Source organism: Tasmannia lanceolata, unplaced genomic scaffold (genome assembly GCF_043159265.1).
Source record: "Tasmannia lanceolata isolate RefF3 unplaced genomic scaffold, GAP_Taslan_0.1 ptg000013l, whole genome shotgun sequence".
Taxonomy (NCBI): domain Eukaryota; kingdom Viridiplantae; phylum Streptophyta; class Magnoliopsida; order Canellales; family Winteraceae; genus Tasmannia; species Tasmannia lanceolata.
In genome coordinates this window covers 5,572,007-5,716,185 of record NW_027518690.1, presented here as the reverse complement: position 1 = coordinate 5,716,185, position 144,179 = coordinate 5,572,007, and the positions used below count along the sequence as shown (strand labels likewise).

General features: G+C 38.1%; 7 protein-coding genes and 1 long non-coding RNA gene across 9 annotated transcripts; 6 read left to right on the top strand and 2 right to left on the bottom strand.

Moving 5' to 3' along the window:
- Window positions 1–4,964: 4,964 nt before the first annotated feature.
- On the top strand, window positions 4,965–5,782 carry LOC143890719 (uncharacterized). Its single transcript, XM_077395399.1, has one exon. The coding sequence runs from the start codon at window positions 5,094–5,096 to the stop codon at window positions 5,637–5,639; it is 546 nt and encodes a 181-aa protein (XP_077251514.1). The 5' UTR covers window positions 4,965–5,093; the 3' UTR covers window positions 5,640–5,782.
- A 5,276-nt stretch (window positions 5,783–11,058) lies between these two features.
- On the top strand, window positions 11,059–11,828 carry LOC143890718 (uncharacterized). The gene has a single exon (XM_077395398.1). The coding sequence runs from the start codon at window positions 11,155–11,157 to the stop codon at window positions 11,698–11,700; it is 546 nt and encodes a 181-aa protein (XP_077251513.1). The 5' UTR covers window positions 11,059–11,154; the 3' UTR covers window positions 11,701–11,828.
- A 41,912-nt stretch (window positions 11,829–53,740) lies between these two features.
- Window positions 53,741–67,557, bottom strand: LOC143890717 (very-long-chain aldehyde decarbonylase GL1-9-like). The gene is made up of 2 exons (XM_077395397.1): window positions 67,155–67,557; window positions 53,741–54,833 (listed from the first exon to the last, which is right to left on the bottom strand). The coding sequence occupies exons 1-2, from the start codon at window positions 67,383–67,385 to the stop codon at window positions 54,291–54,293; spliced, it is 774 nt and encodes a 257-aa protein (XP_077251512.1). The 5' UTR covers window positions 67,386–67,557; the 3' UTR covers window positions 53,741–54,290.
- Window positions 67,558–73,856: 6,299 nt separating this feature from the next.
- Window positions 73,857–83,019, top strand: LOC143889609 (ABC transporter F family member 5-like). Its single transcript, XM_077393878.1, has 9 exons — window positions 73,857–75,011; window positions 76,593–76,934; window positions 78,347–78,487; window positions 78,580–78,759; window positions 79,652–79,807; window positions 80,950–81,051; window positions 81,201–81,329; window positions 82,336–82,440; window positions 82,662–83,019. The coding sequence occupies exons 1-9, from the start codon at window positions 74,133–74,135 to the stop codon at window positions 82,755–82,757; spliced, it is 2,130 nt and encodes a 709-aa protein (XP_077249993.1). The 5' UTR covers window positions 73,857–74,132; the 3' UTR covers window positions 82,758–83,019.
- A 5,545-nt stretch (window positions 83,020–88,564) lies between these two features.
- On the top strand, window positions 88,565–91,249 carry LOC143890716 (uncharacterized). Its single transcript, XR_013255230.1, has 3 exons — window positions 88,565–88,723; window positions 89,847–90,065; window positions 91,094–91,249. It is a non-coding gene; the product is annotated as an uncharacterized LOC143890716 (long non-coding RNA).
- A 1,762-nt stretch (window positions 91,250–93,011) lies between these two features.
- Window positions 93,012–111,428, bottom strand: LOC143889608 (GTP-binding protein-like protein). Of its 2 annotated transcripts, XM_077393876.1 has the most exons (10): window positions 111,295–111,428; window positions 109,975–110,028; window positions 106,047–106,223; window positions 97,907–97,978; window positions 96,798–96,857; window positions 96,012–96,121; window positions 95,100–95,399; window positions 94,388–94,579; window positions 94,172–94,223; window positions 93,012–93,527 (listed from the first exon to the last, which is right to left on the bottom strand). In XM_077393876.1, the coding sequence occupies exons 1-10, from the start codon at window positions 111,334–111,336 to the stop codon at window positions 93,477–93,479; spliced, it is 1,110 nt and encodes a 369-aa protein (XP_077249991.1). In that variant the 5' UTR covers window positions 111,337–111,428; the 3' UTR covers window positions 93,012–93,476. The 2 variants fall into 2 exon arrangements, with proteins under 2 accessions (XP_077249991.1, XP_077249992.1); XM_077393877.1 differs by lacking the exon at window positions 97,907–97,978 and having other exon boundaries at window positions 111,295–111,424.
- A 12,245-nt stretch (window positions 111,429–123,673) lies between these two features.
- LOC143889607 (putative oxidoreductase At4g09670) lies at window positions 123,674–128,032 on the top strand. The gene is made up of 2 exons (XM_077393875.1): window positions 123,674–124,205; window positions 127,280–128,032. The coding sequence occupies exons 1-2, from the start codon at window positions 123,741–123,743 to the stop codon at window positions 127,886–127,888; spliced, it is 1,074 nt and encodes a 357-aa protein (XP_077249990.1). The 5' UTR covers window positions 123,674–123,740; the 3' UTR covers window positions 127,889–128,032.
- Window positions 128,033–131,086: 3,054 nt separating this feature from the next.
- Window positions 131,087–137,493, top strand: LOC143889605 (putative oxidoreductase At4g09670). The gene is made up of 2 exons (XM_077393874.1): window positions 131,087–131,619; window positions 136,706–137,493. Exons 1-2 carry the CDS (start codon window positions 131,155–131,157, stop codon window positions 137,324–137,326), a joined length of 1,086 nt encoding a protein of 361 aa, XP_077249989.1. The 5' UTR covers window positions 131,087–131,154; the 3' UTR covers window positions 137,327–137,493.
- Window positions 137,494–144,179: the final 6,686 nt, after the last annotated feature.

Below are 144,179 nucleotides of genomic sequence, written 5' to 3'. Positions count from 1 at the left end.
GCGGTGCGGGGGTGGAATATCAGCGCCCTCTTTTTTTGTTCTTATTTTTTTTCTCAAGTCAGAGTGTTGAAAGAGGAGCGATGGACTTCATGGCTAAAATAAGAACAAATAACTTTTCAGATACAGCACATGATTGTTACTGACTTATCTGTAGTTTAAAAGGCAACCCTTCTTTTTCCTTTATTTTTAATTTTTATGGCCTCTGATTGAGGGACCCACTGATAAGCATTTTTCAAAGGTTGTCATGTAATGAACATGTCAAATATTTTTGAAGACTTTTTCTGATTTCCTTTCTCTCAGTTATGCTCTTTCTCAGCCTTACAGCTAATTCAACAATAAGACAAAATGGGATAATTTTTCTAGGGAGATGGTATCAGCACAACCATGTTTTGATAATTGCACTAACCCTTCTTGTCTTTTAGCTTTTAAAGACCAAAAAAGAAAAGACAAACTGAGTTTTGGCATATATTAAAGCATGGTAGTACCAATATCAGGAGCCTTTTTCTATCATTCCATTAATCTTTTATAGACAAACTGAGTTTGTGCAAATATGAAAACATGGTAGTGCCAATATCAGTAGCCTTTTTTCCTTCATCTCATTAGGCCTTTTTCTAACGAATTTACCAGTACCCATACTTAAATATCTCTTCTTCTTTTTTTGTTCTTGTTGTTTATAAGAACCATTAGATTGCCGTTTCAATAGCAAATACCCAAACAAGAAATCCAAGCTCAAAAACCAAAACCAGAACAAATCAAACAAACACTATACAAATATCAATTTTCCTCTCAAAACCCAAATTCTCATTCTCTTCAATTCACAGTCTTTCTTCAAAATTCAATCTCAAAATACCAGATGGATTGTTGTGTCTTCATGGAGCCAAAATGGCTCAAACGCTCTTCCCTATCTCGAATTCGTTACCATTCTCTTTCTGATTATGCTGACGATTTTGATAATTCAGTGACTGTTATTGTTGGGAAAGAGAGCAGGGTCTTTATTGTAGAGCCTTTTGTTCTTGAGAAGGACCCTTTTTCGAATTTTGCTAGAGATGATGAGACAAAAGAAGAAGAAGGATGTTTGGGAAAAAGAAAATGTTTTCTTGAAAAGATTTGCTTTTTAAAAAAAGGATGTAGAAGTGTAGTTGAAAAGATAATCCCATACCGAATGAGAGAAAGGAAAGAGAAGGGCTTATAAAGCACAACACTTCTCTATTGATATGCATTTCTCAAGCGTTCGTTTTAGATTTTGAGTCAAAAAGCTAATTATATAGTGGATTCAAAATTTAACAGAATTTTGGGCCCATTAATCAATTTTGGAGTCAAAATCGATTCTCAAAATAAAAACGGAACGGGGCCTAAGTAGTTCATGTCATAGTGGTTCTTTCTGCATAGGCTCTTGTGAACGGTGTCTTGCAGGGATTTTGGGCCTCACGATAACCAATATGTTTACCATGTGTATAGCCTTAATTATTATGCCGGTAAAGATCCTATGATCCCAACTCATATTAGCCCTTACCCACGACAACAGGTGGCATATGTTCTGGGGATAAGGCTTTTGAATTGCCTAAATGAGCCCATTACACACACTTGAGTGCGGTAGGCAATGAGCACCACCCACCACAAGCATATCATATTCACTTTGATGAAGTAAGTTGGGGAAATCATCTCCACAGATTTTGACAGAACTAAACAAGCAAATCAATAAGATTGGAATCGTCGAATGATTACAAAAGAGTCGTAGAATATTAAAATTATACTAGAAAATGGATATTCACACTCCTATTTCTTGATATTAACAGCCATCTTTTTCTTTTACATTGGTAAGACTGTCACAGTTCCTAATCTCTTATCAAAGAGAGATTTATATGATGAGTGGGCGGACACGCTAGTATTGGTGGTACGATGGAAGTACCGCCCTTGATAATTGATCCAACTGCAGCATCTTAAAAATTGAACTGCTGTTGGATGAATTATCAAGGGTCGTACCTCCAAAACGAGTGTGTCCCCCCACTCAGCATATAAAATCTCCTTATCAACGACCTTCTCTTTGTTTAAGATTTGTCACAAGGAGATGGCCAGTGAAGCACAATCCAGCCAATCAACCAGTGGACCCACATGTGCAAATCAGAGAAATCAACAGTGCAATTTGCATAAATTACTAAATATAAGTCTATTCATATCTTATCAGATCTGCAATCTCTCTAATATGATCGAACATATAGATTCATCTCAACCTTCACTTCTCCAAAATGATCATAATCAGTTGATGAACAGATCTTACAGAACATGCCGAACACTATCAGATCAGCCATAAATTTTAACCAGAGTGCAAATTCTTGATCATTATCATGAAGAACCAATAATCCAAATGTATGGGTGGTCTTAATATGAGCAACTTACCATAGGGGAAGTCCTGATCCATCAATCATTGACACAGACTTTGATAAACCAAGAATGAACCAGATCCACCGAAAAGTAAATTTTTGAGATCAATGAAGAGATTTCTTGTCATTTGGTAGGTATTTTTACAATCTGACAGCTCACATAGACTTTGATCGAAGAATATGATAAAGTAATTGAATCAACATATGGGCTTGCTCTTCGGATCAGTCGATCATTGGGGACCAAAGACTGAATACACGAGATTAAGCCCATGTCAATCAAAATTTCCTCGATACCGGCATTCCCATAGACAAAATGCCCTACCAGCCCCTTTTACTGCTTTGAATTTTACCAAAATTCCCTCTTAAATCCTATTTTTTCAAACTGTCCACAACAAATTGAGCATCCCACTTGTACATTCATATCATGAAATCGGCCCAAGCATTAGATCATCACTTTTAAACATTGATCAAGGTCTAATCAACGGCTAACATCCTGGCATTTCTAAAGCTACCCTTTATTTTGCAAGAATATAAAGTTGAAATTTCTTTTAAAAAAAAAAAAAACTACTTGATTTCTTGCATCATAGGGGAGCGAACTGCCTTGATTGATATGATTAGTGATGGCGTCGGAATCCAGGTCTGCGATCGCGCGGTGGATAGAGAGCCTCCGCGGGGTCTGCAACCACAAACAAAGGGGTCAGGAGTGGGTTCCGGACGACCACTTCGACACCCAAGTCAGATTCTTGACCAATCAATATAAAGAACAGCGAGAAGAGGCGAGGGTTTGGTCAGGTTTACCAAGGCCAAGGCACGGGTTTTTTTCTTGGGGTATGGGTGGATGGGTCGGAGGGGATTAACAGGGAGAGTGGGATTAAGCTCCCAACCTCCTCTGTTGTTGCCTTGCCTCTTTCTTTCTTTTCCGGTTGTCTTGAGGGGGATTCCAAAATCTGTCTTCTTCTTCTCTTCTCACCCTTTTAAGGGGTGGCGTGCGGACCTTTTCATCATTATGGAGAGAAAACCTTCCTTTGCAGGATTGGGCAGGTCTCCTGTTTTGACGGGGCACGTGGTTTCGCTGGATAATCCCTTCCATAATTTGTGATGATGAGGCTTGGACAGCGAGAATGTGATACGTGTCGTAATCGTATGGTCTTGCCATTTATCAGCACCTTTCTTCATGATAGTTAGGCTCCATTGGTGCATGGACAACACGTGGCGAGATTTGAGAGTAGCGCCGTATTTATGTCCCCTCAATTAGCAACAACCGTTGATCAAATTTTGACCAATGGCCATGGTTTTTTCATGGAAAATGACCTATATTTGATCCCTGATATTACTCAATCAGAGATTGGCACTTATTTTTTCCAAACTTAACCCCCAAAATTACATTGTTTGTTCTATAAAGATACCACCACCCCTATGATTTGAACACCTTTGAGAGGGTTGCACCAAAACTCTATCATATTTTCAGTTGAAATTCATCAAAAATACCTTGTAAATATAACATATGCACCTGAAGATGTGCAACAAACAGATTTAACTACGAAAGGGCATATAAATTATACCTGTTACTTAATTTGGTTATGATCATAATGTCGAGATAACAAGCCAAAGCCTTCACCTAGGTTTTGTTTAAGAGAGAATGCCTTGTTTATGATTTGGTTGAGTAGATTTTCCAGTACATGATATTTAAGGAATTATACAACCCTAGCAAGTCTCCAACTATGTGATAACCATGCATAAAGACTCTTTATGCATTCCCCTTGAAATAGACAAATAGGGATGGATGTTACTTTGACTATTGAGTCATCGTTTGAGGATGAATTTAAAAATCAATTTCAATGAGTCATTTATCAGTCTCGATTCTTAATAAAAAAGGCGCAGAGTAAAACTAAATATATTCATCAAAATTCATGGTAACACTAAAATGTTGAAAACTCGGACTAGTATATGCACTCGGCCAAGGTAAAACAGAGTCGACTCGGATGAGTCGCTGATTGATGCAGTTAATTTTTCCTTATCACGAGTGAGTCAAAAGAGTTTTTTACTAAATTGATAACTTCAAATTCGGATTCCGGGTTGAACTCGACTAAAGTAAAACCAAGTCGATTGTATTGATTATCTTCCAAAGTTTTTAAACAAAATAATGCTGGTTAGGGAATAGAGCACCATAGGCATTGCACAGGTGTAGAGTAATCATAAGCTGGGGGACCTCATGTGGATGAGTCATATATATGACATAAATTGCATCATTGGGACGACAGTAACCACCCCATGAGCGCATAGTGCGCGACTTTTGCACGCAGAGTATAGGGACCAACTAAATCAACATTCACCAAAATAATTAAATCATTCTCCTATTAGTGGGTTGGAGGGTGGGACGCACCAACAAAGAACGTGTCCAAAGACTACGAATTGGAGAGAAAAAAAAAGCTCCACTCAGACACATGCTCTCATCTCGTCCAGAAACTTCGGTCCAAACCCATATGCCCACATGAAAAAAGTGTCACTGTAGTTCACACTGCCCACACATCTTAACTTCGAACTCACCACCAAAACACAAATATAAATAGGAGACCCTATTCTCTATTCGTGACACGAGCTACAAGTATTAGAAAGCTAAGCATTCTCTCTTAATTTCCTTGTTCGAAACCATCTCTTGATAGAATCTTTAGAACTAGCTCAAACGTGTATAAAGGAGTCCACAGAGAAAAAATGGCGTCATTGAAATATGTAGCTCTTGCATTGCTTGTTTCTTCCTTTGTTTTGATGGTAGAGAGCCGAGCTGCGAGGAAGGACTTGGGCTTGGACTTGGGTGGGGGTCTGGGAATTGGATTGGGTGCAGGAGTAAGCGTTGGCTTGGGAGGTGGCAGTGGCTCTGGTTCTGGCTCCGGATCCGGGTCTGGGTCGGGTTCTGGTTCCGGCTCTGGATCAGGTTCTGGTGCGGGTTCATATGCTGGGTCTGGTGCTGGTTCAGGCTCTGGAGCAGGTTCTGGTGCGGGTTCATATGCCGGGTCTGGTGCTGGTTCAGGCTCAGGCTCAGGCCGTGGCCAAGGGTCTGGTGCAGGGTCCGGGTCTGGCAATGGCCAAGGCTCTGGATCAGGACATGGTCAGGGATATGGTTCTGGATCCGGCTCTGGCAGAGGGTCGGGGTCTGGTTCTGGATATGGTGAAGGATCTGGCTCTGGCAATGGCTCCGGTTCTGGGTCCGGTTCGGGTTATGGCGAAGGGTCCGGTTACGGGAGGGGCAGCGGCAACTGAACAATGCAACGTCATGAGAAAACGTTAGGAAGCACCATTTTGTATATAAATAAGAAAATGGCAAAATATTGTAATCAATATATAATATGATGATAATTGAATAATTTACTTTGAATTTATATAGAAAGTGAGGTCTTGGTTTCTTCCCATGTTTTCTGTTTTTAATTTTTATTTAATATATTAAATTGGAGTTCGCCAACTTTCTTTATCGGACAAGGGAGTTATTATGGGGAGACTAACTTGGTCGCAAGGGATGTTAGATCACTTTAAGGATCACAAATCAACCTTGGGACCCACATGATGCTTGTGTGATCAGGACCATTAATCAGGTGGATCATTATGAAGGGCCAAGTTGCTCCCCGGGCTCCATGCGGATCAAACACATCATTAGTTACTTGGGCTAACAAATGGCTGCGCGAATGATATTACAATCAGCATACAAAATACTAAACCTATCACAAGAATAGGGATACCGACCATGAGAACAAAGATAAGACCTATTCTTAGAAGCAATATCTAAGAAAAAGTGGAAGCACAAAATATCACGTGAATCACTAATAATTAAGAGCGTCTATCATTTTTTGACTCAACTTTCTAGCTTTCTGGCTTATCCGCAAATTCTGGTGGCTCTTTCTACTTACTTCTTCCCACACTTCGATTTCGTTAATTTCAGTGGTAGATTTAGTCTTTTGGGAGACTGGATCTACCATGCCTAGCTTGGGACAACATTGCTATGGCCCGGCCCAAGCTGTGCTTGGTTGGGTCTGTTTGCAGTCCCGAACCATGCCTATTTCCAAGCTTACAAAAGGAAGTGTTTGGCGTGACACATACATAAATATTCCGTATTTCATGTAACAATTATTGGTCGGCTCTACCTTAGATAGGTCCAGGCCAATGTTGACGTGTGGGCTAGACTAGCAGGCCTTTCCTTACATTTCAAGCCCGGCCCATTGAGATCCTTATCATTCAGCTGCTACGGAACAGGCAAGCGTAATCGAGAGCAGAACCACGCAAAATCCCTACATGCCACATTGCCACGATGGCATAGGGAGGGACAGTTTTGTCATTTTAAGAAAATACCAAAAAAAAAAAAAAAAAAAAAAAAAAAAAAAAAAAAAAAACTAAAATAAAGTCTGAGTTGTTGTCAACGTGTTAAGAGGCCTTTGGTGATTCCATACTAAGGTTCCCAAATCAGTCTCCATATCTTTCATGTTTTTTTTTTTTTTTTTGAAATGATGGATTTTTGTTAAAGAAACTAACAACCGAAGAGGTTGTGAGAACAAGAGTGCACAAAGACAACGGAAAAGATAAAAGAACAATCACAATCAATATATGGGGTAAGGCCCTGTTCGTTTCAGATTATGACAACCGATTGACAACCTATTGTTGGACTCAAATTTGAATGTTATTTTGAGTCCAATGATCAAGACTGAAGACAGTTGCCCTCTATATGAGTTCTCACATGACCCCTCTTCTCTCCTTTTCATGTGACTGGAAAATATTCTTCAAAGCTAGTGTTTCGATTTCAGTGGACCTCTCTATTTTTTCCTCTTCTCCCAAAATTTGGTGAAACACAAGCTTTCCATTTCAGCAGGCCACTCTAATTTTAGGAAGCGAAAAGAACATAGCTTCCAAAGTGAGCTCGGGGAAGCGAGCTTCCCATCCAACTATGAAGTTTCCAGCAACTATGATTTATATATACTAGTCATTTGACTAGTTGTATAGAAATTAAAAGTTTTGGAAACCAATTACTTGTTCCCTTTTAAAGAACTGAGGATGGCTTTTGATTGCAAGAACTAGGCACTTGAGTCAACTTTCTATTCTCGGCGTTTCGTTAAAAAAAAGAACGGAATAAAGGGTGCATAATTGAAACCGGGCCGAAATAAATGGAGAGAAATGCCCAAGATTTGGTATTCTGATTTCCTCCCAATTAGAATTAAATTTTTATTCTATTGTTATTAGAAATTTTATTGGAATTTTTCATTCCATTTACAGAGGAATCAGAATAGGATGCTAATTCCGACACCAAATTTTAAGAATCTAAACTCATCCTAGAAGTTAAGATTACTTGAATAGTGGCTTTTGAATGGTGGCCAGCCATAAAAAGGACCAAAGGAAAACAGTCAAACTATCCGGATTGGTAAAATCGACCATCTACCTGTCAAATACAGAGAAATGTCAGAGAGTTGCAATTGAGCATTCCATTTACACATACTTTTGAACTAAATAGACAAAATAACATCATGCTCTACTTAAATAAGATCATCATATAATATCAGTGAGAAATTATATGATGTCCGACAGTGAGAATGTAAAGGGTGGTAAGAGACAAAACCTGTTATTGATTTGACAACTTAGCATTATAGAGCAGGTATTATTTAAGTTTAAAATGGGCGAAAAAAATGGGCGAAAAAAATTTTTACTCCCACTTTTCAATTTAAAAATGGGTATTGTGAAACAACCAATTACTCCAAAAGCTTAAGCTGATAGAGCTGGTATTATTTAATCATTTATACTCCAACACTCCCCTTCACGTGCAGCCCCTCTATTTTTTTTGGGTTGGCCTTACACGTGTGTTTTTAATATGAAGGAGTTGTTGGGTTTTGAACTCAAGACCTGCCGTGAGGCAATAGCTCTGATACTAAGTGAAACAATCAATACTCCATGAGCTTAAGCTGATAGAGTTGGTGTTATTTAATCATTTATGCTTAAAATTTCTCCATTTTACTTAATTTTTTTGGGGCACTTTTCTTCATTTCAATGGATTCTCTTTTGTGTTGGTTGTTACAGGACATGGACAAGAACGGGATTCTAGCAGTACAAACTCTGAGAAACAACATAATGGCATCAACCCTGTTGGCATCAACGGCTATAATGCTAAGTTCATTGATCGCGGTTCTGATGACGAACGGCGGTCATGATATCAAAACAAGGGAGAGCAAATATCCCCACCCAAGTTAAATACATCTTTCCCTCTTCTCTTTTACTGGCAAATAGTTCATAATATTCTTTTATCTTAGGATCCACTAAAGAGGCTGACCCACTAATTCTTTTACCTTAGGATCAGCCTTATTCTTTTATTGACAACTTACTCATCCATACATTTTTACTACCTGGGCGAAACCACCCAATAGACGTAAGTTATTTGTTTTTTTTCAACATTTTTTCCTCCAGTGTATGTGTTTCTTTCATAAAAAATTCTGTAACCTATAATTTAAATTTGTATTGTCATTTCTTACTTTAAGGCTGTATGCACCATACCAGCCCGTATATATAAGGAATTTTGGATATTGATTAATTCCTTGCGTATTGTCTGTGAATTTTAATAAGGTTGGATGAACTTATGGCCTCAACAGTCCAACTCTTGACGACGAACAAGCAGAGTCACATGGAGAGTAATTGTCCCCACAATATCATTGGTGGAATGATAAATGATGCTAAATGGATCAAGAGCCTAGGATTATCCTATCAAGGTGTTGTTGACAATATTTGGAAGGATTTATGGATGTCATTCAGACCAATGGATCTGCTCTGAAGTGGGATCCAATGAGTATCTTTTAGGAAGGAGCATAAAAGTGACTTTCTTTTCTGCAGTATTCTAATGTTTCTCGTAGTATTGGAAATGATATAGTTAATGGCTTCCAAAATGACTTTAATGTGCCATTTGTTGAAGTATAAATGATTAAATAACACAAGGGTTTTGGTAATGAGTTCCCCCGGGGCACTCGTTAAGGTGCATTGGAAATGTAAATCTACACATTATTTGAGAAAAAAAGACTCAAAAGCTATGTAAAACTCATAATCCCTATGTAAATTTATTGTAGATTTACATTTTTCAATGCACCTTAATGAGTGGCACTCGTTAACAAAACCCATAACACAACTCTAACAACTCAAGCTTTTGGAGCAATTGGTTATTTCACATGGTATCATAGCCATTGACTAATAGCAAGTCTTGGGTTCTAAACCCAACAACTCATTGATAATAAAAATCCACGTGTAAACTTGTTCCATGTGTACGGCCAACCCAAAGGAAAAGGGGCCACATGTGAGGGGGAATGCTAAAGTATAAACGATTAAATAACACCAACTCTAACAGGTTAAGCTTTTCTAGTAATTGGTTGTTTCACACCATTTGCAAATTGTAAATAATATTAACTTAAAATTATGTTATTGTAAATAAGACCGATTTTGGTGGAATCCATAAAAATCGGTTTAAGTGATTATACTGGATCATTTTTTATTAATATTATAAAGGGAAAAAAAACAAATCTCTCTCTCTCTCTCTCTCTCTCTCTCTCTCTCTCTCTCTCTCTCTCTCTCTCTCTCCTCTGTAAAATAGCAGAAACAAGCACATGCCATGTATATGCTTACAGAACTGCACATAACCTGTTTTTGCTTATTGAAATCCTTCAACTCATTTATTGAAATCCTTTAACTGATTTGTTGCATCTTGATTGTAAGGGGCATGTCTACTTAGATTGTGATTACTGTTTGTGCTTGCTGTTCTTTTATTTGGCTGGATGCAGCCGTGTTGTTGGGGCTTGTCCCGTTGTTGTTGGCTTACGAACCCCCTTTCTGTAATTTTCTATCTTCTTTTATGATATCTGGTCGGGGTCTTGCCTAACCCCAGCTTACACACCAAAGAAAAAAAAAGAAAAAAGAACTGGTACACAATAAAACTGAGTCGATTCGGGTGAGTCAATGATTGATGCAGTCAATTTTTCATTAACTTGAGGGAGTCAAAAGAGTCTTTTACTAAATCGATGACTTCAAATTCAGATTCCGGGTAGAACTCGGCTAATGTAAGACCAAGTGGACTGTATTGATAATCTTCCAAAGGTTTTAAACAAAATAATGCTCCTTAGGGAATTGCACAGATGTAAGAGTAATCATAAGCTTGTGGATGAGTCATATGACATAAATTGCATCAGTGGGACGATAGTAACCGCCCCAAGAGCGCATGGTGCGCCACTTTTGCACGTAAAGTATCACATTTTTGCGTACGTATTTTCTCACTCAACCGTTTTCAACCATTCATTTACAGGCCATTTGTCACTTGATAACGAAGATCATCCGGTTCCCATGATTGTAGAGTATGATTCATCCACATAGGGACCACATTCACCAAAATAATTCAATCGTTCTCCTAGTAGTGGGTTGGATCGTGGGACGCACCATGCAAGAACGTGTCGAAAGAATACTAATTGGGGGGGGGGGGGGGGGGGGGGGGAAGGCTCCACTCAAACACATGCTCTCATCTCGTCTAGAAACTTCCGTCCAAACACATATGCCCACATGAAAAAAGTGTTACTGTAATTCACACTGCCCACATAGCTTAACTTCGAACTCTACTACCAAGACACCAGTATAAATAGGAGACCCTCTTCTCTATTCGTGACATGAGCTACAAGTATTAGAAAGCAAAGCATTCTCTCTTAATTTCCTTCTCCGAAACCATCTCTTGATAGAATCTTTAGAACTCAGACGTGTATAAACTACTCCACAAGGAAAAATGGCGTCACTGAAATATGTAGTTCTTGCATTGCTTGTTTCTTCCTTTGTTTTGATGGTGGAGAGCCGAGCTGCGAGGAAGGACTTGGGCTTGGACTTGGGTGGGGATCTGGGAATTGGATTGGGTGCAGGAGGAAGCGTTGGCTTGGGAGGGGGCAGTGGCTCTGGCTCTGGATCCGGATCCGGGTCGGGTTCGGGCTCTGGAGCAGGTTCTGGTGCGGGTTCATATGCCGGGTCTGGTGCTGGTTCAGGCTCTGGAACAGGTTCTGGTGCAGGTTCATATGCCGGGTCTGGTGCTGGTTCGGGCTCGGACCGTGGCCAAGGGTCCGGTGCAGGGTCCGGGTCTGGCAATAGCCAAGGCTCTGAGTCCGGGTCTGGTTCAGGACATGGCCAGGGATATGGTTCTGGCAAAGGGTCAGGGTCTGGTTCAGGATACGGTGAGGGCTTTGGTTCGGGATCCGGCTCTGGCAATGGCAATGGCTCTGGTTCTGGGTCCGGTTCAGGTTATGGTGAAGGGTCCGGTTACGGGCGTGGCGACGGCAACTGAACAATGTAACGTCATGAGAATATGTTTAGCAAGCACCATTTTGTATATAAATAAGAAAATGGAGAATTATTGTAATCAATATATAATATGATGATAATTAAATAATTTACTTTGAACTTATGTAGAAACTGAGGTCTTGGTTTCTTCCCCTGTTTTCTCTTTTTAATTATTTTCATTTTACTTAATATATTAAATTGGAGTTCGCCAACTTTCTTTATGGGACTTGGGATTTATTATGGGGCAGTGATAAATCGACCCCCTTATAGGGCAGCCTAGAGAGAGAGAGAGAGAGACGAAGGTCGATTTAAAATATTAGAGGGTCAATTTATCACTGCCCTTATAAACCTATTATAGTGTCAAAGCAGTTCAAACATGATGAGACTAACTTGGTCGTAAGTAGGGGTGTAAATGGATATTCGAAAATTCGATTACCGTCCGCATCCGAATCCGTTTAAAGCGAATATTATCCGGGTCCGTTTCAAGCGGATATTATCCGAATCCGTTTATAAGATATCCGGCTCTTGGCGGATGCGAATTTGGTAAATGGTATATCCGATCCGTTTAACATCCGAATCCGAGAAGTAAATCTTTTTTATTTATTATTAATAATATCATTAATATTTATTTTTACCTTTAAAAAAATCATTAATATTTATTTTTAGTAACGACACACCATCTTTTGTTTCTAAAAGAAAAGTGACTTTTCTTTTCAGAAAAAAACAAAAACAAAAAGTGTTTTGGGTAGGAAATGAAGTAATCTCTCATTTTAAGGGCATTCTTGGAGTTTGACATAGCTTCTTTATGAAGCAACAAATGTGGGCTGTAGAATGAAAGAGACAAATGGATGATGGTGATTGAAAGAAGATGTCATAGTTTTTAGAGAATTCTAGAGCAAAAAGGCCATAGTCATTGATGGTAAATGGACGGCTTAGATCAATTTTTCAACTTAGGGTTATATAAAAATTCAAAATGCAATTAAAAGAGGGGACTTCTAAGCTTTGCAAGGAGAAGCAAGAGAGAGGAGAAAGGAGGATGAGGCACCATCTTCGACATTCCTTGGTACCTCCAATCCCACCAAAATCTGCCGCCGCCCCTCTCCACCTTCTCACAGCCACCTCCATCACCACCAGTCACCTCCATCTCTAACCCAATCCTCTCCATCCCCATTTCTCTTCATCTTCCACAATCAGCACTCTCACTTCCCCTGTTCAAATTAGCCCAAACCCATTCCATCATATACATTAAAAAAAAAAAAACACAAAGACCACACTACCAACACCACCATCCATCCCCACCGCCTCTCTCTGCCTTTGTTTTAAAAAGGAATAAGAGGATCTCATATATTTTAGGGTTTGAGAGTTAATTTTGTGAAGAGAGGGTAGATGTCTGGTTTTAGGGTTTGAAAAATTTATTCGAGGAATAAGAAGGAGAAGAAAGATAAAGTGTTGCAATAAACTATTCGAATTTACCGGATAAACAGATACGGATAATATCCGAATTCGAAAAACATCTGACGGATACGAATTCGGTAATAGATATTAAATATCCGTCAAATTCGAATCCGAATCCGAACTCGGATAGTGTATACTGTAATCGAATTCGGATATAGCCATATCCGATTCGAATTCGATCCGTTTACACCCCTAGTCGTAAGGGATGTTAGATCCATTAGAGGGGGGAAAATATCACTGACCAAAAAAAAACCTAAAATAAAGTCAAGTAGTTGTCAACGTGTTAGGAGGCCATTGGTGGCTCCATACTCTGGTTCCCATATCAGTCTCCATATCATTTTTATTTTTATTTTTTTGAAATGATGGACTTTTATTAAAGAAACTAACAACCCAAGAGGTTGTGAGAACAAGAGTGCACAAAGATGACAATATATTGGGTAAATAGTCGACAATCAGGCTGACCTCCTGATATTCTGGATACGTGCTGTCACTCCACAATATCCAATATCTACTCTAACATCTGAGAGCTTCCATCTAACCTAACCAAATTAATTGAGAGAGAGAGAGATCTTGGCTATGATCCACTGTTCCGGTTTATGGATGGGAAGTGATATATTTGGCACGTTTTCTTCCTCGGGCCACCCATGTTTAGTGTATTTATGATTGGGATGCAACTTGGGTTGGGTTTTACTCGTCCTACATCGACTCAACCTGAAAATAACATGGGTCGGGTTTAGAAATCATGGGTCTTGGATAAGGCCGGGTTTAAAATCGAAAAACCAGACTCAATCCTGAGTAGGGGCGGGTTTAAATAAAAAAAGAAAACCATAACCCTATACCCGACTCATATGGGTGTACTGTGACTTTCGTAAATAGCTCTTGAATAACATAGCAAATTATTTTCCAATTTATTGATACAATTGTTTTCATTGAGGTGATCATGTATGTTATGTGAAAATATAGTGTCATTAAATTTATACACTTGATGACATAAATTTAGAGAGTTCGGTGTGAAGATTTGTTTTTTTCTTTTCTTTTCCTACAATCTTTAAAATTAGTCACTGTCCTACGATAAGAAATGAAAACCTAACCCGACCAGATCCAACCCAAGAAACTATCTTGGGTAGGGACGGGTTTACAAATCTCGGGTTTTCCTGTAAAAAATTAAACCCGACCCAAACCCTAGATAATTCTCAGTTCGGGTAGGGTTTTGGAAAACCTGACCCGCCAGACCCGATTTGAACCCCTAATTTATGACTACACTTTTTACACTACAGGGGGCCGGAGTAGCCTAGGGAAGAAAAGGAGGCAAATATAGCAACTCCATTCTAGATTTTTAATTTTCATCCCTAGTATGACATGGCCACACAAGATTGGTGTCTTATTGCCCTTTCTTCGAATGCTAGATAAGATAGCCAATCTCTTTTAAAAATCCTATTAGGGGGTGTTAGGATTTAGGAAAAAAATTTATGGAAAATACTATTCCATGGAAAAAATTCTAGGGTCTAGTAGGATAGCAATTTTCCTTGACAATAGGAGAAATATCAATTTGGAAAAAAAAATCTATGGAAAATTCAATTTGATTCCTTTCTATGATGTATGGATACATTTTTCATTATATATATATATATGAAATAGGGGTATTTTACCATTTTCCATGTGATATGGGTAATTTGGTTCTTTCTACGATGCATGGATAGTTTTTTTCATTTTTCAAGAGGAAGAATTATTTTGGTTATTTTCTATAGGATTTGGATTTTTTCTTTCATTTTCCATGTGGTGTGATTTATTTAGAATAATGATATGGTAACTGAGAGTGGAACTGGCAGTGGAACCGAACAAATAGCCTTGCAATCTTCTCCTCATTTTTGGCCTTTTGTTTGCTTAAAATTCGCAAAACTGCTCCTACACCACGGGCATGGAGGGATTTGTTCGGTTCCACTCTCAGTTTCCCTGGCAGCATTCTTTTTCTTTCCATGGTATATGACTATTTTGATCATTTTCCATAAGAAATGAGCATTTTATCATTTTTAGTCAACTTCCCCTTTTTTCTTTCCCCAACATATGAAGAGGGAACTCTCTTCCTTTGTTGCTTTGAGGTCAATCAATTAATGAAAATAGAATTCAAATTTCCATTCCCCCAAGTTTCAATAGTTACATCAAACGGATGAAGTCTCCTTCCAACTTCATTCAAGTTTCACCCAATTGCCCATTCCAATCAAACACAGCCTTAATGGCTCACAAATGAATGCTTAGCCAAAAAACAATGAAAAGCGCCATAGTCAGCAGTCAACAGGCGACAGGCGACAGGCTTCAACAGTGTTAGGATTATTATGGGCAACTTTATGGCCTAATGCCATTTTACAATTAGGCCTATCATATTAATTTTTGAAATCTCGTACACATGTCATGTTATTAGAGCTGCAACTTGGGTCAGGTTTTATCCGACCCGCATCGACCCGACCTGAAAATAGCTTGGGTTGGGTTCATGTTTCTCAGGTTTCTAGTAGAGCCGGGTCTACGATCCAAAAGCCCTCATGAATCTCGGGTCGAGCCGGATTTGAAGGAGCCCAACCCGACCCTACCCGAGTTACTTAAGTTATAGTATGTTTTTTTTTTTTCTAAAACTTTGTTACTTTAAAAGTGAAAACTTAATAGTAAAACTCACGCACGCATGCACTCACGCAATCATAGGGACTCTTTCCTTCTTCTGTTTGTTCCCCCTTTAGCTCTAAGGTTTCAAGTTTCAACTAAATAGTTAATGCACTAAATAGTTTGTTGTTTATCTCATATGAGTATAATCATTTTCATTTGGTAATGCATCAATTTATTCTCTTTGGACTAGTTATTTATTAATGCACTAAAGAGTTTGCCATGCTTGAGTTTCTCTACTTCTCTATGAGTTGAGTTGCCTTGCCAAACAAGAGTTTTCCTTAAAAAATTGTGTCAACGTAAAAAAACCCGACCCAATCCGACCCGGCCTGAGATATTTCTCGCGTAGGGTTGGGTTCTTCAAACCCGACCGAGTTGCAGCCCTAATGTTTATAGTGTTAGATTGATGAACGCATGTTTTCTCATCCAAGTAATTATCAAAGGCTTGTCTTTTTGTTAATCCTTTCACAATTTTTGCCTACGTAAGTAATAATTTAAGTGAATTTATATGGCTATTTTCTGTTCTCACCAACCCAATTCTTCAAGGCATATGTTTTAATATATAGAAAAGCCATGGACCATAAATCAACGCAAAAGCTACTCAAGTAGCATATGTTATTGCTACTATGGAGTCAATCCTAAAATGTAACAAGTGATGAGATAAACTAGGTATGAATGCAAAAGGAAGAATGAGAACGTGTCTAATCTCATGGCTGATATGGGAGATCCACTAACTAGTGTTTCATGCTTCTCGCCCACGAAAGCAATATATACTTCACACGGCCATTTCTAGGGATCGTCCATAAGGCCCCACGTATACACACGGTCCTTTGAATCTCTGGCGGTAGTTGAGTATGAGTAACACTTCTTTTTTATGCTTGAAGCTCGTGTGGCATTTCAGTTGGAATTGTCTCTAAATCAGCTTATTTACGTTGTTTCCCTTTAGTTTTTTAGGTGCACAAATTTGAGAAGGTTGAGTTTCAATGGGCAGCTTGGTTTTCTTTGTTATAGTTATTAGAGAGTTTGAGAAAAAAAGTTGTTCAGTGATGTTGTTGAGGAAGACTCTCGTGTTGGTGGTGTTTCTTGCTTGTTTGTGTCGGGGGTTCCACGTGAAAACAAAATAGTCCCACATAGGAAAAGTGTAAAGATGTGGATGGGCTTTTAAAGGAATGGGTTCCCTCCCCTTAACAGCTAGCTTTTGAGGGCGAGTTCTACCCAGGTCCCAACAACTGGTATCAGTCAGGCACAGGTTGGACTGAAAAATCCCTCGGCGAAGATCTCGTAGTTCCCAGGTCTCAACAGTTTGTTGAGATTGTTGGGCGGTTCACATGAAAGCAATTCTTTTGTTTTTATTCAATATGGATTTAAATTAGATTATCAAAGCAAGTGTTTGAAAACATGGTCTTTTTAAAAACTGATATTTTCTGGGTTTTATGTAAAATACAAAACTACTGGAAACTTAATTTCCAACTGCGGTTCGGCTGTTTTATTTTTCATTCTATTTTTCAAAGAATAACCCTGAAAAGGGTTATTTCTTGATGAATGGAGCCAAAAGTATATCAAATCATGTCCCAATTTAGTGAAAGTTTGTTTCCAGTAATTTTACAAGGTTTTTAGATCGCCCAAAAATTTTCATATTTTTTGGAGTTTGTTTAATAGGATTATTAATTATTTTAAATTTCGGCTATTTTTAATAAATACCAAATTGTTTTAACAATTGATGAAACTTTTCATAATTAAATATTAATAATAAATGAAGGTTTCTATTGAAAAATATTTTAAAACAAATATGGTTTTTACTGTTTTCTAATCGCTTCCCCGTTTTACGTGCCATAATTCTTTTTCTTATTAAATTAATATATTTTCAAAAAAAATTCTTACAAACCAGTAACTTTGGTTACTAGAATGTTAGAGAAATATTTTCAATTAATTTTGCAAAGATTTGATAAGGTTTTATAATTTATTTTAATAAACGGGTTTTAATGCCTATGAAACAAATTGATATCTTATATTAAAAACCAATTTTATGGAGGAGATTTAATTTTTAAGTTTTGAAATTTTGATAGAAAATTTATAATCTATTATATATCTACTAGAAGTTTTTATTTGATTTTAGGATACCATTAGGTTTGCTTTTTAAGTAATTCTTTGGTTTCATCTTATTTTTGTGTGAATTTAAATGGGCATCAAATCGTAATAAAAATCCATGAAAGTCATACAGTAGTCTAATCTCATGATTATATTTAGACTATAAGAGTTTAAGTTGATTTGAAAATGATATGCTATAGGTTGCTGTGTTAATCTATAATCTGATTTGAATTTTGAAAAATCAGAAATTAATATCTAATCTTAATGCTAATTCATGCAAATTTTTCAGTAAGATTTAATCATCTATATATTTATTTTGTAAAATTTTGGAGTAATTTAAAATTGATATGATATAGGTTACTGTGTTAATCTATAATCTGATTTGAATTTTAAAAAATCAGAAATTGATATCAAATCTTAATGATAATTCATGAAATTTTTTTCGTAAGCCACAATCATCCATATCTTGTTACTGGAAAATTTTTAACTGAGTTGGAGTTTAATTGCTTAGGGTTACTGTCTAATCCTAGCAATCTGGTCATATGATATTAAATCACAATTTAATAGCAAATGAATACAAAAGTGAGTAAAAATCTCCAAAAAACCTTAACTTTTCATCATAAATGCAATCCCTAACTTTTTAAAACAGAAACCTTAGGGTTCATAGATTGCCTTTGTAAATTGGCTATTCTGTGACAATTTGACTGCCGAGATCGCAACCGTAATCGTATACTAATTGTGATTAATCCTGCATAATTGGAGTGCGTAAATTATAGTATGATATTGGCTCCGAGGTCCACTGTCCACGAAAATTCTGAGAAATATGCCAGGCAATAAGATACTATAATTTACGTGCTAAATTATACAAGTGTTGAGAGCACGATTCTCTTTCATGGTTGCGATTCGAGGCCGAAACTTGCGAACCATAGAGCCTTTGGTATTCCTTAGATGTTTAGGAATCAAAAATCCTCAAAAATTGAAAATCATTAAGTTCAACAAATCGAATTAACTCGATCCGTGTCTTAGGAGCCGTTGGATTACGGTCTCTTATCGTAGGAACCTTTAGGGCCCCTTAGGAACACTTACGTCACGTTGTGTCCTAAGTTTTAGGGAGTCCTAGAGTTAGGAGTCCAGCCTCATCACGGGCGTTTGCTATGGATAGCAACCGTGCCATAGATCTAGTTACACTAGTCACCTCACTTTTTCCCTAGGACAAACCTAGTTACCTAGGATGTAGGTTAACCTGCATTAGTCTAAGGGACGTCTTGCTCTTAGATGAAGTCCTAGGATAATAAAATATTCAACTTGAATTAAATAATTTCTCTTAAAACTGTTGAAACAGTCAATCCAGTCCAGATCGGTGTCCTAGATGAGTTAGGCATAAGTAGCTTAGTTCAGGTGCACCGAACTACGTTGACTCTGATTCCAGTGAGGCTGGGATACGTAGGCAACTTGGATACTTGAGTGGCATACCAAGCCCGAGTCGGCTCCACACATAAGTGGTGGGGTTTTGTACATTAATCCTTAAATTAAAAGTAATTAAATCACTTAGGACTTCCCATGAAATTAGAATTTTAGGAGAACTTTCACTTAGATTGAATTCAAACAAATTAAGAAAATCAAGACACACATTAGGGAATACATTGAAATTAGATCTTAGGATGCATGTCACGTAGTTCGCACATTAAGATAGAGTTAAATGAGCCATTTAAAAGAAATTCAAAAGAGTTAACTTTTGGAATTGAAGACCGATTATCGGGCAGGAATGGTGCATGTGGTGGTAACTCCACATACCTTCCATTCTCGTAACCAGGTAATGAGTCTAGATTTCTGGTCAATTATGGGGCCTAGATCCCTTATATAGGTGGCGACTCTGTCACTCTCTTTTGCGTGGAATTCGAATTACCTTAATGATCCCAAGTTCACGGAAAAGATGAATTAAATCATACATTGCTAGGCTCGGCGGCTTACCCCTGCCCTTATGGGTACTGGGTTGCACGTTTGTTTGCACCCTATGGCTTGGTTGCTGCCTGCTTGGTTGGGTAATTAAAATCAATAATAAAAAGCACACGCCATTCGCGTGGGTACGAGAGACCAAGAGAGAGAGTGGCGGCTCACGCCCCACCCCTCTCGCTGGATTGGGTCCCACAAGTCCCACATCGAAAAATTCTACCCATGTCCCAACAGTTTGTTGCTTGCAGCAGAAAGCCTCATCTCAAGAAAAGACATTGGTGATGATGGTGGAGCTGGGGCAGGGGGCGGACGAGGCTCCGGTTCTGGGTATGGTTCAGGCTCGGGCTCTGCTATGGTTAATTCAGGCTCAGGGTCGGGCTCTGGCTCTAGTTCTGGTTCGGGCTATGGTTCAGGGTCTGGTTCTAGCTCGAGATCTAGTTATGGTGCAGGTTCCGGCTCGGGATATGGATCAGGCCGGTTCAGGGTCTGGTCATGGTGAAGGCTATGGTTATGGGAGCAGGTCAGGCCATGGGCGTGATTCCGGTGCCAGCCATGGGCAAGGGTATGGGCTTGGAAGTGGCTCTGGCTCTAGCTCTAAAATTGGGTCCGGGTCGGGATATGGGGATGGTGAAGGCAAGTGATGAGTTACTATAAATGTTAGAAATAATGGATTGAGAGTTGGGTTGTTGTATAAAAGAGGTACATCGTGTGATTCGACCTTTCTTTAATGTAGATCAAACCATACGACTCTAAATAATAATAACAATAATAATGAATAAAAAATAGGGAAAATTACATTTACACCCCCTCTAGTTTATGACACATCCACTTCCACCCCTATAGTTTAAAACGTGACAAATACACCCCTGTAGTTTCAATTTGTTTAAGGTAGGCCCCCTCAGCTGAAGGTTCGTCCATAGATTGAAGGGTTAGGATGATCCGATGGAGCTGATTTTTTGGGCACACCCTATCTATGTCAAGAGCCATCAAATGAACGCACACCCTATCTATGTACGAGGAGAGTTGAACTATTTAGAACTAATCAAGTTATGTTTTTTGGTTGGTAAGCTGGAACCGAACCTGCAACCTCAAGGTTGACAAACAAAGCCTCAATCAAGTTGCTCAGTCATGTTACGAAGCTATGTGTGGTAGTTCTAAATTTTACTGATTCAAAGCATGCCCCTTACCGTTAAAAAACATTCTGTATTTTTATAAGCGAGTGGATCATAAGGGACTCTTATTGAACCAGACTGATAGTAGTTGGAGTAAATTAAAATTCGGCTCAAAATGATCCTTGTATGGCACGAACTTACCACCATGTGTTTGGGGTGAATCTTGCTAGTCATCACATGTCCATCCTATTTGCCTTTTGCCCCCACTCCTTTTGGGTGATCATACTCCCTTGATAGATGAGTGCATGAAAAAATCTGTTAAGATGTATAGCGTAATGGTAACTATACGAGTTTTTACACAAGCGAAAAAGACAAGGAAGTGGGTTTGTATTTATACCCATCCTTTTCACCTCAAATGTCTCTTCCATAGACCTGTTCTACATCATTCCCCTTTATAGAAATCTAGGAATCTGGTGTTGTCATTCATCAAATATGTCACTTTTAATGAGCTTTCTAGCACCAGATTAGAAAGCACCTGAGGAGAGACTTGGGTCCACCTGATGTAGTGTAATAAGGTTAGAGACTCGGGTCCACCAAATGAGGAGAGACTGAGGAGAGACTTTTAATGAGCTTTTGAGTGAATTGTATGGAATTGTATGTTACGATTCTCATAGTCTGTTGGAGAAAGGCATTATTTATCTTTTATACTTTAACACTCCCCTCATGTGTGGCCCACTTGGCAAACACGTGGCACATGTGGTCCCACTTTGGGCCGACCATCGCATGTGGATTTTCGCTTTTTTTTGCTATCCAGGAGGTTTGAACTCAAGACCTTTGGCTCTGATACCATGTTAACTAACCAACTTCTCCAAAAGCTTAAGCTGTTGGAGAAAGGCGTTATTTATCTTTTATACTTTAACACTCTCCCGCACGTGTGGCCCACTTGGCAAACACGTGGCACATGTGGTCCCACTTTGGGCCGACCATCACATGTGGATTTTTGTTTTTTTTTTTTGCTATCCGGGAGGTTTGAACTCGAGACCTTTGGCTTTGATACCACTCTGTAGAATATGATTAATAAGAAATAAAAAACAAAAGAAGAATAGTAGAGGATTTGCCACTGGAAAAAAGAAGAACGTCACTTTTTATTCCATGTATTTAATAAAAGACCCAAACCATTACTTATAGTTGTTGTCCATACAATTCACCAACCAAAAAAAACCTCACACGATTCTCACTTTCCTAATTAACAAGGTCTTTCTAAAAACTTTGACTCTCAAATATAGAAAGATAAGAACTAACAAAAAGAAAGACTCGTGTACATCCTATTCATAGCCATCTTAAATATTATAGAAAAGTACTAAAAATAAGACCCCATCACCGACTCTACTTTAATGTGAAAACTTTCTTAATTCACACTTGGGTGGCCTTGGGTGGGACTCACAAGGTAATTCCACCGTTTGAATTACTTTCCAACACGCCCCCTTAATTCAAACTATGTGAATGATTGTACTCCCATCATCTGATGAAATTTCTTGAACTTTTCTTCCAACAATGCTTTGGTGAAAATATCCGCCACTTGATCTTCAGTGTTGCAATGCTTCAAATCAACTTCTCCTTTGGCCGTAACTTCTCGAATGAAATGATGACAAATCTCAATGTGCTTCGTCCTCCCTTGATGAACTGGATTCTTTGTTAACGCAATTGTGGATTTGTTATCACAAAACATCCACGTAGGCCCACTTTGTTTCTCCTTCAAATCACGCAAAATCCTTCGTAGCCAAATAGCTTGACAAGCTATAGTTGTAGCAGCAATATACTCGGCTTCCGTGCTTGAGAGAGCCGTAGTAAGTTGCTTCTTAGATGCCCAAGCTATGACACCTGATCCGAGGCTAAAACAATAGCCCGTTGTGCTTTTACGATCATCAATGAAACCTGCCCAATCACTATCAGAAAAATAAATCAATTTAGTGTTAGCGACTTTTGAGTACACAATACCAAAATTGATTGTGCCTTGGATGTATCTCATAATTCTCTTTGCTGCCCCAAAATGATACTTGCTTGGACTGTGCATAAACCTGGAAATAATGCTAACTGCAAACGTAATATCCGGCCTTGTATAAGTTAGATAAATCAAACCACCAACAATGCTTCTAAAATTCTTCTCATCTGTCTTTTCAACTCCATCATACAAAGTAAGTTTCTCATAAGTATTCATGGGTGTTTTAGTAGGTGCACAATTTGCCATTCCAAATTTTTTCAATAAATCCAAAGCATACTTTTTCTGACATATGAAAATTCCATTAGATTCTTGAATTACTTCAATTTCAAGGAAATAATGCAATAAACCCAAATCTGACATTTCAAATTTTTTCAACATGCTTTCTTTAAATTCCTTAACCATATCAAGAGAACTCTCAGTGTATATCATATCATCCACATATAAACAAACAACTAAGATATCATCCCCATGAATTTTAACATAAAGGGTTTGTTCACTAGCACTCTTTTGAAATGAGCTTTCAAGAAAATACCTGTCAATTTTACTATACTATGCTCTAGGCGCTTGTTTAAGCCCATAGAGTGCCTTCTTCAATTTGTACACTTTATGCTCCATGCCTTTGATTTCAAAACCTTGAGGTTGATCCACATACACTTCTTCCTCAAGTTCTCCGTTAAGAAAAGCTGATTTCACATCAAGCTGAAAAACTTGCCAATTCTTTTGAGCTGCTAAAGCCAAAACAGTTCTAATAGTATCCATTCTAGCAACATGTGCAAATGTTTCAAAGTAATCAATACCTGGCTTTTGGGCATAACCCTTTGCAACTAACTGAGCTTTATGCCTTTGGAGAGAACCATCGGCATTGAATTTGGATTTGTAGATCCACTTAAGTCCAATTGCTTCTTTATTTGGAGGCAAATCCACCAATGTCCACGTGTTGTTCTTTGTAATTGCATCAATCTCTTCCTTCATTGCATCACACCATTCTTTCTTTTTCACTGCACCAACAAAACTAGAAGGCTCCATTGCAAAACAAACAAATTCATATGAGTCATATATCAGCAAGACGTCTCATTCTTATGGGAGTGGAATCACCAGATGAACTTGGTGACTCATCAGGATTTGGTAAACAAATATCAAGAGAAGGTGTCTCATATGATGTGTTTTCATTTAAAACACATAAGGGGGCTTCCACATCATTTTTCCAATTCCAAGCTTCTTTTTCATTAAAAATAACATCACGACTAATGATTAATTTTTTGGAAATAGGATCATAAAGTCGATATCCTTTTGTCTCCACACCTATAGCCAACAAAAATACACTTTCTACTTTTATCATCTAACTTTTATCTTTTTCAGATGGAACAAAAGCATAGGCTATAGAACCAAATTTTTTAAAATGACTCACATTGAGTTTTCTTCCACTCCAAGCCTCATGTGGAGTTTTTTCTTGAACTGCTTTTGTAGGAGCGCGATTGCATAGGTATACCGCTGTAGCTATCGCTTCAGCCCAATAATCATTAGGCAACCTTTTGTCTTTTAGCATGCTCCTTACCGCCTCAACAAAGGTTCTATTTTTCCACCCTGCGACTCCATTCTACTGTGGAGTATAGCTTGCTGTCAACTGTCTTTTGATTCCATATTCTTTGCAAAAATTCTGAAATTCTTTGGAAATAAATTCACCGCCACGGTCAGTACGAAGAGTAATAATAGAATGATTACTTTGTTTTTCAACAAGAGCCCTGAACTGTTTAAAGATCGAGAAAGCCTCATCTTTTTGTTTCAGAAAATAAACTCATGTCATTCTTGTGTAATCATCAACAAATAAGATAAAACATTTATTCCCACTCAAGGATAAAGTTTGCATAGGGCCACAAATATCGGCAGTATAAGCATCAACGGCTTATATACTCGCCATGACTTACCACTTGGAAATTCTCACGGTGGTGTTTTTCCAAAACACAAGCTTCACAGACTTTTCCATCATATTTCAAAGAAGGAATACCAACAGTCATATTCAATTTTTGCAATAAAGATAATCCACCAAAATTCAAATGTCCATATCTTCTATGCCATACTATAAAGTCATCATTAGATGCAGTAAAAGCATTGAATACTAGTTTTGAAAACACTAGTGGAAACATCTTGTTTTCTGTCATCTTAATAGAAAAAACTAGTTTCATACTTTTCTTATCATAAAGTTTACATTCTCCTTCATTAAAGATAGCACGGTAACCATTTTTAATTAATTGACCCAAACTTAGCAAGTATTGAGCCAACCCAGGAATATACATAACATCTTGAATTTATTTCTTGCCAACCATTGTAGAAACTACGATGTGACCAATTACATGGGCATTAACATGATTGTTATTACCCATCCTTACTCATGGTTTAACAGATTCATCTATTTCTAGAAAATAACCCTTGTTCCCTGTCATGTGGTTACTACAACCTCTATCTAAATACCATATTTCATCATTCAAATCAACATTATCAGTAAGACATAATACAAACATATTATCTTCTTTTTCATCACTTTTCTCTTCATGATAGTTTGCATGTTCCCTAACCTTTTGATGACAATTTTTTTCAATATGACCATATTTTTTGCAGTAAAAATATTGTGGTAAATTTCTATTTTGATTTCCACTATCCTTATACCAACAATCCTTATCAGTATGATTTGATTTTTTACAAATTGAACAAAATAAAGAAGTAGATTCATGGTTCCCTACACTTTGATTTCTTTGATAACCACCGAATTGGCCTCTACCTCTTCCTCTGCCGCGGAATCCACCACGTCCACGACCTCTTCCTCCTCGGAAACCTTTATTTGTAATTTCTGATTTTTTCTTTAAATCCACTTTCGATTGAAACGCTTGTTCCAGTGGATTTTCTGCAGTCCTATTCAATCTCTGCTCATGTGCTTGCAAAGAACCCATTAATTCATTCATAGAATATTTAGATAAATCTTTAGACTCTTCTATGGTAGCATCTACATGATCAAATTTATTTGGAAAACTCCTTAACACTTTTTTGATCATCTAATTTTTCTCCATAAGTTCTTATTTGATTTACAGTAGAACTAACTCTTGAGAAAAAATCTTGAATAGATTTAGAATTTTTCATACTCAAATTCTCAAATCACGACGAAGGGTTTGTAACTTAACAGAGATTACCTTCGAAGTACCTTGATATTCCTCTTGAAGCAAATCCCATGCTTCTTTTGATGTAGTTGTAGCCATGATCCTTGAAAATATTGGTTTATCCATGGCTTGTTGGATGAGGAAAAGAGCAATTGCATCTTTCTTTTTGCTCTCCTTTAATTCGTTCTTCTGTGCTGCGGTCAATCTTTCCACTTCTGCAAAATTGTCATACCCGTTCTCTACCAATTCTCATAATTCATAAGACATAAATAACGTCTTCATCTTAATAGACCAAAATTGAAAATTTTCACCTTTAAATAAAGGGACACTTTGCTGAAAATTTGTAGAATTGGTATTACCTGCCATGTTGCGAACTTACCGAACTCTTGCCGGTGTTTTCTGAATTCGCCTAGGCTTTTCTGCTCTATGAAAATCCCAAGAACTTCTACTTTGATACCACTCTGTAGAATATGATTAATAAGAAATAAAAAACAAAAGAAGAATAGTAGAGGATTTACCACTGGAAAAAAGAAGAACGTCACTTTTTATTCCATGTATTTAATAAAAGACCCAAACCATTACTTATATAGTTGTGTAGACACCCCATTTTGACCGTGCCCTGCACCCCCTTGTTTTGTGCATAACCTTTTCAAATCAGTGTGTGTGGACCCCAAATCACGCCCTAGGCTAGCTCAGGGTCCCACCAGGGCCCCTGTAAAGTTTCGTCGAGATCTGTGCACGTTTACCTAGCAAACAAGCTAAGGCAGTGTCGTGGGACAAGTTTAGAAGGGTGGTGATTTAGCCAGAAAAGGGGTACGCAGAAGCCTAGAAAACCAGTTCAAATATTTCGTAATGGGCTGTCCGGGGAGATATAGGGGTATGCAGATTAGTGTACAACTTAATTGAGGGGTGCATTATCCAGAAGCTGGGCATTTCTGTAAATAAGAAAAAGATTCCTTTCTTCTCTTGCAAGTAATCATTAGACCCTAATCTAGCTTAAGGGAGGTTAATGGTTATGATTAGTTGGGAGAGCATCTTAGGAAGCTTCCTTGGAAGCTTCCTAGTTGGTTATGCCTCCTTTGATCCCAACCCTTGAACAAAAAAGGCAATTTGGAGGGTTGGGATCAAAAGAGAGAAGATATTTTGCAAAAATTCCCCTCCCCTGTTTCCTACCTGGACCACTAACCCTATATAGAAAAATACCAAAATATATGGATGGGGGCTGCCCATGGAACAGCAGGGCTTTGAAAAATATCATTTCTATTTTCTCACCCTGGCCACCCCCCTTGCTGTGTGAAAAAAAGGGTCATTGAATGCATTAGAGGGGTGTCCATGAAGGAGGGGGGGGTATAATTTTTGATGGTCTTATAAGAGACCATCGAATTAGGGCAAAAGGAGGATTTTCTTTTTCTGGTTTTTCTTTCTCTCGTTCAAAGCCGAGAAGAGAGAAAGAGAAAGTGAGAGAGGAAGAAGAAGGAGAGGAAGGAATCCGGCCACCCTTGCCGGAATCCCACCACCTCAATCCCCTTTTTCCCCTAATATCCAAACCCATTTCAACCCTCCCTATTCCAGCCATCTCCTCCGATCTCTCTGGCCGGAATCCGGCAAGACACCGACCCCATCACCTCCTCCACTAGCCACCGGTCAACTCCACCATCTCAGCCGCACCACCTCCACCTCTGTCCCACCACCGGCGAACCCCATCTCCCCCAGCCGAGCAGCACCACCCTTTTTGTTTCTTCTTCTTCTTCTTCTTCTTCTTCTTCTATTTTTACCACCAAACCCCTTTTAACCCAAAACCCAAATCCGATCTTCTTCCCCTAAACCCATCTCTATCTCAACCCACCTCTGCAAATCCGGCTATCACCCTCACCTCCACCTCCTACTCCATCTCTACCATATTCACTACCATTTCAGCCTAATCCCACCATTATTTGCAGCCACCTCCATTGATTCCGGCGAGAATCTCACCGGAATCCGACCGTGCTTACCCCATCAAAACCCATATCTGCAGACCCTCTTCTCCATCTCTTGGTTCAAGCCCATTTTCCTCATTCTCCATTGAAACCCTAACATAGAGAGCGAGAAACAGAGAGGGGATTTTCGTAGAAAATTACAGAGAAGCAGAGAGAGAAGAGAGGAGTTTCAACTTCCTTCTCCGCCATCACTACCGGAGCTCGGGTCTCGGATTTTCCTCTCCGGCCATTTTCTCCAGACCCTAAACCCATTTTCCTCCCTTGCAGCCGCCACCGTTCCACATCCATCCCCATTGATTCCGGCAAGATTGCCGGAATCCGACCAAACCCCGATTGCCAGAATCCGATCCATCCCAATCTCCCAAACCCATCTTCATTTTTTTTTTATTTTTTTTTTTTTTTTTACAACCCCACGTTTCTTCCCAAACCCACCATTTTCACCCCCTTTTCCATTTATTTCAGCCATTATTACCTCCAAAACCTCTTTTACCCCATCCCTGAAACCTTAATTTCCATTTCCACCTCCATCTTCTACACCCAAACTCCGGCAAGCTTGCCGCCGTTGCATGCGGTCATTTTTTTTTATTTATTCTATCAATAACTTTGCAAGGGGAAGAACATTGAATAATTTTGGCTATCAAAATCAGAAGTTAACCTTTCATTGGCAAGGTGATTCCCCTCCTTTTCTTTTCTTCTTTAATTATTCTTTGTTACAGTGTGGGATTTTATTTATTTGATGTTTTCCTTTAGCTTCATTTAATCTCCGCATTTAATATTTTTATCTTTAATTCGATTGATTTCAATTTTTTCTTGTACTGTTTCATTTTTTTTGTTTTGTTTCTGAAATACGATAGTGGGAAGAAGAAAATTTCAATTCCGCTGAGCTTTTTTAGTGCAACGGAGGTTTCTTGTGATTATATAGAAAATATAAACAGAGTCCTCTAACTGAAGGAGATTGGATATGACGATTTCATTACTTGTTGTCGATTTCAAAGTAGCTTGTCTGAATTGATGTTCTCAGTTGAGCGAATAGCTATAAGGTTTTAAGGCATTTGGAATATATCTTCTGTGTTCATAATCTGTCCACATTTGTATGCATATACCTTAGAATCTTGTTGAATGTGAGAAGTCCATCTCTGAATCTTTCTTTTATCACAGTCATGCATTCACATTTTTTTTACCTACACTCGCACTATGTTAGACTGTTCTTTCTTTCTTCACTTGGCTAATGAGCATTAGAGATAAGAAAATTCACCTCATGTGTGGGGGTAAGGTGATGATAATTTCGTTCTATTGAAGCAGTCATAGGCAACCTTTTTTCCCTTTTGTTTTGTTGATTGTACCAAGAAATGCATATGTCAGTTCCTTAAATATATGTATTTCATTATCATTTTGAGGGTCATTTGGGAAAAGGTGTAGATATTGCCGTTCTTGATGAGTGTTGTCATTAAAAGTGGAGCAATGCTCATATCAATCTGTTAGGATAATGATATCAACTTAACCTTTCCCATTGTAATCACTTTGGCCTACATCATCCTAGCTTGTTTCTGCTTTAAAGCTAGTTAGAAAATCATTCTTTTCATGTGACATCTGTTGGTAACTAACCGGATGTTTGATTGAGTTTTCTAAAGTGCTTAAGGGAATTCCATAGTTCATGAGTAATGAAGGGATGATTGAGTAATAGTTCGATAGAATATGCCTGAGAAGTGATTGGAAAAGCAACATTAGGAAAGTGACATGTTCATTCCCTGGTTTTGCTTGGGTCAATTCTTACATAACAAATGTATAGTCTTTTCCTTACATTACCAGTGGATGACCAAGTAACAAAAAAAAAAAAAAAAAGGGTTCGAGTGATTACATTGGGTTGGTTGTCCTTCTTTATTTTAAGTTAGTTTCCCTCTATAGTTGGAATTTGTAATGGCTTTTAATATTTCCCTTGTTCAGTTGAAATATTTGTGTTACCTGGTTGTGATTAAAATTTCAAATCAATTGGCTTACTTCGTTTTGTTACTCACAGCCCCCTCATCTCTTGTTCATGGCAACTACCACACATTTTACACTATTGGTTGCACAGTTCAGCCCCTGTTTTCAAGCACATTCCACCTCTTGTTTTTAAGCACAGTGCAGCCTTGTTTGTAAGCAGTATTTCACCCCTTGTTTTAAGCACAGTGCAGACCCTGTTTTTAGCACAGATTTCACCCATAAATCTGTCCCAGTTTTATCTTGAATCTGTCCCATAATCGGCCCCTGTTTTTAGCACAGATTTCACCCACAAGTCTGTCCCAGTTTTATCTTGAATCTGTCCCATAATTAGCCCCTGTTTTTAGCGCAGATTTAACCCATATTTCAGCCCAGTTATATTTTGTGTGTGTTTATGCGAAGATATTTATGTATATGTGTGATTAATTATTTGTGTGTGAATGGGTATCTATACGTGAATGCGTGAGTGGATTGGTATATTATGTATAGATATGTGTGCGAGAATGGGTGCGTTTCGAGTAAGCGAATGCGCTGCCCTGCAATGTGTAGCTGTTGTCCTTCATGTTGTATGCTTTGTAGTTTTGATCATTGGCTGAGTTAAAGCATATCTGACTGCTGTCCGGCAGTGTGTCTACTGTCCCAGTAGGTTATACGCTCCTTGATTTGTGATTTTGGGTTGGGATAAGAGCGTATAATTGTTGCCTTCCATTGCATAGCCGCCGCCCAACAGGGGAATACATCTAGCAGTTGAAACTTGATTTGTACATAGCTGCTGTCCAACAGATTTTGGTACTCTACAACTATGATTTTGGCAAGCTTAGGCACCCTGGAGTCATAAAATAAATTTGCTTAGAACTGTATAGCTGTTGCCCTGTAGTGTGAATCTAACATCTTGCAGGTTATGCCTTTCACATTTGTGATTTTGGTTGAGGTAAAAAGTTCAATATAGTGAATGAGGCCCTGATTAGCACAATGCAGTTCATGTTTATGCTTTTTATTTGGGTACAATATGGCTTATGTTTCACCTTTGTTTTGTTACAGCTTAGATTAATGATTCAACTCTGTCTCGCATAATTTAGTCTAATTGAACTTTTCATGTGAATCTGGATCAGAGTATTTGCTTTGGATTCTTTTCATGCTTGGCCAAATTGATTTTCTTATATAGATTCACATGATGATAGTTGATCTGATATTTCAATCCAATTAACCTTTAGATAAGGATACAGTTTATAATACTTGTTTTAAATTTTATTGCTTCGGCTCAATCAGCTCCCTGATATGGATCCGAACCATTATAAGGTTTCAAGTCAGGATGATTGACCGGACTTCTAGTTCAATTAGCAGGATTGATTTTAGATTCTTTTATTCTTAGTTTTTGTAAAGATTTGGATCAAAGTCAATGGTTAAAATTCTGTATCAACATGTTAAATTTTGATCATTATCTTTAGCATAGTTTATAATTTCAAGCTCCTTACATTGGTAATTTTATATATTTTGCCGAGTTTCCGTTGTTGGTCCTGTAAGGAAATGTCTCTCCCTCTCTCCCTGTTTTCCTCCGAAAGTAGTGTTAGCCCAAGCCCATCCTTAGGGGACTTGCTCAGTCCAAGTAGCATACCCCTCCTTTGTATATAGGAGACTTGCCCAGTCTCATTCTTTTGCTAAACCTCCTCTTTGTGCGTCGTTTGGTTTTGGGAGAACACCCTACTCGGCTTGGCAGCATACCCCTACCCTTATGGGTATTGGGTTGCACATTTGTTGCACCCTAGGGCTAGGTAGCTGTCCGGCCCGGCTGGGTGGTTTACCTTTGCCAAATATGCACATGGTCTCTTATTCCTTTTTTTACGTCATTTGTGTCTCGGAGACAAGCCTTGTCTCATGTAGAGAGTTTCCCCTTTAGGAGGCTTACCTAGCCTCATGTTAGAGTGGCCTCCTCTTTTAGAGTGAGTCTTTGACTCGGTAGTGTTATTAGAGAGTCTCTGACTCATTTGTTCTCCCGTCTTTAGTGTTTTTTTTTTAGTTAGGAGTTTCTCCTTTAGAGTTGTCGTTATTCCATTTTAATTAGAGACTAACTCAGTCTTATTGGAGCCTTCCCTGCTTGGGATCTTAGATTGTTTTCTCTGTTCTTGGGGCGCTATCTTTCTTGTTGTGGTTTGTCTCTTTGAGATGCCAGTTTCTTGTTGTGGATCGTCTCTTTGAGACCTTTGTTGCTTGTTTGGGGTTTCCCCTTTTTGCTTTAAGGCTTTGCCTTAGTTTATGGTATTACTTGCGTGTCCCCTTTAAGATTGAAAACATTTAAAGGCTTAGAGCATTGGAAAAGCTTTAAAATCCAAAAAACATTAGAAATTTAAAACTCAAAAACATTTGAAAACTTTAAAAATATCAAAAACATTTGAAAAACATAAAAAACCTTTAAAAATCTAAAGTGTTGAGTGTTTCTTTTAGAAGCGTATTAGGCGAGTTCGATTTTCGAACTACGTTGGCTTGATCCTCTTCCACGAGGTACGTAGTGCAGCTTGAGATTCTTATCTCAGGTCCAGCCAAACTTTGTAAATAAATGCTTTAACCCTTTTTTTCTTCAAAGCCTTGTTTTCAACAAGATCTTCCTCTAGAGTTAGGAGTTTGTCCTAGATAGAGAGTTTTATAGTTAGGGAGTTTGTCTTGGATTTGTTGTGTGCTTGTTTGTGTTTGTTTTAGAGTTAGGGGTTTGTCCTAGAGTTATAGGAGCGCCTCCGTCCGATCAGTTGGCGATTCACATCGCCGACTGATGACTAGGTCTAGGATGCGTTAGTTGATCCCATTGTTTTCCTTAGGACACACAGCCTAGTTACTCATAGGTTGTAGGAACTACCTGCATTAGCTTAGGGCTAACTTGCATTTAGTTAGGGCATATAGGGTGTCCTAAAATATACAATCCATTTGGAATTTAAATAATCGCGCAATAAACTTTAATAAATAGTCCGGTCTTTTAGATCGAGTCTAGGATAGAGGTCTAGGTGTCTTAGGCATCCTAGCTTAGAATAGGTGCGAAGAACTACGTTGCCTTGATTCTCGTGGAGGCGGGGATACGTAGGCTTCTTTGGATGAATACCAGACCATCCGAGGACTCGGGCTAATAATTTAGAGTCTTAGGATTTGTTGTGTAGTTATTGTATTTCTTTTGATGTGTTTTCTTACTTTCTTGTGCAGACCGATACCTTTAGCTGTAGCATGCATGTGTTTGTCCATCAGAACTTAGACACCTGTTAGGCATGTCACTCATAACCTAGTTGTCATTAGGTGACATTTATTTCGGTTCTTTTGTGTGTGCTTATTTTCATCTCCGAGACATGCATGATTAGATAGACGTTTTCTCGGAGATGTGTGTTCCCATTTCATATGATTTTCGCCCAAAACTCTTCGAGGTTAATAATAAATGGCATAAGAGACCAAGTGTTCGCACTCGGGTGAATTGGGGGCGCTCTTCGGACCTTCTCCATTCGTCATCAGGCACGGACCTTCTGTATCTCTGGTTATCCATTGCAAACAGAGCATTTGTTTTGGTTCCATGGCGTGTCCATGGATGGCGACTCTGAGTTATTTTTAGATATATCTTGGTTTCGAGCCCTGGCTCCGGATCAGGATGTATCTCTTTCCTTTTATATCGCCACTCATGCTATGCTGTGAGGGTGGCATCCGTTTCGAGAGTTCCCTGGTAGAGCTCTCTTCCATTGTGGAGATCTTAGAGGAGTGCAGGAGGGATCTCGCGTCCCTCGGCACTCGTCCTCAGGATCGGGGTCCACAAGTTGTTGGTCCATACAATTCACCAACCAAAAAAAACCTCACATGTATCTCACTTTCCTAATTAACAAGGTCTTTACAAAAACTTTGACTCTAAAAAATAAGACCCCATCACAGACTCTAGTTTAATGTGGAAACTTTCTTAATTCACTCTCAAATATAGAAAGATAAGAACTAACAAAAAGAAAGACTCGTGTGCATCCTATTCATAGCCATCTTAAATATTATAGGAAAGTACTAAAAAAAAGACCACATCACCGACTCTACTTTAATGTGGAAACTTTCTTAATTCACACTGGGTGGCCTTGGGTGGGACTCACAAGGTAATTCGACCGTTTGAATTACTTTCCAACATTTAGCATCATTAAAATCTTGTGTTGTCATTCATCAAATATAGCACTTTTAATGAGCTTTCTGGCATCAGATTAAAAAGCAACTGAGGAGAGACTTGGGTCCACCTGATGAAGACTTGGGTCGACCAGTGTAATAAGGTTAGAGACTTGGGTCCACCGAATGGGGGAAAAGCAGTGGAATTGACCAAATCGTCGGTCAATTCCGCTTTGGTCCCGTATTGGATTTTTCCCTTTATTTTATAAGAAGATTTAAGTTGAGGTATGCTAAACTGAAGGGCGCCCTTGCAAAAATAGGATGAAAGGGGTAGAAAGTCAGCAAAGTGCATTTATAACATTTAGAAGTCAAAGAACATTTGACTTTTTGCAAGGGCGCCCCTCTCGTCCTCTCGTCCTAATTTTGCAAGGGCACCCCGGAGTATAGCATTCCTCCTATAAGTTGTAATAAAAGAGCTTTGAGTAGGAGAGATTAGGCTTGCATTTGTAACCCTCATGTTCTAAAAGATCAACGATCATGATTTCACATAGGGGTGGACATGGTTCGGTTCGGTTCGGTTTTGGGCTAAACCCAGAACCGAACCATGTATAATCGGTTCCCTGGAATTGGAACCAGAACTGAACCATATATGTGTGGAACCGAACCGAACCAGAACCATATATAATCGGTTCGGTTCTGGGTTTACCCAACCAAACTACAAATAGCCAAACAGGTATATATCCCTATCAAACATGCCCTATCAAATTATATGTGAACAGTATATATGGACTACAAACAGGTATATACCATTCGTATCAAAGTTTTGGGCAATTCCTAATATACAATATCCAATGCATATCAAAGTTGGGATAACATTTATATATGTGGACTACAAATAGGCCCTATCAAATTATATATGAAGTTATGAACTACAAAACGGTAAAAGGGGGGTGAGTTAAAATTTTAAAGGCAAAGGAAAACGTTACAGAGGGGTGAATTAAATGGGGGAGGACTGATTTTATCAAATCCCTAAGTAAGTAGTGTCGGTTCTCGGTTCGGTTCTCGGTTCCGGGATCCCAAACCCAGAACCGAACCGAATATCCACCGGTTCCAAATTTTTAGAACCGGAACCGAACCATATATAGCTGGAACCGAACCGAACCGAACCATATGTGCCGGTTCGGTTCGGTTCCCCGGTTCGAACCGGAACCATGTCCACCCCTAATTTCACATACACGTCCTCCTTTGGAGCCCAAAAATTGCATTAAAGGTGAAAGTGACTTCGTTGTCCTTCTCTTCTTGTGTTTTTTCACTTTCACATAGAGCCTACATAAGAGGCGTGGCATATATTTGTACACCCAACGGTAAATGCTATTAATTATCATTGTTGGCATACTGCAACTTGCAGGAATAATTAAGCCTTGGTCATGGTTTTAAATTTCGTTCGGTGGGGACCGAAACCGAAATTTCCCGAAATTTCCGAAATGTCAGTAATTTCGGTCCGAAATTTAGAGAAAACATTGTTTGGTTGCCTGTAATTGTCTTGTAACTACTGAAGGAGTCAGCATCAATAACAGCAGCAAAGTAGTATCCGCATAGAATAGTTGTAACTAAGTAGTGATTGGTAGACAACTGAATCGATTTGTTGATGAAGAGTGTCATTACAAAATAAGGAGGCAGTAGCGATGTCATTACCGATATAGAGAGAAAAGAGACAGACAGAGAGGAGATTGCTAAATTCCAAGACTGAGTTAAAAACCTTCTTTCCCCATGTAGTTTAGTGAGGGACAAAAGTCATGCAACATGGACCGTAAGAAGAGACAAGGCAAGTAGTCCCCTAGTAGTTTGAGTTAAAACATGTAGATGACGTGGCACCCAAAACCAACCTAAAAAGCTTTTAAACCTCAGAATTGTGCAACTAATTTTAGCTGCACGTAGTTGCCTTGTAGAGTAGTGGTAAATTAGAATTGATGTAGTCATTAGGGGCAATAACAGTGAAGTAGTCTCCTTGTTGAGTAGTGGCGAGTAGTGTTTGGTTGTCAACTAAGTAGTTTCCTTGGGAAGTGTCATTATCAAAATAAGAGGCTAGAAGGGGTGTCATTAGACACCTTACCAATATAAAGACAGCTAGAAGAGAGAGAAAAGAAAAGAGTACTAAATCCGAAGACACCACTAGAAAAAACCTTCTATTTTTAAGTAGTTTGGAGGGGGACAAGAGTCATGCCACATTGGAAGACAAGGGTGTTAGGTAGAAAAAAATGAATAACGCCAACTCAAACGGCTTAAGCCTTTGGAGTAATTGGTTGTTTCAGTAATGGCCGCCAACCCAGAAGAGGGGTCATGCCAACTCCAACAGCATAAGCTTTTGGAGTAATTGATTGTTTCACAAAGGGAAAGATAAGTCAAGTAGTCTCCTAGCAATTTGACTCAAAACATGCAACCAAAACCACTAGCAGACTACGTGGCAGCCTTCAACCAACCAAAACACCTCGTAAACACAAGAAATTGTACAACCAACATGATTTTAATAGAAAGAATAGACCACATGGATTATCACCATTGAGATCAAATCCTGACGGTCAACAGTGGGTCCCCACATGGAGACGTGTGTAATCAGAACCATTTATCTGGTGAACCATCATGAGGCAATTGACTTGGTCAACTTCACTCGAATTGACTCATTCTCGAGCTTAGTCAGAATGTTGTTTCCTATTCGCATAGAGACGTATTTTGACATAATAATAACAATATTTTGCATGATACTAGAACACAAGTTAACTCACTCTCTCTCTCTCTCTCTCTCTCTCTCTCTCTCTCTCTCTCTCTCTCTCACAAACATTGTCGGTTGCTCAGAGATAGGAGTTAAACAAGTATTGCTAAGGGAAAACGAAAATAATATATACAAAGCAACAAGTTCATATATGTTGAACTGCTGTGAAATCCTACTCCTACAAGTGGTATTAGAACTCGGTAAAGGGACTCGATTCTTGTCAATCCATCCTCGATGTCTCCCTGCAAAGTTCAAGTATAGCTCTTTTAATGTAGAAGAATTTCAGTACAGAAAAGAGCTCATATTTATGCCCCTTTGGTTTGAATTTTGATAGCTTAGATACAACCCATCTCTTTGCTTTGAAACTTGTTTCAACTTGTTGCAGCAGCTAGTGAAGAAAGTTTGAAACAAAGAAAAGGCTGCATCTATCAAAATCAGTTTCATACAAAATTTCAACAAATGTGATATATTTTAAAGGGGTGGTGTAAGTACTTATGGAAATGAACTTTCAATTACAAAAGATGCGGACAAGAACAAGAACAAGCAGTTAATTATTACCTTAGAGCCCATATATTGGGAGCAAAGAGATATAAAATCGGGATGGACAGATCTAAATCAAACTCCATTTCTTCCTCCATAGACCCTTGTACTAGAGACTCTCGACAAAGGGGACAAGTGGATTTTTTATAATCTAGCCATCTATCCAAGCAGACCTTATGAAAGAGATGCTTACATTTAAGCTCTCTGATCTCTTCTCCTTCTTCAATACTTTCTAAGCAGACAGTACATTCTACTTTCTCGCTTGATTCTGACAGGCACTGGTAATGACAAACCCTAAGTTCACCATCAATTTGGAACACATGATCAAAGAATTCTGCATTCCTCCATATAAAGAGCCAATTTGATGCCCATATGAAATGGGTTCTCAAAGGGCAAAAACACGATCGAGAAACTAGTTTGTAGACAAGGATCAAACTGCAACAGGAAAGCAAGAAGAGGGCAAAGAAGGGTAGAGAAGTTACAAGTTGATGAACTTCCATTCTTTGGAACTTATTATGGAAAGGATCTTTGGTTGCTTGTAAAGGGGTGATGATTTTCAGATTAGGCAAGATTAGGCAATGTAAATGATATTTTTACATTTTACCAGTAATTATACCACCTTTTGTCTGTATTTTCTCAATAAATTTCCAACCTGTTTAGTTTGACTTTTTATGGTAATGCTGGATTTACCATGGCCCACACATCATGCTGATAGACAACCAAATTATCTGAGTTACAGGGAACTTAATACTACCTCAGAAGGGCATTTGAAAGTTGTTATCAGGGAAATATTGGCTGAAAATGGCATTCAGTAGTCGTAAATCCAGATACCAACGTCTGTATTATTGACAATAAAATTTCGTACATTTTTCACGATAGGGACCTCATGAGAATTAAATGAATAAGACAAAAACTCCTCCCAAGTATGGTATGTTATTTTCCGTGAAATTGCCTAGCAGATCCATTCACAGTATGGTATGTTATTTTATGATACAGAGATGAAGAACACTTCGGTGGTACAGTAAGGCACGCCCAGTACAGCATAATGGGAATTACCATTTAATGATCTTAGCCATCTATTCGAGAGGCTTTACTTTGGTTCTAAAAAAAGATCGCCTGGTTGATTATAATCAAGGCCTTGTAATTGTTTATATAGAACACTCAAATATAACATAGAATGATAAGGATTAATTGTGGAATGAGATAAAGATAGAAACATCCTAATCTAACCCAATTATCACATCTACATTAGTTTCCTAATCCAAATCCAACCAACTGCCTCAGCAAGCGACATCTAATCCAATGGTGAGATCTAAACGTAATCCAACCATGAGATCTGACATATATATTTTTTTTAAATTTAAACTTTGCATTACATGTTATTAATTACTGTTAAGAGGAAGGATTGATTGTGAATTTTGGGTCATAGGGGATCTAAAGCAAGACCCATCGGATGGATCCAGATAATTCAAATGTGATAGCCACTATGCCGTGATGGGTGCGCCTTATTGTGTTACAAATAAGGTTGCACCATACTGAACCATCAGCCATTCTTCAAGCAGACGATATTTGGGCTTCCTTGTTCTGAAATTGGTGATATCGCAACTAAGCATTTCTAAAAATGCCCTCTCCTAGAGAACGTACAAGGACATTTCACTTTTCCTAAGTTTTCACCGATGCTCTCGGAACTGTCGGCGAATATTAATATACACCATCGTTTAATTTAAACGTCGGTGAATATCTTTATTCCGGCATTTTAAAATTACTTTTTGGGATGTTTGAAAACGTCGCTATAAGTTATTTCACCACGGTTTCTAGTGAATGTCGATGTAACCCATTAGGGACGGGGGATTAACCGACGTTTCTCTAAAACGTCCGGTCCGGTGTCAAAAGTCAAAAACTCCGGCATTTTTCAATTATCCCCCGACGTTTCTCTAAAACGTCCGGTGTCAAAAGTCAAAAACTCCGGCATTTTTTGATGCAATAAGCGATGGTCACAAACTCCGGTGAAGGACAACTTTGTTGTAGTGTAATTTGGATACCTAAATGGCAGGGTATTGCTGTATAATTTCTATGTGTAATTGTAGCCTTCTTATCAGGATTCTTTCTAAATAGGTTGGAAGCTTGCTTATAGCAAGATTTAAACCGGAAGGGTGTGGTTCTTTGGCGTAAAGTCAAGAGTTTGCTCCCCAGTGACGAGCGTTCGAATCCCCCCTTGTTTACCTAATGCGCATGGTCTCCGGGTGCCTGCGCGCATCCCTAGGGAATAGTCCCGCCCTACAAATGTGGGTTGGGGATACCCCATGGCATAAAATAAAAAAAAAGATTGTAATCGTGTACGGTTAAAAGATGCTACAAGATTGTAATCTCAATATGTATAGCATCTCCCAAAGCACAACGGTTTTGTGGAGTTTTTTTTATTCAAGGAAATTTTACAGATCTATTATTGAAACATCCCAATTAACTCAATTTGTTGAGAAATACGATCATCAAATCATTTGAATCCCCTCAGTTTGTTAAGAAATGGTTAAAATTGATCTGTTATCAAAATATTTGGGTTTCGTCAATTTGTCAAGAAATATGATTAAACCAACTGTTAGAGAATCCGAGCCCTCAGTCTGATGAAAATGGTTAAATCAGCATCAGGGTTAGTGCATACTTGTTACTTTCCTATCAACATAGAGGTCCATTTATCAAATGAAGCGTTATAACAATTAATCATATTTTGGTGTTTAGACCTCCTTATTTCAATTACGATGACTGCTAATGATGAAATGGCCTGGGGACCTCTAATAAATATTCAAATCATCTAAAATACTCCATGGAAGCCAACTCTTCTCGAAATGAAAACTATCTTCCATATAGAATCACATAAATTACGACAATCAAAGCTTAATTTTTTTGTTGAGAAAATATAATTATCGACAATTAGTTAATTAGTTATAGAGAGAGAAAGAGAGAGAGACTTGAACACACATCACTTGATAAATATACCAAAATACAAAGGCCATCCGGGGAATTTTTTTAATTAGATTTTGCTATGTGGGCATTGTTACGTGCCTAATCGGCCGTAACACAAATAAACAACTGGAAAATAGAAAAAGACGGGGAGAGAGAGGTTGATTCGAGGCAACCGTCGATTCAAGAGGAACCATGACTCTCCAAAAACAAAGCTTCCTCTGTACCGTAAAATTTATCTTCTTCTCTCATTTCATTAAAATCAAGAACTTAAATATAAAGGCAAAGAGAAGCCACATCATCAACCCATTTACCCCACCAAGCACTAAAATGACACATGATTAAAACTAACACCCATAACCACCTAATAACTACTATGCAACTACAGTGCATACACCACAAGAGATACGTATCAGGCATCCATTTTTCTCTATGCCATGCGACGAGATTTGCTCTCACTCACATAAAATGAAGCCCATTTAATTCTAGGAAGCAATTCCATTAAAGTGTTTTGACATTTCACGGGGATTCGAGCTCTCTTCCATGTCCTCTTGTGCAGGTGTCACGATAGTGGACCCGTCTTTTATTACGAAACAGAGTTTCTAGTCGGGAAATGATAAATTCGCCTCTTTTTTCCTTTCTTTACATGGGACGTTGGATCCATGCAAAGTACATCAGTCTGCAGTCATAGATACTAGACCTGGCAAATGCAACCCGTGCCCGCGGGTCAACCCGACCCACCCGCAAATTTGCGGGCACGGGTTTGAGTTTTAGTGACCCGTCAAAACTAACACGCGGGTGACCCAACCAGCAAAAACAAGGGTCGGGTCGGGTCAAACTCCCGGGCACCCGCTTTTTTAAGGGTGGTGATTTTGTTATGCTAATCTAGTTAGATGGCTTTTTTTTCTAATGCCAATGATGGTGATTTTGTCATGCTAATCTATTTTTTAAGGGTTTGATGCCTGAATAGGTTATGGCTAGCACCATAGGTTGATCCCAACCCTCGGATTTGAATGTTAGAGGGTTGATCACTTGATCCTAACCCTCTATAGATCGGAGGGTTAGGATCAACCTATTGAAATGATTTTTGGGGCAACACCTATTTAGCCTGTGGGCCATCTAATTGACGGTTTGGATCATCCCACGGTGCCGGCCCTACCGCCCTCATCAAAATCCAGTGATAACATTTCCCAAAATATGCAACTGGTTGAATTTGCGGGTGACCCGCGGGTTGACCCGGCCCACCCGCAGGCCGCGCGGGTCACCTAAATTCTGATCTGCAAAAATGCGGGTCATTTCCTCACCCGACCCGTGTGACCCGCACCCGCATCACCCGCGGGTTGACCCGGCCCGACCCACCCGTTTGCCAGGTCTAATAGATAGACTAGAACGGGCTGTCCCAAGTAAAAGAAAGGAGCCGATATATCACTTCCCTCTCTAGTTCTCTTCAAATTTATAGTCCTCTAGACTTACCATTAGCCTATTTAAATTAAGGGAAGTGACATATTCGCTCCATTTTTTAACTGGGAAAGCCCCCTTTAGTGTACTTATGACTACTCTTTTACACTAGAGAGGGCTGTCCCAAGTAAGAATAAGGGCGAATAAATCATTTTTTCCATTTAATAGTTCTCTAGACTAACCATATCTATTTGACCTATTCACTAGCACCACTCAATGTTTGTCAAGGCTAACTTCTCCATCAAACAACTATTGAGGTTTAACTTGATCCTAAGAGGCATAGGTCCCACTTTGCACTGTTCTTCACTGAATGATGTTGAAATTGCATAGTTCACTAAATGATGTTGAACCAAGCCGCAAAAAGGAGTTGAGACCAGTTCAAACCCGGACCTCTTTTGACTCCTGTGTTCCCAATCCTCGCAGTATTAACTGCTTCAACAGAGAATCCTAGTTGAGCTCAACTAAGAGATTCCACAGATAAGCCGTCACGCATGAACATTTTCACTCATAATCCCTTTGAGGTCCTTGTCGAGGAAGAGGAAGAGGTTGAGAGTCCTAATGAGGTGCCTACAAAGGTAGGGGGGCTGACTTGATTGACGCTAGGTTGGTGGGCTTGCCAGATGATCATATAAGTGGGCATAGGTTGGTGGGCTTGCCAGATGATCAAATCAGTGGACATATTAGTGGGCTTAGAAGACATTTGAACCTGCTGGTGGAGAATATTATTGTGCTGGTGGAGAACAACTCAGGGAGAGGTTGTGGGCCTGTTACACCTTTAAGACAAATGCCTATTGCTAGGAAATTTTGCAACATTGCAGATGGCCCGCCCTTGATTGACATGTCACCAGATCAAGGGATCATAAACTTTGGAGCAGATTTGCATGGTGTTGCTGGCAATGAAATTAGCCTGGAAGAATGGAGGGCTGATTCAAGAGCAGTGGATAGTGTCTATTCAAGTGACGTTGAATTAAGGAGAACATCGGTGACTCGTAGGGAAGATTCTATCACTGATTTGAGGGGAGGGTGTGAGGAATACTCTCGGAGGATTATCCCTTCGGAATTGGTTTTCCGGAGAATTAATGATGGTTTGGGTAACTCAGAGCACTCTGTACAGTTCAGCCTGGACCGAGCGGGAGAGAAAAGCACCACAAGTGTCGTAGAAGATCCTATCTTACGAGGTATTGGTGGGTTAATGAAGATATTTCAAGTCAATCAATCACAACTGGAATGCGATGGTTGTAGTCTTGGCTTCAACTCCCCCAAAGGTATCAACTCTTCGTTTTCATTTCGTGGCAATGAGGTGTCTTTTCCTTATCCAAATATGCAGGGCACAGAAATGGGTTTCTATGTAGAGGACGAAATCAGTGAGTCTTTGGGTATGGATGTCCCAAACCATTGCTTGCTATCCTCTCCTATTCCTTCTTGTTATGGGCATCTTGATAAGAGGGCTTTGTTGGGCCGGGAAAATTCCAATAGTCCCGAGGAGATAGAGGGGTTTGAGGGGTCTAAGGGTAACATGGAGCTACTGGAGAGGGCAGTGGATAAGGTGATAGATGTTAGTGGGAAGGTGGGGTTAAGATACCTCGGACCATTACCGGAGTTTCGTGGTATGATTCGGTCGATTGAATTAAGGGATATGGTTGGGGGAGAGGTTAACGAGGCTCACAGGAGTGAATCTTCGAAGAAGTCACTCCGAGAGTTGGCTAGATTGAAATCGGATGTTAACTATGGGGATAAGAAGAGTGAGGGAGGTAAGAAGAGTTCTCCATTGAGTAGTGTCAAGTCAGGGAGAAAGGGGAGAAAGTACGTGAAAATTGTTTCCTTATGAAGACGTTATCATGGAATGTAAATGGATTGGGTTCTTTGGCGAAGAGAGCTCAAGTGAAGGAAATGGTTAAAAGATGTAAACCGAGTCTTGTATGTCTACAAGAAACCAAATTAGAGGTTATTGATAAGGTTACTGTTCAGAGTATTGGTCTCACAGGTCAGTGGAGCTTTTCTTTTGTGGGTTCAATTGGCCTTTCTGGGGAAATTTTGGTTGCTTGGGAGGAGTCTTATTGGAATGTGGTCGAGGAATGGAAGGGTAGGTTCTCCTTGTCTGTTGTTCTGGAAAGGGTGGAAGACTCGGTGAGGGTTGTTTTTTCTGGGGTCTATGGGCCTTCTCAAAGGGTGGAGAAAAGGTTGTTATGGGGGCAGTTAGATGGGATTAGGGCGCGATGGTCCCATCCTTGGTGTTTAGGTGGTGACTTTAATGAATTAGATTTGCGTGTGAAAGGGTGGCTTGCACGAGGTCTAATAGAAATATGGTCTTGTTCGCTGATTTCATTTCTAAGCATGAGTTAATCGATCTTCCGTTATCTGGGGCTCGGTTCACGTGGAATAGAGGGGAGAGTCATAGTAGGATTGACCGCTTCCTTGTATGTCCGCTGTGGATGTGCTTGACTCCTGAGGTGATACAAAAATCCCTGGTTCATTCGGTTTCAGATCACTGTCCTATTCTTCTGGATCCGAGGTTAGAATCTCGGGCCCCCCCACCTTTTCGATTTGAGATTGCATGGCTCCAGGATCCGAATATGGAAGAAAGGATGGGAAAATGGTGGGCCTCTGAAAATTTTGAGGGGCCTGCAGACGTTAGAATAGGGAGAAAATTGAGATTTGTTAAGAAGATGTTGAAGGAATGGATTAAGGAGAAAAGAGGGTCTGACTCTTGCAGAAAGAATTGGTTGGAAAGTAGGATTGTAGATCTAGGAGTTTTAGAGGAAGAGGGATTGGGGAGCATTGTTTCTAGGGAGGAATTGGGGCGTTTTCGAGAAGAACATAAAAGTATTCTTCTACATGAAGAGATATCCTGGAGGCAAAAGTCAAGGGTCAAGTGGCTGAAGGAAGGTGATAAAAATACAGCTTACTTTCATGCTATGGCTAGTGCTAGAAGAAGGGGTAATAGGATTGTCTCATTGATGGTGGACGGGGCGGTGGTTTCCGGAAAGGAAGATATTTCGAGTGCTATATTGAGCTTCTATAATGCCTTATATACATCAGATGGTATATTGAAGCCTATTCCGGAGGGGGTGGATTTTAATCATTTAGAATGTGATCAGGGTAGGAAATTGGAGGATCCGTTTGAGGTCGACGAGATTGAGAGGGCTGTTTTCTCTTTGGGTAGAGATAAGGCTCCCGGGCCGGATGGCTTTTGTTTGGCATTTTTCCAATCTTGTTGGGAATATGTCAAGGGTGACCTAGTGGTGTTTTTTCATGAGTTCCATCAAGGTATGGAGTTGGATAGAGGTTCGGGGGCTACTTTCATTACTCTAATTCCTAAGGTGGAAGGTGCTAGTAGGATATCGGAGTTTAGGCCTATCAGTCTTGTGGGATGCCTTTATAAGGTTTTGGCTAAAGTTTTAGCGGATCGCTTAAAAAGGGTACTTCCATCAATCATATCAGATTATCAATGTGCTTTCGTAGAAAAAAGACAAATTTTAGATTGCTCCTTGATTGCAAATGAGGCTATTGACTCATATCGCAACTTCGTAAGCAAGGCATCTTGTGTAAGTTGGACATGGAGAAAGCTTATGATAGAGTGGATTGGGGATGTCTGGATTACTCTCTTCAGCGTATGGGATTCGGATGTCTATGGCGTTTGTGGATGAAGAGTTGTGTGTCATCTGCTTGGTTTTCTATTCTCATTAATGGATCTCCAAAGGGTTTCTTCAAGTCGTCTAGAGGGCTTAGACAAGGGGATCCTTTATCCCCTTTCTTGTTTATCATTGTGGCGGAAATCCTTAGTAGGTTACTGGCGAAGGGAAGCGGCCTTGATCTTTTTAGAGGATTCAGGATCGGCTTGGAGGAGGTAGAGGTCTCCCACTTGAAATTTGCTGATGATACATTATTATTTTGTGAGCCGGAGATTGGGCAAGTGAGAAACTTAAAAGCCATTTTGAGATGCTATGAGTTCATTTCAGGCAAAAAATCTAATTTCCACAAGTCTAAAATTTTTGCTTTGAATATTCCTGAGGAGAGGGCTCTGGAAATTGCTGTGATTCTGGGATGTCAGCTGGACGCGTTGCCTTCCTCATATTTGGGCCTTCCGTTAGGGGTTGGTAGACCGAATAAAGATCTGTGGGTTCCTATAGTTGAGAAGATCGAGAGAAGATTAGGTTCATGGAAAAGGAATCTTGTTTCTCGTGGTGGTAGGCTTGTGCTGGTTAAGGCGGTATTGTCCAATATACCTATATACTTCATGTCTTTATTTAAATGCCCTGTTAGTGTCTCCCTTAGGATTGAACAGATCCAGAGGAGATTTTTGTGGGGTGGGAATGAGGATAAGAGAGGAATTGCTTTGGTCAAATGGGAGGAGGTTTGTGTCCCCATCAAGTTGGGTGGTTTGGGTATCAGGAGAATTAGAAATTTTAATCATGCGCTCTTGGGTAAATGGTTATGGAGATTTGGGGATGAGCATGATCGTTGGTGGGTCAAGGTCATTCGAAGTAAGTATGGATGTGATATGGGGAGGTGGGAATCCTTGGACTTGTTTGAAAAAAAAGGGTTGTCGGTTTGGAGAGACATTCTTAAAATCTCTTCTCTTTTCAAGTTAAATGTTAGATTTAGAGTCTATAGGGGTAATAGAATATCTTTCTGGCAGGATGTGTGGTGTGGGGATGTGTCCTTTAAGTGTCGATTTCCGAGATTATTCAATATGGCTTCAAATAGGGAGGCCTTTGTTAGCGATTGCTTTGAGTGGAATGAGGGTGTTCTTGTGTGGAACCCTGGGTTTAGAAGATCATTTTTTGAGTGGGAGGTGGAATTGGTCTCTAGCCTGCGGGCCCTTCTTGAGGGTTGTTACATTAAAAGGAATGGGGAGGATAAAAGGCTTTGGATTGAGGATCCTTCTGGGACTTTCTCGGTTAAATCTTTCTATAAAAGTATTATGCCTATTTCTAACCCTTCATGTTTGGCAAAGGTATGGAAATTTCATTGCCCACCTAGAGTTTGTATCTTTGGTTGGGCGGTTTGTCGTGATAGAATACAAACTATTAATTTTCTGAGAAACCGTGGTATGTGGCTTATTGATCATTGCTCACTATGTCTGCATGATGGGGAATATGTGGATCACTTGTTTATGCATTGTTCGTTCACTAGGCTCATATGGCAATTCATCTTCATGAGATTTGGGATTTGTTGGGTTTTTCCAAAATCTATTCCGTCGCTATTGCACCAATGGGGAGGGGTTCCTTGGAAGGAAAAAGGAAAAACCTTGTGGAATTTTTGTTTACTTGCTACGTGGTGGTCTATATGGAAGGAGAGGAACTCTAGAGTCTTTGAGGGGAAAGCCATGAATCCTCATTGAATTTACTTGAAGATCATCACCTTGGTTTTATCTTGGGTGAGATGCCTCCCATTCTTTCGGTTTGTATCGGCTTTTGATCTTTGGGAAGGTTGGCGGGAGGTGTGCTTTAGTGTTGAGCGCAGAGATCTTATTTTGCATAGGTGGAAGCCCCCTGCTCAAGACATGTATAAGGTTAATTTTGATGGTGCGAGTTCCGGCAATCCGGGTCCGGCAGGAGTGGGAGGGGTTTGTCACAATGATAAGGGGGATGTTATGTGGGCATACTACGGCTCTATTGGTGTGTCTGATTCCTCAGATGCGGAAGTGAGGGCGGCACATTTTGGCATTTTGAATATTGATAGAAGGTTGATGGATCAGAACATTGTTGAGGGAGATTCGTTAAATGTGATTCGTTGGCTGAAAGGTGGGGTGGCTCCTCCGTGGAGATTTCTTTCCATTTTTGATGAGATTGAGGACTTAACTGCGGGGTCCGCTATCGGCTTTCAACATGTTAGAAGATCGGCAAATGATAAGGCGGATGCGCTAGCTAAGCGTGGTGTCTCCGGTGGTTCTATTCTGTGGTTCGACCACCTTCCTCCCTGAAAAGGGGTTTTCTCTGTATTTTGTTTTTTCTTCGTTCCTGTTTCTTTCTTGCTTCCTATTGTAGATATGGGTGGTCCATCTCGGCCTCCTTAATTTGCTATATATTATTATTGCCATTTCAAAAAAAAAAATGAGGTGCCTACAAAAGACATAGTCCATACCAGATGAATCCACACCCATAAAAGAACAAACCCACTCTGAAACAAACATGAAGACGAGAAAGAGCTAGAAAAACAGGATGATGTCCTTTCTCGCATTGAGGATGACAAACCACTGAGGACAATCCACCAGAAGTTGAATAAAGATAAAATCTGCTGAAAAGTGAGCCTGTCTGCCTGTGTGGTTGCTTTCACATGCAACAGCCCATCCGCGAAATGCCTTTTGCCATGGACGGTTGCAAATCCGTATTAAAAAAAACCTATATATATCGCAAGAAAAACATGTTAGCATTAAGCAAAGCCCAATTAAAAAAACTATATATATATATATATCATGAAAAACATGTTAGCATTAAGCAAAGCCCAATTTCTAATATGCGCATTAGATGATAAATTCCAGTCTGGAAGAATCCTGTATAATTCACCCCCCGCTTTTTTTACACTAGAAAGTAGAAAGGGTGTGGCCCGAGGACAAAAAGGGGTGTGAAAATATCACTTCCCATAATAAAATCCAAATTAAACTCCGAATCCCTACCAAAACAGCCATTTTCACTTAGCTGTCTATCTGCGTTTAATAGTTGGGTCAAAAGGATGAAATCTCCATTGTAGCTTCATTCCAGTCTCACCCAATTGCTCATTCCAATCAAACACAGCCTTAATGACTCACAAATGAAGTGAGCCATAGTCAACAGTCAACGGGTGATAGGCTTCAACAGTGTTAGGATATGTATGGGAATAAACTTTGTGGCCATTTTACAATTAGGACTATCATATGAATATTTGAATTCTTGTACGCATGTCATGTTTATAGTGTTAGATTGATGAATACATGTTTTCTCATCCAAATAATTTTCAAAGCCTTGCCTTTTTTGTCAATTTTATGTTCTTACCAACCCATTTCCTAAAGGGTTGGTAAGAAGAAGAATGAGAACGTGTCCAATTTCGCGGCTGATATGGGAGCTCCACTAACTAGTCTTTCATGGTTGTCACCCACGAAAGAAAGTATACTTCTCACGGACATTGATAGGAATTATCTAGAAGTCCCCACGTATACACGCGCACTTTAGGTTTGCTGATTTGCGCACTAGCTCTTTCTGGGTTTTGAATCTCTGGCGGGAGAAGAGTATAAGAAATCTCCATTTTCCTACTTGAAGTTCGTGTGCCATTGCAGTTGGAAGGTCAGCTGATTGGTGTTGTTTTCCTTCAGTTGTTGAGGTCGGAAGCTTGGTTCTCTTTGTTATAGTCCTTAGATAGGTTGGGGAAAAAAAGGTTGTCCAGTGATGTCGTTGAGGAAGAGTCTTGTGTTGGTGTTGTTTCTTGCTTGCTTATTGCTAGCAGCAGAATGCCGCATATCAAGAAAAGACATTGGTGATGATGTTGGAGCTGGTTCAGGGGGTGGACGAGGCTCTGGCTCGATCCTAGTTTAACTTTTGTCTCTCAATTAAGTATTTTTAAACAAATATTTAACTTTTTTGAACTGAATACAGGTACATGGCATTGTTTGTTGTCTCACTTGCTTGTTATGTGTTGACATTTTCTTTTTCGGGGTTGCTCTTTCATTGGTTTATTGGAAATTCCGTTATGGCCTAAACCAGTGCCATCAATTTATGTCCACTGTGATAGTCAGGCCACACTATCAAGGGCATATAATCATGTTTATAATGGTAAGTCCAGACATATAAGACTTAGACATAGTACTATAAGAGAGTTACTTACTAATGGAGTAGTAACTATTGATTTTGAGAGATCGAGCCAAAATTTGGCCGATCCATTCACTAAAGCTCTTGCAAGAGATCTAGTGTGTAAAACATCATTAGGGATGGGGTTAAAGCCATTAACCAATAGTCACCAATGATGGAACCTCAACTCAACACTTGAATAAACATCAAGTCTTGAGTTCAATGAATCCAAGTACATCATATGAAGTGATTGCAAGCACTATAATCTGTATAATTTGTCATCCCAGGTAAAGTGCTTAGTACCTGTAATGTTTAAAAGGAGAATGCTGAGTATTTAAACTCTTAATAGGCTTATAACATAGTGTTAGAGTGTTTTAGTTACAAGGGCACTCTTGATAAGCCTACCTATGTGAGTGTGGGAGTCGTGCCGCTTTTTATGAGACATGGCTAGTCTCTAGAGCACTCATGAAACCAAAATATAGACACAAGGCCAATACATGTGTCAGTTTTTAGAAATTACCCAAAGAGGTGAAATCTTGTGTGTGAGACGTGTCCGATTAACCAAAATAAAATATCTAGTTTAAAGATACGTCTACTATGCAATTCTGGTTAACTTTGATGTGTCTTTACTAAGTGAAGGTTCAAATCGAGAGATACATTCATCTATGCATAAGATTTCCAAGCCTAATGAGAAAAAAAATTTCTTTGATTTTGAAAATTGTGGGGGATTGTTAGTGATTTTAGTTTTTCAAAATCATGTATTTTGCATGTTTTAGTATTTTGGAAAATGTTTTATCAAAAGGGGGAAAAAAATATTTTCTTGGAAAGATTTGCTTTTTACAAAAGGATGTAGAAGTGTAGTTGAAAAGATAGTCACATACCGAATGAGAGAAAGGAAAGAGAAGGGCTTATAAAGCACTACACTTCTCTATTACTTGTTTGATTGCACATTGGGTTGAACCCATGGATGGACTCGCGGGACGGTGCAACGCACCATTCGCACACGCCCACGCGCGCGCGGCGTGGGCAATGGGCTATAGGGCGCATAGTGGCGCTTTATTGGCGCTTTTTATGCGCACTTTGCACGTACACAACGTCGCGAGGAGCGATTAGAGCCTTTGATTTTTTTTCATATTTAATCTGGACCGTTGGATCAAGATGAAGGTGGACCGGTCGGATGGGTGAGCCGAATGGTTCATAGGCCCATCAAGCCCAGAGCCGAATGGTTCAGTTGGGTTGGGCTTCGACTCGGGCCTAATGGTCAGCCCAGCGGGCCCAGTACTCTAACGGTCAAAGAGTGTGATCAAATGGGTTGTGTCCCTTCCCACAACGGTCAAGAGCCAAGGGGGTTCGATCCGCACCATAGATAGTTGATCTAACAATAACGGGGTTGGAGAGAGGTTTTACTCAAACCAACAGTCACCTCTAAGATCGATCAGGACCGTTCAATATTAAATGGGTGCGATCTAACGGTCAGATTTCAAATATTCTGGAAAGGTACCCTTTAGAGGTGTTTTGCACACAGAAAAGACACCAGGTGGTCTATGAAATGTGTAGAATTCGGTCATTTCAAAGCAAAAAAACGAATTGGCAATTTTGTGTAATTTTGACAAACTTTAAACACTCTTCTACATTCTTTCAAAATCCCCAAGGATTTCTTCTTACTGTTTTTTCTTTTGTTTACTGTTCTAAATATTGTTCTTCTGCAGAAACAGTATCTGAAAATTTCTCTAAGGCTTAAAATTTCTGAAGGGCATTTCGGGTTTGATTCCGCTAGTGCGAGGCGTCATCCAACATTAGTAGGGCTTCCCTACTAGGCTTCATTGTATCTTGGAGGCAATTCGCGGATCCCCTTTGCACACTACTGGTGGGGGCGAATCTTGTCTTAAGGAAAGTGATATCACGCCTTGAAGCAACAAGTTTTTGTTTTCTATCACCAACAGTACCCTCAATTCTCCAACAAAGGATAGGGGATTGAATTTGAACGAGAATGATGAAGAGAGAGTGATTTTTGTTAATGTCGATGCGATTTTGTTTGAACATATGCTTTGGTTGATGTACAATGATTCTTCTTTTCTTCAGCCCAATCTTCAAGAGATTGTAGAGTTGTATGCTCAAGATTGTTGAAACATAGATATGATACTCTTCTTCTTTTTTTATGTCCTTTGATTAAGGACCCAATAAGTAATTTTAAAGGTTGTCATGAACATGTCAATATCTGAAAGATCTTTCTGAATTTTTGCTCAATTTTTTTCCTTTAGTCCCAATGTATGAAGAAGGGATGCTTTGTTTGTTGGAGAATCAGAAATGGGTAAATAGAGTGTATTTCTCTTTTTAAATAATTTTTCAGATCCATGGGTTTTGGTTGCTTGGAGCTTTGGAGGCAGCATTTCATGTTTTTTTATCTTGATTTGTAAGGAGAAAACAATTTTAAGCTTGTCATGAACATAAACACTTTCCAAAATTCATCAGAAATGGTTTGTTATGAACATGATACAAACATTTTTTTAAACGTTGTCATGAATTCCTTTTTATTTTTTGGTTCTTATTTCTTTTCTCAAGTCTAAGTGTGGAAAGAGGGGGATTTGCTGAGGTCCATCACAAAAGGTTTTTCGCGGCTGGTCTGTTGCATGTCAGACCAGCCACCTAGTGAATGGAGACAAAAGTTGTTGTCTTCATTAACGAGGTGGCTGGTCTGACGTGCGACGGACCAGCCGAGAAAACCCTTTTGCGTGGCAATTCCCGAGAAATGGCTAAAATGAGAATAAATAACTTTTCAGATACAGCACATGGTTGTTACTGATCATCTGTAGTTTAAAAGGCAACCCTTCTTTTTCCTTTATTTTTAATTTTTATGGCCTCTGATTGAGGGACCCACCGATAAGCATTTTTCAAAGGTTGTCGATGTCATGCAGTGAACATGTCAAATATCTGAAGACTTTTTCTGATTTCCTTTCTCCCAGCCAGCTAATTCAACAATGAAGACAAAATGGGATAATTTTCCTAGGGAAATGATATCAGCACAACTATATTTTGATAATTGCACTAATCCATCTTGTCTTTTAGCTTTTAAAGAGCTGCCAGAGTTTATTACAGCTCCCAAAAAGCTCTCACAAGCCGATTAAAAATGAAAAGACAAACTGAGTTTGTGCAAATATTAAAGCTTGGTAGTACCAATATCAGGAGCCTTTTTCTATCATTCCATTAATCTTTTATAGACAAACTGAGTTTGTGCAAATATGAAAACATGGTGGTGCCAATATCAGTAGCCTTTTTCTATCATTCCATTATTATTATTTTCCTTCATCTCATAAGGCCTTTTGCCAATTTCTGTTGCAGAAAAAAGAAGATTGTGAAAAAGAACTCACAAAGTGCCTGAAGAATTAGAAATAATAACTGCAGCTTTGTTTCCATATGAGGTTCCAGGCTCAATCCCTGCTTACCTACTAAAACATATATAGCTTTTGATTCCTTCCCTTGGAATAGAAGAAGCTTACAGTTCTATGAACTTACTTGGAAGACTCCTGACAGCTATATTTACTTCAGTAGAGAGCATATTAGTTATTATTGACCATTAAGTCCCATTCAGTTCCATCCTTTGTTTATTGGCTTCCAAGCTAAAAAAAACCCTCAATAAGCATTCTTTTTAAATGAGAGAGAGAGAGAGAGGGATGTAAACTACAAAAAAATCAAACTACAGGAATTGATCCCCTGTTAGACATATTAATCAAAGGTGGGACCTGCATCTGGTTAAACTAGATTGTTTAGGGAATTAATCAGGGGAAGGTGCTGATTTCACTGTTAGATAAGGACTAGCCCACAGTATTTTTCTTACTAATTTCGATTACCATGGCTAAATGTGGCAAATGAAGTGAACAGCTTAATTTGTGCAAAGTAATACATAAGCAGTAGAAATATCAATTTCACTGTTCTGTTCTAAATTACTAGTCACAGATTCTCAAGATTCCACTGTTCTGTCTAATACATAAGCAGTAGAAATAGAATTTTTCTTACTCAAGATTCCACTGTTCTGTTCTAAATTACTAGTCACAGATTCTCAAAAAGAGAACAGACAGTTGAGATAATATAAACTTAACAGCATCAGATACTCTTGATTTGTGCAAAGTAATACATAAGCAGTAGAAATATCAAATTTCAATGCATCAATCCTTACCTGAAAGAAATATGTAGATCACACATACTACACAACATACACTTGAAATAATAATAAAAAAAATTTCTTTTGGATGGCAGTGAGAAGTAACACAACCTACCACCAACAAACACTCTTCAAGTCTCAAGCAATTGCAATGGAAATAAGGAGCCTATTTATGACATATGCCAACTACATTCCTGGCAACAAAGAGATTGTACAAGAAATTTGAAGGTTTTTGCACAAGATATTGAAAAGAGGAGCTTTTTAATAAATGATAACAGAGAGAATTATTAACTAATACTCTCTAATAACTTGCAAAACATCTCTCCACGGCCGAATTGTTAGCTATTGGGGCCTATTGGATTTCAACCATTTCAATACAACTTTTCTGATCTGGGTCATAGAATGGTTGCTCAATCACTGTTGAAGAAAATAATCGATAATGAGAGCTACAGATCGCACAATGGCCGATGTGATTCTAGTCTTTCATTGGCCGCGCTTCATATCCCCCTTCCTTGCGCATCACTAGACTGTAAGGCATGTGGGTCCCGAGAATTTTGTCCCAAATAGGAAAAAATGGTTGTGAATAGTTATATTTCGTGCCTTGTAACTGATGGTGAATGTCGTGGTAAGCAGTGTTGTTCTGGAAAATGATATGGAAAATGTTGCCAGGTAGCCAAAGCCCACAATGATCATCAACGGTCTTGATCACCGCGAAACAGAAGAAGATCACAGCCGTCCGTGCAGTCATCCCAGAGATGAGGAATGAGATGGCCCCACCAAGGGTGTCGAGCAAAAGACCTTCTAGTGGATGGTTGTAAAGGGCCCCAATTGCATAAGGTACAACAAGTCTGTGATGTTGTGAGTGAACATGGCGATATAAGAACTTATTCTGGTGCATGTAGCGGTGCACAAAATATTGCCACGTGTCCATAACTAGCATCGCAATTATAATCTGAATGAATTGAACCATAATCGACGGTTGAACTGTGAATTCTGCTGAACTTGCCTTCGAGGTCAGCTGTAATAAAAGGCCATAAGTCAACAGCATGCAGAAATTGTCTACTTATGGAGCAATTCACTAAAAAGAACTTATCAGAGTTAAAAATCTTCTAGGACCCACTCTAAAATTAATCAACATGCTTGGGAACAACTTCAAGAGTTTATTTTTACCCTTTTTGTTATTTTTATTAATAAAATTTTGGACTCGCAAAGCAAGTAAGCAAAGAATGTTGTACAGGCACGATCAAATATAAATGCACGAAAGCAGGTGAAAAGGAGTCGTTCTGGTGAAACCCACTTAATGGGTTTTCTGTCCAAATTTTGTGACAGTGGAAGTTGAATTAGAATGTTGTTATCCCAGTTAAGACCATGAATGCTTACAGTTTAGCTTAGTCAGAAATCAAAACCCAACCTATCAGGATTTCAGGAATCCAAAACATCACACTACATAAAAGTATTTGTAGAAACTCATGCATATATTAAAACTTCATGGTTGATCACTTTCATCTAAATAAAGACTACAAGTTGGTATTTGTGTCACTTAGATATCTCTTCATTAAAGAATTCATAGAATTCTTTGTCAACATGTAATGTCAATCTCCCAATGAATGGAAGAAATCTATTGTATTTTCCACCGAACACTAAACCTGTGACTTTTTCTTTTTTTTTGGGTTCATGTGGATTTGTGGGAGCCATCCTTACCTTTTATACGGTCATGTTCAAGCATAACATTCCACATGATTCTGACAGAGAAATAAAATTTTAAGTAGATAATAATAGAAAATTCCATCTCTGAGTCTTAAATGTTTTTTGCTAAATCAAGAAATCATTCATCAGTTCAATTGCACACATTCACCAGGAACACACAGCTGCAATCAGTGTTTAAAAATACAAATGTGATGCGGAAGGCGGCCGAAAAAAATCCTAGTCAACTCGGCACGACGCAGTCGAGTAACTCAGTTGATGCGGCCGTGTACTCGGTTGGCGCGGTCATAGTTCGGGAGAGTCAAAGGGGTTTTTATTCACTCTGTAGGGTAAAACGCGGAACGCGGCCAACATAAAAGGGAGTCGACTTAGGGGAGTCCACGATGACACAGATGAGTTTTAAAACTTTGGCTGCAATACAACAAGATAAATTATTTAGAAGTAGTATAGCCGGTGTTTAAAAATGCGGATGCGGTGGGGAATGTGGCCAAAGAAAATCCTAGTCGACTCGGTACGATACGGTCTTGTACTCAGTTGATGCGGCTGAATATCGGTTGACACGGTCATAGTTTTTTATTGACTCTATAGCACAAAATGCAGAACACGGCAACAAAATGCGGAACATGACTAAGGTAAAAGGGAGTCGACTCAGGGGAGTCCACAATGACATGGAGGAGTTTTAAAACTATGGGTATAGCTAACATACTGACAAAAAGTTTGACCTAGCAGTTAGTAAGCAGTAGTCATGATGTAGCATGTGTCATCAACAAGGAAGTTTGGCCTATAGTGAACAACAAATATTCACTTTGATATTTTTTCTATAAAAAATAAAGAAATTAAATAGAAAAAGAAAGGGGATTATAAAGACAAGTAAAACAAAGCCAAACAGTTTTTGGCTAGAGCTGCTCCATAGTAGAGCATATGGAAATTGGAGCATTAGGGCATCCAGGCTCTTAAACTGCCTCATTATAGGGATATAAACTCAATTTGCTTCCCAACATTTTTCTGTCTTAGCTATGATATCCATATGAAAGGATACACTATTACAAATCCACACATAGTTCAAATATTCACTTTGATATTTTTTCTATAAAAAATAAAGAAATTAAATAGAAAAAGAAAGGGGATTATAAAGACAAGTAAAACAAAGCCAAACAGTTTTTGGCTAGAGCTGCTCCATAGTTAGAGCATATGGAAATTGGAGCATTAGGGCATCCAGGCTCTTAACCTGCCTCATTATAGGGATATAAACTCAATTTGCTTCCCAACATTTTTCTTTCTTAGCTATGATATCCATATGAAAGGATTCACTATTACGAATCCACGCATAATTATATTGACACGTCAAAATTTTTAACATTAACCTTTCTTCATTTCAAGGATGGCATTCCCTAACCGCCGTAACGTTTTTCCTTTATCATGATCTTTTGCTAGTCTCTCTTTCAGTTAGATGCTAAAAATGGATTTCTTCATGGAGATTTGCAAGTACTGATGGAGCAACTACGCGGGTTTGTTGCTTAGGGAGAGTAAGATAAATGTATAGATCAAAGAAGTTAATCTATGGTTTGCAATAGTCTCCAAGTGTTTGGTTCCAGAAATTCAACAAGGCAGTGATTGCTTATGGGATGAAAAGAAATGAGACGGGTGACTAAGTTCTTATACACAGCGTGAGATTGATGTGTTGGCAGTCTACATTGATGACATTGTTTTGAAGAGAGACAACTCTATGGGTTTTCAGAACTTAAAAAAATATACGGGTCATCACTTCCATCCTAAATATTTGGAACCACCGTGCTACTTCTTAGCAAACAAAGTTGGAAGGTCAAAGAAAGATAATAATCTGTCTCAAACAAAATTTGCAATCGATTTACTTCAGGAGATTGGAGTACTTGGATCAAAGCTAATTGTCATGCCCATGGAGGTTAATCATAAGCAACTAGTTGACATGGGAGAACCATTGGAAGAACATGACAGAAACCAAAGACTGATTGGTAAGTTAACATATTTGACTATCACACAACCAGGTTTCTCTTTTGTTGTACACATATGTAAATTGGGCAGGTTTTCCTTCTGATAGGACATCTACAGTGGAATATTATACATCTATTGGTGAAAATCTTATCACATGGAAGAGTGAAAAATAACATGTGGTAGCATGGTCGGGTGCAGAAGTAGGGTATAAAGCCATGGTATTATACTGCCTGTGAGTTTATTTGGTTGCGATCTTTCTTGGAAGAACTGGGATTCAAGGTTAATGCTCATTTGAGGTTATATTGTGATAACAATACAGCTAAGCAGAGAGAACCGAACACGATGAGATTGACTGTCATTTTGTTCGTGATAAAGTGATCAAACTAGTAAGTGTCAACCCCCTCCATTCAGTCACAATATTAGTTGGCTTATATTTTCACCAAATTTATTAGAATCAATAGATTAGATTTATTTGTTCCAAGTTGGGCAAGCATGATATTTATCCTCCATCTTGAGGTGGAGTGTCACAAAGTACTCTGTATGATAAGGCGCATCGCTTAAGTAATGAACTTGCATTTTTGTTTATATACGATGTGCCCCATAGTTATTATGTGCAGCATACTTGTAATTAGAAATATTTATAATATATGTAAGGGATGAAAGTAAAGTCGTCGGTTTTGTATCCAACCTAATTTTCTTTCCCCTTTCTTTATCTTCTTCTTCTTCTCTGTCTTCACATATTTTCTTTGGCTTGTGACAAACGGAAACATAGTGGAGGATGCTATGATCTGGTTTTAAATTTTCTTCAAAACCAAAATCGAGACATATACCAAACCAAAATCTGAAGTGCATTAGTGATATACTACATTAGTACGTGCTACATAATTTATTTATTTTTGAATGGTGTGTGTTACATAATAATACTTATATGAATTGAATGTAAAATTTGGCAGAAGTATTATGCATAAATTTTATATCAATCACATGTGGAATGTGATATGTACTGAATTATCAGACATGCGTGATAACACATTACTGGGTGTTCGATGTTATTAAATCATCATGAATGGTGACTGCCTTGCTTATATAATAGTCTCTAAGTGTGTATTTGTTCTTATTCTAGCATGTCTTAAAGTTTCATCTTAAAATTCTATCATTCGCATATCTTTTCATACAGTTCCATGATTTTAGAGGATTTCCACCAAAATTTCCAACCGAAATCGAAACACTTCCGTCTCCATGGCGACTGAAACCGAAACAAAATCTGAAACCTTGGCTATCATGTGCGAAGATTTTTGTTAGCAATCTGATTTACCTTACCATCGGCAACCAATCATTCCAGGTCATTTAAAAGTATTGACCAACTAAAGAAGAACCCACACCTTGATGGATTCTTGAAGTGCAAAAGTCTTGATCAATTAAAGAAGAACCCACATCTTGATGCATTCATGAAGTGCTGCCTTAAACCAACCTAAATCAAGAAAAACTATTATCGCAATGTAAACCAAATTTTATTTTAGCATTTTACTTTTCTTATTTTGAGTGGCGAGGAAGCTAATGACAACATAATGTTCAACATTTAGTAGGGCATTTTTCAATTCTGAAACATTAAGTGTTGTTGCATGCTATCAAGCACCAAAACAAAATACAAAACCAGTGAAATTTCAAAAATTAAGAGAAACATGAAGGAACTAATAATATTGCTAAAATTCAATCTACCTAATCTGGATATCAACTTAAAGAGATCCAATAGATGCAAACACTTTCTCTAACCTGAATTAAAAAGGGCCTCCAATCCTACACCTATTGAACTCATTTTTTAAGCAAGAACAGCAATGAAAAGACTCCTGAGCCCTAGCAATAAGAAAGGAAAAAAATCTCTACAAGGCTGTTTGCCTAGACTATATACAACCATTCAGAAAATTATAAAAAGCAAAAACATAATTAACATATAAAGGTGTCAATGGGCCAGTCTCAATCCCAACTTTGGTCAAACAATGAATGGGACCAAATTTCAAATAGCTCTGCCATAGTTAACATGCCCATATCTATCTTACTAGAGTACCCATAGAACCATGCTACCATTTATGTCCCCACTCATTGAGAAAGGGAAGACAAAAGTCAAATTGGTATAACTATAGTTTCATGAAGTGGAAGGTGGAGCAAATTCAAAAGTTGGAGTTGGGGAGGATTCAGGGTCGGACAAGGAGTAGAAAGCATTAGTTCACAAAAGTCATTAGGCAAGAAGCATCAGTATAAAATAATATAAATTTTTTAATTAAGTTGATATTTTAAAAAATAAGACCATAGTGTTTGCAACCTATCCAAAAAAAAAAACAGACCATGGTGTTTGCTTGATTTTGACCAACGAAGCAGAATTCTTCCCTGGGAGTGGGGAACCTCGATTCGCGGGTTCTCGAATCCGAAACGAGAATCTTCTTGAATCCCCAAAAACTTAAAATCCGGGTTCGGATTCGCCGGAAACCCGATTCCCACTTTTTGGGAATCACGGTTTATGATTCCCCGGAAACTAGATTCCTACTTTTGGGAACCGCGGTTTAATGTTATGTGAAATGCGATTTCCCGGTGATTCCCCGGAGAATCCCTGGTGATGCCCAACTCCCCAGCGATTCCCCGTCGACTCCCCGACAACTCTCCGGCGACTTCACGATTCCCGCTTCCGACCATCCCGGGAGCCTTCAATTCCCGCTCTGGCAACCTTGGTTTTGACATCCATAATCTCAAGAGCATTGTTGGAGAAGATGTACTATTCCAATGTAATTTGGTTCTTATATACTCCAATTGCCTTTCTAGTTTAGAATTACTAATCAAACTTCACTTGCTTTAAAGGAAAATAATCTCTAAAGGTAACTTTTTCTCTATGAAGAAGTGCTCGTATAAGGAGATATTAAAGGCAGGGGATTTGAATTTCCTATACATCTCATCAAGAGATATTTCGTGTTTCTAATGTCAGAAATAATGGCATCACATCTTCATGACTTGTATTGAGCTCTAGAATGCTCAACCAATATTTTTTCTGATTATTTAACTCCATCTTGCACATGATAGCTATAAAGATACCTGGCTTAAATGTTCCCCGGTGACCATTATCTTCTTATTGAACTAAGACTGGCATTCCCAGCAAGGAAGCTCAAATATAGACATGGGAAGCCAATGAGACAAGGATAATCCAATTTCTAAAGGATCTAATAGAGTTATCCTTATCGAAGTATCTAATATGGATACAAGGGGATCCAATTAAAGAATCCTTATCTAAGTATCAAATATTGATACAAGGATACTCCAATGTCTTCAAGAATCTGAGTGTCATAGATTCCATGCATCACTATTTCATAGGAACATCTCTCTCTCTCTCTCTCTCTCTCTCTCTCTCTCTCTCTCTCTCTCTCTCTCTCTCTCTCTCTCTCTCTCTCTCTCTCTCTCTCTATATATATATATATATATATATATATATTGCCATCATAATTTATCTTAACAAGCCATAGCAGGCAGGGTGAGGGCGATTCTTGTAATACCCGGCCCACACACACACACACACGTTAAATTTTTTTATCCACAATGGAGTGTCTTTATCAAAAACCATTCCTTGATTTATTCTTGGAATAGGTTGTCATTATCAAGTTGAACCTATGATCATTTATTAGAAAAGGAGTGTCATTACCAAAGTTGAGTCAATGACCATTATTTTGAAATTGAGTGTGCTTATCAAATTGAGCCTATAATGTTCCCTTGGGGGGTGGCTTTATCAATTACATTAGTGGGCATCAATTGGAATCCAAGGCAAGGGGTGTCTTTACCAATTTAGCTAGTGGTTAAAAGTTGAGCTCTTGGGGATGGAGTGCCCTTATCAATTGGAGCAAGACTATCAATCTTTACATGGGGTGTACTTATGAATTTTGGGCTCATGTTTGCAACTGTCTTGAAGTGAGGAATCGGGTTGGGTATAAAGGGCCCCACTCCATTTACATCTCCATCCCTTTGCTTAAATGTGATAACCCATAACAGTATACTCCGTCTCCCTCTCCATGCCTTCTCTCAATTAGATACCTCATCTCCCTGCCACAGCCATAAAGCCATAAATGAAATCTATCAATACTACCCACTCTCAACTCTCTATCCAACCATTAAACAGACCCTTCCCCCTTAGCAAATACACGGGAATCACCCAGAGAACTGATCATTGTGTATCGAAACTTTTCCACCAAGGCTGCAATCACCTCCTTGTTCTAATGCCAATCTTAACGCAGATACAAATCCACAACCCAGTTCTTTTTGCAATGTCTTAGTTTAACTCCTTTTGTTTTGCTTGGAATTAATACTAGGTGAACCCAACAAAAATAAATTGGGGGGGGGTTAAGATTGTGTGAAGGAGAGAGTTGTGTCTCTGGATGGTTTGGGATATAGATTTTATATAGGGATGGGAGGGGAGGGGGCTTGTATACACGTTATTATTCCAACTCAATCAAGCCAAATAGCCTTATTTCCTTGTGGTGGAAAGTAAAGAAGAGAAGTTGTTATTATTGTCCATGGATGCTCGGCTCACTTGTGTTTTGTTTGCTCGATTAACTTCTTAGAAGAGGCTATATGGCCAGCCCAACCTCTAAGGCAAAACATATTGGAACCTATGTCATGTAGTTTGTCTGGTGGGACTAACATCAATCTGATAAACAACGGCAATGGGTTCCAATAATAAAAAAGGAATAGCAGTCACTTAAATTGCTCACCCTCAACCATACGAACATTAGTGGAGAGTACTCAAAAACAACAACGAATGCAACTACTAAAACATATGGCTTAGGAGAATGGCTCTCTTATAAGCTAAAATCGTTATCCTTGGGCATCACTAATTACTTGTGTTTTGTGGACGTGATTAGCCTCATAGACCCATATGGACACAAGCATGGCCCATTTCCATGTACCCAACCTTCAGATTGAATGACCCCACCCCTTTGCATTGTTGGGCCATGTTAAGGATCCTACTAGCAGAAGCTAAGGCCCTGATATATTGTTGCCCATAATCGGACAGATGGGCCTCAATTAGGTATAAAACTTGGAACATATGGGTTGCCTCATGATGTTCCACCAAGTCAACGGTCTTGATTACAGCCATCTACAACACTATCAAAACGTTAAAGTGTCTACTTGGTGTACATCTAGAAAATTGTCATGGATAGATAACTAAAGTTCACAACCACAACTTTGCAGGCGACATCCGTACCACAAGACACTAACAAATTGGCACTTGTCATAAGATATTGGGATTTCGCTCAAGAGGTAGGTGATCCTACCCTATGTCAGTGTATTACGATTTTTCTATCATATATCCATATTCTATATGAATGCCATCCATGTTTCCCACTTTACAACTTAGATATAAAGATTAGTATTCTCTTTAAGATATTGGAAGGTACTTTGGATTTGAAGTATTAAACCTTGTTTATGCCTTCAATACTTGATGTTGGCAAGAGTTCGGAACTCAGTATAATCGCTTTAATTTGGCACCTTATTGCAAACTTGATTTTATACAATATATTGCTATGAGATTGTACATTTAAATGGATTTAGAACTGGGTAGTTCCAAATGGTTTGAAACATGGTGAAATATCATTTGCATGATATTAGAAAAAGAATTGAAATTTTTTTACCTATAGTCTTGGTATGGAATGGGTTCCACTAATAAGGTTGATCTCCAGTGGGGACCTAGTACCCAACCTACCAGTGGGTGAGTACACTGGTCGTGATCACATAGACCGGTCAAGTTTATTTGCTCATCAGGTTGATCTTGAGCCGCGAGTAGGGAGTCCTCTGGCCATTGATATTACCATATTGCGCACTTTAGGACCTGAGAGTCCTGCGAACGAGTGTTCGCCTTGGGGTACGCTACTTGCCAATAAGGTTGGAAATTGGCCACAGAGAAGACTGATTAGTACTCTTTATCATTGTTTTTACTTTCCAAAGTGGAATATTGCAATACCATGTGGTTTGAAGTACTCTTTATCATTACTTTCCAAAGTGGAATATTGTAAAACCGTGTGGTTTGAAGTGCTCTGTATCATTATTTTCTCAAAGTGGAATTTCGCAAAACCGTGTGGTTTGAAGTGCTCATTATCATTGTTTTTCCAAAGTGGAATATTGCAAAAACTATGTGGTTGAAAGTGCTTTGTGCAAAAGTAATTATTTTATCATATATGCTTGTCTGTTTCTACTAGCTAATGTAGATTCAGAAAACCTACTGGCTATTTGCTCATGTGGATAAAAATTTCAGGCATCGAAGAACATTAGACTGATCTTAGTTGGATCCCTAAGAAGAAGATCGTTGGAGAAGGTTTCAGCTTCAGTGTGGTTACTTGTATTTCAGTTCTTCTGACTTTGTACTCAAGGTGTTGTAATAAATAACTAGTTATGGTGTAATAAGTGATCAGAAACTCCTTAGATTAAGTGTTTTAAATAAATCATGTTTCCGCAATTATTTAGCAGCTCTGTATATTATGAATGGTAAAATGAGATTGAGCCTTGTGTACTCGTGGGGGGCGACCCTACGGGCATGCGGCGGCTGTCGCGCTTGTCCCGGGCCTGCACACCTCGGGCCGGGGCGTGACAATTCTCTTCTGAATCCCTGAAATGAAATAAGTGAGGGCTTAGTTGAGTCTTCTCCAAAGCTTTCTCTGGCTTGAAAACGAATCAAACGGATGAGGATAAACTCCTTCTCACTCGCCTAGCCTACGAGAGATTATGTTATACCCTAACGATTGAAGATAAGGCACGCTTAGTTACCTTGGAAGTCATAGATTTTCAAGGAGCCTAAGTAGGAGAGTAGCACTTAGGTGAAGGCCACATGAGCAACCCAAGCTTAAGGCACTCCCCTTTCAAGGCAACCACCTACTCACAACTAGGGGCATAAGTACCACTTCTGAGGAGTTAAATTAGACAATGACTATATAAAGATTTATTAAACTCTAAACTTATGGACTATTACAACTTAAACTTCTTCGTCTTACATTTGTCTTTTTTTTTTTACTTTTTTTGAACGGTAATTTTATATTAGTTATTTGTAATTCTCTATACATAATTCCTATTAGGTGATATAAAAGAGGAATTACATGGTGCCCACACATAACTCTTCAAAGGAAGAATACTGGTAGCAAAAGCATAGTTATGGTCCATGGGTTGGGTGATCCAAACCATTCATATATGATAAGCCATAAAATCTCCTTCATCGAACAATCCTAACCTTCAAGTCTGTGAAGATTTCTAGACCGCTGTATTTTCTGAACTATCCATGTTACAGGCCACAATTTAAAGGGTGATGATGTAGTACAACCTTACACTGAGGTTGATGAAGAAGTGGAACAACATGTGCAATAGTTAGAACATCCTATAGTTATTGCAACATAGACAAGGAGAATTAGAACTTTTCATGACCAAAGATTGGAGCCACAACATGACGCAATAGGTGCAAACAAGATATCTGGGCCAGTGATGGTCAAGTAATTCAGCTTCCCAACAAGACAACAATATCTACTTGAATCATCCAATAACTCTTCTTGATTACGAGAAAGCTTAAAATTTATCTCCATTGGAGTTCCAACTAATTTTGAGCCAAATAATCAAGTCTCCCCCAATAAATCCAGCGCATACTATCTCTGTGATAAAATAACCTGAGTTTGACCTTGCTAGTTGCTACTACTTCAATGCCAAGAAAATATTGAAGCTTTGTTAAGTCTTTGTGCTGAAGAAATATCTTCATCTTCTCAATTGTAGTAACATCGCATCCCATAATGACAATGTCATCAACATACACCACTAGAATAATCTTTCTGTACTTATGAGTCACAACAAAAGAAAAAATTGTCAGCAGCTCCGCTTCATGCCAACAGGCATAGAAAGAGGCAAGGATGTCAAATCCACATCAACTAACTGACATTCATTCATCTTAAAAGACGGGATGGGCACATGAGATATGATGTTTCATTCCATATCTAGTAATTAGCTCAGAAAATTGATTATACTCTCTTGCAGTATTGAATTGCAAAATATGAAAGAAAGTAAGATTACTAACAGACATTAAATTAAAAGGGAATTTAGGAACAAACAGAATTGAAGATCAAGACAATGAAGAACTTGATTGAGCCATTCCTATACTAGAGACAGAAGAGGTAGTACCATCTGCAAGGGTAACACATTGAGTAGAAGAGCAGGGATGAACAATAGAGCACACATTAGGTTGTTCCAGTCATGTGATCAGACGTACCTGAGTCAATGACCCACGGAGAACTGGAGGCATCATAAGTCGTTGAGGTGCCTGATTGAGCAAGAGTGGTAATGGAAGATGGATGGGCAACAGACTGTGCAACCAGACGAGAATACTCCTCATTAAAGATGGATATCACATCGGCAATAGCACCATTATCAGTGTACATGGCATGATTGGTGAAACTAGTTGGTTTGGCTTTAAAGTTCTAGCAAAAATCTATCGTGTGTCCCTCATGGACACAATGAGTACATCTCATAGGTCCACGACATCTACGATAGCCCCCTAACTCAACCATGTCTTTAAATTTCCACTCAAACCAAAAATGTTTACATTTCCATCCCCACCGAAACAATACCAAAACCGAAATACATCAAACCAAAACCGTATATGCATTAGTGGTATACTAGTTAGTATGTATTAAATAATTATATTTATATGAATTACATATGAAATGTGGTATATGTGTTATATATAAATATTTATATGAATTATATATGAAATATAGTGTGTACTGAATCATCAGACAGGCATGATAGCACATGTCACTAGGTGTTCGATCTTATTAAACCATCATAGATGATTTTCATGTGTATATTATGGTTTTTAAGCGTGTATTTGTGCTTATTCTAGCATTTTGCTCATATCAATAGGTGTTCATTATGGATGGCTGTCTTGGGTATGTGATGATTTTTTAGTATATATTTGTGCTTATTCTAGCATTTCCTGGAGTTTTGTCTTAAAATTCCATCATTGCATATGTTTCCATTTCCATACGTTTATTTTAATTTCCACCGAAATCAAAACTTGTCTACTTTCGTGACAATCGAAACCGAAACCAAAAAATTTAAAACCTTGAACTCAGTAATTCCACCTCTAACACCAAAACCACCTTTACCACATCCACCACAACCACCACCAAAACTACCATCACAATTACCACCATAATTTCCTGTAACGGTCAATGCAGATCGATTCACAGCAATGTGCAGACAAAATGTATTGATGCTAGAGTTATTTTTTTTCATTCCCTTTTCAAGATGCTCCAAATAATGGCAAAAGGAGCATATTTCCATAGTGTCTCTTACCAAGGGCAAGGGGGGCCAAGTTCCAGCACTTGAATAGGTTGGTTCAAGTTATCTTTTTCTGTGTGTAAAAAGTAGGAAAATAAGGAAAATTTAGAAATAATTTTTCTTTCCTAACTTTCCCAAATTATTCCTGCAATCCAAACAAGGCCTAAAGCAAAAATATCAAATAACCCAAATCCAATATACAATAGGTAAAGCAGATGCACTTGAAAGGACTACTAATTAGATTCATCAAGACCCAAATTCAAAATAAAAAGAAAAATAAATTGCAACCCACATTGTTGTTATAAGTGTAGATACTAACCAAGAACAGTATTTGGGCAACAATGGCCTGAACAAGTTGTTGTAACAAAACACCCTTAATCACCAATGAAATGGGTACCAAATTTTTCTGCTCTTCTTCTTTTCTTGTGTGCAATCGATAACGATCCAAAGGAGGCAAAATCTGATAAATTCCCGCATACAACCAGTAAACTACAATAGGGGCAAAAGTGCCCATTGACTCATCGCTCAAATATCCTTCCCAAAAAACCATTTTCAACCGAAATTCAGAGAAAGAAAAGAAAAATAAGGAAAGAGGGGAAGAAAGGAGAAAAAATCAAAAGCCCACGTCAGTTTTTCCCTAAATTTGCAGTTTGATTGCAGATCTAGGGAAAAAGAAGACGTGAGTTTGAGACGAGGAGTTTCATATGTTTAATCCAAGAGAAAGAGAGGTAGATCGAAGAAAACCACGTTATTTTAGATGTGCATTACCTTGTTTTGATAAAGAGACGAACTCACGTTGTCTGCTATTTTTTAATTGCCTTTGATTTGAGGGGATTTGCTATTGAAAGGCATTTCGAGGCACCCTTGAGTGAGAATTATTTTAGGGAGATTTTATATGGTGTGTGCGCGTGAAGTTCGGTATTTTTCACAATGTATAGTGGGCCTTACTTCGTAGGATGATCCAGACCGTTCATTTGAGGGGCCACAATGCAAATAGGTTCTACCCGATACTCCACGGAGATGATTTTAATCGTATGATGTATAGAGGTTTCTATAATGTGCAGTCCTAAACATATCGGAGGGTTAAGAACTTAAGATCATCCTATGGAGATGATTTACAGGGAGCATCAAATGAGTTGTGGCCCGTCAAATGAATGCTTCAGATCATACTATGAAGTGGGCCTGCTATATTTTCTAAAAATACTGAACTTCACGCTCGCAAATCATAAAAAATTTCCCATTTTATGTCTACAAGAAAACCGAGACTCAAATCTCATGCTAATCATGGTACCTTGTGTCATTATCACATATGATATTATAATAGCATATTCATAAACAATATAATAGGGAAATGTTATCAGCACTACTGTATTTTGATGAGGGGACTCCTCACTTTTTTAAAAGTACGGTACGGCCTGCACCTTAGGATGATCGGAACCGTCCATTAGATGGGCCATAGTCTGAATAGGTTGTCCCCCAAAAATAATTTCCATAGGTTGATTCTAACCCTCGATCTATAGAGGGTTAGGATCAACCCTCTAACATTCAGATTGGAGTGATACGATCAGCCTATGAAAATGATTTTTGGGGCACAACCTATTTAGGCTGTGGCCCATCTAATGGACGATTTGGATCATCCTATGGTGCAGGCAATACCTTACTTTTAATAAAATGAGGAGTGCCCTCATCAAAATACAATAGTGGTGATAACATTTCCCTTATAATATTGCTTAAAATATCCAAATAAAATAGCTCTTGGTGCAGAAAATACTAACAACTACACTCTTAGGTAGGATTCACTGAAGAGTACCTAGATTTCACCATATCCAATCTTTCCTTCCCCTTAAACCCCCTAAGAACATTGTATTTTTCTTTCTTTCCCATTGATGAAAATGGATTTGAAGCTCCGAGGTCTTTTGGTCTTTCTGGCAATTTTGTGCGGTAAGAAAAATGGGAATTACAAATATAGCATATGATCGTGTCTAGAAAGCCCTCATGTTTCAAATTTTTATTTATTAACTTGTATGCATGCAAGCTGTTGATTCAAGATTCCAACTTTCCTAGCAAATCATCTACTTATAATAAACAAGAAAATGGCACATGCTATGCGGTAGCATTATTAATGTGCTAAAGCTTTGAAGTGTACGGTATTTAATAACTATAAATAAATTTACAACAATAAAGTATTTAACAGCAACAAAGAAATCTACGGACCGACCCCAACTAGTTTGGGACAAAGACTTTGTTGAGCTGAGTCGAGTTGAGAGAAATCTACGGGATTTGCTAGGCAATTTTGTACAAAGCCATTCCGCGACTCACTTTTTCCGGAAGAGGACAACCACAGGCACTTTGTGGTGGTTTAAAATTGAAGGCACAATATAGAAACCTCCACGAATCATAGAGTTAGTATGATCCTAGGGAGAAGAGTTTCTAGGCACGCCCTATCTACGCCAGGGCCCAACAAATGAATGGTTTGGATCACCCAAAATGTAAGCCCAATGGTTTTCACCTTAGTAATCTTCTATGTTTTGATGATTCAAACACAAGTTGATTTGTGGTTTATTCTAATGTGTTTGATGTTTTAAGTGCACGTAATGGAGATTCACTCAATCAAATACTAAAGTCAAGGAAAATGGTGGATCGAGGTCGGCTTGAACCAAATGGAGGAAATCATTTAAAGCCAAATGAAGAAGAAGGCTTGAACTAATCAAGGAGATCTTAAGAAGCCGATGAAAGTAGAGTGATCCATGGAGGAAGATCCAGTATCGAAGAAGAACTGGAGTTGAAGATTGTGTCAAAGTCTTGTCTTTAGAATCTATTGTCAAATCCCATTTGGTATCCAACTTAGAGGCACTAAAACATGTTTATTAGGATCCCTAAACATGATAACTGGCATGGGATAAGAACTAGCAAACACACCCCAAGTGATTGGAATACATTTCAATCTAAATGTGCAAATTCTGGCGGGCTAGTCGACTGCCCCTACCCGAATTGACTGGACAATATACACTGTTTGACACAAAAAGGTCCAGCAAGTTGGGGGACCATTCTGCTGGACAAGACTTGGTTGAAAATCTAGTTGTTAGGCTTCAACGGCTAGTTTTTTGGGACTTCGCAGAATTTGCCAAAATGCCCCTAAAGCAGCTAGTTTTGGTCTAAACCTATATATATGTGATCCCTAACCTTCCAACTCTTACATGCCTAAACATGTTTTAAACTTATCTAAGAGTGATTTACAACGTTGTGCCTCAATTGGGATTAACTTAAAGGGATTAGATCTAAGAATCAACTTGTATATCTTTTGAGATATCAGTTGTAAGAGCTTGAGAGTTGATCTTGTCTTTGTAGATGCTTTTTGTTCTTTCATTTGTCTTTATTACATCATTGTAATCGGCGAGTGTGGTGGAGTCATAGAGCCATCTCCACAAGGGCGAGTGTAGGAGACGTAGAGCCATCTTTAGAGCGAGTGTGGGAGATGCAAAGCTTTCTCCGTTTGTAATTGGTTTGGTTCACACTGTTAAGGGAATTGGATAGTAAAGCCATCAACGAGTTTGGTTGGTGGAGTGGAGTAGGCCTCTTGGGGTAGATGACCGAACCAATTCAAATCTCTCTCTCTCTCTCTCTCTCTCTCTCTCTCTCTCTCTCTCTCTCTCTCTCTCTCTCTCTCTCTCTCTCTCTCTCTCTCTCTCTCTCTCTCTCTCTCTCTCTCTCTCTCTCTCTCTCTCTCTCTCTCTCTCTCTCTCTCTCTCTCTCTCTCTCTCTCTCGGGTGTGCACTTTGGTTTAACTTCTTTGTGTTCGAATGTTTTAATTTGCCATTTGTTTTTTATTCCGCATTTTACTTAGCAATAGTTTTTAATTCCCAATTCACACCCCCTCTCCCTCTTAGTTTGCAACACCATCCTCCTTTCTATTGGGCACCTATTCCCAGCACGAACAATACGGCCCCATTGTATTTTTGGGATGCGTGTGCATGCACAACCATACACCATATATTTTATCCTCTTCTATTGGATCCCCGTCATCATAAGTGCATTTATAATGGCACTGATAACAGTAAAAGCAAATGATGTGGATCCAATGGTGCAGCCCTTGTAACCAGTTTATAAAAGGGCTCATGTGAGTTTAGCATCCCTCTTATTTCAAAATCTTAAAAGTTACTGTTTTTTTTTCTTGTATTTTTTCTCTTGCTCCCATACTAGGCTTACCCATCCCAACCTGACTTTACCTGACCCGATTGGGAAAAATCGGGTTAGACAGGTCCAGTTAGGGTTGAGAGATTTAGAGGCCGGCAAGTTAGGTTAGGGTTGCACATCCTCAACCCGAGCTCAGGTTTGGTCAAGTTAAGGTTCAGAGAATGGTATCTCATGTTGGATTAGGGGTGCCTCAATCCGACCCGACCCAACCCAACCCGGCCGATTTGAACCCCTATTAAGTATCAGTGACAATGGGCCAGACTAGTGGTGGGCCCACCAAATCAACAGGGCCTACTGCTAGTCTACAACATGTATTCTTCCATCATTGGGGCCGAGTGGACTTCAGAGTGCCACGTCAAAGCTTTAATTTTCCCAAGAACACGTGGCAGAATACTACTGGTCCTGACGTTCATTCATTTGTAACAACCACAGAAAATATATGATTCAAGAACCAGCCTTATCTCTGTTCCAAATGTTGCTCTTTACATCTCACCACTTAAAATATCGAAACACACAAGGACACAAATGGCCCTGACCTTCCATAAAATAACAATCACCTCCTCGATTTTTGGACATATCCACCCACTTCTTTTGGTAATGGTACTCCTCTATTATTATAGGAAGTGGGCATACAACTTATCCTTATTATGACTATGGATACTTACGCAGTTCTAAAGTTTGTATATCTGATCTTTGGGCAATCTCTACCGTACAGGTGACACATGAGAATATGGGACCATTGATTTGGATTTGGGTGCCACCTTTTGAAACTGACGTAATCAAATGATCATAACTGTCCATCTGTATGCTCTTATTTGAACGGCTAGGATCTTCTCATGTCATTAATGATAAAAAGACAACTGAAACCTTCGATTTTCTCCCATGCCCTTTAAAATACAAGGGCATTTTCGATCTTTACATGCGAGCTTGTCCAAGTAGTATGGTTGCAAGATAAGTTCGTACTCCAAGTTAAGATATTATCTTGGGTCTAGAAACTACCCATGAATACATGTGGAATAAGTAGTAGGTGTCATTACCAATATATATATAGAGAGAGAGGCATAACTCCTAAGATTTTTCAAGCAAAATTCTAGATTTTAGCTTGGAAGACATAAGGAGTAGACAAGAATTCCACCCAGCACACATGCAATAATTACTCGAGAGGAATCTCATCAGGAATACACTTGGACTCAAAACTGAGGATTCCCTGTCCTCAAATTTCGTAAGGGTAGCATCTTATGTTTTCCAATCATTCTATCCGGTCACCTTCTATGGTTGCATCCCTCCATATCTCTTCAATTGCAAATTCCTCAACATTGTGCCAAAGTCCAGTTTGATTGTTTAGGATAAGATCAACCAGAGGAATAATATTTCACACCAGCTAAATTCGTGGCAGAGTTGTTCTAAGATAGAGGGGATTTCATAGGAGGCATTTCGCAACTGATCTATCGCATGTCAGACCAGCCACCTCGTGAATGGAAACGGCATCTTTTGTCTCCGTTCACGAGGTGCGTGGTCTAACATGCGACGGACCAGCCGCGAAATGCCTTTTGCAATGGACGCTAGCAATTCCCATAATCTTATATACAAATGGTTTTGAAGTTAAATATGATTATTTGCAAAAAAAAATATTAATAATAGTTTCAGTAATGACGTAATTAATGGCTTCTAAATAGGCTTTAATAAGATAGGATCTACTTGGCAATTTTGCGGAAAGCTATTTCGCAGCAACTTTTGCATGAGAGAACAACCTCACAGGCTTACTTTTCAAAAGATTTTGTCCTATTCATTTAATTCATCTGAGGTGATTGTTCTTTCGTGCAAAATCCAGGCGCAAAATGGCTTTCCATGAAATTGCCTAGCAAATCCCTAATAAGATTTAATTACAATAATCTTATTTGTGAATGGGGATTTGCTAGCAATTTCGCATAAAGCCATTTTTGCAGGAGAGAACACTAATGAATTTAAATGAATAAGACAAAATATGTTGAAAAGTTAGCCTGTGTGGTTGTTCTCTCCTGCAAAAGTTAGCTGCAGAATGGCTTTGGGCCAAATTGCCTAGCAAATTCCTATTCGGGTTATCCAGGATTAGGGCTGCACACGGTTTGGTCCGGTTTAGTTTAGGGAGGTTTTTTGAACCAAACTGATCCCATCGGTTTGGAGAAAATCCAAACCGTAAACGAACCGATGGGGGGCATAACCGAACCGATTTCGGCCGGTTCAGTTTGGTTTAGTTGTTCAGCTTTAATACAGATCCAAATTAAGTAGTTAAATAAGTTTATCTATAAAAAGAAAGGTTTATCTATCCAAATTAGCCATCAATCCTGCCATGAACTTTAGTACATATCCAAATCAAGTTATCCACAACTACACAATCATAGATTAGTTTAATACAAATAAAGTAACTCAATCCAGCCATCAACTTGCATCATTTCTTCTTAAATCCGTAGATATTTTCTGAAAAGTAAACATAAGAGTTGGGGGGGGGGGGGGGGAATGGGTGTCTATAGTTTCTCATCGTTTCGGTTCGGTTAATTTTCGGATTAAAACTCAAAAATCGTCAACCGAACCGATCGGTTTGGTAGAAGTCTTAACCGTGACCGAACCAATGCCTAGAAAAACTGAACCAAACCCAACCGAAAGCCCTGGTTCGGTTCGGTTTATCGGTTTGGCTAGTTTTTGTACAGCCCTATCCAGGATAACTTTATCCTGCATCCAAACAGCTATTTTGAGAACAGGAAGACAAAGAAGTTTCTGCCAAAACAGGGGTATTTTAGTATATAGTCAAAGTGTTTCAGATTCCCTATAAACGCCCAAAAGAGCCACCTTCTTTCATTTTTCATGGGCAGAGGGAGTTCTCTAACTCTTCGGCACCTCTATAGAAATTCCTTTTTGCCCTAATTCACTTTCTCCGTCTTCTCTCTCTCTCTTTCCCTCTCCAAAATTTCAGCTTCTCTTTTATCTTCTAACACCCCTCTCTCTATCTCTCTCTAAACACTTTAATTTACCCACAACCTCAATAATTTTTTCTTGATTTTTTTTGTCTATCAAGTTTCCTTCTCTAACCCATCAAATAAAAAGTTTCCTTCTCTAGGTATCTCTAATGGATTTAGCTAACAAAATCCAATGCATCAATCTTCGATCGAGTTTTTTCACTGGTTCCACTCTTTTACACACTCCAAAAACAAGTATTCGACCTCGTTCCCGTCCAATTTCAGCTTATCTAACACAACCCAGTACAATTCACCACAATTTAGTTACCAATACTATTTCATTAAACCCTAGAAAGAAAAACCCACCTAGGGTTTTGGCTGTTGCAGTAGAAACTACCGTTGAAGAGACAACAGATATAGAATCCCTCTTCTCAGATACCTCTGAAGACATTCAGAAGAAACCCAATAGGAAACAATCGAAAAATAGCGGTGCTTCGAGCGTTTCATCAGGAATTAGGTTAGAGAACATTAGTAAGAGCTTTAAAGGGGTAACTGTTCTAAAGGATGTGAGTTGGGAAGTGAAGAAAGGGGAAAAAGTAGGACTGGTTGGGGTTAATGGAGCAGGAAAGACGACCCAATTGAGAATTATCGCGGGTATGGAGGAACCCGATTCGGGGAATGTGATTAAGGCAAAACCCAATATAAAAATCGCGTTTTTGAGCCAAGAATTCGAGGTTTGTACTAGTAGGACAGTGAGGGAGGAGTTTTTGAGTGCTTTCAAAGAGGAGATGGAGGTCGCGGGGAGGCTAGAGAAGGTGCAAAAAGCGTTGGAGAGTTCGGTGGATGATTTGGGATTGATGGGGAGGCTTTTGGATGAATTGGATTTGTTACAAAGACGAGCGCAGGCTGTTAACTTGGATGTGGTGGATGTTAAGATTAATAAGATGATGCCTGAGATTGGTTTCACTATGGAGGATTCAGATAGGTTGGTAGCGTCATTTAGTAGTGGGTGGCAGATGAGGATGTCTCTTGGAAAGATTCTACTTCAGGTATATTTTTTTGTAATCTTAATTTGATGGAGTTTTCGGATGTTTAATTTGTGTTTGTTATTGTTTAATGCTTGGAAGATTTGGTTATGTAAAGGTAGCCCATTGTGGTTGGTTTTCCTCTTTTACCTTTTGCATCACAGGGCTATTTACTTATAGAGATAGGTGTAATGTGATAATTACAAAAGATCTTATCTGGGTATGCCAAGACCATCTCTTTAACATGTTACAATCCCTGCATGACTTTGTTTGAGTAGTGGCACTTAGAATGCGCTAATTTACTGAAAATTCTACATGACTTTATTTGAGTTGTGGCACTTAGAATGCTTGCTAATTTACTGAACTGATGTCTCTTTGTCGTTATTATTGTAAATTCTAACCATGGTTTTAAATTTCGACCGAAATCCGAAATCGACTGACACAGAAACCACCCAAAACCGAAATGGTCATTTAATTTCGGTTTTTCGGAAATTTGACCCAAAAAATCTGTTTTTTTTTATAATTAATTTAATATTTCACCGAAATTTAAACCGAAATTTAATATTGAATAAAATATTGGTTTCGAATTTCGACCGAAATTTCGAAATTTCAAGGTCCGAAACCGAAATTTTAAACCTTGATTCTAACTATTCTTTGATGTCGTTCTTTATCTTTTTGGGGAACAAAATATGTACTAAATTTATCCTTACTTTCATATTATAACTCTTTGCACAACTCAGTTTTATTCCCCACCAAAAGAAAATGTTCAAGAAAAGTATCTACCTCATGCATTGAGAACAAATTGAAATTGATGTTGTTGCCCTATTGCCTGAATAATTGTACTTGTTTCGCTGTGGGAGCATTATTTTTCTTCCAAGTGCTATTTCAGGCTGATTTGAATTCAGTAAGTCCAGTGGAGTATTATCTGCCAATATCAGTCTATTTCCGGTTTACTCAAGAATGAAAGATTGTCGAGTAATTTTTTTTTTGGCAATTGAGGGAATTATTAGATATAATACATGTTTGGAGCTAGACATACTTCTTTTATCATTAGCCCTGTTTTTCATGATTTTATGTGTTGCTCCATATTAATATTGATGATCCCAATTTCCCATGCACTTTTTGCTAATCAGCTCTTTAGATATGCCAATCAAATGATAAATACTTATAATCTTTTATTTTATAGGGTAAGACTGTTTCTGTTGGTCTCCATGATTCGTTTTTAACCTTTTTTTTTCCTAAGATTTTCCCTTAAACCAAACACTATTAAGAGCGATTATAAGCTATCGTTTATCATCCGTGTAGGATACAAAAAGAAACTAAAGATATTTTATATCTTTGTCTTTGAATGAGATCTCAATTTCAGCTACGATTTCATTAGATATCTTACAACTAGAATCCCTCTTTTTTACGATTGATTCCCTAATGCCTTTCTGGATATTCGTCAATGTCCCGGCTATCCACGGAGGTAATGGCCTGTAAAGGAGCCTTGAATTCTGATACTGAAAATGTCAATATCTCTACCTACCTTACAACCTTTTTTGGCATCCAATGAAAGTTATCGGTATTTAGAGTTAATTGTTGACTGTATTTGGTCACCTGCAGGAACCTGATTTGCTACTACTCGATGAACCCACGAATCACCTTGATCTTGATACGATTGAGTGGCTTGAAAGTTATCTTAACAAGCAAGATGTGCCTATGGTCATCATATCTCACGACCGAGCTTTCCTTGATCAGCTGTGTACAAAAATAGTGGAAACAGATATGGGAGTTTCTAAGACTTTTGTAGGAAATTATTCTGAGTATATATTAGCAAAAGAAGCATGGATAGAAGCTCAATATGCAGCTTGGGAGAAGCAGCAGAAGCAAATTGAGCATTCAAAAGACATGATAAACAGGCTGAGTGCTGGTGCTAATTCTGGCCGTGCTTCCACTGCAGAAAAGGTATTTTTATTTGTGTTTTTCCTTTTTGATCATGTTGTAGAAATAAATTAAAAAAATAGATAATAAAAAATTAAAACACCTTTCAAAAAATATTAAAACACTAGATAATAAACTGGTTGAGCATTCTGCTGAAATAATTTAGGAACTAGATACATCGCAAGGTCTGCATTTCGCCTAAAGTATCCTTAGTTCTTGTGAAACAACCAATTACTCAAAATGCTTAAGCCGTTGGAGATTGCGTTATTTAATCTTTTATAATTTAACACTCCCCCTCACTTGTAACCCCTCCTTTTTTGGGTTGGCCTACACATGGCACATGTGACCCCTCTTTTTGGGTTGGCCATTGCATGTGGGTTTTTAATATCAAGGAGTTTTGAACCTAGGACCTATGCTCTGATACCATGTGAAACAACCCATTACTCCAAAAGCTTAAGCCGTTGGAGATGGCATTATTTAATCTTTTATACTTTAACAGTTCTGTCGCATAAACTGAGATCTAGAGGCATTCCTTTTTTGTGCTATTGTTATAATCACTTGAAAGTTATGGCTTGAACTAGTTAAATATGAATATTTCTTTGCAGTGGCAAGTTGTTGCTTCATTGTTCTGTTTGCCTCAACTCCTAGTAAAGGGCAACTTCTATATGTTCTGTTCATTTTCCGACATAGAGAACTAATTTTATTCTTGATGGAAGTCTGATGAATGGTTAAATGAGATTGATATGCCCTTTTTCAGTGGATGCACTTTGATGACAGAGCTCTCGACTTTTTTTATAGAGTGGTATCAGCTTCTATTGGGGCCTCTAAAATACTGAAGATACTTCTATTCTGGTATTTTAAAAATATCTTATTTTTTATGCAGTGATGGAATAACCTTAATTATTGAAATTACAAATCAATTTTACTTGAGATGGCTAAACGTACCCATTGTTTCTATATAGTAAAAAGAATGAATATTTCCGGAAATTAAATGGACTCTATCTTCATTTTTCTTCCATAAGCAACTGCTTAGCACTGAGCAACTGAATTTTTTTCTCAAGTGCTTCTTATCTATATAATAAGAGAAAATGTTATAAGCACAACCATGTTTTGATGTTTGCGCTCACCTATGTTTAGTATTTAATAAGCTGTCAAAAGGTTATTACAGTTCCCAAAACGCTCTTACATGCCTCTTAAAAAGAAAAGACAAGCTAGAACCACGCAGATAACAAAACGTGGTTGTACTGATATCATTTCCCTATAATAAATTTAAGCCATTTTGATACTCTAGTTCAGAAAGTACCTCTAATATTTTCAGCTTGTCAGATTTTTGCCAACATAGTGATGGTGGTTATATTCCTGAGTGTTACATTGCAAGTGTCTCATATATTTAAACCATTGTTTAAATTGTTTCTGGAATGCCTTTGTAATAACAGAAGTTGGAAAAACTTCAAGAAGAAGACCAAATCGAGAAGCCATTTCAACGGAAGCAAATAAAGTTCAGATTCCCTGAGCGCGGAAGAAGTGGACGATCAGTAGTTATGGTTAAAAATCTTGAATTTGGATATGGCGATAAAGTGAGTAAATTTGTATCTTGAGCTTATAGTAAGATTTTGTTTTCCATTAATTATTATCCAGGCTCTAATCATCTTATGCATCTCTGTGTCAGGTGTTGTTTGAAAAGGCAAATCTTAATATTGAGAGAGGGGAGAAAATCGCCATTATTGGTCCAAATGGATGTGGAAAGAGTACTTTGCTTAAATTGATTATGGGTTTTGAGAAGCCAGGAGGAGGTGAAATTTTGATTGGAGAGCATAACGTTCTGCCAAATTATTTTGAGCAAAACCAGGTATTCTAATACTAGTTGGAATGGACTTCTCTTGCTTGGTCTAGTAATAGTTCGGTAGTTTAAATTCTTCATTCATAGATGTTGGTCTTTTCGGTCTGTATGTGTGACATGTCTGATGTCATGTTGTAAATGTGACCTTTAGCATATATATATTTTTGAACAGTAAAATGATTTCATTAAAAAGAGACCGAGATGGTCAAAGAAAGAGAAACAACAAAAAAATAGGATACAATGTGAAATGAAAAAAACACAAACAAAGAATCAAGGGGGTAGAAAATTGTAAAGTTTTAATTCTTCCTTCTCTACCCCTTCTCTTGTGAGTCGATCAGTCATCCCATTTGCAGAACGGTGCACATGCTGAAAGACAATACTTGGATTCCCCCACCCAACCTTGAATTTCATCAAAATACCTAGCAAATCTCCGAGGATAAGGGTGAAGAATTTTAAGCCAATGGATCACATTCAAGGAATCTCCTTCAATAATCACTTTGTCGAGGCAATTTTTATCAAGCAATTTGAAACCTCGGTGCACCGCTTGAACCTCAGCTTCATTGGAATCTGAACACCAATAGGACCAGCAAACACCGAGAACGGTGACCTTTAGCATATTACGTTCTGGTATCATGGTAATGCTATGCATAAATTGCATAGGGATGTAGCTATCTAGACTCCAGACAATAAAAAGACTTTCTGCCAAAGATTCATCATTTTGTCTCTGTGGACAGGACAATCTCAACATTGAAAGTTTCTGAGAATTTGCTCTCCAATGTTCTTATTTTCTGAGAAAATTTCTTTGTTAGCAAAAAAAAGAAAAAAGAAAACCATGTATTGAGTAATTGTTTGTAGTTTTTGTTGGTTGTTTACTTACGCGGTCAATCTACTCGACTGTCAGGCAGAAGCACTTGATTTGGAGAAAACTGTTCTTCAGACAGTAGAAGAAGTTGCAGTGGACTGGAGGATTGACGACATAAAAGGACTCCTTGGTCGTTGCAATTTCAAAGCAGACATGCTCGACAGAAAGGTCTCACTTCTGAGCGGTGGTGAGAAGGTAAATGAAATAGCATGGTAGTTTTGTATTTTTCATTCGCATGCACAAGAATTACCTTTTTTTTAATATCACTTATGTTCTTGCACTGAAAGATGTTTCTTATCAGTATCATACCAGTTCTTTACATCAACTTCTATCTATGTCCATCACATCAGGAAACTAGCAGCCTTCAACTTCTTTCTATGTCCATCACATCATGAAACTAGCAGCCTACATGATGGGACCATTAAAAAAAAAAAGGCAGCCTACATGATGGGACCATTCGAAAAAAGGCTCTCGATTTTGGCAAACCAATGATTTACACAGTCAAATTTTCATTTACTCGGGCAAGTTAGGGGAGTTTTGATCCGTGCTTGAAAACACGGATATGATGCGAAATGTGGGAAAGAAAAATCCTTGTCGACTCGGCACGGATGCGGCCAAGAACACATTTGACGCGTTCATAACTCGGGAGAGTCAAAGGAGTGTTGGGCAAAACGCGGAATGCGGATGCGGTGCAACGCAGAACACGGCCAAGGTAAAAGGGAGTCGACTCTGGCGAGTTTTGAGTCGAGTCAATGAGTTTTTAAACAATGGTTTTGATTTACTTGATAGGGCAAAACCGCAAAACTCAGAATTGGACGAGAACTTAGTCAAGGTAACTGGGAGTCAATTTTTCATTTTCTCAGGGAGTTTTTCTACAGTGGTATTCAAGCACCGGCAGCGGTCTAGGGGATGCCTACTTGTTCGCGAGTGTGTGTAGGTGTTTGGTCTTCTAAGTAGCTCAGGAGTCCTTGGGAGTTGGTTTGAAATTCAGTTGACTGCCTACTGATCTGGTTTGTGAAGACCTAAGCATGTAAATAAAAGTTCATCTGACTTTATGTTCTGTAACATTAACTTGTGCATCAATAACATTAACTTGTGCATCAATAGAACATAAAAGTCCCTTCTCTATTCCGTGATTTAGTTTGTAAAACTCTGTATTTTCTTCCCCATGTTTGCAGCCATAATGGTGTTCATTTCAATCTCTGCTTTTGTGTCAGAAAAGAAATGTATTATTGATTGATTTTCTTCTTCTTAGATACCATAAATTGTCTCATCTTGGTTTAAGTTACCAACTTACCATCATCACTAACTTTACTTATATTCCCGTTTATATACAGGCACGGCTTGCTTTTTGCAAGTTCATGGTAAAACCATCAACTTTGCTAGTGTTGGATGAACCTACAAACCATCTGGATATACCATCGAAAGAGATGCTTGAGGTATAGTTGCTCCACGTCTGTCTCAATTATGACCCAATTTCTATCTCCGTTTATTCTTATTTTTTTATTTGTATGTATGTCCTATTTCAACTATCAAAACCTTTATGTAGTTGAGAATCTCATATCCGTGGATGTTGGTATTCAAACAGGAGGCAATAATGGAGTACACGGGCACTGTCATCACTGTTTCTCATGATAGATACTTTATAAGGCAAATAGTTAATAGAGTGGTGGAGGTGAAGGACAGAAATTTCCAGGATTATGCAGGCGATTACAATGTAAGTTTGCTCTTTTTTTTGGAGAGAGAAATATACTTTGCATGCATGGTTTTTGGCATGTTGTCATCTTGTTGGCCCTGTCGTGGATTGGCTGTTCAAAAATCACACCAATCAGTGGCTTTCTAAGGGAAGGTGAAAAAAGAAGTGGTCACTGTTTGATGTTCAGAGTGATAAAATTGAAGGTTTTCTATTAATCTTGGATTTCTTGGATGATTTACAATGAACCTAATGAGTGTTTAAATAGAATACTCAAAAGATAAACATGGAAAGGATTTAAGATGAGGAAAGAAATTTACCACCAAATCAAATCAAATCTAATATCCTAATTTATTTAGCTTGCCTCATCTAACCTACTTTCCTAGTCTACCACCAAGATGATCCTACGGTGAGGTCTCTCATACTCTTAACACAGAGGGTAAACTGCCCATTGATTGAACTGTTATGTTAATCTGAATCGGACCAACTTTGACTGTGGCCAATCGACTATGGGCCCATCAGGTGGATGATACAGAATTAAGACTCTCTGTAAGAGTTAGATCCTTAATCAACATTACACCCAGGCTCATTTCTCCTCTTTGAATAGAGGATTTAGCAATTTCCCTTGGATTTATCCATCTAAGCAGGAGACAATATACCTTGATATTATTGATCATTCTTTCATTCAAAGATTTGTCCCATCTCAATTGAAAAATTTAACAACGTACAATAGAAATGGGAGCCAAAAATCCATTTCGGTAGATATGATATCATTTTTGCGCATGAGTTCTTGTAAATCTTTTGCAGCCAATGTTAATGGATTTTTACTCTTAGTTGTGATCAAATGCTGATTTGCCTCAGACCCTCTATGATCCCTATATCTGAATGTAAGCTGCATTTATAATTTGTTTGTTTGTAATAAGAATGGATGTTCAACGGATTTCTCTTAATTAAATATGTGCCTAGTTGATAATTCATTGTTTAAATCTATTGACAACCTCTATGTATATGTATTTCAATTCATTTGCAGTATTATCTAGAGAAAAACCTTGATGCTAGAGAAAGAGAGCTCGAGCGTGAGGCAGAGCTCGAGGAGAAGGCCCCGAAAGTGAAGGCCAAATCTAAGATGTCAAAGGTACACTTTCTCAACTTAATCTAACGAACATTTGAGGCAGCGTAGGTGTGCAACTTGGGTTGGGTTGAGCTTTTGCTAAAAAAATGAGTAGGAATCAACCTGACCCAATCCGATTTTAAGGTAAAAGTTCAACCCGAATTCCCAAAAATCAACCCAGTTGCATCCCCAGCAGCGGCCGAATTTCTTGGGTTCCTCCTTTTCACATCAAGAAAATTCTGTAGGCGGAGAAAGAAGCCCGAAAGAAGCAGAAAATGATGGCATTTCAACAGGCAAAAGCAAAATCGAAAGGTTTGAAGAACTCGAAACGCTGGAACTGAACCATCATCCTCTTGACTCCATGACGGAATTGAATCCATGTAATTGTCTGTAATGTAGAAGATAAAGAAACCATGGCATCAGGTAGGTGCTCTTTCCATGTATATATTGCATACATACATGTTTCAAATCAAATGATCTAATCAATGATCTAGTTGAAATGAATTTGGAAGTCTACTGTAAATTGAATCAATGTAGCCAACACAAATCATGTTTAGACAGTAAAGAAAATGGTTATAGACCCTTCGTTCCCAACCATATAAAGCCTATCTGGATATGATGTCATCACGATACAGACTTTTCCTTTGGTGTGTAATTCCCATTGGCACTTGGGATTCCAAAGTCGTGTTGTTATCAAATGTTGAATCATATATATAGGACTGACTCAGTTATGTGGGGGAGAAGGACCGAATTCTCGCACTCTCGACGTCCTAGGGTGTGTTTGGTTGCATAAAACCCGGGATAGTTTAGGGGTTTTACTTTGCATTTGGGTGCAATGCAAAATCTCCTGTTTGGCTGCCAATGTAGAATCGAAATTCCCGGAGACTACAATACAAGTTTCATAGGTAATTATTGCATGTCTGGTGATATGGCATCCATGTCCCCTACTTATTCTTTCAAGCCAAATTTCTCAAAAAGTTGGAATTTTGCTGGGAGAATGATGCTTTTTCTCTCTCCTTTTCTCTCCTCTTTCTATATGTAATGGCACCCTTCCCACTAAGATGTTGGCAACCAAACAATACTATATATGGGTCTGTTTGGTTGCACAATTGCTGGGGCTTACTGGGTGTTTTGACCTGTTCTGAGGTGCCATGTCATGTATTAGTAGTGTTTGGTTACTTGTTTTGATTCAAACCATTGGAAACTACTTGCTTTGTCTCTCACTTGTCTGCTCAAGTGGTGTGATTTTGTACCCCACCAAACTACTTGAAAAGAAATGTAGTTTTTTGCTAGTAGAGTCTTGGGATTTAGCACTCTACTCTCTTTTTCACTCCTCTTTTTATATTGGTAACGACACCCCTACTGCTCCTTGTTTTGGTAAAGACATTGCATCAGGAAACTACTTCAATTGCCGCGCTACTTACCATCACTCTATGAGGAGACTACCTGCTGTTACACTTGTTGAGTACTTCAATTATAATTAACTACTACCAGCATCTCCCCAACGCTTGAATGAAACATCGGAAACTAAGTTCCTCAAAGATGGGGCGTTTTCATTTAATCAAGGAAAATGATATCAGCACAACCATGTTTTGTTATTTGGACAAATCCATCATGTCTTTTAGTTTTTAAAGAGCTGTCAAAAGGTTTTTACAGTTGCCAAAAGGCGCTTACAAGCCATTTAAAAAAGAGAAGACAAGCTAGGGCCGTGCAATTATTAAAACATGGCTACGCAAATACAGAAATTACAGCAAGACTACTATGAATTTTGTTACAAAATTTGCTGTTAGTATATACTTCCAAACAATTTCCAATGGATGTATTCCTTTTTTGTTTAATCTCAAATCAGCATCAGCTTAAGGAAGATTATGTGCTGATGCATAAGGCAAGAGGAAGGGTGCCAATATCAATTTCTTAGAGCATTTTCAGGGATTTTTTTTGGGATTTTGGGCATATATTTGTTACAGCTTTCAAAAGTTCCCTTGTAAATGAAGAAGGGTCTATGTATAAACCTAAATTATACAAAATTAAGGGTACCTTTATACCCTTGATTTGCTACAATTGTGGGTAAAATGATAGTTCTCTTGATCAATCATGACCATTGATCACATATTGATATGTGGCTGTGTTTGAACACAGAATTTGAAGTTGGCTTGCATCATAGCACTTGGGTATTTTGAATTTTCCAAAACCATGCAATTTTGAGGGCACACAAGTTCAGTTTAGATGGACCCAAAAGTGGGAAAATCAAAGTAAAAGGACACATTTTCCATTTCCTCATCTTAATGTCATACTCGGTCCCTAGCATAATTACAAATGTCATACTCTTTTAAGTATAGCTATAAACTTGGGGGTTGGGTTTGTTTGTGTGTCACAATCCAAACTCACAAATATGAGGGAAGAAACTCATCTTTTTATTTTCTCCTTGTTGGTTTCCCTATAATGAATGAGATCTCTGGTCACCACTTGCCCCCACCCACATGCGTTTCTAGGCCATTTTTGCTGGGTGATAGTGATACAGGGCACTTGAGAATCCTTATTTAGTCCTTTCAATTGGGATCCATTGGGGCACCCGTTTGGTTAGATTTTTGCAAGGGCACCCCTCTGTTTAGCACTCTTCTAATAAAATTACCCTAATAATTTAACACACACAAGGTTACATACAGAAGTAGTTATACCAAAACTTAATCGGTATCTGGTCTACGGGGAATGCTAAACTAAACGGCGCATTTGAAAAATACCCAGCCGCAGAGGCGCCCCATTGGATCTGCGTTACCCTACCACATTTATCATTCCTTTCATTTTCCATCTTCCCGTGCAATTATGGAGTTTTCATATGGTGTAAGCCCTTATAGTCCAGTATTTTTCAAAAAGTAATGTACGGTTTACACCGTATGATAATCCAAGCTGTCCATTTGAGGGGCCACATGGTAAATACATTGTGCCCCAAAAATTATTTTCATTGGATGATCCTAACCCACCGAGGCTCCGATCTATAGAGGTTTTCATAATATACATTTCCACTTAGATCTTAGGTCTAGGATCATCCTATTGAAATGATCTTTTGGGCACAACCTATTTACCATGTGACCTATAAAATAGACGGTTTGAATCACTCTATGACGTTAGCCGTACAGTACATTTTGAAAAATACTTGACTATATGAGCTTACACAATATAAAATCTCGCAATTATGAATATTGTTGGCTAGCGCGGATCCATTGGGCTCCTTCCGGCTGGGTTTTTATAAGGCTGCCCTTTAGTTTAGCATTCCACCTAGTGTATAGACAATATCATTCCTAAAAAGAAATGAAAAATATAACCCTTTAATGGCGTATTATTCGGGAAGTGATAAATCCGCCCCTTTTGATTACTTGGTACACCCAGAGCAGTGTACGTGGCAATCAGCCCCACTGCAGTCATTGATACACGTGAAGTACATCAGCCCCGCTGCAGTCATCGATACACTGCTGGTGCTGGGTGTCCCAAGTAATCAAAAGGGGCGGATATATCACTTCCCTATTTACTCTCTTTATTAATTTGCAGAACATTCAGAAGAGGAGAAGGAGAAAATAAAAGGGTGTTTCTTAAGTTTTTATTTTTCTTGGTTAATAAGGCTAATAAAAAGGGAAGTCATGTCCTCTGTCCCTTGTTTTGTTAATGCCACTCATTTGTTATCCAACTCTTTTTTAATAGGTTATTACAGGATGTTCCCATGCCAAACCTTTTTTTTTTTGGAAAAATTATGGGCAAGCTGGGGTTAGGCAGGACCCCTACCAGAATTTAAAATGAATAAAGGTAACAATCTTGTATATGAAGCTCCACTAGTCCTTTAGAACAATATATCCTAAAAAGGAGTAGGAATGGTATTAGTGCTGCTACGGCTAACCGAGAGCTGAACCAACCAATTCCCTACATGCCACATGGAACCCGCGGGGCAACAAGTGAACGGTTTGGATCATCCTTTGAAGAGGGCCCCACCGTACTTTTCGAAAAATACTGGTACACCCTCTACATTCTACAATCTCAAAACGTAACAGTAGCCAGCCTAAACCTGCTTGGCTCAATCGAAGGGTTACAGTTCACCTTAGCTGCTTTCCCAAATTACTCCCACTCGGAAGAAAATTGTCAAAGGGTACCCGGAATAAAAAGGGTACCCTTTTGTCATTTTTCACCCATATAAGAAAGACAGCTGCTAGGATACCAAAACATGACGAAACGCCATTTTACCCTTAATGACCTTGAAAATAACAGCTGTTTACTTCTAGAAAAGGTCGGGAGGACACCGTCAATTGTAACTAATATATTTAAGGGCATTATATTCATGTTGAAAAGCCGATATTACACTTGGGAATTTCTTTTTTTTAGATGGGTGAGGTGGGGTTTGGCGGGTACCCCTACCGGTTTATTATACAAAGAGAAAGATGATACATTTATGGGTACAATAGGCGTCCCTAACTCGGAACATATGAGAGAGGGAGGTTTAGAACTTGGGACAATTGAACACTAGAGAAATTATATGGTGATGATGGCTGCCTTTTATATGTAAAGGGTGGAGAGAAAAAATATCAAGCACCTTTGATTTTTGATCCAACAAAAAGTAAAAAAAAAGAACTCGTGTTGGATTAAAAAATTAAGTATGAGAGTTTTTTCTTTCTCCGTCCTCGTTGGTGGACGGTCGGCCACCATATAAAAACTCCGAACACTAAACCTAAGAGATCGCACTGCTCAATATTGATGAGTTACATAAACCACAAGCTTGATAGGAGTTACTGACATCAACTGAGCCAAATAGACTCCAAAATCTCCCTAGTTGGATCATATTAATGAGTGGTTCAACTTGGCCGGTTTGGATCTGGTTGAGGCCAACCCTAAACCGAACCCAACCCCGATAGCATTACCTCGATACTAACTTGATCCAACCCGTAATCTCGAGTTAAGAGGGTCAATCCATAAACCAACCCTTAAATCTCTCAACCCTAATCCTGATTCTTCGAATCGAGTAGGGTTGGGTTCAGGTTACCAACCTAATCCTTCTCAAATTGACTTAGTAAGGGTAGTTTTGTCAATTATGGTTAAAACTGTGGTTAATCTGCATGATCATCTCTAGTTAAATATAGGGAATTGGATTCAATGTCTTAACTCCCTTGTTTTAATAATGGCAGTACACTCCTTAGTTGTTTGTTCTTTAAAAGATTTTTGGGGCAATTTTGCAAAAAGACATTTTGGGGCTCAATTTCTCAAAAGAACATGGCTTTTTTTATCAAAATTACCAACACAATTCTTTATTCTTTTAGAGTTCACATTATTTATAGGGAAATTTTATCGGCACAACCATATTTTGATATTTGCAAAAATCCAGCGGTCTTTTCTTCCTTAGTTGGCTAATGAGAGCTTTTTGGGAAATGTAATAACCTTTTAATGGTCTTAAAATACAAAAGACAAGATGGGTTAGTAAAAATATCAAAATATGGTTGTGCTGATATCGTTTCCCTATTTAATAATCTAAACCATTCATTTGTTGAGTCCGATGCAGATAGGCTGCGCTCTAAAAAAAAAATCCTCTCCATAGAAGGATGATCATCCTAACTCTTCAATATTTGAAAGGTTAGGATCATCTCATAGAGAAGTTTTTTAAGGCAAAGGCCATCTACACCGGGCCCAACAAATAAATGGTTTAGATCACTCCATAATGTCCGCTCTCTATCTCTCTATAATTTTTTGCTACACGCGCCGTCAAATGTGTAAGAACTCAAATTAATGAGATTTTATATGGAGTAAGCCCTTATAATCTTGTATTTTTAAAAAAGATCTGTACGGACTACATCATAGGATGATCCAAACCGTCCATGTGATGGAACACAACGAAAATAGGTTGTGCCCTAAAAAATATTTCCATAGGATGATCCTAGCCCTCCGATATACAGAGGTTCCCATAATATGCAGTTCCTCATAGATGTGAGGGTTGAGATAACCCTATAGAAATAAGTTTTTAGGTACAACCTATTTATGTTGTGGGCCATCACATGGACGGTTTGGATCATCCTATAGTGGGGTCCGTACAATACTTTTTGAAAAATCCGGGACCATAAGTTTATAGAAGTCTTAAAGACTCTTAACATCTGCCATATGTATGGGGGCACTTGAACGGTTCCCGGGATAAGGTAGAGGTTGTTTCGTTATTAAATAAAATAATAAGGGGTATTTGTGGCAGTTGATATAGATATATATGGGGCCTCTTTCCCTCCAATTGTAGAAATTTCTTTCAAGAATTCAAAGATCAGAATCCATGGAAAATCACAAGGAGGTGAAAAACCAATCAAAATCTCGTTTTTTTGTATTCCTCTTCTTTTTTTTCTTTTTTTATGGGTATTATTCTTCTTCTTTTTTCTGCTTTGCATGCATATTTTCCTTTGTGAAGAACTGTATTATAATGGTTTTAGAAAGATTTTAACTTGTTATTGTTCTGATTTTCCTTGAATTTTTTCAGGTCTTTTTTTTTTCTCTAGTGAGATTTGTAGAACAATTATTTGTAGTACTAATTTTCTTTTAACCGAGATTTTCTGCTAATTTTGATTTTCTGTGTTTTTATTTATTTGTTTGTTTGGTTTTTTTGGGTAAGATTGGGTTGTGTACTTGTGTTGTTGGTTTTGTTTTTTTCATTCTTTTCTGAATTTAGTCTTTGAATTCCTCTGTTTTAATCCAAAAAAATGATGAAACTATGCTTTTAATAGTCAGAATTTGTTAAAGATAGATTATTTGGACTGAAAGCTCTGTAGAGATCATTACTTCTTCTTATTGAAAGATAAGAAATTCTTACTCTGAATTTTGCAAATTTATATTTTATTCCCTTCATTTGAATTACCCAAAAAGCAAAAGAATTTTTTTTGGGGAGTCTGCTATCTGGGTATAACAGGGTTTGAGTTATTAAATAATAACAAAAAAAAACCGAGATAAGAAATCCTTACTGTGAATTTTGAACATTTATTTTTTTTCCTTCATTTGAATTAGCCAAAACGAACAAGAAAAAGTTTTGGGAGTCTGCAATCTGGGTATGAATGGGTTTGAGTTCTTAAATGTTACTATGAATTTCCAATATTTTTTGCAAATTTCAGTCCATTTACTGTGAATTTTCAATATTTATATTTTTTCCCTTCATTTGAATTACCCAAAAAGCAAAAGAAAACCTTTTTGGAGTCTTTCTTTCTGTGAATTTTACACATTTATATTGTTTTCCTTCATCTGAATTAACCAAAACGAAAAAGAAAAAACTTTTGGGACCCTGTTATATGTGTAAAAATGGGGTTGAGTTCTTAAATCTGTCTGAATTTCCAATATTTTCATCCATTCAAAGTAGAAGTAACAAAAAAAAATGAGGAGTTTTGAAATTCTAGTACCTGTGTATGATTAGTTTCATATAATATTTTCAGAAGAACACATGGATGTCTGTTCCTCAATTCGGGGATTGGGATCAGAAACATGACATGCCAGATTACTCAATGGATTTTTCAAAGATAAGGGAGATGAGAAAGCAGAACAAGAAGGATTTCTCAAGGGCAAGCCTTGGAACTGAAGAAGAGCTCATCCACCATCACCAACATCAACAGAAAGACAATCTTCATCAAACTCTCAGCAACCATTCACCCACTGTAACTTTATATTACTCTTCCTGCTTTACTCCTCTCTTTTTTTTTCTCACAATTCTTAGATGGGTAATTTAGTAAAAATATAACCCATGCTGAGTCCACTCCCATCTCCACTACACTCCCTTGGTTTGGTATTAACACCAGTGTTTAATAACGCCGATGCGGGTCAAAATGCGGTCAAGAAACATCCTTGTCGACTCGGTGCGGACGAGGCCAAGAAGGTGGTTGATGCGGCTGAGTGCTTGGTTGACGCGGTCATAACTCAGGAGAGTCAAAGGAGTTTTTATTGACTATACAGGGCAAAATGCGGAACACGGCCAAGGGAAAAGGGAGTCGACTACGGAGGAATCCACGATGACGTGGGGAGTTTTAAAACTATGATCAATACCCTTCTGCTTATTTTAAACATCTCGTATGATCTAACAAGATATACTAATCAGGACTAGAAGTCTAGAACTCTAGTTTCAGTTGTCCAAGTTAGAAAAACTTTTTTCATATTCAACTGATAATGATGTTTCATGTTCAACTGAATACGAAAAAGTTTTTTCATATTCATTTTTTTTCATTTTCAGTTGCTCTTACTTGATATCTAACATCGTTCTATAATATATTATCTAATAAGATAGTGATGTTTTCTAATTACCCGTATTTAATAAAAATTTCTGAAAAATTGTTTTTCATGCTCAACTTTTTTCATTTTCAGTTGCCCTTACTTATATGACTTGATATCTAACATCATTCTATAATATATTTTCTAATACGATAATGATGTTTTCTAATCATGCATATTTAATAAGAAGTTTCTTTGGATTTGAATCTAACTGGTATAATATATTATCTAATATGATAATGATGTTTTCTAATCATGCATATTTAATAAGAAATTTCTTTGGATTTGAATCTAACTGGTATAATATATTTGCACGATTTCCACGACAATTAATCTTATCTAAAACCCAGAATTTCGATTATGTTATTAGATTGTTCTTGTTGGTTTAACATTTTTTTTTTTTTTTGATGTATGGTTGCAGATGAGGAAGAAGTTACTGAGTTACTTAAATTGCTTTGTAAAAGCATGACTTTCCACTAGCATTGTTCTTGTATGATCTTGATATTTTTTTCCTAGCAATGGTAGATAACTCTTCCTTTTATTTTTGAATAAAATTACATTCTTATTTACCATTTCATTGTTTAATTTTACCCTCATGTCATAAAGCTTCCTAACAACCTTCATGCCCACTGACCCAAGTTCTCATTAATGACCCTTTTAATAGGTAGGATCCATCCTTATTGGGACAACTCACAAGCATGTCTTCTATAGTTTCCATCTTTACATGAATCATGTGGTATTTTCTTGTTGATGAGAGCAAAAGTAGAAAAATAAGGAGAGGATGAAGAGTAATATTTTCCATTAAAAAATAGGGTACCCCTGCCATGCTTTGATGATTGCACTAACTCATCTTGCCTTTGATAATTTAAGCAGCTGTCGAAGGTTCCCATTAATAAAATGAAAAGACAAGTTGAGTTTGTGCAATTGTTTTTTTGGTTGAGGGATAGGTAAGTTAGGATGCAACCTTGTAGAAAGTAGAACAACGCCTTTACCAACTCAATGGCTCAACCCCAAGGTTGTGCAATTATTAAAATATGATAGTGCAAATATCAGCAGCCAAAAAAAGATTTCATAAAAAATAAAATTTCACTTTCCAGTAGGTTTGCAGTTTTCCTTAAAAAGTAAGAAATTTTTTTATTTTGGAAATAAAATTAATGAAAAATGAGTTTACCAAACACTGGAAAGTTCATTTTCCATGAAATAAAATACCTGGAATACGTGATGGGAGCAGCATAGCTGTCGAATTAACCCATTATTGCATCATTCCACCAATCCTAACCGTATGATCAGTTGGCAAAACAGTGATGGATCATTATTACTCAAGAAATTTAGGTCCAATTCAAAGTAGCAAAAGTAACCAGATTGAATGGTCAAGATCATCCAGCCAATTTTATTCTAGCTGTGAGCCTGTGAGCCAGCTATGAATCAGAGTAAACCCCTTGTGTAAAAGGAGTACCCATAAATACACAAGAGTGGGTGGTCCAGGGAAGAAAAGGGGGCCGATATATCACTTCCCTGAAGGTAAATTGTGCATGTATTTCCTTGGCAGCTGCTATTGGCACTGCCATGTTTCAATAATCGCACTGCTATTGACAGCTGTTTAAATAATAAAAGACAAGATGATTTGGTGAAACCATCAAAACATGGTCCGTTTGTTTCGAAGTAAAACCAAGTAAAACATGGGAGCGTGTTAATGCATACGGGTTAAAAGTGAACCAAATAATATGTTATGGCCACTGATATCAGCACGACCATGTTTTGATAATGAGGCGAACTAACTTTGTTTTATACGTTTTAATTGGGCAGTGAGCTTTCGTGGGATTATAATAACCTTTGACATCTGGTTAAACATTGTAAAACACGCTGAGTTCGCCTCATTATCAAAACATGGTGATGCATTTGACTCTTTTATGCCCAAAAACTCAGATTAGCCTTTCTCCCATTGTGAATGGCTTATATTTTTATTTTAAAGAAGCTTTGTTTTTAGTGAGAACAATCTCAACCCTTGGCAAAAATGTGAAAGGCTGAGTCAATACCCCTTCTAAATGAAGAGCAAAAAAAAAAAGAAAAAGTCAGTATAGATTCAATGAGAAAAAGGTCTGCACAAATCAGAGGGTCAAGACTTAAGATTCCCCTAACCCTAAAGCAGCTCACAATTCCAAATTCCAAACAAATACCAAGAATACCATGAAAGTTGCCCTACTAGCCTAAAAATTATTTCTGATCACACAAACAGTTCTCAAAGAACCCATATCAGGAACTTTTGGGGGTGGGCTTTCTTACTTTCTTCCATACTCAAAATATTTAGTCATACAAAACAGTCCCACAAAGCTAGAAAATAAAAGGTCATGCTCTATGGATTCAATGAGAAAAAAGTCCACAAATCAGAGGATTAAGAACTAAGATAGTCCTATGGAAGAAATTACCAAGACATTGGCCCACCATTCATGGTTGGATACTTGGATACTTGAATTCCCCAAACCATATTACAGCTCACAACTTCAAATGAATACCAGAAAACCATAAAAGTTGCCCTACTACCCTCAAAATCATCTCTTCTGCGTTCTGATCACACAACAGTTCTCAAAGAACTCATAACAGGAACTTTTGGAGGGCTTTCTAACTTTCTTCCATACACAAATATTTAATGATATAAAATACAGTCCGCGAATTTGCTTAGATAGGCCACCATACCAAAAGTAACCAAAGTATAGGGCATACCCGCATCGTAAATTTGTCCTAATCTCAGGTTTCCTCGTCATAAAAAACACCTCGAAGTCAGGGAATGTTTCCATTCCTCCAAATCACACCTTCTTGATTATCTGAACCACATCTTCATCTTCAAGCTCATGCTCCTGCAGTATCAAGAATGAAATCGAATAGTCAGAACGTTTCTATTGTTACATCACCAAGGTCATCAAGGTAGGGGTGCAATTTGGGTCGGGTCGGGTTGAGTTTTTGCTAAAAAAATGAATTGGAATCAATTCGAACCCGGCCCAATTTTAAGGTAAAAGCTCAACCCGAATTCCCAAAAAATAGACTCAAGTTGCACCATTTTTTTTTTTTTTTTTTTTGAATGGTAACAACTCAAGTTGCACCTATGTCACAAATAACTCTGATAGTTTCAAAATATAGTGATTTTATTGCGATAATTTGATAAAATGACAAAATCTTGAAATAATCCCGAGAAGTTAAAAAATATAGCAATATTTTCGTTTACCACAATAATATCATGATAGTTTTTATTTTAGGTTTTTTTCTTACTTTATATATTTTTAAATAATTTTATTTTTATCTTTTTTTCCCAATATAAACCCAATAAAATAAAATAAAATAAATACATCCCGAGATTTTCCCTTGCCAAGAAATACCCAAGAACGATATTTGTGACATATTGCACCCATACATCAAGGTATATCTCATGCAATGTGAGTGAAAAGCATGAGATCAAAGATCAAAGACAAATTGAAATATGCGGCAGGAAATGGATGGAACAAACCCTGCCAACCCTCTGTGGCTTATGTTTCGCACTTGAGCCCCAGACCAAAGCACTGTAGATTTGAACAGAAAAAAAAATTGATAAGGGAGACTTTAGTTAAGGGAGCAAAGTAAAAGATAAAAGAGAGCTAGCTATTCAAAAAAAAAAAAAAAGATTGCAGAGAGCTAAAATGTGAAATGGAAAATTAGAACTGTGCAATGGTGCAGGGCTACTCACTACTTGAACTGTTTAAGCATGTCCTTGTGGATTCTGTTGCAAAAGTCTTCAACTGTTGTCTTTTTGGATGACAGAATTACAGGGTCTTCATAGTCTGGATTCATTCCCTTCGGCTTTGTGTATATGCGCGTTAGATTAAGATATTCCCATATCTTTTCTAGTAAGCCATCAAGGTTCCATTCCAGGTGAGCACTGTTCGATAGGCATCACATGGACCACCAAAAAAAACACATAATAAGATTTACATTAATGGGTAAGAGGAAGAAAATGTCAATCAGATAACCATGATAGGCTAACTCTACTTGATAATTAAGACTGCTAGTTTTAAATTTCGGCTGAAATCCGAAATTTCGGCAGAAATATTTCTGTTTCGAATACATTGAATAAAAAAATACAGGATTTTGCGGAAATTTTGGGTAAATTTTGAGAAAATTAAAATTTTGCCAAAAATTTGGTTGAAATTTTGTTTTTCACCCTTATTTACAAAATTTCCACTGAAATATTAACGATTTCCACCGAAATTTTAAAACTTACCACCCCAATTTAAAGATTTCCACCGAAATTACCGACATCTCGGTGGAATTTTTTTTTTAAAAAAAAACCAAATTTTTATGAAGGTTTTCATGATTTTGGCTGAAATTTCCACCGAAACCGACATTTAAATCCTTGACTCTATGTAGGCAAGTCTGAATAAGCCAAAGAAAAAGCTTACCTAACAGGGCAATAATGAGGAAGTTTGTCAAGGATCTCGAGCTCTTCAAGGGTAATCTGGTCAATTTTGTTGACAACATAGATGCAGGGCATATATATTCTGCTACCCTCAATAACATCAATGAGGTCATCGGCAGTTGCATCGTATCGAAGAGATATATCGGCATTATGAATCCTATATTCACCACATATTGCTTTCACAGTTTCAAGGTCCAGGAGTGTATTTGTCACTGTTGACGTGAAATTGATCCCCCCTTTATCTTTCTTCCTAAAGGATAAATTTGGCGGTTCCTTGTTTAACCTGTCATATGAAGGGAAAAATAAAGAATAGAGAATGAGTAATAAAATCAATGTGAACCATAGTGCAGAAAACACTAACAGAAATGTTCTCTTTCTAACATTATAATAGGTAAACCAACCTTTGGAAATGTTTGTTCTACATAAGTATTTATGGATGGGCGTAAACTAATAAATCATTTATTGATGAAAAATACCAATTGAATAATGAAATGACGTTTCATAAATATCTTTCTATCCCTTCACCCCAAGAGAGAGAGAGAGAGAGAGAGAGAGAGAGAGATGATGCAAGTGGATAGAAAACATAAACTGCCATAAGATATCTTTCTAACCTCAAAGAGAACCATAATAGGACATTCCAAGCACTTCCATAAACAATGAACAGGAGCACAGAAGATAAAGTAAAAAGAAAGTGTCATCCAAAAGGGAAATGATATCAGCACAACCATATTTTGATAATTGCACTCAGGCAGTCCTTTATGATTTAAAGAGCTGTCAATGGTTGTTACAATTCCCAAAAAGCTCTTAAACGCCAATTAAAAAAGAAAAGACAAGCCGAGTTTGTACAACTATCAAAACATGGTTGTGCTGATATCATTTCCCTATCCAAAATTACCTTATGCCAAATCCCTCAAGCTCCTTTTCAATCAGACGCTTGTGAGTTATTGGTTTTATTGCATCAAGAACAATTAGAATACAATTGCATGTCCGAGCAGTGCTGATAACCTGGAACAAAATACCATGAAATTTTAATGAAGTGGACTGCAATTTACTAATAATTGGGCGGAGAGAAGTGTCTACAAACCAAGTAGGGGATTATTATATATTGGACATTTCTCAGGCCCCAAAACAAAGCATGACCAATAAGTATCTATTGAAGGTTTCAGAATGGAAAAGTACAGAAACTTCAAAGAAATTATCACATTAAACCCAAGTTGATATTAAGGAAATGTGTCGCCTAAAGGGGTTCCCATCAGTGATTTGCATCATTACTCTAGCACAATTTCCAGAAATTAAAAGAGAAAGATAAGCATTAAATACAAAGGAAAATCACCAACATACCCCAAACAGTGAATGTTAGGATAGTGGGTCTCTACAGACAAAATATTTGAGGACATTATGGTCATGTTAAAGATATATAGTGGTAAATGGCTATTTCCAAACCTGACGATAACTGGATTGATGTTCATTTTCTCAGATTTTGTAGCTGAGCAGTTCAAAATTTAAAAAATTGGACCAAAACCACCACCTTTAAAAAAACACCATGCATGATTGCTACCAAATACAATACTTGTGCCTTGATGGGACGTGATCATAAGAGTATAGTGCATGGTTCTAGAAACAATAAAGATTTGAAGGAAACATTGTTGGAATAAATTGTCACATCAAACACATTCCTTACCTGCCTTCCTCTGCCCTTGCCATCTTTCGCACCCTCAATAATTCCAGGGAGGTCCAACAACTGCCAAAACAAAGGCCCAGATCTACTAAGAAAGACAATGCATACAAGTATCATGCCTGAGCGCATAACATATTTGAATATTGAAAAAGAACATAAATATCATTTTGATGTTTAAGGGAGCTACCAATATGTCACTACAAAAGGAAATATCACAAACAAATAAGAAATACAGATAAGACAAAAGGCTGCCGACCCCAACTAGTTCGGGAAAAAGGCTTAGTTGAGTTGAGTTGTTCAGTTTAGATAAGACAAAAGGCAAAGAAGCATACAAATAATGATCCATAAACAATACGTGATGCAAACCATAGTTGCCAGAGTGGGAAGGGAGTGTGAGAAGCGATGTGGGAATCAGAAGCAGGAAGTGAGGGGTCTAAAAATGAGAAAATATTGGAAGTAAAAAGCTCAGCGTAAAGAGAAAACAAGTAGAAAACATCATCAAAAATAAATAGTGATCTGAATGCAAGAAGGAGACCAAGCATGGCCAACTTCCACTAAACCAAAATAGAAAGAGAGGAACAAAAACTAAATGGAAGATTGATGGGAGAATCAGCCATGATGAGAGCATCCCAAAGGCTACTGAGGCCTTTCCATGAGACATGATTAATTGAAGTAAAAAGATTGAACACCATATCAAGCATCGATCTTTTTGCTTGCATAAAAAACAGCTCAGAAAGCTTCCGGAGGATCAATCACAGAGGTGTTAGCTGTCAAAGCTTCCTAGGGATAACAGAAGACAGATTATCAACTTCAATCACAGGTAGCTGGGGTCTAGATGAAGTGGGTACTCAAAGAAGATTAAAAAATGAGCCAGTCCTCATAACAAAAACAAAGACACAAGAAACAATTACCATCGTAATAAACATCAAATCAAAATTGCTAGTTTTGTATATAGATAAGCATCACATATTTACGAGAAGGTCCAGAAGAGATAAAAGAGAAAACTTAAAAAACCAAAAGGCATCCCTAAAGCAAAATGTGAGGAGACTTGGTAAAAAAAAAGAAGCATATGCATGAAAAACAATGATAAACTAAAATTGAGCAAATAATACCTGAATTTTAGCACCTCTATACGTGATCACTCCTGGAATGCAAGTTAATGTTGTAAATTCATATGAAGCCACCTGCAAAAGCAAGAGATGCGAGGACTTATGGAAAACCCTAGGCCAAAACCTTGATAGCCGCACACAAAAAAAAAAAAAAAAAAAAACTTTCATGTATCTGACTTTTAATAGCCAAGACTTTGTCAAAAAGGTTTCAAGCATACAACATGAAATAAAGACATGCATTAAGAAGCTGATAAGCAAGAAAGCAACAAGAAAGAAACTTTAGTGGTTTAGCTGTTAGAATATATTGCAGTTACCACCACACTAATTTAATTTTTCTGTACTCTCTTGGACCAAGATCTACTTGTTTTATGATGAAGCCATGAAGGATTATCTTTTTTAATCATCCTCTTGAAATTTTCATGGCACATTCATCAAATCCACACGTTTAACTGGTGTGATAATCCACTGGTAATACCACCTAATTGTGTTGCGTCAATTTAATTTGTAATATTCGTTGTTTCATGCTGAACTTGCATGATCCATTTATATTAGAATCCAGATTCACCCATTAAGGGTGGTAAAACCTCCTACGATTACGGATCCACTAGCCCAGAGTGAGTTTCTATAGGGAAACTTGTATGACTCCTCTCGGGTGATCCCACCCCCATGAGAATACAGCCTCTCCTCATGTCATGAACATGAATATCTTTGTATTATATTATCCTACAATATGCTAAAATATTTATATCATGAACTGCAAATTATCTGGTTCTCGTATAAATAATCATTGCAATTTATGAACCATATTATTGCATAACCTAAAACATAATAGTAGTTTAGTGATTTAGTAAAAAAAAAAAAACTAATAACAGTATGTTCAAATGCTTAATTAGAAGATTTCAGTTAATAGTATGATTTCCAAATGGGTGCTGTTAAATTCGCCCCCTTCAAGTCCTTATTTGCCCCCAGTTTACCGAATTACCGGCTGTGAAGGTACTCCATCTCCCTCCCTCTCTAAACGAACACCAGGCCCAACAACTAAATGGGATAAGAGAAATCAATGATGAAAGGAAAACTGGTATAGAAAGTAAAAAGAGCAGCAGATTAGAGATTTTAATTTTTATCCGAATATGTGATAGACTGAAAAAACAAAAAGAATATATACCATTCAAAAAAAAAAAAAATGCATCAAAATAGGTCTAAATAAACGAAAACTGATATTTAGATTATTTCTGCAATAGAAATCAACAGGCAAAAAAAGAACAAACAACTGGTATAAAACATTAAAAAATCAGCAGATAACTGATTTATCCAAATATGCGATACATTGTAAGAAAACAGAAAAAATGTATCGAAATACGTCCCAAATAAACGAAAAAAATTGATATATAGATAATTTTGTCTAACAGAAATTAATGGGCAAAAAAAGAACAAAAAAAAAAAAAAAAACTAGAATTTCAAGAAAAAAAATATCAAGAGTGAAGGATTCAAACTAAATAGCGGGATTGGAAACAAAAAGGAAAAGTAAGGAGAGAAAAATGGGAGGAAGAAAGAAAGAGAAAAACTGAGGAAAATGACAAGAAAAGCATATGCAAGACTGAGAGGAAGCATACCTGGAGAAATGCATTATTAAGTGGAACCCTAGACCTAGAAAAATTAGAAGAGAAAGAAGTGAGGAGATGCGACGACGGTAAATATTAAGGGGAAGCAATACCTGCAGAGAGGAGGAAGGCAAAGGAAAACCCTCAACACCTGTAGAGAGGAGGGAGGCAGAGAAAAACCCTAACCCTAGAAAGCTCAGAGAGAGAGAGAGAGAGAGAGAGAGAGAGTACCGGTATCCCAAATAAATTTATGTTATGATAGACAATTACTTATATGATTCGAGATGAAGGAAATGGATTAGCGAATGCATATCATTGGTAAGCTTTTCTATTCTTATTAATGATTGCAAGGGATTAGGTAAGGGGACCCTATAGTTCAGTCTCTTTTTAGGCTTGTGAGTGAGGCCTTAACCTTCTTCTTCGTAGTGCCGAGGAGACTGAGCTGGTCAAACAAAAGAAAAAATATCAAAAACCTTGAGTCAATCCAGATCCTCTACCGGAAAGTAATCATGAAAGGTCAAACTCTCTCTAGTCACAACCCTCATGAGCTAAGGAGTTTGCCTCGCCAATAGCTAAATGATAAACATGTTGGAACAAGCAATCTGCCCCATGATATTATCGAGATCCGCCTCCTTTGTGTCCACGAATCTCCAAGGATAGCCTTTTTCCTCATTTGCCCAATGGATAACATCAAGTGAATCACCCTCAACAATCAAGGAACCAAGAACATCCCCCTCCACAAGCAGGATACCCTTTTTTAATGCAAGAACCTCTGCCTCATTGGAGTTCGTCACTCTAATGGGCCCCGAAAATGGCCACCTAACCAAGCCGTTTTGTCCTCTAAGAATATTGTGGATCCCAAGTAGCCTAGGATTTCCTTAACAAAAAGCTTCAAAGTTAAGCTTCACCGCCCCAAGTGGTGGATGGGACCAACAAGGAGAGGGTGATATCTTGCAACGTGCCTACCACGAACAACATCCAAGCATCACAGATGTCAGCCTTAGTAACGCAGCTAAACTCTTTCTCACCCACTACCCATCGCACCATGGTACAAAAAATGGCATGTCGGATCACATGCACCAGCCTCATCACTCTTTTGAGCACATTTCAATCCCTCTCTTTTCATAGCAATCATAACATCACAGAAAAAGCATGGCTCCAAAGGATCTTGGCCCTAGAAGCCCACGAAGTAAAGATCTAGGCATAAAAAAAGACCTAGGTATCAAACAAGGCATCGATATGCTCTGGAAATACCCATCTAGCCTCAAATAAGTCCATAACAAACAAAAAGGTTTCCCTCACAAAGACAGTGGATGATGAGATGACCCATAATCTCTTCAATCGCCACACACATGCAACAATGATTGATGATGAATCAGTGTCGATTTTGAATGTTATCATCAATGATAATCTTGTCAAGGCATGTTTTCCAATAAAAAGTGATCACCCAAGGGGGTGGGGGGGTGGGTGGGGGGGGGGGGGGGGGGGGGGCATTCAATCGATGGAAGGGGCTAATCGAGAAAAAAACCATCAAGATAGTCCTTCCAAAATCTGAAGTCCTCAAGAAGTCTATCGTCACACCAGGTGTCAATCCACAACCAAGGTTACATGGAACGCAGTTCGTTCCGGTACACGGTACAGGAACGGGGTACGATGGTAGTTCGGTACGCGGCACAATAAGGGTATATATATATATATATTACAAGAATGTCATTCCATAGAACACACTACATACATTTAATACACAAAATATAAAAACCTCATGTATGTCATACATATTTTTTCAAAAAGAAGGTTCCCGTTGGAATATATGAATATCCTTTCATAGTCCATATTGCATCCATTTAGTAAAAAAAAATAAAAAAACCTCATGTATGCCCTACATATTTTTTTCAAAATAAAGCTCTAGTTCCAATTCAACCCAAAATATATAAAATTTGTAGCTCTCTCTCCCTCTCGCTTCTAGTCTATATGCATCTCTCTTTTTCTCTCCTGCAGGTCGCCGCAGTTCATCATTTTTGGTGATCCAGGTCGCTAGTGAACCACGTTTGGGATCGTGCGAGCCCGGATCGCAGATCGGAGGGCAGATGGCGAATCCGGTAACTATGTCCACAACCGATTGTGTTCCCCAATTCCAACCCTGAATCTACACCCATCTTGGATATTAGCCAAGCACCTCATAATATCTCTCCAAACCGTGGCTTTGGAGTGGCAAAAGGAATTTTAGGAGTATCAACCTCCCCAACCATAACCATATTCCTCAGCAATAACAACCCTCTACAGAGTGCCTCTCACCAAAAAACCAAACCCATTTGCCAAGTAGGGTAGAGTTCATCATCCTCCTTTTTTCCTTGGGTTTGCAGACCACCTCACAGTTAACAAGATGATATTTCCTACTTCCATTCTTATCATCCATAGGAAGCTCGAGCTAATCACACTGTAAGCCCAAGGGTTCCCCATGGGTTCACTCAATCACCTTGTTTTGATGATTAACAAACGCAAATTGATTAGTTATTTATGGACTAATTGTTTGCCTTGAGTATTGTGCTATACACAGGGAATTCACATGTCAATCCATGCTAGCACACACCATTGATGGCCTATGCTTGAAGATGAACCAAACAAAGGAGCTAGAGCATTCTTGGACAAATCACACCTTGGAGGATCCACCAAAGAGAAGCTCAACATCATCCATATCAAGCATTGAACATACAGAGAAGTTCATGAAGGCCAAAGCTGGAGGATCAAGAACCTAATGCAAAGGACCAAGGAGCCTGTACCACAACTTGAAGATGTCAAGCATGGAAGCTCAACCATAGAAGATCCCAGCTCAAGAGAACAGTTCAAGAGAGTGGTAAAAAGGGTAGATTGTATCACCTATCTCTCTTGTGTTTTCTCTTATCAAGGCACATCTTAAAACCCCTAAAAATATGTTTTTCAAAGAGACTAACACACCCTTTAAGGACTTAAATGGATAAGTGAATGGCCATGGTGGTGTACCAACATGTTGGGACCCATATGGCATTCAACACAAGAATGAACAAAATAGAGTTCAGAAGCAACAACCTGGACCAGCAACTAAATCCTATCAAAACTTATTTAAAACATTTTCAAATATTTTTGAAAATATTTTTAACAAATAGCTCTCATTTTTCTCATATCCGTAGAGTATAGGAACGTCAAAATTCGACGAGAAATGAGGGAGATATGAATTTTACAAGTTCGACACTGTTTGCTGGAAATCCAGCCTCGGAACTCCGAGAACATTCTCGGAGCTCTGAAAAATGGTCCAGGTTCTAAAATTAAAAGCTCTGTTTGTATTCTCGGAATTCCGAGAAATGTTCTCGGAACTCCGAGAATACTACGAACTCAAAAAAAAAAAAAGTTGTTGGAGGACCAACGGCTAGTTGACTGTTTGACCTGAAAATTACTGTTTTGCCCCTAAAACGGTAATATGGTGTTGGGAACTTATATATACCCATTGTATGGGTTTTAAAGACTTGATGAACATGATCCAACCTTAACAAACCCTAGAAACTTATTTGCAACCATTTTTGGGTTAATTTCTCTCACCAATCCATTGTGCTTTGAGTTTGGGAAAATCATTTGAGATCGGTTTAGGTTTAAACTTGTTTATTCTTGAGAGCATCCTTGGAGCTTCAACTTGCATTGTAGCCTACATAGAGGCAAAGCTTTTATCTTCTTCTTTATTCGATCGGTGGCAAAGGCATCCGTTGTTTTTTATTCCCTTTGGTGAAGCGCTTAGAACTCGGAGGAGAAGGAGAGTCATTGTAAAGGTGGAAGGGCATCCTTATTTAATTCCCTTGGATTGTAAAAGCCTTGGAGCCGGGCGTCGTGGAGGTCTCAATAGTGGAAATCCTCAAGTGCGACCTTGAGAAGAGTGGAGTAGGCCGTTTGCCGAACCACTATAAATCTCTATGTCACTTGTGTGATTGGTATTTCTCTCACTCCTTCTCACTCTCTTATTTGATTATTTGTGCATAGAATTGAGTGAATAGTTAGCATTGATAATCAACCTAAATATCTTAACCTTGCTAACTAGGCTATTAAAATTACCTAATTAAGTTTGCTAATCAACAAGTGTTTTGAACTTATATTAATTTGTAATATTGTTTAAGTTCAACTATTTCAAACTTAATTAAACAAGGGATAAGTCTTGAGTGAAATATTAGGAAAAGTTTTTAAAAGGTAAAGGTTTTAAAAACATCCTATTCACCCCACCCCCCCCCCCCCCCCCTCTCCTAGGTTGCCAAACCAAGTCACTACTTGGATTTCAATTAAACGGACAATGAAAACGAGACATAATGCAGCGGGAAATACTAGCAAGAACTAACTTGATTAGTTTAAGTATACGACCCAGCGAGAGTAGACTCTTCTTCCAAGGTGCTAAATTCTTTTTAAGTCTTTCAACCAGTGGGGTCCCAAAAGCTAGTAAGAGGCTTTCTGATGCACAACAGCAGCCCCAAATAGGAGCTGGAAATAGTAGATGACCAACATTCCAACAAACTGCCAAACCAATCAACTTCCCCACAATCGAGCCTGACTCCCATCACAAAGGACTTAGAGAGATTAACTCTTTGCACATTAACCGCTTCATTGCACCTAATTATTGCCTTCAGGTTCCTTACTTTCTCTTCACTCATCTCAGTGAAGAAGAAAGAATCATTTGCATATTGCAAGTGAGTAATCTGCAGCTCGGACTGGTTAATGAAAAAGCCCCAAATGAGCCAACCATATCTCGCCTTATCCAGCATTCGACTTAATACTCCTGCCACGATCGTAAAGAGAACAGATCTCCATTGTAAAGACACCTAGAGCCTTGAAAAAATCATTTAGACAAGCAAGGCATCTCAATCGATACTAATATAATCACAAGAATTTTATTTTACCTTCACAACTTAAAAAGCTACATTTGAAAGACTGTTTCAAACCTCTTTTATGGTTAGCTACTCGCAGCTATTATCTTCGGTGATTTCAATTTTTTTATTATTATTATTTTTGAATGGCTCGGTGATTTCGATTTATTGCAATATATGAAGGGATGTTATCCCAATACATGGACTTTGTTGGGAGAAATCCAATATCTTTCAACTAACAACAATAAAATATTGAAAATTTGTGATAAATGTAATTTATTATAATAAATAAATGTAAATATTAATTTCTAAATTTTTATTTACTTTTTGAATTTTGTATATTTTCTAATTATTTTTATTTACTGCAATAATTTCTCAATATTATCCTAGAAGAAATGGCAAACTTTAAAAATATCTCTATAAAATTGTTGAGAAGAATATTTGTAACCCAAATACACACTAAAAACAAAAGAATTTGTTGTGCACGTGCAATAAGAGACTAACACCAAATTCCTTGAACTTTCTCTAAAAGATCAAACCCCTAACCACAACACAATGCCATGCACTTAGTTCATCATCGATGGGGCAAAGGCTGTACTTCCCACTCCTTTGAAATTAAAGGAAAATTTAGTCGATCGGAAAGCAGATATGCCCCACCTTCACAGATATGGGGTTTACTAACTCAAGAACAGGAAAACCATACAAAATATGCCACTCAAATGAAATCGATATAGACAACGAAAGATACATTTTAAGAAATGAAAATGGAGGAAGACAATAAAGCAAACTGTAAATTCTCTAAAAAACAAGACTAACAGATGCAGCTTAAAAGTTTATACAGTATTTTTTCTTTATATATACACACATACATATATGTGTGTGTACCTAGTCAATTAAACGCCATTCAATCACTGAATCCCAAGCAAAATTCCTAGCTTTATGTAGCCCCAAAGGAAGACAAACATTTTAGCTACGATATCTAGAAGAATCTCCGCAAGTTCTCGAAAATAAGAGTAACGGCCATAGTTTTAAATTTCGGCCGGAACATTTCAGTGAAATACACCATGAATCTGTTTTTAACAGGATGTCACCGAATTTTAATTCTGAAATTTCTCCGACATTTGAAATTTTGTTTTTACAAATTTTCCACCGTTTTCACCAAAATTGCTGAAATTTCAACTGTATTTACCGAAATTTCAACCGAAATTTTAGACATTCATTTCCACAGAAATTTTAAAAATATTAAAATTTTTAACCTAATTTTATGTGATTTCAGCCGAAATTTCCACTGAAACCGAAATATTTTGATTTCTGTTGTGGCAGAAACCGAGATTTAAAACCTTGCTAAGAGCTGCAGCTTAAAAGCTAATACAGATTTTTTTTTTCCTTTTGTGAACCTAGGCAAATAAATGCCCTTTAGTAACTGAATTACAAGCAAAATTCCTAGCTTTATGTAGCCCTAAAGGAAGCCAAACATCTTCACTAAGATAACTCGTAGAATCTCCAAATTACGCAAACCACGATTAAATAGAACGGTGTAATATGCCATCAACTCCTCGACATGCAAAGAAACGAGATCAAAAAAATTAACTGCAGAAACGAAAAAGCCCTGCGAGGGAAACATGAATAAAATTCCCCACAAGAGGTTGTGTGAGAGTTGCATACCTCTGAAAAAGTTCCTGTTAACTTATTAAGCAAGGTTGATTTCCCAACTGAAGGGAATCCAACGAGACCAACCCGTGAGTCTCCACTTTTAGTTACGTCAAAGCCTTCACCGGCAGCGGCCCCACCACCTTTAGTAGGAGGTGCAAGGAGATCCCGCCGTAGCTTCGCGAGCTTAGCCTTATATCATTCAAAACAACCAAATGCAATTAGGTTTGCAAGCTTAGCCATGTACTATCCAAAACAAGCAAATGCAGATATTTCTGTTCCATGAACTTAAAATTGCGTATGTTCCGCGGGAACATTGTCCACAAAAATTGCACTAAATAGAATTAGAAAGTGTTACAAAATTTTGATGTTCTGGGGAGAAATAAAAGATAAACCATTGGCAAATGTTCAGAGAGGAATGATTTCAATTATTAAGAATAAAGTCATTTTGCATGGAAACATCGGAGCAGCAAAAAGATGGCCATTTGGTGCAACTCCAAAATAAACAGTGGAAAGTCCACTAATTGGATAGGAGTTAGTTCAAAGATTCAAAAGAAGTTCTATTCTAGGATTTTAGAGGTACTGTAACAAAAAGAGCAATTCATAGGTATTAAAACTTAAAAAAATAATGGGTGAACTGGTGTTTGATGGAAGGCTGACTTAGTAATACTGGCAAATCTAGTCCTTTTATATGTCTATCCCGCGTGGTAAAGGCATACAAATGATCTAAGGTACCACCTTTCTTTCTCAGTGTCGGCCTTACGGAGATTTGTAGGAATCCTTGACGTGATTTAGATTTTTTTTTTTTAAAGAATGGTGAACTTATATTTGATGGAAGGCTGGCATAGTCATACCGGAGAATCTATGTCCTTTGAGATGTTTATCCCGCATAGTAAAGGCACAAAAATGAACTAAGATACCACCTTTCTTTCTCAGTGTCGGCCTTATGGAGGTTGTAAGAATAAATGACGTGATTTTAGAACTTTCTAATTCTATTTTTTTAATGGTAGAAAGAGGGCGTGGATTAAAACAAGATATTCTCACTAGTGGTAAAACACAACTCAATCCGTGTGTTGTTGAGTCTGGTCGTAGGGAACAATCTACAGCTAGGCCAAATGGATGTTAAAACGGTGTTCCTTCACGGTGACTTGGAGGAACAAATTTATACGGAGCAGCTAGAGGGATTTGTTGAAAAAGGCAAAGAGGATCATGTGTGTATACTAAAACGGTCTCTCTAAGGACTTGACTGATATCAACCATTGTTGATGATTGGCGAGGCACCCCATGGAGGGGGGTGGGCACCTCATGTGCACGAGGTGCGGAGCTATGTTTCAGAGAGCACACAGTGGAGGATGGTCTTCAGGTGGTTAAAGAATTCAAGCCAAGGTGGAGATTGTTGTGCAGATGTCTTGTATTCTGGCATTATACAGGACACTGACGGACTAACGTGCGTCACGCACACACTGGTCGAGCTATGTGGTTATCTTGCTAGGGGCAGTGTTTAAAAACGCGGATATGACACGGAACGCGGCCGAAGAAAATCCTTGTCTACTCGGCACGGACGCGGCCAAGAACGCTGTTGACGCGGCCAAGTCAGATGACTAGTAATTTTTATAAAAGATAAAAAAAATATACAAAAAAAAATATAGAAATAATAAAAACAAGTATTAAAGAAACAACATTTATAATTATCATCTTAAACTAAATCTTTAGTGATATAAATCATATATTTCTGCAAAAAACTAATACATTTAGGAAAATGATACATTCACTCATTTTTCTTCCCCGGGCCACCCCCTTGTAGTGTAAAAGAGTAATCATAAATGCGCTAGAGGGGGCTAGCCCAAGGAAGAAACGGAGGCGGATAGATCACTTCTCTATTTTTTTCATAAACAGTGAAAAAATAAATAGGCAATGTTAAACATTGATCCACAAAATATTACACATTTTTGGGTATTATGATTGTATGATTGGGGTTATTTCCAAGTGTTAGGAGACCCAAAGATAAGTCTATCAAATTAATGGACCGTTTTGATAAGCTTTCCTTTTCTTTTTTAATTGTCTTGTGATAGGTTTTTTGGAACTGTAAGTATGTAATAACTTTTTGACATTTGTTGATTAATAAAAGACCAAATGAGTTATTATCAGTGGGAAATGATATACTTGGCCCGTTTCCTTCTTTTGTCCACCCCCTTGTAGTGTAAAAGGATAGCCATGAATACTCTAGAGGGGGCTGGCCCAGGAAAGAAAATGGGGTCAATATATCACTTCCCAATAATATTTAACGGAGGTTAAAAGATGAGAGAGAGAGAGAGAGAGAGAGAGAGAGAGAGAGAGAGAGGATGGGACCAAGCACCATTCATAAATGCTCTTAGAGAGGGCTGGCCTAGAAAAGAAAAGAAAAGGGGGTGAATATATCACTTCCCAATATTTAATGGAGGCTAATGATGGCAGGTGAGAGAGAGAGAGGATGGGACAAAGTATGCCAGTTGTATTCTTCCTACACATGTTAGGCCTATAAAGCAAGTCAGAGAACATTTAGCTTACAGGAGAAGGCATTATGATGTGACATATTTGCACCTTGTTTTTACTTGGGACAACCCCTTCTTGTATATTTATGATTACACTTTTACACTACAGAGTGCTGTCCCATGTAAAAAAAATACTGAATATATTATCTGCCCTTTACAGCATTTAAAAATTTCAAATCCCACCAAAAGTTTTTAGGGTTTTGCTATTTCATATCTACACAACACGTGGTGTGAATGTAAGATGATCTAATGATCGAACGGTTGAGATATAAGGCATTGTCTTCCTCCTCTTACCTCTGACAAAAAACAAGCAACTAAGTTTTGGAAATGAACCAGAAGGAAACCCTTCTTTTTCACAGCGATGGATTTGCCAAACTCAGCCAGACACGGCATGGACTCGCCGAGTCTGTGACTCCTGAACGCGGCCATTGCTATTCCTCGTCGACTCGGCCGAGTTCCGAGCCGAGTCGACGAGTTTTTAAACACTGGCTAGGGGTGCCATGGGCAGCGCGCCGTTAGAAAATTTTAATTTTCAGATTTTTCTCTAAAGGATATTTTTGTAATTTTTTACATGTAGTGGTGTTGATATATAAACACATGTTAGGGTTACGGGATTAGGTTTTTCCTTGTGTTTTCTTGGCCAAGAAGAAGAGAGTTTGGGATCCTAGACCGAAATAGTGGAAAATCTTCTCCCGTGGACATAGGCATTGCCAAACCACGTAAATCTTGTGCTTCTTGTGTGATTGTGTTTCTTTCAATCACTCTTTTGGTGTTTTGTTGCACATCATGGTTGATCCTTGTCGAGAAGGTGTTTCTCGGTGTTTCTACATATTGATTAGCCGACTTTTCCTTCGATTAAATTTTATTGTTGTCATTTTACATGGAAGAGCTGATCTCTATTGATGAATGCTTTTAAAAGCTTTAGATCTTTATGAAATCTAGTTGCCAATTTATTATTATGTTCTGTTAATTCCATTGTGGGAAAATTTGTCACTGTGAAACCGAATTAGAAATCTTTTATCGCTCCTAAGTTCCTAGAAAATGACTCGTGAACCATAAGTTTACACCATATAAGCTTCAAATGCTTCTAAGAAAGCCAAATAATCCTTCACAAGGAATAAGAACGCAGCTGAAACTTTCTTATGGCACGTGAGTGCTCTGCAAGAATCTCTTCTCGCGTATTAGAGCATGATTACAGAAGGCTATGAAGTAGTGAGTAGTTAAAAACAAAAAACAACCAATGATACCAAATTTGATTGGACCAGATGCATCAGATCATTAGAAAAAACAGAAGTTTAATATAGGTGTAATGTAAAAAAGTCACACTCAAGTACAAACCCACTCGTGATTGTCAAAACAGGAACTAAAATCACTTTATAGGAGAGTGAATGAATGGTAAATAGATGAAGAACCTTAAGCAAACCAAGGTGATGGGCAGTAGCTTTATTTTTCTGAGTCCTTGCCATCTGCAATAAACAAAAAGCATAATTAATGTTCTAATATGTGCTGATTCATTAAAATAGTACAGGAAGTGAATACATAACCCGTACAAAAACCTTTAAAGATGAACAGTAAGATTGAATAAAACAAATGAGCCCACTAGCGAAGAATAATGCCCTGTTCGTTTCCGATTATGACAACCGATTTTAAGTCCAAAACCGATTATTGGACTCAAAATTACATTTAAATTTAAGTCCAATAATAGGTTTGGGGCTGACAATTGGTTGGCATAATCTGAAACGAACAGGGCCTAAGGAATCTTCCATAATTGATTATTTTAAAGATCCTTACAGCTCTATGGATTTCCAAAGAAAAGTAAAAGAAAAAAAAGGAGTCCAACACAATTTACTGAAAGATAAAATTTTCAGTAATTCATAAATATCTAAGCAAACTATCCATCAAATTGCACTGGACCACAGTGACAAGTAACAATATGAAGGATATGAAAGCAACAATAGGCCTTAAGCAAAAGTGCAAAACAAATCTGTATTAAAGTGTTAGAAAAATGTAAGAAAATTAAGACCCCACATAGTCACATACAATAAACCCTGAGAACATCTGCACAAAAATGATCAAAACCCAAAAAGAACAATCACTTCAATGCCAAAAATCACATAGAATTGCAAAGCCACTTGTATATAGACTTTACAAATCGAAATAGTGAACTCTCAAAGTCACAATGTATCCTCTAAAATATTTAACAATCCTACAACCAATAAGGCATACTAAAATGTTTAGAAACAAAATGCGCGGCTTAATCACAACCAAAAATTATTAGTACATAATACAAAAGGGCATGGGAGTCATAAAATTACAACAATGCCACTAAAAACAGTGAATCAGTATCAAAATCAAAGAACAAATGATAAGCTGATTACCCAGCTAAAATAGAGAAAACTCACCACAAATATCCATGTCTTACCCACAGAAATTTACAGCAAATTAAAACCAATTCATCCACAACAACAACAACAAAGAACCCTAAAAACCCAGTTCTTCTGTTGAATTTATAATTCAGATATGAGAGAAGATAACTAAAAAGCAAGTATGTTGAAATGGGTCGTATATTTTTCACGTAAATGAAATCAATTCGTATGAATTTGGTCTGATCCTAATGAGATTGATAAGAGAAATTGATAAAATCGCACAAATGGAAGAGAAGAAACTAGGGTTTTGGAGCGAATGGAATTAGGGTTTTAGAGATGAAATAAGAAGAAGAAGAAGAAAAATACCTCGTCTTCTATGTCTTTTATTTTCTGCATTACGGTCGCCATTGTTGCAGGAAAATACGAGAAGAGAGGAAAAAAAATTCACAACGCACTCTCGTTTTCTTTTCCTTCAATCCACAAGGAGAGACTAATATATGTAGTTCCTAAGAAATTAGCCCCCTTTCTTCCCCGGGGGACCCCTTCTAGTGTATTTATGGCGACTCTTTTTATACTACAAGGGGGTGGACTAGAGAAGAAAACGAATTGAACATATATATGTGGACCCTAGTTCCACATCGATGTGATCGGATCCGTGGGTCATCATCGAATGATCTTGGCCCTTGATCCATCAGGAGTCTCTTTTTGGTGGTTCCCTAATAAAAGCCAAGTAGTCGATGTTTGCAGTTTTTAATAGGTTAATGGGAGTATCATAATGTACTACAAGATCAATGGTCTCGATTGGATATACATGTCCTCATGTGGAACCCTAGAATTTATTGGAATCTTCTTGGGATTTTTAGAATTATTATTACTAATTACTAAGCTGAAGAGGTGAGGTTTTGAGTGTCGGATTCTTTGCTGAATATTTGTAAATTTCCCTCCTCTCATTTCCATTGATTTCCTCCAAATTTTATTATTGGTTATTAGGTCTATCTCTTGTTGTTGAAATATGCAGTGGAAATGAAAATGGAAATAGAAATGACATTGCTCCGAGGTGCGTTACTTGTCGTTGCTTTACTTAATACAATATTCGACTTCACAAGTTGACTAGTTGATGTACATAGGGGATCCACAAACTTGCATCCAAGATACAATGGAACCTGGTAGAATCATTAGTATTTGTTGATGCATCACATGAGTGAAAACAAACCTGAAACACCTTTTTGAATATCACAAGTCTATGAGAAACCAATTATTGTTTATGCAGAATGAAAATAACTAGAGAAATTTAACAAAATAAAAGAATAAGGAAACTTTGGGAGACTTTGAAATGGAAGCAAGAAGACTTTGGAATCGTTAAGAGTAGAGTTACTAGAATAAAATTTTGCATCTACAAGCAAATGATGGGTTTCTAATCATATTATAGACCACATGGTTTCTTTTTTGTTTGAAAAAGACCCGTCTCTGGCGCCTATTCATGGCGGAATGCTAATCTGACCGTTACATCACGCCAGACCGGGGTGACCTCGAGTAAAACCGGAATGACCCTGAGTCATACCAAGATGACCTTAAGTTGTTCTTCTTCTATTCCATATTTTCCGGAGCCTTCCATTTTTTTTTTCAGCATCGATTCTTCTTCTTTACCTTCTTTCCTACTTTTCCTTTTTTCTGACACCTTCATTTTTTTCAGTTTCTTCCATTTTTTTCCGACATGGATTCTTCTTTTTCCTTCTTCATCATCCTGTTTTCTTCCTCTTAAAGCTCACTTGCTTCCTCTTCTTTTTCTTGTTCTTCCTCTTCTTTTTCATTTTTCCAGTGCCTTCCATTTGTCCCAGCATTGCTTCTTCTTTTTCCTTTTCTATCCCTTCTTCTTCCTCTTTTTTTTTTCTCTTCTTTCTCTTATTATTCTTCGTCTTACTAATATTCTTCTTCTTTCTCTTCTCTGGAGTTGTAGAGATGAAAAAACTTAAAAACATGAGATAATAAGATGAGGTTTTATTGTGCTTTATTTGTACTTGAGGGTAAAACTATCTTTTGGACTTTTCCATCATATTGATTATTCAGTTCCACTCACCAAAAATTCAAAATATTTATGCAACTGAATCTTTTTTCCTTAAAAAAGTGAGTGGTGAAATGGCTTTAGCCAAATTACCAAATGAGTCTTAATCAATAGTATGGTTGGTTGCACGAAAGCTTGGCAGCCATTGGAATTTGGCTTGGATGCACACAATCCACTCCATGTTTGGTTGCCAAAATAGCATTGGACTCCCATTTGATTCCCATGGATGTTTTCCATGCAATAATTGCATATCTGCTACGGTGCATTTGTTGTCCCTCCTTATGACTTTTAAACAAAATTCTGCTAAGGAATTTTGCTTCGGTTTTACAGAGAAATGATGATCTCTCTCTCTCTCTCTCTCTCTCTCTCTCTCTCTATATATATATATATATATATATATATATATATATATATACACATATATATATATGATCTCTCTCTCTCTCTCTCTCTCTATATATATATATATATATATATATATATATATATATATAGAGAGAGAGAGAGAGAGAGAGAGAGAGGAAACTGTTGGTGAGCTTAAGCGCACCAAACTTATGGTGCGCTTAAGCTCCCCAATCACATGGGTCCCACATGTTCTGTGGTGATCCAAACCATTCATTTGCAAGGCCTTATGATAGATAGGGGGTGTACAAAAAATCAGCTCCATAGGATCATCCTAACCCCTCCATTTGTGGAGGACAAAAAATGGGCAAATTTGTGTCTGTCCATTTTTGTCCTCCACAAATGGAGGGGTTAGGATGATCCTATGGAGCTGATTTTTGGTACACCCCCCATCTATGTAAGGGACTTTCAAATGAATGCTTTGGATCATCCTAACAAAGTAGGCCCCCATGTGATTGGGCACTTAAGTTCACCATAAGTTTGGTGAGCTTAAGCGCACCAACAGTTTCTATATATATATATATTGGTAATTGTAACCCCTACTTATTACTTTCTGAGTATATGCCGCGCTTACACTATTCTCCGAGGTAATTCTAGACAAATCAAAATGCTTGTCTCCTCCCTTTTGACTTCTTATTCCACTACTCACCGAGCACCCTAGCTCATCCAAACATAGAGAAATCATGTGATGAGTGGGCTCACAAACTCCTACTCACCATCCCATCCTTGATATTTGATCGAGCAGCAGCTCACTTTTGAGAAGCTGGAGCTGTTGTTCGATCAAATCTCAAGGTTGGTACCTCCATCGTACCACCTTTATGTGATTATGGGCTTATTCATTGTATAATTTCTCTTTCATTCATTTTTGTCTAGGAGTTTTTAGTAACATTAGAAAACCCTACAGAAGTAAGTCATCCTCATCAAAATCCAAATCGAGGCAAGCTCCTCCATTTTCACCAATTCCTGTAAATTACCAAATATGAATTTCATGAAAATGAATCCAATCATTTGTGTAAAACACTAAAGTATCTAGTACTACCAGAAGAACTTAGTACAATATCATATTGGCTGAAAAAACAAATATCAGTATCAATAAGCATCATTGTCAAGTTTCAATACAAGAACAAGACCTAAATAGTTTCTTTTGTAAAGAACCATTTCATGTTTCCATTTGGAATGTTACAGTCATCTTATCCAAATTCGAGTTAAGCTGTATCATCAAGTTTGGAATGAAATAAATTTCCCCAAAAAAGGACATGTCATCAAATGTGGAATGACACAAAATAACTGTAAACATCAATGAAACATATCAAGTGCTTATCTTGGCCAAGAGAGGGAGATTCAAAAATTCAAAATAACATGGATGTAGGTTAAGACCTGTCTATAATCTTTAACCCTATCTCCCCTACAGTTTTGAATATTCGATCTTTGTTTAGTCTCTTTGTGAGAGCATCGGCCATATTATCATTCATTCGCACATCAACCAAAGTGAGAATACCTTGTTCTATAAGATAATTCAGTATGCCATGTTTCAGCCTGAGATGTCTCATCTTACCATTAAAGAGTGAGTTCTTTACAATCGTAATTATAGCTTGATTATCACAGAACACACTTAAAGAATTAATCTTGAAACGGGTCAGTGGAATGTCGATGATCAGATCTCTTATCTACTCTGCTTTATCTCCTGCAGAAGCTAGAGCATAAAGTTCTAATTACATAGATGACAGAGCAATGCAGGTCTGTCTCTTTGACTTCCACGTAACAACTGCTCCACCCAGTGTAAATATATAACCATTGGTAAATTTACTGTCTCCTAATTCTGAGCCCCATGATGCATTAGAATATCCTTTCAGGATAGGAGGATGGCCACTATAACATAGAACATAATATATAGTACCCTTAATGTATCTCATCAGCCTCATAAGGGCACTCCAATGCTCATGGCCAGTATTACTAGTGAAACGACTCATCATGCCTACCGCAAAGGCTATGTCTGGTCTAGTGCAACTAATCGCATACATGAGAGGACCAATCAATTTAGAATAATCCAACTGATTTACGCTGACTCCTTCATGAGGTCTCAGCTTTTTGGTATAATCAAATGGTGTCTCAATCAGTTTACACTAACTGTATCCCCATGTAGAAAGTAATTTCTCAATGTAATGGGCTTGACTAAGAGTGATCCCTTGCCTATCAAAACTTACTTTCATACCAAGAATAGTGTTTACCACACCAAGATCTTGCATGTCAAACTTTTAGCCAACATTGATTTCACGTCACTCACTACAGAATGATCGGAACCAGGAATCAACATGTCGTCTAACTATGGGATGTTGAAGAGAAAGGTTCATAAAAAAATGGCCCATCAATAATTCTTATTCCCAACTCTTTTTTATAGGGTGATTTCAAAATATTAAATTGTTTCCAAGTTCATATCCTTTTGAGAAAATTTGGTATAGGCTTGCCAAATAATTGATTGACTAATTAGAATATAACCACGTCAGAACTTTTTCGTGGGCTTTTTTGATGACCTCTTCTTTCTGATAAAACTTATGTTGCTGGTATTGTGTGTATTTGAACTGATGTTTGGGGTACACCGTTGAACTACATTTACTTTTTAGACATGTAATCATATTATTGATGCTTTTATTATTTTCTTTGTTAAAGTAAGTTTTCAATCTATACAACGTAGGTTTTAAGTTGATTTATTGCTCATTAATTGTTGATTTATTTCTCGCTATTATTTTCATGGTGGATTGAAGTACTCTGAAACAATTCCTCGAGGGGCATGATTTTCCTGGTTGCACGAAATTGGCGTGACATTATTTTGGACTAATCATTGATGGCCTAGCTTATATGCATGGGCACATCAATTGCAACCTTATTCGTCACAGAACGAAAGTAAAGACATTTATCCGAGTAACTAGTCTGAAAACCAAAGCTCTTTACTATCTTGTCGAATTTTTGATGCCACATTTTAGGTACTTATTTAAGACCATACAAAGATTCTCCTCCAAATAGATTGCTCGTCCCTTGGAATACGGGTGGGGGAGGGAAGAAACCCACAATTCAAAAAATTGAGTTAGAGGGAGAGAAACCCACGGCCAAAAAATCAATTTCGAGGGAGAGTGTCGCACGCCCAAATCAATTTTTTTGAGGAGAAGATACCCACACCCAATTGCCCAATTGATTCGGTTCCTCTTTTCACTCCTTGATTCCACCGTTTCTACGAATTGAATAACCCTTCTTCAAGTCGTTTCTGTTAGTGAGGGACCAACGTCCCTGATGGTATTATATACCCAATAAAGTGTCTGTGTTAATTTGCTAATTAGACAGCCATCGAAAAAGGGTAAACCACAATACACTCTGTTTCACCGATACCAAGGAATATATTCATGCATCAATTGGATTTCCAAATCATGGACCCTCATGTAAAGATATGCTTGATACGCAGATGATTGACTCTTCACTATCAAGCCTGGCTATACAAAGAAAAGTTAATGCAAATCGATGAAGACAAAAGGGAGAACTCGCATACTCTCTTCCCACGAGAGGTTGAGACTTGAAATCGATCCCTAAGTGATGATTATCTAGACGATCCAAAATTAGGGTTTCATAATGCTTTGAGATTGTTAATTCAAGCAAGGTTGCTTGAAGCATTACACCCCAGGTATCTAGTTTGGAATACCTAGTTTGCTGCCTCCAGCCCCTATATATAAAAATACACTAGGGTTATTGACTGGTTAATGGACTCTAGCCCATGTAGGCCTACCACACCGGTCCATTATCTTATTGGGCTTATATTAGAACATAATAGGGTTATACTATATACCCAACACATTTATATTTGTTTGTTTTAGAGATATAATTTCTTTTGCCCAAGTATTAGTTCCTTCTCTTTATTGGGACTTTTAGTTTCTATTTGTATCTCTACTTTGGATTTTGTTCAAGACTCACATTGTTTGTAAGTAGTTTAACTTTTCATTTCTGTTTGCTTATTCTTTGATGGACAGCTAATTGATGGAAAGGGTCCCTAGTGAGGCTATTAATTTTCTTATTCTCTGTAAGTGCATTGTAATATACAATATTTTCCAACCAATGTATGCAATATATTGAACTATAAGTGTGTTGTAAATATTTACAATGGGACAAGCTTTAAGTTCCACTCATTACCAATGTATGCAATATATTGAACTATAAGCGTGTTGTAAAATATTTACAATGGGACAAGCTTTAAGTTCCACTCATTAAAACAGGGAGATGATTTATACTAGTGCGACTATATTGATACATTTGATTCATACTAGTAAAGAAATGAGGGTTTTAGTAGTTATTCCTATTATTTTTTTGTGGTAATCTACTCCACTTAGCATGATCACCTTTTCTATAGAACTGTGGGCTAGAAATTGGAACAATCTATTGGTTGTTTACTTTTATTTAGCTAAATAAAATGCTCATAATCTGGTATTCATCTTATGTTTTAATTTTTGTGATTTGTCGCTGTTTTGTATGTGAAGATAGAGTATCATTTGGGATTCATTCTAGGGAGTGTGGATTTGGAATCAGTCTTAGGTATCCATTTTCTTCTAAGGTATCCATTTTCTTCTAGTTCCCTCTAGTTCCCTCTAGTTCATACATTTTTTGCTAATATGTAATGTTATTGGAAATTGGTTGTATGCATTTTAACAACATTTAAACCCAGCTAGTTTAGGTCTTGTTTTAAAGTTGTTCTTTATTGCTTGCGTGGGACAGAGGATCTTCCCATGCCATGCTTGAATGTGTATTTTCTTATACCTTGACTTACTATTAGATCTAACAGGGATGTCACTGTACCCCATACCCATCAAAAAAAGCAAAGAAAAAGGATGTCACTGTACGTGTGGGCATGTTTATGTGCATGTATACAAGGATATGATGAATGTATGCAAGACATGTGCTCCTAATTCTACCACTTCCTTACTGTTTGTTTTAGAGACTAGAGAAGGAACAACACAATTTTCTTTCACCCATCAATTTCGGAAGGAATTAAAGTCATTCTCCTTGCATATGGAGTTGAGTCTGTTTTCCAATGTAAGCTGCTCTTATCTAAACATACATGTTTTAAGATGCAAAACCACACAAGTAACCCTCTAAAATGAAGATAATACATGTGAATGGAGTAATGGTCAAAATGATGATAATACTTTTGACCGAGGTCAGTGTTGCCTAAGTGGCCGAGGTCAAACCACATTTAAACCCCATCCAGTTGTTTCTTGATCAGCATCTACTCTTACCTTACAGTCTCCATGTGGAATCTTGTTGTCGATTTCAGGGTTTATATGTCTACCTCTCATCAAGAAGAATCACAAATGCTCTGTTTTGAATTAAATACTGGCAATTTCTATAGCTTGCAGTATTGGATTTTGAATTTCATTTGCATGCATCTTTGCAATCTCGTATCCATTTTCCACTTAGTTCTAGGAAGTATTAATAGTTTCTAAGTTTTAAATTAAATTATTTTTACTTAATCTTACAGAAATAAAAGCAAGATTTTTTACTTTATTTTAGAAGAGCCCACTTTGGATCTTCCAGAACCTATTATTTGTAGAAGAACCAAGTCTAGGAATTGGTTATTTGTTGAGTTTATTACTTATGAATTAGTGTATTGTATGCTCATCGATCGGTTACTTTCCAAACCCCAACCGTTGCTTGACGTAAATGGAAATTCATGCAGCATTCACATGCTTTAGGTATAAAAGAGATCATCTTGAGATGATTCAATAGCAAGACAATAAGTTTTAGGGTATTGGGTTGGTGATAAAATGGGTAACTAAGTACTTTAGTGTCCAGGTTATCTAGAAGACTCCATGACCTTGTCTTCATTGGAAATAATTTTTTTGATTTTGGTCTAAATTGTCACATACAATTTAAGGTGAAATGATGGACGAAATGTATCTTCAGTTTGGTTTTCTTTTCTTTGACATGGCACTTGCCATTGTGATCTATCATGTGATTCTTTTCTTACGAGATTTAATGTATTATCACTTGTAAAATATGTTTAATGGTCAATGTCTATGGGGGATGTCTAGGAATTATGCTAAACATGCTCAGGGGAATGAGAATGGACAGCATAGATTCAGTAGCTCTCCCTCATCCATTACCCATTGGGACTGTTCTCCGCACAAATACAAATCCATGGATAAGCTATTTTTGGTATTGGCTATCCTATTTGAATAATTTTATCTTAAATAAATCTTATTTTCATTTTACTTCGAATAATTGAAAAATTATTTAAAAATCCTAAACTTGTATGCCCCAATTTAAATTTTAAAATTCCAAATAATTAAAAAAAATCTCCAAGGGTTTCGATTTAAATGCAAATTTTAGGAATTCAATAACAATTAGGGGTGCAACTCGGGTCGGGTTCGGTCGGGTTGAGGCCAACCCTAACCCAACCCAAGATAGCATTTCCTCAACCCTAACTCGACCCAACCCAAGCCTCGGTTGATTGTCAACACTAACCCAATCCGCCTCCAAATCGGGTTGGGTTGGGTTTGGGTTCATCTAGGGTCAATAAAAAAATACAAGGAAAAAACATAATCCTAAGAAAATCATGAAAAAATAGAGGAGGGAGGTCGGGTTCGGGTTCAGGTCGGGTCGGGTTGCCAAGGCCTCAATCCTAACCCAGCTCAAAAATGAATCGGGTTGGCTTTTCCTAACCCTAGCCCAACCCAACCCAAGCCAAAATAGGGTTGAACTTGTTGGGTTCTGGTTGAGCCCAACCCAAGTTGCATCCCTAACAACAATGTGTTTGCAAATTAAACATGTATTTTACCGACAATTAACCAATTTCTCATATATTATTGTTCATAATTCTCGTGGGTAATTCAAAATTAATGAAAAATATTACACCAAAAGATGAACTCACATCCAAAACTATAAAGCACTTGCGCCTATAGAAAAATAGAGTTTTATATGGTGCCCGACCGTCAAGTACCTTGCCAGCGGTACCACCCTTCATATTTGATCAAACAGCAAACCACGTGCTGTTGGATCAAATATTAAGGGCAGTACTTTTGAAGTACTGCCCATAAGAGACTTCACGGTCGGGCACCATATAATTTCTCAGAAAATAAGTGTACATGTGATCAGGGGTGCAATTGGGGCCGAGTCTGGTTGAGCTTTTGCTGAAAAAATGCTTTGGAATCAACTCGAATCTTACCCAATTTTGTGCTAAAAGCTCTATCCGAGTTGCATTGCACCCCTAATATGTTCAATATATGTGTTGTAAATAGAGCAACACATTCATTTTTTTTTTGTAATTTTTTGCCAAACCCTATTCATACTCTCTGAACATTGGCCTCGCCAATTTATTCTCTAATCCTAACTTCTTCTTTTTTCTCAAGTTTTTCCCAAACTATGGCCATATGTTTTGAACATTTTCATAGCTGACATATTCCCGAATCTGAAATTTGTAACTGTGGAATAAACCATTAGGATTAGCTTCCCTGCTTGTTAGTAAACCCTACCCATTGGGGTTGTTCTAGACCTGAACGAAGGATAACAAGCCTATCCAAGGATAAAATAAACCTCAAATTTCTATCGCCAATGAGAACAGCCCCAACTTTAGAAAAAAAAAAACTTATTCTAAAGTTCTTTCTCAATTGTATGATTACATAAGAAGAAAAAGAGAGTGAAGTGTTGAACAGCAGCAGTTGAAGTTTTACTTCCAGGACCTTTAGGGGCCGTTTGAATACTCGGATTTTTTAATCCAGGTTTTTAGTTTGAAAACAGAGTAAAAGATGGTTCATGATCAAGCTGCCGCATGCTGTCTTGGCACTGTTTCTTGGATTTTAAGTAAGAAAATCGGGTTTTAGAAACCTCTCTCCGATCATGAGATTTCTAAAACCTGGTTTTCTTACTTAAAATCCAAGAAATGCTACCGCGACAACATGTAGTAATTATGAACCCTGTTTGCCACTGTTTTCAAACTAAAAACCTGGATTCTAAAATCCGCATATCCAAACGGCCCCAATTAATAATAACACCCGTAAAAAGGGATCTGCTAGGGACCATCGCAAAAGGCATTTCGTAGGCCGGCTGTTTCATGAAAGAGCAGCCACACAGGCTCACTTTTCAACAAATTTTGTCTTATTCATGAGGTGGCTGCTCTCCCATGCAACAACCGGCCCACGAAATGCCTTCTGCAATGGTCCCTAGCAAATCCCCCTGTAAAATTAAATATTTTCCTACATTTCAAACAGGGCCTTAGGATTAGGTACCCTACGCATTGGGGCTGTTCTCAACGGGAAAGGAGGGTAACAAGTCCATTCTAGGATAAAATAAGGGAGCTGATATTAACGCCCATCTTAATTCTGCAAGTTACAATGAAAGAATTGTTCCAAACATGACCAAAATGCCCTTTCAACTGAACCCCCTCCTATCTCTCTTGCGCTTCCAAATCCCGCAACCCTTAGCTTCTCCTCTGCATCACGTCTCTCGCTGCAAAGCTTCAAGGTCTCTCTCTACAAAGAAATAAAATTTCAGAATCTCTCAGTCCCCTATGTGATGTCTCCTGGAATCCTTCAAAGCACTTTCGATTATCCTCTCTCACACTCTCCTCTCTTTTAATCAACCCAAAGCTCCCTCTACCTTGATCAACGACTTCACAAAATTCTGTCACCCAAGGGTCCTCCCCATGGCCATCAACGCCATAAAATCCCTCCAAAACCACATAATTCGTGCACACAGGCGTGATCACATTACTGGGAACTCATCAAATGTTGCATCCAAATAGTGCAATTGAACAAGGGAAACTCGTCCATCAACACCTTTTCTCACATGGGTTCAAACCAAAATCCTTTATAATCAACAATCTCATGAACATGTACATGAAGTTAGGTCTAAAAGAGGAAGGACGCCAACTGTTTGAAAAAATGTCTGAATCGTAATGCCGTTTCACGGACCACAATGATTTCAACTTATACTAATCCTACTGTGGAGAAGGATGGATTGATGACCATTCAATAGATCCGTTGCAGTATAATTGTGAGATGGGGAGATTTAATCGCTTAGAGTTTGATCACAGGAACATTTGCTAAGAACAGCAATGATGTTGGAGCTCTTGATCTCTTTAAGCATATGAGGGGTGATTTTTGAGCAAATAAGGTACACTAACGAGTGTTTTAACTTTTAAGAGCTTGTACAGGTGTAGTGCTTTTGGAATTTGGGAGAGAATTTATGCTTGACAATGCACTCTTGGATAGATTTTGCAAATGTGAGGTTGTGGAGGAGGCGAATTTGGCATTCGAGCAGATTCTGGAGAGAGGAGCAGCGGTTTACAGATTTAGTCATTCAGATGGTGCGAGAGAGAGAGAGAGAGAGCAACAGGGGTTTCATTGAAAGGGCATTCTTGTCATTTTAAAAGTACCCTTTTTTGTTGTAACTTGCAACCTATTAATGCCGGTCAGGGGGTTTAAATGCGGGTGTCCGCAGAATGAAAAAGGGTGTAAATATCAGCTCCCTAAAATAAACCTGTAATTGCAATCTCATGTTTGATAACGACACTCCGCACTTTTTTCTCTAACATTTATGAATTATGATATCTTGGGAATTGTAAGTCATCATCTCTCATCCCTAAAAAAGAATCTAGAAGCCCTTCTTGATTGATACGGGAGATTTTTACAGCTCGGCTCATTGATTTTGGTACATCTCCACGCTATTTTTTATTCTCTTCATTAGCTGTTAGAGTTGTTGTTAGACATCTTTTCAATAATTTCGCCTTGTCACAGAACACGTGATCTAGCCGTGGCCCAAAATAAACCCTTGCAAAAATAAGAGGAAAGGGCTCCCCCATTGGATGCATAAGCCAAAGTGAATTCAATATTCATTAACTTTTACATTCTTTATGCACTTTGGTGATTGTGCATAGGGGTGTAAACGAGCCGGGCCAGGCTCGGCTCGGCTCGGCTCGTTAAGCTCAAAAGCTCGGCTCGGTCAGGCTCGCGAGCCTTATCGAGCACGGATTATTTCCTCTGATGCCCCCCCTCCCGAGATTATAAAGGGCGGAGAGAGAAAACCATCTCTCACTTGATTTTTAATCCAAAAGAAAGCCCTTTTTTCTGACTTTTCCTTGCCCTTTACATTCTCATGGTCGGCATCATATAATTTCTCTATAAAATATCCACTTATAAATCGAGCACTTTTGCACACAAACGGTTTGGATCATCCTATAAAGTTGGCCCCACTCTGCTCATTGAAAAATAATGGACCACACGCCACACACATAATATTAAAAACATCACCATCTCACAGAATACTGCTCTTTCTCTTCCTTTCAATCTGCTAAAACAAGAAAAAAAAGCTTAAAATGGCCGAAAACCATCCGATCCAATTCGGGATTCTCGGGTGCGCCGAGATTGCAAAGAAGGTATCAAGGGCCATAGCCATGGCCCCCAACTCGACCCTCTACGCAATTGGGAGCCGTTCGATCGACAAAGCGAAGAGATTTTCCGCGGAAAATAATTTCCCTTCAGGTGTAAAAATCTATGGAAGCTATGATGAGGTACTTGAGGACGAGTCTGTGGACGCAGTCTACATACCACTTCCAACGAGCCTACACCTTAAATGGGGTGTTATGGCCGCAGAGAAGAAGAAGCATGTCCTTTTAGAGAAGCCAGTGGCCCTTAATGTTGGGGAATTGGATGAAATATTGAAGGCTTGTGAGGCAAATGGAGTTCAATTCATGGACGCTACTATGTGGATGCACCATCCTAGGACTGAAAAGATGAAGGACATACTCTCTAATAGAAGTCTCTTTGGAGAAATCAGATCGGTATGGATATGATAATTCCACAACTTTCCTTACATTTCTACCGTTTTCACAACATTCACATCTATTTTTGGTAGGGGTGCAACTCGGGTCGGGTTCAACCCGAAAAAATCAGGGGTCGGGCTCAGGTTCATGTTGGGGAAGTTGAACCCGGGTCGGGTTCAGGTTCAGGTTGTTAGGTGTTGGGTTGACCCAACCCGCCTCAAAACCTGACATTTTAAGATTTTTTTTTTACCATTTTTCTGTTTTGTTTTTTCAGAACATACAAACCTAAAAGGGAAAGATATAACCCTAACCAGGTCAACACAACCCGAATTGGGAAATCGGGTTGTGACATTAAATTTCAGGTTGGGTCAGGTGAGCCTTCATTGGGTTGAGAGTCAGGTTGGGTTCGGGTTTGGGTTGACGGTTTAGAGTTTCATGTCGGGTTTGGGTTGTCTTCAACCAGACCCGAGTTGCACTCGTAGCTTTTGGTTATCTTTTATCTAGTTCTAAAAAAAGAGAAATTATATGATGCCCGACCGTCAAGTCACGTGAAGGTGGGCTGCTGTTGGATCAAATATCAAGGGCGGTACCGTTTTGACGGTACTTGACAGTCGGCCACCATATAAAAACTCCAAAAAAAAATATAAGGGGGGTTTTGAAAAAGATGTCTTTTTCTTTATTTTAAAAAATTGTCTTCAAGTTTGACAATTTACAAAGAGAGTCATCACATTTGAGTGAGTTTTGCAAGTAAAAAAGTATGTCACATGGGTATTTTGGTTACAAAATAGCAAGACCGGATTTGTAAAATTCACTCAAATGTGAAGACTCTATTTGTAAATTTTCAAACCAAAAGACTGTTTTTGCAAATAAAGCAAAGTAGCAGATTTCTTTTCCAAAAACCTCCCCAATAAACTGATAAAGGAGAGGAGCAGAGATGATCATTTCTAAGAGAAATATCATGGTTATCTCTTTAAGTGCATGTTAACCACTCGTTATGACCAATTTAATAAGCCTAGATTAATAAAATCATCTTCTTTACTTTACATGGTATCAGCAGATTGCCTAGCCAAATGTCATTAGATCTAGGAATGCATCCACTGCCACAAACCCCAACCACTCTTGCCCTCTAAACTAGTATATCTTGAAACTAATTTTTCTCCGTGGATCGAATCCAACTTTTGAAAATCATGACGTGTAAAAACAGAGGGTAGTTTATCGTGACAGGTCCACAAGAAAACAAGGAAGAGTGCATGAATTCTCGCAAGATGCTAAAAGCATCGGTCATTTCTAGAAGTGCTTTCTAAAAAATAAAGACAAGACTGTTTAGGTGAACATGGAGATAAGATATGACTGACGTAGCGGAAGGGTGCAAAAAAAGAGGTGAAGATCAACCTTCAACCGTCTTCAACCCGTAGAAGAAGAACACCGTCTTCTTTATAAAACTCTTGAATCCACAAGAAAAATTCCTTGAATCCACAAGAAAGAAGATAAAAAAACTGAATTTTTTATTCCGTAACGAAGATCTCCCCTTTTATATACGGAGAGTAAATATTTATAGAAAATAAATTAGAATCCTAATCAAACTCTAACTCTATCTCTAGCTAATTAGATTAAGATAACAATATGTATAGAAAATAAATTAGAATCCTAATCAAACTCTAACTCTATCTCTAACTAATTAGATTAAGAAAACAATATCTCTAAAGATAATGATAAACTCCAGGAAAATGACAAACGTGTCCTATATCAGAAGTGAAGGCGTAGAAAACAACACACTTCAATTTTACTAAACAAACACCTCTTTTGCTCTATGAGATTCTCTCCTCTTTTCCCTCATACACCTAATCTCCTCTTTTTTCATCAACACCCCCTTTTGATTCCCTTTTTTATGTTTTTGCCCTTGCGTTTATGACCTCCTATTTATTCTGATATTTGCACCATCTTTTTCTCACGATTCAATTTTTTTTTAACTTGCCGTACTATTACTAATAAGGGAATTGCTAGGGTCCAATTAGTAGTTGCAAATCCCTACTACTTTTCGTTCTCTCTCAAGTTTTTCTCCTCTTTTCAAACATTATAATTTTTTGGCCTATTTCAGTAGAGGTGCCTTACTTGAGATGCGTGCTTGAGATATAGACTCTTTTCGGTTGAGGTGCTTAAATTCTTTTGAAGTGCGTGCCAAAGAGAGTAATTCCCACTTTCACGATGAACGACCCCTAAAAATCGACCCATGATGACTTGTCCATTGAGACCTATTTTTGCCCGTTGAGACACCAGTCCACGGGGATTAATTTCAACGAGGATTTGTATCAAATATCGATGAACTCATTTCAATGAGTTGTCGATCTTTATAAGCAGTAGTTGTAAATAATATAATTAATCTAGATTAATGAAATCATCTTCCTTACATTTTCATACTCATTTGGTTGGTCTTTTGACTCTTTTCCTAAGAACGAGAGCATTTCCACCATCTTATGTCAAAGTGAAATCATTCTCTGGGAAAGGACAAGCAAAAGAAGGTAGAAATTCCATAAGAGGGATATCATTTCCTAAATTTTTAAGAATTGCATTTTTTTTCATTAAGGGTCCATTTGGTTGCACGAAAAATATGAAAAATCAAAGTAAAATGACATACTGTGCTTTTCCTAGTATTGTTTGTTTATTATTTACTATTCACATCACAATCTTTGTCAGCTGTAAAATTTTCAAATGCAAGCCCTTAGTATTTGATTTTCCTATCAAATCAAGAGAAAATGGAACGTAAAGAAAATGACTGGCATGAAACATTGAGAAAACGAAGCCTACTTGTACTAATCTTTTGCGGGATAATACAATTCAACTTTTAACAGATACCTCTAGTAAGCTCTTACAGGATTTGCTAGGCGATTTTGCGATTCACTTTTGCAGTAGAGAATAGCCACACAGGCTCAATTTTAACAGATTTCGTTTTATTCATTTAAGTCATCTGAGGTGGCCGTTCTCACCTACAATGGTGAGCTGCGAAATGACCTTCTGCGAAATTGTCTAGCAAATCCTATTTCTTATAATGAACAACACATCTAGTAACAAAAATGGAAATCTAAATGTTGCAGATACACTCTATATTTTCTTACATGGGGAAGAATAACTTCCTTGAGAATGACATTCGTGTAAAGCCAGATCTTGATGCTCTAGGCGCTCTAGGCGATACCGGGTGGTACTGCATCCGAATGAGCTTGTGGGCCCTCGATTACGAACTCCCCAAGACGGTGACCGCACATCGTGGCCCAATCTTTAACAAATTAGGAGTAAATTTATCATGTGGGGCCACTTTGTTATGGGAAGATGGCAAGGTAGCAAACATCCATTGTTCCTTTCTCTCTAACTTGAATATGGATGTGTCAATTCTTGGAACAATTGGGAAATTGCGTCTAAGTGACTTTGTCATTCCTTTCGAAGAGACCGAGGCTTCGTTTTCTTTAAGATTGGCCGATCGATGGCTCAGGTGGGATCCTTCTCCGGACCAGAATGTTGTCTTGACTGACCTTCCTCAAGAGGCTCGAATGGTCACAGAGTTTGCAAGGTTAGCGATAAAGATTAGGGATTTTGGGTCGAACCCAGATAAGAAATGGGATAGTATATCCAGGAAGACCCAGTTGGTAGTAGATGCTGTCAAGGCATCCATGGATAAGGGTTTTGAGCCCATTGAGATTGTGAGTTAATTTGAGGTTTGTTTTATCACTTGATCTTGGATATGGACGAGTACATTGTTCGGTCGTTTGTTTTTCTATATTGTAGTTTATGGAGTTTGGTTTGTGGGTTTTGCTTATTCTATGAATAATCAACTTTTTATGTATTGCTTATTACACCTTAATTATGTAAAAAGATGGTATGTTTTGCAACTTAAATGTGAACTATTGCATATATATTCTTTTCCTAGTAATCTAAAAGCTAGGACTAGGGATTCTAGGATAGCATATACTTGGGATTACTATGGATTCAATGATCCCTCTTCATCCATTGTTTGGTTGCCATTTAAAATGAGGATGATGACACTGGGACACTATGGATACCACAAAAATTATTTGTGAATAAGATTATCTTTAGTTAATCTTAAATGTAAATGGGACATTAAAGCTATTTTTCGAGCCATTAACTAAGATAGATATATAATTAGGCAATCGATATCCGCACTACTGTATTTTGATAATGGCACTACGCTAGTTTAGATTTTTCAGATTGGATGTTGATAGCATCTTCAGAATTGAAAGAAGCGTTAAAAGTTAATTACGTTTTATTTTGAGTCCAACAATCAGTTTTGGACTCACAATCTGTTCTTAACATCCAAAACAAATAGAGCCTAAAGATAATTTTGAGTCTAATAATCAATTTTAGACTCACAATCAGTTCCAAAAATGCCAAACAAATAGAGCCTTAATATTTTTCAACTGCAAGACCTGGAGGTACATAAACTGCAAATATTAGATCAATTGTCTAGATTGAAGGAGTTTAGTATGAAATAACTGAATTTACCCATTGACCAAGTGATCAATAAAGGGTAGAAAGGTAATAAGTGCATTTGATCTTAATTAGACATGAATGTTTTAGAGTAGCCCTAAATTAACTACATTAGGATTATTAGTTTATCAAATTGATTAAACTGATTAGAGTTCTATTATGGGTAGAACTCTAAAAGGTCTTTTCTATAAATAAAGGGGTTTATCTCTGTTGCTAACTGGCCAATAATGACAGATCATGTCGTTAAGAGAGACAAGAGAAGATCTGTCCTATGTCGACCATCCATGATAGATCTGTAGAATGAGTTGATTAGATCTGTTGTATGTGATCGTGACATTCTCGATCTATATTTTGTGAGAATGGTTCACTGCTTGGGGATAAATTCATCCCCTTTAATGTTTTACTATGCCTTTAAATTAAAGCTTAGCGAATATTATTATTATTATTATTATTTTTGGGAGGGGAGGGCGAGGGGGGGGGGGGGGAGGGAGGGAGGGGTGCATTTTATCCGTCAGATGGGGGAAATATCATTTCCCAAAAGAAACTATAAAAACAAACCACTTTCTAAAACCCAAACCAATTGACAATGGCTATCCTTTTCTAACAAAGCTGGGACCTTCTAATTCTACCTCTTCCCAAAGAAAATCAAAGACATTTACTTTCCCAAAACAATAAAAAAAACCACTTCCTAGTTTCCTATTCTAAAACAAGAATGGTTCAATGGGAGAGTAGTGGAAGTAGTAGCCAAATCTGATTGCCTTGGATGAGGCCGGAACTGTTTATAAGCGCTTCTGATGGGCTCCTCCATGCACTCTGTTCAGGATTTTCTCCTTAGCGGTTTCTGTCTCAGGTCCCCTTTCCTGGCGGTCCGGCTCTTGTATTTATTTTTGTTAGGCCTGTTTTGCCCTAGAGGCCCTCCTTTGTAACTTGCTTTTTTCTTAATGGAGTCTGGTCGGGGTCTGCCTAACCCCGGCTCACCTACCCAAAAAAAGAAAGAAAAAGGTGACAAGAATGGGAGATGTGTAGAGTTATCTAGAGGGGAATAGGAGAAGAGCGGTAGTGTGTTTGGTTGGGCATCAAACCTCTAAAAAAGTTTTGAAAAATATATGGGTGTCATTGCCAAAATAGATAATAGAAGAGAGAGAAAGGGAATAGAGAGAGAAAGAGAGAAAAATGTAATTATCATACAAGACAAGACATATTATACTCTTCTCCCATTTAAAATCCACCAAAATAGAGGTTTTTGGTTGGAAGATTAGTAGGGGGCAATTCTACTACATAGGCACCACCTAGGAAAAAAAGCTAAGAATGATGTCTCCTACATTTCTTGTAGTCAAATGGAATTTGAACTCAAATTTGGCAACTATACAACATCCGGCATTTCATATTCGAGAAAATTCCCGGCTGTCTTCTACTTTTTTGCAACCAAACGGGGGGCCAAAGGGAACTTCCATTCAAGAATTTATTCCAATTAGGTCCGAACAATCAAAGTAATGAGGACCCATGTGGGCCCGCCCAGGCTGCGACGGCAAAAATGCTCCAAAAAAAGGAATCCTTGGAACCTGATCAACCGCCATCACTTTGTGCAGATGTATTGTCATGGTCCAGTCTGTATCTGACAAAATGGAAGGCTTACATTGCCTTATCCTGACGTGATGACAGTATAAAAGTGACTTTCTTCCTAGTGTTTCTCCATGTGCAAAGATATTTGCACTACCAAATTTGGATCTAATTTTGTTGACAACTTTTTTCTAGCGGCTCTATGGTAGCTTTATTTTGGATATTATAACATCATATTATAGCTATGGGCGCAACTCGGGCTGGGTTGAGGCCAACCCTATCCCAACCTGAGATAGCATTCCATCAACCCTAATCCATCCCAACCCAAGCCTGGTGTTGAGGAGGTCAACCCTATCCCAGCCCTCCTTTAAATCTCTCAACCCTAATGGACCTGTCTAATCCATTTTTCACAAATTGGGTTTGATTGAGTTCAGGTTAGCTTAGAGCAAAAATAGAAACAATACAAAACGAAAAAAAAAAACTAGACCCTAATATTTTGAAATTCATGATAAAATTAGAGGGAGGTCGAGTTGCCTAAAGCCTCAACCCTAACCTAACCTGAAGTTAAAATGGGTTGGCTTATCGCAACCCAACCTGTGCCGAAATCAGGTTGAACACATTGGGTTCGGGTTGAGACAGACAAGTTGCAACCCTAATCATAATCAAATTAGATCGAGCAGTGTAACTCAAACAAAAGTGTGTCATTATCAAAACAAGGGTTTACAAAGAGTATGATAACTTGGTCCAAAGATCCTAAAAGCAAGGGCCAAGGATGACTAGCATAGTGGCCCCACACCTGCAACCACATTGCATGATTGCTTGCGACAATTATAAATATAGGGTGAACTTCTACATCACCTTCCATCTATACATCCTCTTCTTCCTCATCCTCGTTAAAAAAAAACTTAAAATGGTTGAAAACCAACCAATCCGATTCGGGGTTCTTGGGTGCGCCGAGATCACTAGGAAGGTAGCAAGGGCTATATCCATGGCACCCAACTCGACCCTCTACGCAATTGGGAGCCGTTCGATAGACAAAGCGAAGAAATTCGCGGCCGATAATAGTTTTCCGTCGGCCATCAAGATCTACGGAAGCTACAATGAGGTCCTCGAGGACGAGTCGGTGGATGTGGCGTACATACCACTTCCAACGAGCCTTCACTTGAAATGGGCTGTTATGGCTGCAGAGAAGAAGAAACATGTTCTTTTAGAAAAGCCAGCGACCCTTAATGTAGGGGAATTGGATGAGATATTGAAGGCTTGTGAGGCTAATGGTGTTCAATATATGGATGCTACTATGTGGATGCACCATCCTAGGACAGAAAAGATGAAGGAGATTCTCTCTGATAGAAGCCTCTTTGGAGAGCTCAGATCGGTATGAACACACACACACACATTTGGTAAAATTAATATGGAAATGATATTAGCACCATGTTTTACTAGATTTTTTAAAAAGTACTGAATGGCTTACACGATAGGATGATCCAAACATTCATTTCATGAGCCACAATGTAAATAGGTTGTCCCCCAAAATCATTTTCCATAGGATGGTCACAACCCTACAATCTATAGAGGTTTCCATATTATGTGGATCCTCTATGGATAGGAGAGCTAGGATCATCCGATGGAAATGATTTTTGGGGCACAACCTATTGAAGTCGTGGCCCATCAAATGGACAGTTTGGATCATCCTATGTTGAAAAATACTGGGCCATACTGGCTTACACCATATAAAATATCGTTTTACTAACTGCACAAACCCAACTTGTCATTTCTGTTTTAATTGACCGGTGAGGGGTTGTTGGGAACGGTAATGACCTTTTACAGTTCTTTAAATTATAAAAGACAATGCTGAGTTAGTGCAATTATTGAAACATGGTTATGTGGATATCATTTCCCATTTCCTACCCCTTTTTCAAACGGTTACATCTCCTCTTGTTTAGTTTATCTTTTCTGTCGTTCTCAGAAAAGACAAAAACAGATGGGGGAGTAGAGATGGTTGTCGAAAGGGTGTAGAAATGCTGGAATAAAAGAGTGGAAATATCGTTTCCTTTCACCCCTTTTCCAGAACTTTCAATTAATTTTGTTTGTCTTTTCCTCAGAATTATTGCATTTCCATCCGTCCTCTTTTGTTCGTCTTTTTGCTAACAGTGGCATCGGGAAAGGTGAAGGAAAAGTAATATCCAGATTCAATCAACCCGTTTACAGGAAACATATTTCCTAACTATGGGCCCGTTTGGTTGCATAAAAAATTGGATTTTTATAGGAGAGTCAAAGTAAAAAGGACATATTTTCCTTCCTTAGCTTTGTTTGGTGTCATTTACTATTCACGTGACAGTCCTCGTGGGGCCCCATATTTTCCAAATGCCTCTCTCTCCACACACAACAGGAACAGTTGGTGGGCCCAACAGAAACCGCTGGTGGAATGGTGGGCCCATCTTTGAACAACGTAGGCCCCGCCCATACCACATCATAGGATAATCCAAACCATCCATTTGATGGGCCATAAACGTAAATAGGTTGCGTCCCAAAATATCATTTCCATAGGCTGATCCTAGCCCAAACTACATCTTATGCAACCTCTAAAGATTGTAGGGTTGTGATCATCCTATGGAAATGATTTTTGGGGCACAACGTATTTACATTGTGGCCCATCAAATGAATGGTTTGGATCATTCTATGGAGTTGGTCGTAAAGTAACATTAAGGCCTGTCCACAACATAGGACGATCCAAGCCGTCCATGGTTTGGATAATCCTATGGAGTTGGTCGTACAGTAACATTAAGGCCCAATCGTAGGCCCCACCGATATTTTTTCAAATTGAAGCGTACCATCCACAACATAGGATGATCCAAGCCGTCCATGGTTTGGATCATCCTATGGTGTGGTTCGTACCAATTTAGGCCCCACCCATATTTTTGAAAATGAAGTGTACCGTCCAGACCATAGGATGATCCGAGCCGTCCATTTGATGGGCCACAATGTAAATAGGTTGTGCCCCAAAATCATTTCCGTAGGATGATCACAACCCTACAATGTAAAGAGGTTGCATAAGATGTAGTTTCTATTTAGATCGGAGGGCTAGGATCAGCCTATGGAAATAATATTCTGGGACGCAACCTATTTACGTTTATGGCCCATCAAATGGACGGTTTGGATTATCCTATGGTGTGGTATGGGCGGGGCCTACGTTGTTCAAAGATGGGCCCACCATTCCACTAACGGTTTCTGTTTGGCTCACCAACTGTTCCTGTTGTGTGTGTGTGGAGAGAGAGAGAGAGAGAGAGAGAGAGAGAGAGAGAGAGAGAGAGAGAGAGAGAGAGAGAGAGACCGGTCAAATGGTGGGAAGACTTTAGCCAGCCGTTGGATTGGGGCGGGGGCCGGGGGGTGTGGGGGGGATTTATCAGCGCCCAGTTTTTTTAATTGTCTGACTTTCCTCTCAAATCTAGAGTTGTTTTTCATTGTTTGTCTCTCCTCTCAAATCTAGAGGAAAAGGAAACTAAAGAAATGTGAATATATTTTCCCTTACTTTTTATAAGGTACATTCAGAACGACCCATTTATTTATGGGATCATATACTGAGTTATTATCTACTACAATATAGCGGGAGGAAAAAGAAATTTCTTTTCTTTTTATCTGGGATTTACAAGTATGATATCTAACATCTATCTCTATGAGAAATTATTTTAGGGTAAAATTGTAATCTACATACGAAAAGTACCGACATAGGGTAACTGTCTGACAATTAAAGAAAAAAACTATCAAGAAGAGGTAAAGACATATAACAATGATGAAAGAACTACTTTATATTACTCATGCAGGACACTTGTAAAATATTGACAGATTTCGAGCACCTGAAGAGGAACAACAATTATGGAAGCCTTTATCGATTGGAGGGCTAGGATCAACCTATATCGATTGGATGGCTAGGATCAACCTATGGAAATGATTTTACGGGCACAACCGATTAATGTTGTGTTCCATCACATGGACGATTTGGATCAACCTATAACCCTCCATAAATCGAAGGGTTCGGATCAACCTATGAAAATTATTTTTGGGGCACAACCTATATAGGCAGTGGCCCATCTAATGGACGGTTTGGATCATCCTATGGTATCGGCCATACCTTACATTTTAATAAAGTGAGGAGTGCGATCATCCAAATACGGTGAGTAGTGCCATTATAAAATATGGTAGTGAGGATATTAGCACTATATATAATTTGAAACCATCGTTGTTACTTGGATGTTCCCACGCGGGTCGGGTTCAACCTGAATTTGGGTTGGGTCGGGTTAAGCTTTTTCGCAAATTGGGTTGGGTTGAGTTGGGAAAAAGCTTAACCTAATTTGGGTTCCATCTGAAGAAGTTCTGTATATGTGTTTTTCTTTTTCAACATTGAAATAGTCTCCACAATTCACAATGGACGGTTTAGATAATCCTATGGTGCGGGCCATACCGTACTTTAATAAAGCGAGGAGTGTGATCATCAAAATATAGTAGTGCGGATAACATTTCCCTTTGTTAATTGTTAGTCCCTGTTTGGTTTGGATTTTGAGAACCGATTGTGAGTTAAAAACTGATTATTGGTGACTCCCTATTGGTTCTCAAAATCCAAAACAACCCGGCTTTACTTGAGGTGGTCAACAATTGGTACCATATCAAATCGGGTCAACCTGACCCAACCCAACCTGAATTGGAAATCGGGTTGAGTCGGGTTGGAGAAATTACAAATCGGGTTGGGTCGGGTTGAACCCAGTTGGGTTGGAAATCGGGTTGGGTTGGAAAATATGGGTTCCTCGAGTTGGGTCGGGTTGAGACACAAGTTGCACCCCTAACGATGATGAAAAAACTACTTTTCCTTATTCACTATGTGCGGGTCAAATTACGGAATGTTTGATATTACGAATGCATGACACCTGTAAAAATATTGACGAATTCTGGGCACCTTAAGAGGAACAACAATTATTGAAACCTCTATAGATTGGATGGCTATGATCAGCCTATGGAGATTATTTTACGGGCACAACCTATTTATGTTGTGTTCCATCACATGGACTTTTTAGATTAACCTATGATGTGGTCTGTACAATTCTTTGTCGGCCCGTGCATCGCACGGGGTTTTTTGCTAGTAAAGAAAAAAGAATAAAAAAAAAAACAATGCTATTGTGGATAACTTCCAATTTTTCCTATTCTGCACGCGGGTTTGATCAATAATTTCTCATTCATGGACATTGATAAGATCCTTCCATTTAAGATTCGAGATATGGAGAAATTATATGATGTCCTAACAGACATGCACATATTCAAGGTCCCGCCCTTGATATTTGATCCGATAGCATCATAGTTTTTAAGAGATGCTATTGGATCAAATATCTAGGGCCGCACTTCCGTCCTACCTTGAATACAAGCATGTCTGCTTGGACAACATATAATTTTGTGTAAGATCCTCTATCCACCTTAATTTTTCTTTGGGATACTTAAATTCCTCTTTTGACATTAACCTCTAATAATTTCTTTGTGAAACAACCAATTACTCCCAAAGCTTAAGTCATTGGAGTTGGCGTTATTTATCCATTTATACTTCAGCACCCCCTCATGGGTGGCTCCCCTTTTTTGGGTTTGCCGTACACAAGGATTTTTAATATCGGGGAGTTGTTGGGTTTTGATCCCAAGACATGATTGGATAGTTCAGATACCACGTGAAACAACTAATTATTCGAACTAGGGCTGCAACAGGGTCGGGTTTTTCAAAACCCTAACCCAACCCTGGATCCCATTATCTCGGCCCTGACCTTGTCAGGGTCGAAAAACCTCAACCCATGGCCCGCCCTACAGGGCTCAGCCCTGGCCCGCCCTAATTGGGCTGGGCCGGCCCTAATTGACCCTAGTGCAAATACATGTTAACAGTGCCAAAAATAAAGCAACCACTTATCATATATAACAAAATGATCGATAAATAGAGAAAGGGAACAAAATAAGACAATATGAATTCAACAACATGACGGGCAAAAGAGACAATTAATAATAATAATCTAAAGAAACACCAATCCAAGATAATAGAAAACACTAGCAAAAGAAACATGCATAGATGGTTCAATTCTATAATAGAAAACTTAGGATCGGGCCGGGTCAAGGTACCCGAGGCATTAACCCAGAACCCGAGGCATTAACCCAGAACCTGATTCGACCTGAGTCAGGGTCTAAAAAGATGAACCCTGACCCACCCTCAAGGTTGGAAAATCCAGCCCTGACCCTGTTCGGGCTCAGGGCAGGTTAGGGCTGACAGGGCCAAACTTGCACCCCTAATTCTACCAGCTTACAAGCTTAAGCTGTTTGTGTTGGTGTTATTTAATCAGTTATACTTCAACATTCTTTTCTTTTTTTTGGAAAGGTATACTTCAACATTCTTACATTCAACAACATATCTAGTAACAAAAATTAAAATCTCCATGTCACAGATACACACCGTATACACATCCATGGGCGACAAGAACTTCCTTGAGAATGACATTCGCGTAAGGCCAGATCTTGATGCTCTAGGCGCACTAGGCGACTCAGGGTGGTACTGCATCCGAATGAGCTTGTGGGCCGTTGATTACGAACTGCCTAAGACAGTGACCGCACATCGTGGCCCGATCTTTAACAAATCAGGAGTAAATTTATCATGTGGGGCCACTTTACTATGGGAAGATGGCAAGCTAGCAACCTTTCATTGCTCCTTTGTCTCTAACTTGACAATGGATGTGTCAATTCTTGGAACAAATGGGACATTGCGACTGAATGACTTTCTCATTCCTTTCAATGAGACCACTGCATCATTTTCTTTCTCTTTGAGGTCTAGATTCCTCGATCGAGCACTCGGGTGGGAGCCTACTCCTAAGGAGCATGTGGTCCCTACAGAATTGCCCCAAGAGGCTAGAATGGTCATGGAAATCGTGAGGTTAGCAATGAAAATTAGGGATTCGGGTTCGAACCCAGATAAGAAATGGGATAGTATATCCAGGAAGACCCAGCTGGTAGTAGATGCTGTCAAGGCATCCATGGATAAGGGTTTTGAGCCCATTGAGATTGTGAGTTGAATTGAGGCTTGTTTTATGCTTTGATCTTAGTTATGGACTAGTATATTGTTCATTTACTTCTTTAGTGTAGTTTATGGAGTTTTGTTTGTTGGTTTGTTATGCTTATTCCACCTTAATTATGTAATAAGATGAAGTCATTTGCGTATTGAAAGTGAATCATTGTAAGATTTTCTTGTCTTGCTCATTTGCTGGTTCCTTGTCTCAGGATTGGGGATTCTAGTATAGCATAGGGCATGTTCGGCAGCTATTCTTGTAGGGCTTCTTATTTTGCGGCGCAGAAAATGAGGAAGGATGAAAAATCAGGAAGATCCTATTAGGCAAGCAGACTTGTTTTTACCCGTATCTTCATATCCTTGTAAAATTGATACGGGATAATGAGCTTTCGACAGATTTTTAGAAGCCACACGGATTTTATTTGGGTGATTCTCATTCTCCAGTTTCTGGAGAATGGTTGCCAAACATGCCCAAGTTGTGATTACTAGGGATTCCAGGTTCCCTCTACATCCATTGTTCTGTTGACATGTAAAAGTTCTGTTGACATTTAAAATTGGGATGAGGAAATTGGGCCTATATGGAAGGAATAAGATTATCATTTCTTAAGGGCCCGTTTGGATACCTCCCATTTTGTATTTGGATTTGGATTTGGAATTGAGTTTTGAATACAAAATGAATAGATCCGGCAGCTCATGTAGAGGGAGCCAGAGAGGGAAGGGGGTACTTCCTAGTGGAGGGGAGAGTTTGAGGAGCAAAGAGGGCGAAGGAAACTGCCACATATGTGGATTTTCAATTTCTTATTTCCACAGCATATTTAGAAATCTGATTTTTTTCACTGTCAGCTGTATAATTAGAAATCCAAGAATTTGATCCGATCCAATCAAAATCTTCTCGGCATCCAAACGGGCCCTAATATTATTCACAAATAAGATATTAAAACCATTTTTTAAGAGAGGGTTCACCTCGGTCGTGATTAAGTGTGTTGCCTAGAAATCCACCTTTCACTTTTATGTGAAGGGCTCAGATTAAAAGACAGATGTTTAAATAAGTTTAATCTCATCTAGTTGTTGGGAAAGTTGCATTGTTTCCCACATCTTTGGTTTCCTAGTTGGGTAGTGGGAAACCAATAGGGTAAGAGATCTTTTAGGGTATTTTTTACTAAAACCTGTAATATAAAAAGAAAAAATACACTACCAAAGAAACGCGCTGCTAGAGAGAGGTTTCCCAATCCTCTTGGTGTGTGAGAGAGAGGGGTCTCTTCTTGGGTTTTCTCGAGTTCTTTTGTTTAGGTGACTCTGTGTATGATTTTGGTTGAGAGGAAAAAAGAAAGGGCCTTTTTTTTTTTAATGACCAGTAGGTTATGTTAAGAAGAAAGAAGCATACAACCACAACTGAGATGGCAACGACCGAGATGGTCAGGGCAAGAGAGAAAATAACAGATAAGAGGGAATACAAACAACAAAATAAAATCAATCTCCCTCAAGTGGAAGGATGTTGAACATCTCCAAACTGGGTCTAGACACTCCCGAACAAGCAAGGGCATCAGCCTTCTTATTTGCCACCCTTCTAACATGATGCTGCGAGATAGAGTAATACCCCAATCTGTCTTGAATCTCCTGCAACAGATGCGCAAACCTCTAAGGGTGGGGATGACTTCCGATCAACTATCTAATAACATTGAGGGAATTCCCCTCCACCACCAAAGATGACAAGATACTCTCACCGACAAGCCTTATACCTTGAAGGATTGCTTTAAGCTCAGCTTCATTAGAACCAGCTATACCAATCGAACTAGAGAAAGCTCAATTTATGGTTCCCCTCTCATCTCTAAGAAGCCCTCCTACACCCAACGGCCCCGGGTTGTCCAAACTTGATCCATCAAAGTTAAGCTTGAAGAATCCCGGATCAGGGGGAATCCACCTAGGGCAAGGAGGGTCCCTATACTCCGCAATAGAGCAGCTCTCGCACCCATGCCTCCATTAGTAAGAACTAGAGATAAACCTGAAGCATGGGAGAGATTTTGCCCAAAAAAAAACATAGGGAAATAACCTTCATATATGCTTATTGTGGGTCTTTGAAATAATGAGGAATATATACTCTCTCTCTCTCTCTCTCTCTCCAAATCACCCATAAGGTTGCTAGAAGTGCTAAATTCCACAAGATTCTCAGAATTTTGTTCATCTTTCTTCCCACGGAAAAGACGAGAAAGGATTGTGGTTTGCGAGTTTGCAGGTTTATTCCGTGATAATTCTTGGAATTTTGTTCTCATAGGCCCTATTTGGATTGTAGGATATTTTTTAAAGGGAATTTCTAGTGTCCATCGCAAAAGGGTTTTCGCGACTGGTCTGTCGCACATCAGACCAGCCACCTCGTTAATGAAGACAATATCTTTTGTCTCCATTCACGATGTGGCTGGTCTGACGTGCAACAGACCAGTTGCAAAAAGCCTTTTGCGATGAACCTTAGCAAATCCCTTTTTGAAAAAGTTTGGAAAAGAAGATATTCCAAAAAGTTCCTACTTTTTGCACATTTGAAAAAAGATGAACTAACCCAATTCAATTTTTACCGAGGGCCATCAATTTATGATAATATCCCTTTAAATTAACTATATGCACATAATTTTTTCCCTCTAGATTGTTGAAAGAAAAAAAATTCCAAGAAATAATTTTGTAGTGTTTTTCTTGCAATCCAAACAGGGCACAGTGAAAGATCGTGTTCTCACCCGTGGACGTTAGGGTCTTGGCCGAACCACATAAAATATTTGGGTGTTCATTATGTTACTTGGTTTTATTTCTATTTTTCCATTTATTTTTCAAGATCAAATTGGATTTTGTCCGGCATTTTTCTCAACATCAGTAATTCAAAAAAAAAAAGAAAAAAGGAAAGAATAAAGAAATGAAAGGCTGATTTCTAGGTTACTCCGTGGTGAGTGGTTTGAAACAATCTCCATTTTCTAAGCCATTAATTATTTAAGATGTAAAACTATGTAGCTGATATCCGCACTACCAATTTTGATAATGGCACTAGTGAAGTACTCTAATTTGCAAATAAGCCAATAATCCCAATACTGTAAACCTGCGGTTGGAAAGAGGGTATAATCGTCATTTCAAAAAGTCTGAAGATTTTTTATCATTTTAATAGTAGGTGGCTAGCCTTCAAAGAACTCCAACTCTCAGCCGTTGATTTTCATCTAAATATTCTTGGGATACCTTAGCCGTTGATGGAGCAGATGGAAAGTACTAGGGGTGCAGCTCGGGGTGGGTCGAATTGAGGCCAAACCGAACCCGGCCCGAGGAACCATTTACTCAACCCGAACCCGACCTGAGTTCCAACCCTATCAATTTCAACCCGACCCAACTCGAGGAATCCTTTTTTCCAACCGAAACCCAACCCAACCAGACTTTTTATGCTTACAAAAATTTTAAAAATATTTTCACTCGGGCCGGGTTGCCCAAGCCTTCAACCGAACCCGAACCCGACCCGAACTCAACTCAACCCAACTCGCCAGACTTTTCTTCAGGTTGAACCCGACGGGTTTGGGTTAAGACCGACCCGAGTTGCACGCATTATGGAAACAAGAACAAGTGAGGGGCCTGACTGTTGATTAGCAAATCAACAGCTCCGATCAAAATGGACCACGTGTACGGGGCAGATTTGTCGTCCCATTAAGAACTCACAAAAGAATACTAACCCGAACACGAGGGTCTCATCCTCATCCACTCTTGCCACGTGTACAAATCCAGAGCTTCCACGGTTCCAGCCATCGCACACGTGGTGAGCCACCCTCATGTTATTGACACATAGGCATGACACGTGGCTACTTGTGGTTCGTCCGATCACTGAATAAAAAGGTCGATCCCTTAGTAGAGAGAGAACATTTGTAGATTGAGACAATTGATACCGTGGATGGGAGGGCGTAGGGATTGGGAATAATATTATGTTGCAAGTGTTTTGGTGTATACGCGACTTTTTTTGGGCGTTGAGATTTTCACCCCCTGCAGTACGCATGCGCCCCCCCTTTTAACGAGATTTGACGTCAAAAAGCGTTAAAGTTGCCACAGTTCAAGTCAAATCACATTATAAGGGGGCTCATGCGACTGGGTGAAATATCATCTAATTTTTTTTATTTTTTTTTAAAATGTGGGTAAGCTGGAGTTTAACGAACCCCATACCGATTTATTAGATAAAGAGAAAGATGATACAATAAAAGCAAAAAACCATCCCTAACTTTGAACATGCGTTGGTTGGTTATCAGCACATATGCACGACAAACACTAACCTGAGAGATCTAAATGCTCAATACTTATGAATTACATAACTAATTAATTTGATAGGTGTATGATGGGTTCATAGTGAGTGTCTTGTCCAATTCATTTGATTTCTCAAGTTCTAGATTCTCTTCTTCACTACTATTCTCATGCTCGACTGGGATCCGACAGGCTTGATTGCATTCATCCGCCCAGGATAGCAGGATAGAAATAAGTTAGGTGATGTAACCAAAATAAATTAGGGTATTAGATTATATTAGAGTTATCAATTTCTATAATTATTTTGATTTCATTCTATGTTTATAATGTAAGTGCTCTATGTAAGAATTGACAATCTTTGTAATTCATTCTAAGATTAATGCAACATTCCTAATTGATCGGTTCTCCTGTGCAAAAATCAGCCGCGAAATGGCTTTCCATGGAATTGCATGGCAAATTCCCATTTGTCTGACAGGTGGGGGAGAGACTTGAGGGAGGGAGGGGATAATGGAGGGAAAAAACGCTAGCTACTTCAAATTGGGGTTTTCCCCTGATTTTCATGAGCTTTAGACTCTCTCTCTCTCTCTCTCTCTCTCAATTTGCCCCACTTATATTCCATGGAATATTTTTTTCATGATTGAAAAATATGCAATATCTCTTTGTAGAGCCGAAATATCCATAAACTGAAAAGTGCCCAATTTAGACTTTCTACTTCTAAAGTTTGAGCCCATGTATTTCACCTTTTACTTTCAAAGTATTGAGAAGGATTTGAATGATATATGGGAGCTTTGATATGTATACTTTCATATACTAACATATTACGTTACATGAATCTAGGGTTTTGAGCATCGGAAAAAATGCTCGTTTAATACATCATTGGTAGTAAAAAAGGTCAAATCAACAGAAAAATCGAAAAAAACATGTTTAATATGTTTAAATTTTTTTCATTTACAAATTATAGTAAGGTAAAGTCGGTTTAGAGATTTCTTGTAAAAACCTTGTCAGTTCATAGCCTCCGATAGTTCATAATGAAAATATTACAATATTTTTATTCTATCAGATAGCGCACATTTCAATCTTTTTTTATTCTATGGGATAGCGCAAGCGGGTAGATCTTCTAAGAGCAAGGGGACTAATTGATTATAAAGTAGAATCATCATGTCATGGTAGGAGGGGTCTAATGAACTCGCTCCGACAGGGAGATGTTCAAAAATTGAAATTATCTCTGGATTGATCAGAAGATCCTTTCAATGGGTTAGAAGGAATTACTTAATGAAAATAGATCTTGTTGAATCACATTGAATATTAGACGATCCATTACTTGAATGAAAATAGATCTTGTTGAATCATTTTGTACCAGCTAGATAAAATCGATTCTAATGTGTTCTAAACATTTCCTGAAAAGAAAAGATAAAACTTTTTGCTTTAAAAGTTGTAGTCGGAGTATTAAACGACGAACCAACAAAACATATTTTTTTTAAAAAAAAACATTTAGAACAGTGTATATGGTTTTGAGAAGTATTTGACTGATTTTCTTAAACACAACTACTGATAACGTAGAATTATATCAAACAAGAAAAGAAGAATTTGAATGGTATTTCAGGAGATTTTATATATAATATTTACAACTGTTAGGCTTGGTGATGAGTGCCTGTTGTTTGTAAGACTGAATGCTTGAAAATTGAATGCTTAAAATCTTTAAGTAGTGTAGTTAACTCATCATGCCAACTTTATAGAAAGAAAAAGCAGAAAAAATATTAAATTTGTTGTGAAGATCTAATTGAGAGAGAGAGAGAGGTTGGATTTTGAGATTTTCATGGCGCATGTGTGGAATTTTTACATTTGGGATTATTTGGGAGAGAAGGGTACTTAAATACACCTATTTTTAGTTTATTTATGTTCTGATATCCACAAACTTCAGTGAAATAAAAAGTGGGATTTTTTATGTTTTAACAGACAACTTAAGTGGGTTGCTAATTTGCATCTCACATAAGTGGGGGTTTAATTTAGCAAGAAGAGGAGAGGAATTTTAGTAGATTGATACGTTCCAGAAAGGAAAATACATAAACAGTTTGAATAAAAGGAATAAGAAGAGAAGATGGTCCTTGGATTTTGATCTGTGAGATCTTGTATTTCTGATACCATATGAAAAATCATTTAAGATTGAACTTATGTATTCATTAGAATACTGAGAGGAGAAGATGAAATCTTAAACTGTTATATTCTTTTATTAATTTTGAGAACGGTGTTTACATTTGACTTTTATGTAGATTGTTGTCAAATAACCAAAATACTCCTTAAACATTTGACGTAGTTGTCCTTCCAACAAATTTCTAATGGCACATGCCGGGAATTCATGCAACTCTAGAAGAGAAGCAAGTTATGAAATGTCTTACGAGAACTGGAATCCCTGCTAGGATATGCACTAACAAGCACCACTCGATCGTCAAACAAGCTCCTATGTTTTAGTTACTTGAAGTAAAGACACAAATTCACCTTTAGAAACATTTTTTCTAGGTCAGAATGGTAGGGATAGGCTAAGATAGAAACATTTGAGCAAAGTTCAATGCTACAAGTGTAAGGAGTTTGGATATTTATCATCAAACTATAAT

Bases quoted from the DNA above. Each gene is read 5' to 3' on its own strand.
- LOC143890719 (XM_077395399.1), top strand. From the start codon at position 5,094: ATGGCGTCATTGAAATATGTAGCTCTTGCATTGCTTGTTTCTTCCTTT.
- LOC143890718 (XM_077395398.1), top strand. From the start codon at position 11,155: ATGGCGTCACTGAAATATGTAGTTCTTGCATTGCTTGTTTCTTCCTTT.
- LOC143890717 (XM_077395397.1), bottom strand. From the start codon at position 67,385: ATGGTTTTTTGGGAAGGATATTTGAGCGATGAGTCAATGGGCACTTTT. The intron at 54,834-67,154 runs GTTAGTATCTAC...CTTTTATTACAG, and splicing joins TTGCCCAAATACTGTTCTTG to CTGACCTCGAAGGCAAGTTC.
- LOC143889609 (XM_077393878.1), top strand. From the start codon at position 74,133: ATGGATTTAGCTAACAAAATCCAATGCATCAATCTTCGATCGAGTTTT. The intron at 78,488-78,579 runs GTGAGTAAATTT...TCTCTGTGTCAG, and splicing joins AATTTGGATATGGCGATAAA to GTGTTGTTTGAAAAGGCAAA. The intron at 81,052-81,200 runs GTATAGTTGCTC...GTATTCAAACAG, and splicing joins CATCGAAAGAGATGCTTGAG to GAGGCAATAATGGAGTACAC.
- LOC143889608 (XM_077393876.1), bottom strand. From the start codon at position 111,336: ATGGCGACCGTAATGCAGAAAATAAAAGACATAGAAGACGAG. The intron at 110,029-111,294 runs GTATTTTTCTTC...TGTTTATTGCAG, and splicing joins TAAAAGACATAGAAGACGAG to ATGGCAAGGACTCAGAAAAA. The intron at 95,400-96,011 runs GTAATTTTGGAT...TTCATATGACAG, and splicing joins CTTGAGGGATTTGGCATAAG to GTTAAACAAGGAACCGCCAA.
- LOC143889607 (XM_077393875.1), top strand. From the start codon at position 123,741: ATGGCCGAAAACCATCCGATCCAATTCGGGATTCTCGGGTGCGCCGAG. The intron at 124,206-127,279 runs GTATGGATATGA...TAAATGTTGCAG, and splicing joins TCTTTGGAGAAATCAGATCG to ATACACTCTATATTTTCTTA.
- LOC143889605 (XM_077393874.1), top strand. From the start codon at position 131,155: ATGGTTGAAAACCAACCAATCCGATTCGGGGTTCTTGGGTGCGCCGAG. The intron at 131,620-136,705 runs GTATGAACACAC...TCCATGTCACAG, and splicing joins TCTTTGGAGAGCTCAGATCG to ATACACACCGTATACACATC.